Source organism: Malus domestica, chromosome 13, assembly GCF_042453785.1.
Source record: "Malus domestica chromosome 13, GDT2T_hap1".
Classification (NCBI taxonomy): Eukaryota; Viridiplantae; Streptophyta; class Magnoliopsida; order Rosales; family Rosaceae; genus Malus; species Malus domestica.
The window spans coordinates 21,673,134-21,792,300 of NC_091673.1; the positions used below are offsets into that span (position 1 = coordinate 21,673,134).

A 119,167-nucleotide genomic window follows, 5' to 3' on the forward strand; every position below is an offset into this window, starting at 1 on the left:
TTGATTAGGCCAATTTAAAGGATTGAAAGGGAAAGCATAACCCTTCATGAGTTGGTTTGTTACCGATGGATTTGAATATCCTTCACACCATTGTTGATGGACATAATATAAAAAGGTATAAGATATTTATACATGTTTGAAGTTTGCATTTGTATTTCTTATGTATTTTGAACTTTTACCAGAGATACTTCACATTGTTCATAACTTTATTTTTTTGCAGTGATTGTTACTTCGCTATTTGACTCACCAATAAAAACTAACTTAGGTTACCCAATAAATACTAAATTTAACATTGTTACTGGTAAACATAAAACAATTTTTAAGTACCCTTTACTCAAGAATGAGCAAGTGTAGCAAGACCATTATTGATTTTCTAAGTTTGCCAATTAATTCTCTTCTAATCAATGTGGTAAGAAATTACAACTCTTTTTTATTTTATAATTTTTCCAATATGGGTTTTGTAACTGAAACTTTGAAATTCTATTATACTTCTATATATCGCGTATTGAATTTTTGTTCGTAAAATATTAATCATTTAATTATTGACTAATAATTTAACGATGAAAATTTCAATACAAAATCCCTTAAAATTCGTGCCATCCTAAGAGCACTTCCACCGGGGGTGGGATAGGCCGGCACACAGCCAAAAAAATGGCCCAACACCTAGGGAAGACTCTCTAACCTAGCAGATTGCCTGGCACCCAGCCCAAGCTGGTCTCTAGGCCAACCCAAAATTGACAGACCTTGGGACCGGCCCCTCTGACGCCAGCGTGGCGTCGAAGGGCAATTCAATTTATTTTTTTTTGCGCCAGGCGCGTGCAATACAAGCGTGCATGGGCACGAGTGGCCGACAAGTTTTCAGATGGGGGCCAACATGCGCAACGCACTCAAACCTCAGTCAGTGAGGCCACGTGGCCCGGCCTGCCCTGACACACCCCGACCGAAGTCGAGATGTGTCGGTCGTCACGTGAGAGTGACGTAGCCATGTGCGCAAAGCGGAAGCAATAAAGAGTAAGGGAATACAAACAATTTAAAACCAAGCAACTAACAATCCCAATTAAGAAAGGATGCTAGTGATAGTTTAAGTGTATAAATACACTTTCAGAGCAATAAGAAAGTCCGGTTGCAGTCAAGTAGGATAATTACTAAAATACAACACCCGAAGGTGAATCCTACTTTTTTGGATTCTGTCAGAACACCGTTGGATTCCTCGTGGCCACCAAACTCTGCTACCTAAGACCTGGAGGGGCGAAAAACAAAGTTGAGTGGGTCAGTAAAACACATTTACACGAAAACCTTATTTTCCTTTGAATATACTAACCCCTCGCCGTAAAACAAGTATATAGATACTTTCCCAAAAAATAGAATACATAAATATGTATATATCTCAAATCATGCTCAAATAATCAAGATTCATATTTGTATATATATATGCCATGCGTATGTCATGCCCAATAACATAAAAATACCAAAAGTAAGCCAGGTGATGCAATTCACAATAACCCTCTGCTAGCCGAAGTCACCTAACGTGATCTATACGGCGGAATCTAGAGCTCATCTCAATCATATATCTCATCATATAAATCATCATGTATATACGTCACATATCTCATCATATCTCATCATATAAATCATCATGTATATACATATCTGCACACGAGTCGGAACCACCTCGCGTGGTCTGATTGACAAGACTGGGTGTAAAATAATAATACACTCTAGTGCTACAATCACGTGAAGACTATGCGAATAATCGCGGGTCACCTACGAGTCGGACCCACTCAAAGTGGTCTATACAACAGGACTGTGCACCTAACTTGGATCCAAGATGAGCGTGTGGTGCGGAAGGTGAACATCACGTGAAAGACTGTGCCCCTAACTCTGGGCGGGAGCACTAACACCGGGGTGCAGATTATAAGCTCTAATATACATCTCAACATCATCATCATCATATCTCATAACCATTATCAGCATAATGTACTCACATGTAGCTTACCTGGGCTTCCACAGCACCATGCAACAATATGCATAATTATGATAATGCATATACTAAAATATGAGGCATATATGACATGGCATTTAAATCACATTTCCTTTAAATACGTTTTCTGGGAAAAACGTCATGTGTATATATATATATATATATATATATATTGAAAATAATTGCCCACTCACAGATATGCAGCTGGGTCGTAACCCCCATGCCTAGCCTGGCTACGCTCGTCCTCCAGATAGGTCTCGCCTATAGGAGAAGTACTGAAATAACGTTATTTTAAAGCACATATACTAAACTATAGCTAATAACTTCTTATACATAGCTCAAATTGGGTATATGAATATACCATAGTGACCTACACAACCTCAGGATCATCCCCAAATTTTTAGAATATTTTTCCGACCACCCACGCGCCGCCACGAGCCGGCCAAGGCACAGCAATACGCGCCCCCACGTGCGGCCACCTGACAGGCATACTGACGGCGTCAGTTAACGCCGTCAGGAATATTCTGGGGAATATTTCATCAAATCCCAACGGTAACTGTTAAAAATAAATGACGGCGTCAGAATATTCTGTCAGACTTGACGAAATATTCCCTCGTCTTCAACCTCTGGACTCCGGCGAGTCACCGGTCACCGGAAAACCGGGAAAACTTCTAATCCTTATATCTTCGTCGTTTCTCAACTAAATTTAATGAAATTTGTACCCAAACGAAGCTTACAACATTTAGAATAAAATCATACCAATTTCAAGCTCCCAAAACCACTGGATCTCGCCTGAGAATCCCTGAACTTCCTGCCAAAACTTTAAACTTGCATATCTCGATATCCTGACGTCCAAAAACCTCCAACGAAGTACTTCGAGCCTTGTAAGGATCTCCTTAAGCTCCATGTGAACTTGAAATTTCCAAAAACACAAGATTTAACATTTGCATGAACAGTACCTCAAAACGGGCTTCGGATTTCACGAGTTTTCGAGGGTTTCCTTACCTGAAAATGGTACATTTGAACTCGTATGGTCCTCACGAACACAATGGTGTGCTTCACACCCTCGATCTGTCACGTTTCAATGGATTTTGGGTGTAGTCTGTACAAGAGAGAAGAAAAGAGAGAGAGTGAGTGAGTCTGAGAGAGAGAGAGAGCACGGGGAGGAAGAGAAAGGAAGAGGTTGTGTGTGTGTGAGTGGTCCACATGGTCACCAACCAAAACCACAAACCAAATTTCCAATTTAATTTTTGTTCCAAAAGTTAGGGAAATACAAGTTTGGAACAACACTTACATACATACCTAACACACCACAACGCTCATAACCAAGGGTAAAATAGTAAATTCACATCCTCGATAATAAAATCATACATATCTTCGGGACGGGCTGTCACATGCGCCGTTGGATTTCCAACGGTAAAAAAAATTTGAATTTTAGTTTTGATCTGGACCGTCCGATCACAGATCAACGGTCCACTTTTCCCCCCCCAACCATTAAAATAAATAAAAAAAAAGCCCAATGGTCAGAATTATGACCGTTGGCCACATGGCACCTTATAGGCTGTTGGATTTGAATATTTTTCAAATCCAACTGTCCAGATTAATTAACTAAATTAAAATTTATTAAAAATTATGAAAAAATACATAAAATTAAAAAAAAAAATTCTATAAATACCTAACCCTCATCTTCCACCTTACAACACATTTCAATATTTTCTACACTTTCTACATTTCAAAATTTTCTACACTTTGAGAGAAAAAAATGACTTCGTGGAAGCTCATTGAAGATGTTATGTTGTGTGAATGTTGGGTTCACACAACTCATGACCCGATTACGGGTAATGAGATGGATAAGCGAGAAATGTGGAGTAAAATTACGAAAGCGTTTTGCGATGTACATGGAAAAGATGCCAGAAGTAGTCAAGGTCTTCAAGGTCGTTGGAAAATACTCAATGCATCCTTTGCTTGTTGGAAAAACGTCATCTCTCATGCTTCCGGTAATCTGCATAGTGGGACAAGTTTAGCGGAAATCTATTCACGAAATAGCACTTTCGGATAATGACACGTGGTGTGACGAGATTGGTTAAAAATATTATCCGAAATTAAAACTATTTTATTTATTTATTCTTTTATAAAAAAATTTAAAAAATTTTAAATGGGCTGGGTGCCAACGCATTTTGTAGCAATGGAAAGCATTTGTGCCAGCGCTTTTTCTTAGGAGTGGAGATGCATTTGGCCTATTACTGTTCATTGAGGTCTATCACTGTTCACTAAGTGGATAAATGCACTGGGTGCTGGCGCATTTGTGTTAGGACGGCTGGTGAAACATAAATCCACCCAACTATTGACAAAATTTCAAGATAATCAAGCACCCATGTGGCCCTTTTCATACGGGTTCGAAGCTCTCCATCTCTTTTTTCCTCTTTTCCATCTCTTAATGCCTACAATTTGAAAAGTGTTTTTGAGTTTAAAAAGTTGAATTCAAGTAGAGTACCAAACATGCCCTAAGCTTCCCAATTTTCCCAATCCATCATTGTTTTTCAAATAGTTGTCTACAATGCTCCAGAGTATCCGATATTTCGGTTTTTTTTAACTGCTAGATCTCCGATCAAAAATGCATATGAAGGGACTGTATCCTAATCTTCTGCAAAATACCAAACTGTAAAGAGAGATTTGAATTGCCAAATTTGTTACTAGCACAAACATTTGCAAGAACACAAAAACAAATTTGATCGGCAACTTGGAAACTTTCTACATTGCCTGCTCTGCTCGACTTATTTTTGCAAACCTTTTGGCTATCCTTGTCAATTCTGCAGGCATTACCATATACTTGTTTAAATCTCCACTAAAATCCCATCCCCTAGACGACGTGTTCTTCTCGCGATTTCATTTGACTTCAGAGAGAACATGAATTGTAAGTTTTCTGTTAAAAATGTTACTATGTAAGACGAGGAAGGAAACAACCTAAGAATGAGATTGCTAAGACTGAAATTCATACCATCATATCTGAATCCAGAGAGAGGTAAAAATACTATATTAGTTTTCCAGTTTTCTCCTTATCATTGCACAATTAGTAACGTCTAAGTCGCTAAGGTAGCTGTACAGTTATGACTCATGAGTTAGCAGAGGCATATGGCACCACAAATAACAATAGCAAGCACTCAAATTCTACAGGACACTCAACCATAGGGCACCACAAATCCTTCCCCCAAAATATGTATGTGACAAAGGACTAATTTCTATAGGGAGATATCTCCATTGCTTTTTTCATAACGATTAATTTGGAGCCGTCTTTTCCACCACATTAATAGAACGAGCATAAAAGCTACCAAAATATGTATGTGACAAATGACTAATTTCTATAGGGAGATATCTCCATTGCTTTTTTCATAACGATTAATTTGGAGCCGTATTTTCCCCCGTCATCGTGCAAATTCTTTACGCATCAAAATTAGCTGACATTGTAATAAGAAAATGCCAAATCATACTTGCTTTGATCGGTTAATTAGCAAAAACATGAAACATGGAAATGAAATAAACCTTTTTAGCTTTTAGTGTTAGATCATTCAAACCCAAGACAACAAAATGGCCATATTTTCTCTCTGATCTTGTTTGTTCGAAAGAAATCAAAATACCAAATCTTACTATGATTGATTGGTTAAAAAACATGAGAAAATCGTATAAATTTCAGACCCAATACCTCAGCAGTAGCAGTAGCGTTGTCATGAAAATCTTGATCAGTGTCATCAACAATTTGCACTTGTTCTTCTTCCACCGCTTGTTCCTCACGATCTTCGTCTTCTTCCATCAAGTCCTCTTCACGCATCAGTTGCTGGCACCACAGGCTCATCTCTCTCTAGCGGTCCTTCATCCTCCTCAGCCTCTGCAATCATTTTCACTAAAAACCAATTTCAAAAACAATCGAAACAAGGGGAACGATTCAAACTTTACGTAAATTAACAATTTCCCCAAAACCCCATTTCATACAATCCAAAAACAGATAAATAATTCACCTTTCGCAGATTAAAGCATAAAATCAACAACCCCTTTCATCAGCAATCCAAAACGAGGGAAAGAAATGCGTTTTTCAAAAAATTAGAGCATAAATTAATTAAATTATTTGGTATTACCATGGAATCGGGGGTGTCCAAGTCGGTGGAGAAGTGGAAGTTTTGGGAGGATGTGGAGGAGCGGGACGAGGTCTTGGCCGGAGAGTGGTTGGGATCCGAGACGGAGCGGCAGAGAGTGTGCGGTAGAGGAAGGAGGCAGGACCGGTGCCGGGGAATGGGACGGAGTGTTGGGAAAGTGGTGGCGGTCAGAAGAGTAGGGAGGAGTCCTGTTGGACAACACTGATCGAGATTTGAGAGTCAATCAGATCAGTCACGTAAAGGCGTTACGTTTTGGCGCCAGATTAAGAACCCAGGGTACTGGCAACAAGACCATTTCATTTATAGAATAATTATGCAAATGGAAGAGTTTTAGCAACAAGCCCGTCTAGCTCAGTTGGTAGAGCGCAAGGCTCTTAACCTTGTGGTCGTGGGTTCGAGCCCCACGGTGGGCGATCTGTTGTTTTGTTTTTTTTTCCTCAATGTATTAAACGTTACTCTTTCTCTTTTTCTCTTTTTACTCACACCATTTGTTTTTGTTCAATGTTGAGATCAATTGTTTTGTTTTTTTTTCCTCAATGTATTAAACGTTACTTTTTCTCTTTTTACTCACCCATTTGTTTTTGTTCAATGTTGAGATCAATTACTCAGATTCGTTGATTGATGGCATGGGAAAGGGGCATTTGATCACGCATCATTTGTTTTTGTTCAATGTTGAGATCAATTACTCAGATTCGTTGATTGATGGCATGGGAAAGGGGCATTTGATCACGCATCAATGTTGGAAAATGAATTTGTCGAATACCCCTCTTTCTCTTTTTACTCACCTATTTATTTTTTGTACATTGATTTTCTTTACTTAATTGAATCTAACAATTAAAAATAAACATTGAATGTGCATGCAGAGAAAAAAGGTATGTTGAGATCAATTACTCAGATTCGTTGATGCCATGGAAATGGGCATTTGATCACGGACTCATCGATAGGTAGAAGGGTTGCCTGATTCACCAGTCTATCTTCTGGACTCATCGATGGGGTGATGCTAAACTATCTTCTAAAGGTTGATACTATTGCATAGGCTCTGGGCTTCTATACTTTCCCACGGGTATTTTTGCATTTGTTGGCCCCAAGCAGATAGGGGGATTCCCCATCCATTTATCTTTCTACCCCTTTCCCCCTTTCCAATATTGGGGCGTACTATACCATGATTCAAGGGGATTCTTCCTCTCATTATTCCAATTCTCCTCCAAGGCCCTCTCGTGATTACTTGATTAGGCCAATTTAAATGATTGAAAGAGAAATCATAACCTTCATGAGTTGGTTTGTTACCGATGGATTTGAATATCTTTCACACCTTGATGGACATAATATAAAAAGGGTATGAAATATTTATACATGTTTGAAGTTTGCGTTTTTTTTTTCTTCTGTATTTGGAGAATGTGAGTCGATTTTGGCATCACTTCTGAAAATTCGGTTGTTTTTTTTTTATTTCAATGTAGTAAACGTTAGCATCATTGTTGGAAAATGAATCTGTAGAATACCCCTCTTTCTCTTTTTACTCACCCGTTTGTTTTTATTCGTTGATTTTCTTTACTTAATTGAATCTACCGATTAGAAATAAACATTGAATCTGCATGTGTAGAAAAAATGTATGTTGAGATCAATTACTCAGATTCGTTGATTGATGGCATCACTTCTGAAAATTCTGTTGTTTTTTTTATATTTCAATGTAGTAAACGTTAGCATCATTGTTGGAAAATGAATCTGTAGAATACCCCTCTTTCTCTTTTTACTCACCCGTTTGTTTTTATTCGTTGATTTTCTTTACTTAATTGAATCTACCGATTAGAAATAAACATTGAATCTGCATGTGGAGAAAAAAGGTATGTTGAGATCAATTACTCAGATTCGTTGATTGATGGCATGGGAAATGGGGATTTGATCACGGACTCACCGATAGGTAGAGGGGTTGCCTGATTCACCAGTCTATCTTCTGGACTCATCGGTGGGGTGATGCTAAACTATCTTCTAAAGGTTGATACTATTGCATAGGCTCGGGGCTTCCATACTTTTCGACGGGTATTTTTGCATTTGTTGGCCCCAAGCAGATAGGGGGATTCCCCATCCATTTATCTTTCTACTCCTTTCCCCATTTCCAATCTTGGGGCGTACTGTACCATGATTCAGGGGATTCTTCCTCTCATTATTCCGATTCTCCCCCAAGGCCCTCTCGTGATTACTTGATTAGGCCAATTTAAAGGATTGAAAGGGAAAGCATAACCTTCATGAGTTGGTTTGTTACCGATGAATTTGATTATCCTTCACACCATTGTTGATGGACATAATATAAAAAGGGTATGAGATATTTATGCATGTTTGAAGTTTGCATTTGTTTTTCTTCTGTATTTGGAGAATGAGAGTCGATTTTGGCATTGCTTCTGAAAATTCTGTTGTTTTTTTTTTCTTTCAATGTATTAAACATTAGCATCAATGTTGGAAAATGAATCTATAGAAGAGAAAAAGAAACTTGATTATTGCGAAGTTTAATGAAAATACTATACTCGGGTGGCTAAGTTTGAGTTATATTTTCACGGATTTTAAATTTGAGAAAACTTTTCGAAAGAAAAAATGTCCCAAAAAATATTTACCATTCTTGTGAACAAACACAATCCCTACATAAAGAAAGAAGGTCTCGTTTCTTCGCGAGTGGATCGAACAATTAATTCCGACTACCCAAGTCCCAACTATTGCCTTGTCAAGATGGGTCTAGAGAAAATTTGGGCTTATGTACCTCGTAATCCTGTTGGGCCTTATTTACAAGAGCACTGGGCTGGTGTAGCCATACCCGTATTACTTCATTGTTATTTTTTGGGCCTTCAGCCCTATGTAACCTAGAAAAACTACAACAATAAGGACTAGTTGGTATGTATGACATATTGTCAAGACTTCAATCCTTCTTCTTCATTGAGGTAACTCCCAATTTTTATGGTTAGCTTGTTTGATGTCGATGTATTTTTATAATATAGTTTTTTTTGTTGTATTGTGAAAATAATCAGTTACGTGGTAAAACATTTGAGTAAACCATTAAATTGTGTTGGTAAAATTATTTCTATAAAATTGTTGTGAGTAATCAACTAGTTAAGTTAATAACATGACGTACCTAAGACTGTAAAATCATTTGGTGAACAAATTTGTGTCCCTTGCACTACTCCGCCACAAAACATAAAAGTCAACTAGTTTTTCTTTTCTTTTGGTGAGAGTCAACCAATTTTTTATGAGACCAAACTGTGTGCAGTGCACAGATTCCGTACAAAGGCAAAAACTCAAGCAACAAAATTAATTGTGTATGTGTTATTGACCTTTGATTATATATATTTGTTGTTGTCACAAATATTCATCAATACCTACAAATTGTATACCCGGCAAACAGATTTTATAGTGGTTTTCATTTTTCAATTAGTTTAATACGGTTTAGTTTATGAGCGATTGACATCTAATTTATATATATATACACATTAAGTACATAGATATCAAAATAAATAAAGAATCGAACTCAGAACTTTAAATACAAGGCGCCTCGCCATTATTATGAACTAGCCATGACCATCGAGCAGCCGCAAACGCGGTTAGCTGATTCTAAAGAGTAATTGGGGTTATGCTAAGTTGACAATCAAATCATTAATGTTAAATATAATTATATAATGGCCTGAGTTGCAGTTTTTTCTTTTTTCAAGTTGCATTTTTATTTTTGTTTATGGCAACAGTCGTTGCATGACCTTATCATAAAACTATAAAATAAAAAAATATATAAAATGGCCTGTTATTATTATTGTTTAAGCATCTGTTGTTGGACTGCCCATTCATTTTTCGATGCAAAATGATAGCACATGATATGGTTTAGAGGTTTTTCAAATAAAAAAGAAATATCACGATCGGTGCAAAATCATGTTGTATTGTATGATCTGTGAGCCAACTTATAATAAAAGTTTGAAATTCATTGTTTACCATAATCCAAATATTCTGAATCTCTGACATACATTTTTTATAAGCTTATATTCGTATTTTAAATTTAAATGCATATGATTGCATACATTTAGTAAGTTCTCGGAGCAATTTATGAATTACATTTGGGCTTGTTTTTGCTGGCAGTTGTAGGAGAAATTTTTACACACAAGTGGTATACCACATGATATTATATAAGTGGTAAAAATTTTTATTTTTTCTGTTATTAATTTTTTAATACAAGAATCTCACTACTTGTATAGAAACACGTAGTGTACCACTCCGTGTTCCGATCACATTGAAAAATCTGTCTAATGGTAGGACGTTGTTTAAGACGTATCATATGTGTTTTCTCTTTTTCCGAGAACCGATATAAATATTTTCATTATTAAGCGCATGATCATGTTAATATATCTATTTTAATGACCAATTTATTGATCAGGAAAGAAATCTGTACAATGAACAATAATGGTAAAATCTTTAAACGATCACGAGAAATTAAAGATGTTAGTACGAATTTGCTACATAGACTACAAATGTGACAACCTTGAAACCAAAGCCAATCGTTAAAACAAGGAGGCCACATCAACTCACTGAGACAAGACATGTCCACTAAGCGAGACATCACAAAAACTTAAACTACACTATTTAATTATTCTTCATCTTTAAATCAAATTCAAAAATGAACCATCAGGCCTTTTTAATTACTCAGTAACGAACATCTCTCTTTTTGAAATATACAAAAATAGTAACGTTGAAGTTTATACGAATCTCAAGTTGAGGTAATTAGTTTCTGAAACAATATGTTTCCACGTGGCCCTCTTGGAATGTGACAAATGTTGATTTATATCCATTGATCACTTGAAGATAAAATATGTAGCAACTGAAAATTACCACCACAAAGTTTCATGAGGTTGTCAAAGTCTTAGAAATTAAGATCCGTGGAAAATTAAGCTTAAAGGAAAAGTTGAAACCTTTTGCTTTGTGGTTAAGGGAAAAGTTGAAATATTTTTGCTTTGTGGTTAAAGGAAAAGTTTTACTGTAGCCTGAAAAGTATAAAGGGAAGTACAACAATAATGTTAAGAAGTTAAATGGTTAAGTGTTAGAGTGAAGAAAAACCAATGAGATCGACCCACACCATAATAAATAAATATGATTGATTGATGGTCATTGAATTCTTGAGTTAATAAAAACAAAGATTATCACTAGATTTTGTTAGTTTTTTCTTTCAAACGATAAAAATAATTACACCAATTTATTTAAATTACGGTGAGTATGCTAAATTTCATGTAATAAAAAGAATATTTTAGTTCGACATTACAACTTCCTACTTATTTGTTACTTTGCATTTCTTTCATGATTCATCTCTTGTTTTTGAACATGCCATAACAATATATTTGCGAAATAAAATGTCTTATGATAAAGGGTACAGATTTGCCCAGAAATATTCTGAATTGTTGGACTTTTCCAATGTTCCACAGGGCAACGTTCAAAGTCGTCATTGACCGAACCACCACCCGTAGTTGCTTTGCGTTTTTTGGTTTAATACTTTTCACACTTGCATTTTTGACTGGCCACCTTTCTTCTGTTATGGTGCCAAACGTTCTTTTACATTGCATCCTTCACTGTTACAACTCTAATTGATTTCCAATCCAAACTTCACTTTTGTTGGGCTGATGGTGTTTTTTTTTTTTAACAAACGATATTATCTACATTAAGGAAAGTCAGTGAGTAAAGCCTTACTTTTCACTTACAAGTGAAGAAGAATATTACTAGATTGTAGTACTAAGTGATTACAGTTAGTTAAGTTAAAGACAATATCAGTGTTAAACTATTGATCAATTTTTCTCAAATTTTGACATGAATGGTCTTTTATTTGTTTTTTTGTTCACGTGAAAACCAAAAAAATATGTTGAATTATATAGCTAGAAATTTCTGTTTATATGTCAAAATTAGCCGCCCCTTTCTCCTAATTGTCCTTTTGTTTTCCAAACGTCTGCGTATAATCTTATTTTAGTTCTTTGAATTATTCTTTGTGTCAAAAACAAAAAAAAGGCAATCATCCAAAGTCAATTTTCTACGGAAGATTAAGATTTGAACTTGGAAAAAGCCATACAATGATATATCCCACCACCATACACCACATTAAGGAAATAAGTTGGTGAATTGGTGGTATTCATATAAATCATATCCCACCACTCTTCCCACCTGCATTATCTCATGCCAACACCATCATTCATCACTCATTCCACGGAACATCTCTTAAATCCATCACGCGTGAATTTCACATCGAGAAATGCATAGAGAAATTTTTTTAGTGACTTTTTATTTGTATTATGATACATGATATACCAGCTTGTGTCCAAGGTATATTACAATACATGTATATCTGACCGTTTGATGACAAATGTATTATCGTTCAAAAAAATAAAAAGAACCAATCCGACAATTGTAAGTTGAAAAGGCATATGGGTTCTAAGAGCAATTCTACCTTTTTGAAGGAGGGCAAGGCAAGACAATTGGCACTACGAAAAATAATTAATTTTGTCTGTTTGGGTATGGACAAAATTGGTCCAACATTACCGCATCCATACTCAATCACACTCGCAACAAATGTAAGATTCATTCATTCCTTGATTTCATTTCATCTTATCGCTACGTTTTCGTCTCTTCCCGGTTCCCATTTCCCATTTCCCATTTCCCATTTACAAACAATATCAAAACAAAGGCAGCCACAGCCACACATTTCTTATGGATCTCTTTAATTTAACACAAAAAATACTCAGTCTTGTTCCTCCACAACTTCCTTGTCGCCAACATGCATATACAGAAATTATACATCAACCACTAACACACTACACACAATTTTTTTTAATGACAAGATTATTTCACACCAAATCTTACAGATAATAACACTTAGACAACCATCCTAATCAAATTCAAAGCACACATTTTTTAACCTTTCAAATTTAATTTTAATACGGAAATTTATTAGATTCTACACAGAAGTCGGCGGCGTGGAAGCTTTCGGTTCTACTTTTCTAAGCTGAATCACGCTCGGCTTCTGCGCGTCTTCGTGGTCATGGTACACGTAAGCAAACCCCCCGTGCCGGGTCAGATCCATACCCGCCATTTCGTCCTCCGCTGATATCCTCAGCAGCTTCAGCTTGTGCAGCACAAAGAACAACGGCCCCATCGTCGCGCTCACCCACCCTATAATTACCACTATCTGTATCAAGTGGGCCCCCAGCAGCTTCCCTCCGCCGCCCATAAACAGCCCGTATGGCCGCCCCTCTTTTCCCGGGTACACCTCGTTCACGTACTTCTCCCTCGCAAACAGCGCCGTGAAAATTATCCCCCACGCGCCGCACCCTCCGTGAAGCTGCGCCGCCTCCAGCGGGTCGTCGAATTTCAACTTCTCGGCCAGTTTATTGCACGAGATCAAAACGATAGCGGCCACGAACCCGCATACGATCGCCGCCCACGGTTCGACGACAGAACATCCTGCAGTTATCGCCGCGAATCCGCCGAGAAGGCCGTTACAGACGTCCGTTACGTTCCAGTGACCCGACAGAATTCTTTTTCCGAAGAGAGTGGTGAGAGCGGCGGTGCATCCGGCGAGAGTTGTGGTGACAGCGGTCCGACCCACAGCTGACCACATCCCGTAATAGGATCCGGATGACCCGTACGGACTCAGGATCTTGGTAAACGAACCGGGGTTAAACCCGTACCACCCGAACCAGAGTAAAAATGTGCCCAGAACGACGAGAGAAGCGCTGTGTCCGCGGAGAGCGACGGCCCGGCCGGAGTGGTCGAACCGCCCGATTCGGGGGCCTTCGATGAAAGCTCCCCAGAGACCGGCGATGCCTCCGACCATATGGACCACACCCGACCCGGCGAAATCGATGACACCGGTTCCAAATAAGAGGTTTCCGGTATTTAAGGCGCTAGCCCAGCCATCGACTGACCAGAACCAGTGGGCGACGACCGGGTAGACGAATCCGGTGAGGAAGGAGGAGTAAATGAGGTAGGCGACGAACTGAGTCCTCTCGGCAATGGATCCGCTGGTGATTCCGGCGGCGGCGATGGCGAAGGCCCACTGGTAGAGGAAGTGGCTGTAGTCGAAACCGGTGTTGGACGGGACCTCTTTGAGGCCGAAGAAGTGTTTGCCGATGAATCCGTTGGAGGGGCCACCAAAGGCGAAGGCGAAGCCGAAGAGGTAGTAGAAGAGGCCGCCGGCGGCGGCGTCGAGGACGTTGGTGAGCATGATGTTCATGGTGTTCTTGGCGCGGACGGAGCCGGCGCAGAGCATGGCGAAGCCGAGCTGCATTGAGAAGACGAGGTAGGCGGAGAAGAGGAGGAAGGTGGTGTCGACGGCGTAGGCGGTGTCGGAGAGCTTGGAGGAGACGCCGGCGATTTGGTTGCAGATGAAGTTGGCTGCGCCGGTGGAGTTGGGCCCCCCAAGGAGGTCGGCCAACTGGGTAGCCGAGCAGTCTAGTGTTGCCCAGGTCGCCATTGGAGCAATTAGAGAGAGAAAGAAGAGAGGTGAAGTTGTAGTCGTCTGCTCTCTCTAGCAGTCTAGTTGGCTACGCATGGGGTACCTGTACGGTACATATAGGGGGAGTGGGAGAGTTTTTGACTTGGTGGCTTGACTTTTTTTGAGCGGTGTGGGGTCCACCTCATGGGGTGTTCATACGTGATTTGATGACTTTTTGGAGTCTGATCATCTGCAGCTGATTTGGTTTTGGAAAAGGTGGGAATATACGGTCAGGATTCAGATCCATCATCCATGAATATCTCTCTCCGTTTTTACCTTAAACATGGGTTTGCGTAATTAACCTGTTACTTAAATGAATTAGTAGAAAAGAGTGGTTGCAAATTAGATCTAAACATGTTAAAAAGGAAGAATAATTTGTAAACAAAATTTATAAACTAAATGATATGTTATTAATAAAAATAAGTACGTTTATCAACGTTTAAGTAATTGACTAATCATCAACTCTTTTTTAGTTTTCAAAATTTTATTACCCTTTTAAAAATAGGAGTGTGCTATCTCTACATTTCTTTTTACTTATCTTACATCTCTTGTTAATTTATACTTTTTAATATTTTTTTAATTCATTCGATTCAACTGGCGAAAATTGAAAAAGAGTGTGAAAAGTAAAAAAAAAGTGTGGATAACACACTCCTAAAAATAAACAAATTCTTAATTGTGGCACATGCTGCTATTTTTTTTAATAAACCATATTATCTCTACTAATTAATGAAACCCTCTTTGTCAACCAAAAGAGGGTGAAAAAACAAATTAGTCTTCTATCACACAAAAAAATGATGGACAATAATGTAATTTTTCATGTCCAAATTTTACTTTTTTTATTGAAACCTCACCTACAAGTAGGGGTGGTTCGGTATGGGATCCCATACCGAAACCCTTGTCCCGATTCCCATACCGAAATTTTCGGGAATCCCAATTTCAATACCGATCCCAAACCAAATTTTCGGGAATCCCAATTTTCGGGAATCCCGAAATAGTTTCGGGATTTCGGGACAAATCGGGAATCCCAAAAATAATTTTGGGCTTTTGGGCTTTTGGACAAAAAAAAGCTAATATTGGTCCAATTGGACAAAAACCTAATATTGGGCCTGTCCACTGAATGTAACAGCCCCCACAGAAAACTACAAAACTCAGCATGTATCATACAGTGAGCTACAAGTGCAGACATACAAAAATTTCAATGAGCATTCGACTGCTCAATATATACACTGAGCCACAACAAATGAAATAACTATAGATTAAATCTAAAACGAGTGCAGACAAAATCTTCAATCTCTTTGTTACTTCCTGGTTCCTGACTACCAAACTGGTTGCACGGAAATGCCAGACTTTCAAAGCCTGCATCAACCTCCCAATATATCATACAAAGGGGAAAATAATGGAAAAGGTAGGATTTCTGCAAAACTTTTGAGGGAATTCATGTTTTTCTAATACACATTAGATCATTGCATATGCAAGACAGTGTATTAATTCAAAAGCAGCAGATTAGCATGTACCAGAACTCAACTTGTAAGAGAAGTAACTACATTGATAGATGTCAGCTCAAGAACATGTAAGAATACAATACAAGTTCTATATGCAAACCTTGATCTTTATAGTTTTGATACAGTTGATTCAGCTCATCGTAATTTGAGTTGGTCAGTCCGCTGCCGGGAAAATCAGTAAAAAAAGCAATGAATGAAAGCATAAAACGATAGGGACAAAAACGAGGGTGTATAATGTATATTACCATTTGGAAGCAACATTGATGACCAGCAGAACTTTTCCCTTGTAAATGCTAAGATCGACATCATTTCCCTTAATATCCTGCACTTAAAAATTTAAAACCCCATCACAAGAAGTACAAGACCAACACACACGAATCACATTTCTCAGCTGAATCTCCAACATGGGTTCAACACAAATTAACATTTCTTCTGTTCCCAAGCTTTTAACCTTTCAGATATGCTTTTTTTTCTTGGCATCCAAACAGGACAAGGAAAATTCTCAAAACATGCCAAAAATGAAAACCCAAAATTCCCATATGCTCGCTATTTTAATTTTGAACACATTCAACAAAATCACGGTACTCAAGAAACTACTCATCTTCTGCAAGTGGTGGATTGAATACCCCAAGCTCATGCATTTGCGCATACCTTCGGGATCCATTCCTCCGCCATCATCTGCACAGAAAGCATCACAACCATTTCCAATTTTTCTTTTCTTTTCATGAAACGTATATAAACATATGAAACCAGTAAGGGAAGATTCAAGATTGAAATTAGATTCCAAACCCTAAATTAAATTTCAAAAGGAAGACAGAAATTAGATTTCAAAACACTAAATTAATTACCCGAGAGAGAGATCGCGGTGGTGGAGAGTCAGAGACGAGGGCTCGGTGTGGTGGTACGCGGTGGCTGGCCGGAATTCAACACAGACAGTCGGATGAGAGATAAGGGCTCGGTGAGGGAGGGCTGCGCTTCGAGTTCGATTGGATGGAACAAATGAACGGAAGTGAAATCTGAAATGGGATCTGACCTAGAAACAAATGAACAGCACAGATTAAATCTAAAACAATGAACGGTTGGAAATAATTCTCTTATAATTAAAAAATAATATATATATATATATATAATTTTTTTTTCGGTTCGGTATGGGAATACCGAAAAATAGAAATGCAAAACCGAATCCCATACCGAAAATTTCGGTTTGGTTCGGGATTACATACCGAAATTTTCGGGAATTTTGGTTTGGGATTTTTTTGGTTTGGGATCGGGATTTTTTTGGTTTGGTTTGGGATTTTTGGGATTTTTTTCCAACCCTACCTACAAGTGATGTTAAAATATCTCTAATATTAAAAAACAAAAAAAACAAAAACCTCCCACTCCCCCACACTCTCGCTTTCTCATTTTCTAAAAAAATTATTCATACACACAAAGTGTGTAAATAAATGCTAATTTACATTAAAAAAAAGTTAGTTTAGCATCACAATTAATTATCAAGATACATGGGACATGGGAGGAGAGTGGAGGAGAGTGGAGGAGAGTGGAGGGGAGCGGAATGGAGTGGAATAATTGAGACTGTTTTGATTCTATCGCTTTTCCACATGCTATAATCGTACTTTCTCAGTAGAAAATGTAAAGCCACATGAGCTTCAGCTTAAGTGAAATAATTAAGGGGTTTTTAGATTTAGGTTAAAAAATATAGATAGTTTTTAGGAGTATGTCCAGTTATCTAATTACATGTTTTTATTTCTTTTATACTTATTTTATATTTTTTATAAATATTAAAAATCAATTAAAATCTTCTAATATTAAGCATTTTTTCAACTCCAAAAAAATCTAATTAATATCGTATAACAAAAAAAAATTAATATACTAACATAAATTATCTACAAAACATTCTACCTTAACTTAAGCAACAAATATATGAATGCATATTATACCTGTAAGCGAGATATGAAACCTAACTAAAAAGTAGAAAAAAAACATAATATATCTACAAGCAAGACATATTAATATGTGACAGGTTGATTATAAAACAGAATTTGTCACATCCCCGCCCGGACCCCCACCACATCCCGGGCTTGACTCCGTCATAGCATGATATTGTCTGCTTTGAGTCTCGATCACGCCCTCACAGTTTTGTTTCTGGGAACTCATACAAGAACTTCCTAGTGGGTCACCCATCATGGGATTGCTTTCGCTTAATTTCAGAGTTCCGATGGAACCCGAAGCTAGTGAGCTTCCAAAATGCCTCGTGCTAAGTAGAGATGATAATATACATATAAGACTTACATGATCCACTTCCCTGGGCAATATGGGATGTTATAATCCACCCCATTTAGGGCCCCGACGTCCTCGTCGGCACATTTCCGGTTAGGAATTGGCTTTGATACCAAATTGTCACATCTTGGCCCGGACCCCCACCACATCCCGGGCTCGACTCCGCCGTAGCACGATATTGTCCCCTTTGGGCCCCGATTACGTCCTCACGGTTTTGTTTCTGAGAACTCACACGAGAACTTCCCAGTTGGTCACCCATCATGGGATTGCTCTCGCGCGAACTCGCTTAACTTTAGAGTTTCGATGAAACCCGAAGTCAGTGAGCTCCCAAAAAGGCCTCGAGCTAGGTAGAGATGAGAATATACATATAAGGCTTACATGATCCACTCCCCTGGGCAATGTGGGATGTTACAGAATCTGTCATATAGATACATAAAAATAATTAATTAGTGATAAAGGTTGATTATAAAAATTAAAAATAAAATCTATAAATGAGGTTTAAAGCGGGAGAAAGAACAAAAAAAAATTAAATAAAAAGAAATAATCAAAGAGATAATTAGGAAGAAATTTGATTTTTATAATTAATCTTATTATTGAATAGATAATTATTGATTATTAAATAATTAAATTTAAAGAATTGGACTATTCCTATTATTGGCTAAAAAAATTGAACTTATATCAAGTTTCCCCTATTTAAAGTATCAATCAAATAAAAACGTCTAAAATCAAATACAAATTTGTAAATCGCGTCTAGTGCAAGTGATTGGTAAAAGGTCTTTTGTTTGCGCATAAGCGCGTGCATAGATACTAGAACGTCATATAAACGTACTCACAAAATTTACGTTCTTATAATCAAGTAACAAATAAAATTACGAACTTGTAGAAATCCAAGAAAAAGTGGAAATTTAGATGTAGAGATATTTGTAGACATTGAAATTTCGGTGGCATAAATGTTAGCCATTGCATTAAGATTACATTTGTAAACATTGAAATTTTGGTGAAATAAATGTTGACCATTGTATTAAAATTACAACCTTCATTCACTTCACCTACATCATACACTAAGTTCACCTACAACATCCACCAAGTTTCACCTACAACATCCACCAAAATTCACCTACAACATCCACCAAAACAAATGGATGGTGGTGATTCGTTCCCAAAGCCTATAAATAGGCTCCTCCATCAAATAATCAAGAAAGGAATTCACAAATACATTTCTCTACTCCCAAATTGGAAGAGAATCCCCCAAATCTTTGAAGCTTTGAAACTCTAAAGCTCTCAAGGTTCCCGAAGAATCAAGAAAGCTCTCTTCGTTCTTCGTTATTCGTTCATCGTTCTTCCAAGATCAAGCCCCGACGGCCCTTGGATCAACCATCCACCAATTCAAGATCAAGCCTTGACGGCCCTTGAAGAAAGCACCATCGTTCATCATCCGTTCATCCAAGATCAAGCCCCGACGACCCTTGGATCAACAAACATCAACAAATCCACACATCCAACCGTTCTTCAAGATCAAGCCCAAAAGCCCTTGAAGATCCGTTCATCACCGTTATTCAAGATCAAACCTTAACGGCCCTTGAAGAAACACTAATCCTCAAGATCAAGCCCCAACGGCTCCTTGAAGATCCGCTCAAATCCACCTTCAAAGATCAAGCCCACGGCCCTTTGAAGAGACTTCCAACAGTTCATCCAAGATCAAGCCTCGACGGCCCTTGGATCAACGAAACATCCACAAATCAACACCTTACGGAGATCGAATCAGAGGATCAAATTAGAGAGAGATTGTAACCCAAAATCATCAAACACAAATATTATTTTGTGCACGTTGTTCTTGTCTCTTTCGTTTCAGGAATTTTCCGTGTTCACAATATTCTCAAACACAACCATGTCCAAAAAAAAATAAAATATGTGAAGCTTTTACTACCTCATGGCTTTCTTGTTCTTCATTTACATTTCTGCCTTCCATTTGCATTCTTGAGTTTTCATTTCTCAAAATCATATGATCATCTTTCTTCAGTTTGCCTAATTTGTTGTGGCACTTCAATAACTCCATCTGAGATGCCACCTAGTACTATGATCTATTCTTCTTCACTTGTAAGTGAAAGGTCTTAGATTCAATTATCGCCAAAGACGAATTTGAACTACATTACTGCTAGTCCATTGTGAGGCTAAGCCCACCCCTCTCCCTTAGTGTAGATATTATCGTTTGTTAAAAAAATAATAATAACTCCACCTCATATCTTATTTATTCTCTTCGACAATATTTCTCTCAAAGAACAGAAAATCATTATAAATCTTGTCTAACCCTAGGTAGTATAGACAATACTACAATATAACGGTATTTCTCTTCATTTGTAAATAATAGACCTTAAGTCCAACACACATGAATGACGATAACGTGATATAATTGTCTGGGTTTCGATTCCTAATTAGTAGTTGGTCCATTGTGTGAGCTAACATAATCTCTCCTTTCTTTATATTAAAACTGCTTATTTTTACTCTTTTTTTTTTTTTTGGGAATCCTATTTTTACTTTTTCTTTGGCGGTTACAACTTACAAGGAAGATAATCTTATTTCAATAATGTGCATGAAAGCATAAAAAAGTTTCATTTTCACCTTTTTAAGATGCTCCCTTTATATATATGGATGCACTTAAAAAAAGAAAATAACTTTAAAAGTTAAATTGGAAGATTACAACCCTTTTTCTTCTACTTCTTCCTTTATTTTAGAATGAACCTACTTTGTGAAGATACTCTAATGGTCTCGATTCATACATTGTGTAATCAGAAATTATTTTAATTATTTTATTTAAAATTAAATACAAATAATACGTCACGAACATTGATCACAGAATTTACAATAAACAAATACAATTACAGGATATTCTAAATCCACACACAGAGCTTTCGAACTCCCAAATATGCTCCCTCTCAAGCCTCTTGAAAATTCCGTGGTGGTAATTTCAAGTTGTCAAATCTTATCTGCTAGTACTGATGAATATTCCATACCACAATTCCTAACAGGCTTGCCTTGAAAGACTTAAGGTACCGTTTGGTACGTAGACGGGACGGAACGGGATGGAACGGGACGGGACGGAACGGAACAAAGATTTCGTGTCATGTTTGGTACTAGCAAGATGGAACAAAACGGAACGGGATTAAATGACTAACTTACCCTTTTTATTTGACTCTCCCTCTCTCTCCCGTTTCTCTGCTTTCTCTTCTTCCATACGTTTCGTGTTCTTCGCATGCCCAGATTGATCCCAGTAAAAATCAATCTCAGTAAATCAATCTCAGTAAATCAAACCCATAAAAATCAATCTACAGAAGATCTGAATCTCAAAAGTTCGTATTCAAACAATCATTTTTACTGTAAAACTTACAAAATTAAACTAAAAAAAGTGAAATTGAACAAAATGCCCAACGACATAAAAGAGCAAATGGGGGCAATCCTGCTCTGCAATCTGCACAAGAAGAAGTTAGGGTTATGAAATCGTAGAAATTGGGAATTAGGGGTAGAGTTGCACGAGTTTCTTGAGGTTTTGGGCGATGTCTTGGTGGACAATTGCCTGGTCTAGGGTTTTGGGTCGGTACTTGTCTACCCACAACACCATCTTCTTCAGTCTTCACTGCCGTCACCGGATCGTGATTGGTACCGCCTCGGCGAGGAGGTCGGAGCGTCGAAGAAGAAGGTGGAGCGCGGAGGTGACGGCGCCGGAGAAGAAGGTTGAGCGCGGAGGTGACGGCGCCGGAGAAGAAGGTAGAGCGCGAAGGGACTGAACCGGAAGCCATGGTTTGGGTTCAGATGGGTTTGCTAAGATCGAATTCGAAGAGAGGGAGGCTACGGGAGAGAGGAACGAATTCGAAGAGAGAGAGGCTACGGGAGAGAGAGGAAGGGTAGACAGTGGAATTAATGAAAAAGATGAGGGGTATTGTTGTCCAAAAAATTATAAATTTGTGTTCCACGGGATGGAACAACCCGTTCCAGGGGGGTATGTGGAACCAAAATTTAACCCATTTTCGTTCCGTGGGACAGGCGTTCCACACAATTTAAGCGCACCAAACGTGGGACGGAACACATCCGTCCCACTCTGTTCCGTCCCGTCCCACGTACCAAACGCAACTGCCCTCTAATTTTGTCATGTTTTTATGCACCGATATTTTTTTTTTATCGGTCAATGCATGCATGGAATATTTTTTTTGGTCAATGCATGCATGGATACTTACAACCACATGAGCAACAAATGCGGTATAGTTTTTGTAGATTTATGACTCTTCAAATTAAACTCAAATAGAAGTTTTGTTGAAAGGTTTTTTTTATTTTTATTAAGGGGTCTTTTGATCAACAAAAAATGAAAAAGGGGGTCGTTTGATAAGTATATTGTTTTTAGATTTTAGTTTGTATGTGGTTAAATATCTTAATGAATAGGGTGTTGGGTATCTACTTATTGTAATAATTTTGAATCCTTACCTCATCTTAATAATAATTAAAAAAAATGTATTTTAGTTTTGTTTTTACTTTTTCAGAAAACAGAAAACTTGTTTGATGAGTGTTATCATTTTCATTTTTTTTTAAACTAAAAGGTTTTTTTTTTTTAAATTTAAATTGGTTTAAAAAAAAAACTGAAAGAAGTTATCAAAACAGTTTATTTTTTAAAATATGAAATCTAAAAACAAAAATCTAAAATTGAAATATTAATTAGTACCTGGGCGTTGCCATGTAATTCATGGGTTCTAAATGCGTAATAAATTTGAGCCGTTCACACGAAAGCCCAGCCCAATACTACCTTTCCCTTCTTTTTTTAATTTTTTTTTTATAATCTTTTTTGGTCCTTTCCGTTGACTAGCTTTCCTAAATCTGCCGCTAGCTTTCTTTATTTTATTTTTTTCGCGCGTAAAGAAGTTAAAACCCTAAATCTTCTCTCTCTCCGCGCGCCACCATCTGCCGCGAAATTTGAAATTGATTTGTGCGGATTTTGCGCAGTGGCCTGCGCAATCAGGTAGCTGCAATTATCACTTCACCGGAGCTTCGTAGTGGTTCAATCTTTGACTCAGACATGGCAGATTTTGCAGATTCGGAAGCTGGGTTGGAGCGAGTGGAAGGTAAGTGCATTGTTAATTTTTGCCATGTTATCTAGGTTTTAACATCTAATTATTTATATTTAGAAGTTTTTATCTCTAATTTTGAAGATTTCAGTCTCTTAATCTTCCCTCTGATGTAATTTTGCACTTCAATTTTAAATATTTTACAATTAGAAAAAAAATCAGTAATTAAGTAGGGCTTGTTCGACGTTTAGGATATTTGGTTGATGTTTAGCTAAAATTGTGTAGAAAACATGATCTTGCTACAATGGGCCAAATTAATTTGCAAATCTGAAGATTTTTTTTTTGGTTCAAAGAATTATGGTTTTGTTCGTTGAAATTGCTTTGGATAATTAGTTGTTCCAGAAAGTTTAGGGGTTGATTGGTATTTAATTGGAAACTAATATATAGTTTTAAAAAACGATGAATGTAACTAAAAATTATTTCTTAACAATAATGATGAATGCTGCGATTTTTGCTCAGAAATCTGCATGAGGAAGAGAAAGCTCGAAACCCGGCTGCGTGAAGAAGGTATGTTTCGTTACAAACAGTTTTAGTATGTCAAGCTTCTTCTCAGTTTTGGACCATCTTGTTTGGGAGGATTATGGAATCAGCTTTGTTTTCATTCAGACGGTAGTTTCTGATCTTTGAAACTTTAGTACTTTAGTTAAGGGAAAATTCAATGTAGCTTGCCATCATAATTGGTTCTGTTGTTGGACGATGAATTTGCGTCGTTGATCAAGTTGATTTTGTTTCTCGGCCCTTTGTACTTGATTTACTTTTTGTTGTCATCTTTTGACGTGCTTCGTATATTGCCGTTGTGAACCATGCAGAAGAGGAGAGACTAAGGAGAGAAGCAGCTGAATGGAGGGCAAAATTAGGCGAGATTACTGAAAGGCAGAGGCAAAGAGAGAGGGAACTGGAAGAATTAGAAAGGCTGCGTGCAGAGGCTCTTTCGAGGATGAGAAGATCAACTGAGACTGCAGCTGTTGCTGCTTCACCATCCTTTACTAGAGAGGTGTATGTGCCTAGGTTTCAGCAATGGGCCGGGAACTGAAGACTCGTCTTAGAACTGAATGCTGGACTAAGCGGGGACTGTTCCGAAGAAGCTGATTTAGTAGCTAACCTCGACGAGTTGTTGTAAGCCGTCATCTCTACTTTTAATTTTCTTTCTTTCCCTGAAGTGTTGTCTCACGGAATATTCTGATTGTAATGTTGGAAATTCAGAATTTGAGATATCTAGTCTGTTTGTTTAGTGTGGGAGAATTGGAGCAGGTGGTTTTTTAAGGACGAATCTGTAGGTTCATGTCTTGAAGGATTTGCCTTAAAATTTGGTTTTGTATAATACAGATGCCTTTCCCTTGCTTGGGATGAAGCCATACATTGCCATAACCGGTTCAGGTTACCGGAAAATTCTTTCGGTCTAGGATTTAGGGTTGGGTTGAAAGCAAAAATAACCAGCAAGATGAGCACAACACCAAAAGTCGAAGGGGGACGGGTTTCAAAATAGGTAATTTCAAACTCAATGTCGAGTCTAAGAGTAGCTACGACATCTGTCCTTTGGTGTCGATATTGAGGCGATTCCTCGCAAGTGGCCTTTGATCACAGTAGTAGAAAGGAGTTGAGTATTTGCATAACGGCGTGGGTTTGGCTAATCTCATATCCAATTTAACAAAATTTATTGTTTGACCAAAAAAAAAAAGGTGGTTCTTCCGTGGAAACGGTTTCAGGGATGTGAGTTTCATCTCAGCTCTCGCTCCATTATATATACTGATTTAAATAACATCTGGTATGTTCATCCCAATCAATTAATCTCTCACTCTCTCCTACGAAACCTACAACGATTCCATGCCACTAATGGAATATCATCTATCCTCCTTAGGCTCAATTCATCCTCTTAGATACGCTTAAGATTAAATATGTTATGATTTATTAATAATGAATCATCAAGTATGCATCTCTAAAAACTCGCGTTGGAAAGACAAAATGACCATAACGATGATAGTTGTGTGCTTGACTTACATCACGATGATGATGGTGCCCTTTGACTATATTATCTACACTAATGGAGATGGAGGTGGAATAACCTTTACAATGGACCAACAATAATGTAGTTCAAATTTCGCTTTTGACAAGAATCGAATTTAAAATCTCTTACTTATAAGTGAAGAGAAATATCACTAAATTGTAATACTAAGTGACAATTCCACATGGTGCTTGATGCACAACTTTAATTTGAGGGTAAAATGGGAAGTTTGTGGGATAATTTTTTAAGTTGGCTGTGGAATGATTTCGTTTGGTTCGAACGAAACTTCCCATTAGATAACGTTCTCAACGCAAAAGGAAGAGCGGACTCTCCATTCATGGAGGTCCTCGCTAGCTCTGCAACTGCATCTTCATCCCCTCATTTCCTACTCTCCAGCTTCTACAAGAACCACCGTAGCACCGTCTCCATGGCCGCCACTCCTCCGCCTAAGGTACCCCTTCCCCTCTCTCTCATCGATTTCTATCTAATTCATGCCTCATTTAAGCTCTCTTTCTCTGGGCATAATCCGCAATTATGGAATTAGAGAACAATATAGTTGCGGAATTACGTTTTAATCATAAGATTCTAAAGCTTTTCGGGTTTCATCTTTTGCGAAATTACGTTCTAATCAATGTATTGATTGCCGTTAGATGAGTTGAAATTACTTGGTAGGTGCTCCAAGAAGATGTCTTGCTTTTCTATTCCAACTTGTTTTGTGTAAACACCTAATTATAGTTGTCCTAAGTCTTTAAATCATTTTACGAAGGAAAATATACAAGTAGCTGATCGTTTCTAATTATTTTTCTAGAGTTTTAATGTTGGAAATTGATACTAAAGAGGCCTTGTGGCTCCTGAAAGATACCGCTCTATACTGTATGCCGGGCGTTATCTAGTTGTAATGGGGACTCCCATAATTACACTTTTTAACTGGACTCTTTGCAGGTGCTGCAATGGAAGTATCTTCCAGTAAGGATTGTAGAAGCTCGAGCAAAGTCTCCTTTAATGTGTATAATGACTACGTCGCTTGAGAGGCCGATAAATTATGGTAATACTGATGGGGACCTTAAGCACAGTTTCTTGATTCCACTGGTGTTGAGGCTCAGTCGGAGTTTTGTTTGTCAGGGTGGTTTGTTTTCAGCAAATTATAGTAAGGTCAGGAAAAAACTTCGACTGAAGAAATATGCTGGCAGTCTCCATGAAGTGCTAAAATGTTCAGAAAAAATTAGACGGCATGTTTTTGTTTTCATTGCTGGACTGATGGTTGTCATGTCAGCTTCTCTTTCTGTTAGCATTACTCCATCCTGTAAGTTTACGTTATACGGTAATGGAGTAATGACAACTCAAAGTCGTGCAATGTTAAGAGATTTACTTTAATCTGTTGTTTTATTGACTTGCCCAGGGGCTCTTACAGAAGAGAATCGTATCTTCTTAGAGGCATGGAAGATGATTGACCGTGCATATGTTGACAAAAGTTTTAATGGACAAAGTTGGTTTCGGTACAGAGAAAATGCATTGCGCAATGAACCAATGAACACAAGAGAAGAGACATGTATGATATCCTTCCTACAGCCAGTCATATTATATTGTTGGGAAAATTTACTATAGTAAAAGCAGCTTGAAATACCAAGACTGTCCTTTTGAAGTACACCTCGACAGTGGTTCATTGGACATAATGAATAGTTTTATACAATACACTTTTGTATATGATACCTTATTTGACTTGATAATTGGTTTTCCTACCCGTAGTTGCAGAAACTGTTTGAGACTTTGAATCACCTAAAGTCCGCTCTTACTTGTGTTTACTACTTATCGTTTCATTTTCCAGCTTGAAATTTTTCAAGATTTACTGATCCTACCATGCCAATGGCTCCATTCACTTGACAAACCATTATTTTACTAAGCTGTAGTTGGGTTTTGTATAAAAATGAGCAAAGCTTCGTGCCAGCTGGATCACTTCATTTAACTGAAAATACTATACTTATCTTTCCAGTTTCTACCTCTTTAAACCCTAATGTTCTATTTGCAATCAGATATGGCAATTAAGAAGATGCTTGCCACATTGGAGGATCCTTTCACTCGGTTTCTGGAGCCTGAAAAGTTCAATAGTCTACGGGTACAATGATATTTCTTTTTATACATTAGTGTATTAGTGTAGTTCATTTTAGCCTGAATAAGAATATGATGCACCATTAGAAACTACATCAAACTCACTCTACAATGACTCATTATCTTAAGATACATTTCTTCATTTGGATTTGAATATAGTTGTTGTTCCTGAAATCTGTTAATATCTTCTTCGAAGGCAGTCTGGAACTCAAGGTGCTCTTACAGGCGTAGGGCTGTCAATTGGCTACCCTACAAAACTTGATGGATCAGCTGCTGGTCTTGTTGTTATTTCAGCTTCCCCAGGAGGTCCAGCAAACAGAGCCGGCATCTTGTCTGGGGATGTTATTCTGGCTATTGATGATACAAGTACAGAAACAATGGGCATATATGATGCTGCAGAGCGACTACAGTGAGTTTCTTACACTTCCTGCCACTTAACCTGTCATTATAGTAACTATCCATCTAGTACTAGGATTTAATGGGGATAACTCACAAAATTTGTAGATGGAAGTCATATCGTTTAAAAATCTGGAGAAGCTCTTTACCTTGGGTCCTTTGAATTTGTGTGTGGGTCTGGTTACTTGTAATTGAAACAAGTGCTTTAAGAATCATGACTTGTTTTTCCCCACTAAATTTTTATTTATTTTCATTTATATCTTGTTTTTCCTAATTGTTACAGGGGACCGGACGGAAGTACAGTTAAACTAACAGTTCGTAGTGGACCTGAAATAAAGCACCTGGATTTAATGTAGGTTCAATTCTTCATTAATCCGTCTGAAATATTGTAATATCATGGTCTAAGGAATTATTCGTTCATTTTTTTTTTGTTGGGGATAATAATGTTGTATGCCCAAAAGCGGAGATTATTGATTTGATAATATGTTGGTTTTAACTTCATCATGGAATGCATTTGATAATTAGTGAAACTTAAAAATATAAGAATGCTTTTGGTTTAAGTTCTCATTTATTTGATGGCTGGCAATTGAGCTCAAATTTTAACCAGAAATCATCCCATTTGCTTGGACCCTTGAGCTACTGTTAAAGTGGGGGATTAGCACTTAGGAGTGGGGTAAATTGTGATTGTATTTTTACTCAATCTAGAGCCTTTTTTTTCCATTTTTAAATTTATTTAAATGCCTTCTTTCTGTATTCTAGGCGGGAGAAAGTTTCACTGAATCCTGTAAAGTCAAGACTATGTGCGGTCCCTGCGTCCGGAAAGGATTCCCCTAGAATTGGCTATATCAAACTATCAACGTTCAATCAAAATGCATCTGGTAAGGAGATCTAGTAGTTACCGAACTGATATAAGTTTATGTAGGATGGTATGGTGTTTTGATCTTCTGAAGTCCACTCTCACCGAGAAACAAAATCAGTTCACTTGCGCTTGATTTTGAAGAAAACCTTGCTCATTCTGTTTAAAACTTTATTTACTCAATGCTTCATAATCTTGTTCAGTACTTCATTTGTTTGACCTTGTCTTGAGCGAGCTCGTCAATCTCTGCAATTTGGTCTAAAGAACTTTGCATCCCATGCAGGTGCTGTCAAGGAAGCAATTAATACCTTAAGGAGTAATAATGTTAATGCCTTTGTGTTGGATCTTCGAGACAATAGGTAATCATTATATATCAACGTGGGTCTAGTTTAACATTATCTTTCAACAAGGCTCTTGTAAAATTTGCCCTTTCTTAAGGCTTTCTGAAAGCTTAATATTTGCTTAAATTTGGTGCAGTGGTGGTCTTTTCCCAGAAGGAATTGAGATTGCTAAGATTTGGTAAGTTGCCCTGGAGAGCTGTGGAAAACTTAAATTTTTATAATTGTTGTTTTTTACTTAATGAGTCAATTTGGTATTATTTTTGAGACGGTGGAATAAACAAAGTTTTTGGTGCATATTTAACTTAGCCTAGGTGGCCACTTAGTATTGCGGTCTAGTGGTATTCTTCTTCACTTGTAAGTTAGAGGTCGCCAAAGGCGAATTTGAACCACATTATTGCTAGCCCATTGTAAGGCTAAGCCCAAACCCCTCCCCTTATTGTAGATAATATTGTTTGTTAAAAAAAAAGCCCAGGTGGACTTACTTGTTCGGGTTTTCTGAACAACTTTTTATAGAACTGAGATAACTAATGTTTGCACTTAGTCATAGCCATGCAATAAATATTTTGATACTTTGTGAACTTATTCCTATGAAAAAGAAAGATGCTTCTTTCCAGTTTCTCCTTCAACCCAACAAGGTTTAGAAAGACAATCCACTGAAAGCTACTGGATTACTAGATTGCAATCATGCTGCTTGAAGCCTTGAATGGTCTTTCACGATTCATGTTTGAAACCATTATGTTTGATCCAATTTATGCAGCACAAATTCTTACAATTCAACTTTGTAACAAATTTAGAAATCATTGTTTGTCTTGCAAATATTAATTTGCACTTCCTTATATCAGATCCAAATTATGATTAGATGCTTTTCTTCCAGGTTGGACAAAGGTGTGATTGTATATATTTGTGATGGTCGTGGTGTTCGAGATATATATGACACCGATGGAAGCCAAGCGGTGGCAACTTCAGAACCCCTGGTTGTGCTGGTACATGTTCATTTATAATATGATTAAATAGATTTGGTCAATGATATTCCTCGATGCTTATGCAAACATTTGCATATGCTATTATTAATAGTGCAGGGTTGTTGCCTGTGTCTCTAATCTCTATGCTGTTTGATAGTGGAATCAGTTTTTCATTTCTGATAATTCATCTTATTTAAAAAGGAACCTTTCTATGGTTTGAATCAGTATTTTATTGCTTTAGAATGTGACGTTCTTGCAAATTGGTTGATTTAAACATTAGGATACGCTGTTGTACCCTTTCTGATTTTTGTATTTAGCGTTTGTTCATGTGCATACTATGAAACATTACCTTTGAAGAATCGCTTGGTAAGATTTGGTATGTGTATCGTCTGAGGTTTCTTCAGGTGAACAAGGGAACTGCTAGCGCAAGTGAAATCTTAGCTGGGGCATTGAAAGACAATAAACGTGCTGTGTTGTTTGGAGAACCCACATTTGGGAAGGGGTAATCTCTTTTGCTTCTGCTCAATAACCTTGAATAAAATTTTATATTCCTGACATAAGCCATCCATCCCTCTATGCAGCAAGATTCAGTCAGTTTTTGAGCTGTCTGATGGCTCTGGCTTGGTTGTTACAGTCGCTCGTTATGAGACACCTGCTCACACAGACATTGATAAGGTCTGATGCGTTCTCTCTTTCTCCCCATTTACTTTATTCACGTTGCTGTCGATTAACGTGATTCCGGTTTCTTATAGGTAGGTGTGATTCCAGACCATCCCCTGCCAACTTCATTCCCCAAAGATGAGGAGGCCTTTTGTAACTGCCTCCAGGACCCTGCATCTGCTTGCAACAAGGTCGAGCTATTTGCAACATGACGGTAGTTATTGTGTACGTTAGCATTGTTTACAATACAGGAAAGCGACGATTTTTTACAGGCGGGGTTTCACATTCTTTCAAGGTTTCATTTGATTTTGTAAACAAATAGCAACGTTTGATTAATGGTATTTGATGTTACAGAAGTTTACCATGTGAATGAGAATTATTTGTGCCATTGTCTACCATAAGAATATCTGTATTCAACCAAATTCCACTGTATGCAATGAAATGTCAAATGTACTGTGAAACTATATTTGTAATATCTGCTATGTACAATGGCGTATGAAATAAAACTTGAAGGAACACCGGCATCCAAGTCTGGCGTATACAAAATTGGCTCTGGCTGAAATTTGATCCTTGATCTTACCCTCAACCGATGTTATTCTGGATCCGAAGGCCGCGCAAGAGCCGGTGCAAAGAATGTGGTAGTGCCTGATCTAAGTTGCAGGAAAACTAATCAAGGTCTTGCTCCAGGTTTGAGACTTTTGGTTTCCATTCTCTATTCACCAAAACATCTTTGTCCATGTACCCAAAAATGGGAAAACAGCAATCAACAATCTTAACAGCAGTGGCGTGTCGCTATTTCTTTCTCTCCGACTCAACTTACCCTTCCCCATTGGCTTTCTTCGAGATTGCCTCCGTGCAGATTCCATTCTTTCAAGATCATCCCATCCACCTAAACTCGATGCCTCCCAACCACTATCATCAGCTGAAGCATCATTTCCGACTACCCAAGATTGATAACCCATGCTTCTGTCACTAGTTTCCTGGTCCTCAACATATCTTTCTTTGTCATCTGTTTTAGCATTACCAAAACTGCTGGCAAAAGGTTTCCTTCTCCTCCTTGTCCTGGACTTGTGTTTCGGCCTACTCCGTGTCCGTCCCCACAACTTCTCAAATAACAGTGAAAATGCCGACTGACCAAGGGGGAGTGCTAACGCCATGAGGAAAGCTTTTGGACCCGTAGACAGCAGCAAAGATGCAATAATAGCTGGAAATGCCCATCCATAGGATTTAAACACCTGCATCAACAAAAGAAAATACACCTATGACAAATTCTGCAATAGAAACCAACCAGCACAACCATAATACGAAAAATTAGATCCAACTTTTGTATCTTGATGCTTGGCATTACGATGTTCAAATTTAAACCTTGTTTTTTTTTTTCGGTAATCACTTTATCAAAATGCTTATGTATTCAGGTATCTGATGATATCAGATATCTGATTCAACAAATACATCATGTGATAAACAGATGTGAAGTAAGGAATGAGGCAGAACACGTATATTTATAAACCTAAGCTTGGGATGTCCCTCAATCAGACGACAGAAAATATTCGTCTTCAGAGCACGAATTGCACGAATTCTAACAATAATACGTCTTAAAAATATGCACCAGGCACTAGTTATTCAAGTAGTTTGCTCAATCTTGATTCGCAATCAGGTTACCAGGGGAGTATCTTCAACCACATTGTGTTTAGCATCAGCTCTCTTCCAGTTTTATTTATTAAACTCATGAAACACACCAACCTTAAAACTGCAAAGGAGGCTTACATATTTACAGAAATATACCACATGAGCTTAATCAGTAAGCTAACAGAATAAACGGGGAGAGATTTTTGATAACAGAAAAAAGAAAGAAAGAACGAAGGGAAGGAATACTCTATGAAGTTGTTTCAAATAGAAGTTCCGACCTATGTTTAAATTTGGTCAGTAATTTTGTTACTGCATAATGCTATGTAAGTTGTCAAAAAGTCAGTTGCGGAACTTTGCAAATAATAAAAGGCAGCGAAAACAGGATAGCTTAACTAACATAACAGTAAACTCTTGACGGTGAAAGCGCACAAGTGATGATAACGGACTTCATCACTATAAGTTTTGTAAGACTTTCCAATTCTTGATTCATTACCTCTATAAGATTAAGACGATAACTTGATCTCAAAGCAAATTACGTTATTAAATGGCATCGGTTAACTTGTAAACTCTTGATACAACACAATCAAAGACGCCAATTGTACCGAAAGATAGCAAAACAACAGACACTCAATATCTATTTCATTGTCTTCACACTGGTTTCGAATGCAAGCGAAGCCATCTATCAAAATAAAACCTAGCTAAAATATCGATGCATTCTAATACTTAGGTACGGGTAAGAACAACTAAAGTAAGCTCTCCGAAAAAAAAAAAAACAGAGCTGTGCATCGATAAGTTGGCTAGATGCTCCCCCTTATGAATTCAAGTTCAAATCCCTTATCCACAGTTTAGATTAGACTAATTAGAATATCGCTCGAATAAAATGTAAGCCCTCCAAAATTGAAGCATTCCCAAATCCAAACTTGATAAAAATAACCAAAAATGAAGTGAAAGTTTGTACCTTCAATATCCAGAAACTATCAATGGCATCCTCCAAGATTCCACCGGAGCTTTCCTCCTCCATCTCCGACGACTCGTCCGACCACCACCTTCTTTTATTCGTCCCTTTACTTCTACTGTACTCGTAATCTTCTTCTTCTTCGTCATCGCCGGCATCTTCTTCTCTTTTGCCTTTGTCTCTGAAATTAAAACCGAATCTTTGGGAACGAATGGTTTCGGCATTGGAGTCCCAGCGACGGTAGCTAGGAGCGTAGGAGCGACTCAAGTGGGTCGAAGGAAGTGGGTTTTGAAAGATGAAGTGAAAGGAATATCTGGGCCGCCATGGATGAGGCTGTGCAGCGAGAGGGAGGACACCGCCCTCCATGTGCAGTGCGAGCTTCCATCTGCCACGTTCTCGTTATCTATTCTCCGACTTTATGACACTTTACAGAAGTTTTTGGGCCCAAGTTGATATTTAGGCCCAGTTCGATGATGACCCAAAAAGAGGCTACGAAAGCAGAAATAAAAAACGACATTTCGTCGATAAAACCAAAAGGCGAGCACTCCTGCAGAGAGCCAAAACGTGAGGCGCTCAATAGCTTCCGCGAGACGGAGACAATTCCGAGTGATGAGGCCGACGGCGATGGACTTCTTCAGCGACATGGACGATCAGGGCTCCACCATGGCCATGGACGTCGACGACGTCGACACACTCGAGGCCTTCGGCGAGGGCGTCATGAGCGAGAGCAAGCTGGCCGACTCCGATTTCTTCAACTCCTTCCAGGACGATTTCGATGACACCGACATCAACTGAACCAGCAAGCCAGATCGTAGGCATGGAATGGTTTGATCTGATTTGCTCTGTTTTCTATTTGAGGATTTAGGGTTTGGAATTTTAGTATGTGTTTTTGCAGTCTGTGATTGTTCTGTGGAATGATTGATGGGTTAATCTCTGTGTGATTTGCTGATAAATCAGTCCATACCCGAAAGTAATCGGTTGATTATGTCTGTTGATATGAATTATCTGTTTAGAGTTTGTTAGTTTTCTTTCCGTTATTGGGGGCTTTTGCGTATGGTGCCATGTTTTTGGTTGTTTGGAATTGTGAGGAATAGGAAAAGAGTAGTAGTTGTGTAGGTTTCCGTTGATTTGATGGGAACGATTCAGTGATACGTAGCACTTGGAATGTTATGTTTCCATGTTAATTCTTGCTTTGTATGAACAAGTCATGTGGAATTATGGTTTTACTTTGCAGCCGTGTTAAATGTACGTTTTGTCTTTGGTGACTGGGTGCCATCCGTTCAATCTCTTGCATATATGCATTTGATCCGGGTGGGTCTGTTTCGCTATATTCATGGGGTTCTGCCGTTGTCTAATTGCCACTCCTCGTGCTCTTTTTCTAGGTTATTGCTCCATGTCAAATTCTAGGTGCTTATGATTTGAGGTTGAAACCAGTTAGCATCTTGGTTATCATTTTTGCATTTTTGAAGCGTATCTAGATGGAACCTTGAGATGAGGAGTTAGACTGCAGGTGCTTGAGTTACGGTGTGGTCTGGGGTAGAGACCGTACAATGTAGGTGCTTGCGTTATGGTGTGTTCTGGGGTCAAAGACCGTAGAGTGGTGGTGCTTGAGTTACGGTGTGGTCTGGGTAAAGACCGTAGAGTGGAGGGGCTTGAATTACGGTGGTTTGGAATATGGTGTAGGTGCTTGAGTTAGGGTGGTGGTTTGGAGTATAGTGTAGGTGCTTGAGTTAGGGTGGTCTCTGTTATAACCGGCAAGAATCGAACCCAAGACGTGCCATGTGGAATACTAGCCTAGTGTAGCCTTACCTCCCGCTACGAATGAACCACGTGATTTCGAAACTAACTATAGTTAATCCATGCATATAATTTTTGCTAGAGTCCCTAATGTAATACTTTCTGATTTTTATTTGTATTTATCCATCATGTGTTGATTGAAGTCTAATCTTGTATGTGAGTTTTGAATGAAAAAAAAATAAAATTCCATGCATTATGTTTTATGAAAACAATTTATAATTGAATGCCACTTGTTTTACACAGTTTTTTTTGGTCGAAAGTTTATGTGTATAATTATGATTTATGGAAAAGATTTATGTTTTGCCTTACGTGGATGAAGAGTTTGCTATCAAATTATTATGGCTAACTAAACAGCACACGCTTTAGTGTAAATATGTTGTCAGACTAAAAAAAATTATAATTAAGGTGGGTGTAGTCAAATTAGGATTTGATAGGATTTTAATAGACTTTAAAATATGTGTGTAGTCGATCAGAGTTTTAAAGGAGGATTTTAAAAGATTATGAAGTCATGATGTAATCAAATTAGGATTTAAGAGGATTTTGAAGAATACACTCAAATCCAGGGGTAGTCGATTAAGAGTTTAAAGAATACATTCAAATCTAGGTATGGTGAGAATGTCAAAGATTTATTAGGATTTTAGGGGTGTAGTCAATTTGAATTTCATTGGATTTTAATAGACTTTTTGTAAGTGACAGATTTTAAAAGATTATCAATTCTATATGGGTTTCGACAGATTTATATGGATTTCTTAGGAATTATTAGTTGAATCTTATAACATATAATGAAATAATGCACAAGAAACATAAATGTTTTGAATCAAAGGAGATCCATTGACAATAAATTTGAAGTGTTAGCAAGCACAATCATGAACTCAAATACATAGAATAATAATGTAATCATAGTAGCTAAGCAATCAGATGAAATTCCAAATTCCAAGTTTAAAACACAGCCACAAAACCTTATATTAATAGAAATTCATCATTACAAAGTAATATTTTCTTTCTCGAACGTAGCCACAAAACCTAACATTACAAGAATATCATTAGAAATTCATCATTACCACACTAGAATTATTTGTGACTCATTATCCTCCATTCACATTGTTGTCATTATGGGTATCTCGCCACATGTCCAAAGCTATATTATATCTTCATTCATTGGCAATATTCCGTTATTGTTTTTGTGTTTGAAAATCTAGGTCAAGATCCCTTTCAGAAACTGACAATGGTGGAGTTAAGAAAATTCATCATTTGGTTTAATAGAAAACTCATTCGATATACACTCCTTGTGAAGAAAATTGTGCACTGCTGCACAAGCTAATACTACCTCTACTTGTGTTGCATATAAAAATGGAGGTGCAATCCTTAAAATCGGGAATTGTGATTTTAAAATATCAAATATCCTCTTGACGACATTTCTTAAAGAAGCATGACAAAGATTGAACAACTCTTTTTCGTTTCTAGGCTTACGACCTGAACCACTATACTCTTGGAGATGATATCGGATTCCTTGATAAGGAGCTAAGAATTGACGTTTATTTGGAAATCTACAATCTACTATGAAAAATTTACCTGATAATATATATTTTGATATGCAACTCAATGAATTAATGAGAAATTAAATAATAATAAAAATGATAAATCTATACACACACCACAATTAATCTACAAACACACACCATAATTAAACCATGACCAACAAATGATTAACCTATATACACACAATACCAATTATCAAATCATAATTTCATAGCTAACTAATAAGTGACAATAAAAAATATATCACAGAAACTCAAGCACATCCAATTGGTTTATTTGTTATTGTTGAAATTTATTATCCAGAAAAAGAAGATCAAAAGACAACGTGAAACTGCACTTAAACAATTCAGAGATAGTAATCTTAGATACTTCTAACTTGGTAAAACATAAAAATAGAGCATGTTCAGCTAGCTCCACGAAAGTGCTAATAATGAGTTTAAAAATGTTATGAAACAAACTAGGAGTGTAAGTGTCTTTCAAATCATGAGCACACAGTGAAATCAGACATGGTCAAGCTATGCACAAGGGGCCATTAGAAGTTAAAACATTTCAGTGACACAACTAGCCATTAGAAGCCTGACATTCTTATTCCTATGCTGAAGCAAGCTATGCACAATAGCTTATCTCAGGGGCTTCAACTTCTTCAATGCTTCAGCCAAAGAAGCCAATTCTAACAACGACAAAACACTCGTAGTTTTTTGTGGATTTTGTTATTTGTATGCTTCCATCCGCAGAAAACTATGAGTGCTTTGTCGTAGTTAGAATTGGCTTCTTTGGCTGAAGCATCTAAGAAGTTGGAGCCCTTGAGATAAGCTATTGTGCATAGCTTGCTTCAGCATAAGAATAAGAATGTTAGGCTTCTAATGGCTAGTTGTGTCATTGAATGTCAAGCTTCTATTTTTATGTTTTACCAAGTTATAAGTATTTGAGATTACTATCTCTGAATTGTTTATGTGCAATTTGACGTCCTCTTTTGATTTTCTTTTTCTGGATAATAAATTTCAACAATAACAAGTAAACCAATTGGAATTTAGCGTGCTTGAGTTTCTATGATATATTTTTTATTGTCACTGATTAGTTAGCTATGAAATTATTAATTGATAAATGGTGTTGTGTGTATATAGGTTAATCATTTGCTGGTCATGGTTTAATTATGGTGTGTTTGTGTATAGATTAATTGTGGTGTGTGTATAGATTTATCATTTTTATTATTATTTAATTTCTCATTAACCCATTGAGTTGCATATTAAAATATATATTATCAAGTAAATTTTTCATAGTAGATTGGGGATTTCCAAATAGATGTCAGTTCTTAGCTCCTTATCGAGGAATCCGATATCATCTCCAAGAGTATAGTGGTTCGGGTCATGAGCCTAGAAACGAAAAAGAGTTGTTCAATCTTTGTCATGCTTCTTTAAGAAATGTCATTGAGAGGATATTTGGTATTTTAAAATCACGATTCTCGATTTTAAGGATTGCACCTCCATTTTCATATGCAACACAAGCGGAGGTAGTATTAGCTTGTGCAGCAGTGCACAATTTTCTTCGCAAGGAATGTAGATCAGATGAGTTTTCTGTTAAACTAGATGATGAATTTTCTTCATCTCCACCATTGTCAGTTTCTAAAGGGGATCTTGATCAATATTTTCAAACACAAGAACAACGGAATATTGCTAATGAATGGAGATATAATATGGCTTTGGACATGAGAGATGCCCATAATGATAACAATGTGAATGGAGGATAATGAGTCACAAATAATTCTAGTGTGGTAATGATGAATTTCTGATGATGTTCTTGTAATGTTAGGTTTTGTGGTTGCGTTCGAGAAAGCAAAAAAGAAAGAAGAAAACATTACTTGTAATGATGAATTTCTGATTAATATAAAGTTTTGTGGATGTGTTTGAAACTTGGAATTTGGAATTTCATCTGATTGCTTAGCTACTACGATTACATTATTATTCTGTGTATTTGAGTTCATGATTGTGCTTGCTAACACTTCAAATTTATTGTTAATGGATCTCCTTTGATTCAAAACATTTATGTTATAAGATTCAACTAAGAAATCCACGAAAAAAAATCCATACAAATTTATAATAGAAATCTATATAAATCTGTCGAAATCCATATAGAATTGAGAACATTTTAAAATCCTTTAAAATCTATTACTTAAAAAAAATCTATTAAAATCCCGTGAAATCCAAATTGACCACACCCCTAAATCAACCAAGGTTAGAGTTTTAATTACGCTATACAAGTTTAAAGGGAATATTTACACGATTAAAAGTTACGATGTAACCTTTGCAACATCATTCGAATCTTTTGTTATTAAATTTGGCATCATTTAACAAGTATTTGCCGGCTTCCAAAGTAGAAAATATATAAAATGCGCACGCGGAACAGCTGGAAAATTTAATTACTGAAGAAAAAATTGGACAACCATAAAATATTCAAATTGAACTATTAAATTCTTCCAGATGATCATAAGTTAACCATAGGGGCCTTTTTATTTATAAAAATAAACCATAATTCGAGATTATCATAGCATAACCGCTAGCATCAAGATATTAGCCTATAAAACAATGAATTTGTGCAAGTGCAAAGACAAAGCATGCACTGATTCACACAATCTGAGTTAGTAAAATGACTTCCAGGAACAACGTCCCTCATGCTGTTTGCATTCCTTTTCCAGTTCAAAGCCACATAAAGGGAATGCGTCAATTAGCACAACTCCTCCACCATAGAGGTGTTCACGTAACCTTTGTCAACACGGAGTTCAATCACAAACGTTTTCTCAAATCTTTAGGACCCAACTCCCTCGACGGCGTGCCTGGTTTCCGATTCGAAACCATACCGGATGGGCTCCAAAACTCAGATGAAGACACCCAACAAGACATCATGTTGCTTGCTGAGGCCATCCGAAAGAATTTCTTGGCTCCTTTTCGCGACCTCCTCGCTAAACTTAACCACACGGCTGGCGATGCTCCTGTGACTCACATCGTTGCAGACGGTTGGATGTCGGCGTTCCCCATGGAGGCAGCAGAAGAAATTGGTATCCCCGTAGTACTCTTTTTTACTATTTCTGCATGCAGCTTAATGGGCTATATACAGTTTCCAGCTTTGGTTGAAAAAGGACTTGTCCCACTCAAAGGTGAATATTACACTTAACACTCCTACGAATGTCAATGATTTCTAATTGATGTATTTATGGCCTATTTGGAGTGCTTTCGAAATGGATAAAGGTTCTTTTTGACAATCAAAAGTATTTAAGAGGTTATAATTATGTTTGACAAAAATACTTAAAAGCGTTTTGTAGAGAAGCACAGAAAGTACTTGGACTTAAAAAAAAAAAAAAATTATGCATGTAATAAGAACCTCTCCAAAAACACATGTGTATAAGTGTTCTCTAAGCTATCCCAACAATTTACTTGAATCACTGAAATTCAGTTTAGTTGAAAATAAATAGAGACGGAAAAAAAATGATTGTGAACATTATTTTATTAACGGAAAACAAATAAACTAGATTGTCGAAAGTGCTACAAATTTAGGGCTACATCTTGATTGACTTATTTTCAATTAAATAACAAAACATCATATTTATAATAAACTGACTCGAATTTCTCCCAACAAGTTTAACGTTTCTTAAAAACTTGGGTTGTTCAATATCCTTCTTGGATTCAAATTTTGTTTTCAAAATTGATGAATGTATCTAAAGTACTTAATACTCTTTAGTTTCAAAAGCAAAAAATTAGAGCAAATAAAGATACCAAACGCATAAGAAGTATATATGATTTTTTTTTTCTTTCAATACTTGGATTAATTCCGTACTGTTTCAAAACAGATGACGTTTTTTAAACTTTGATATTTGTAGATGCGAGTTGCTTAACAAATGGCTTTCTGGACAAGGTGATTGATTGGATTCCAGGAATGAAAGGTATTCGCTTAAGGGATCTCCCAAAAGACATGAGAGTCACAAATCCCAATGATAAATGTTGGAAATACTGTTTGGAAGCAATTCAAAGATTTGTCAAAGGTTCAGCAGTCGTTGTTCATAGTTTTGGTGCATTAGAGAAAGATGTGTTGGATGCTCTTTTGTCCTTGCTTCCAGTTGTTTATGCGATTGGTCCTCTCCAATTGCTTCTCAACCAGATGCCGGAGCATCCTCTGAATACTACCGGATACAGTCTATGGAAAGAAGAAACTGAGTGCTTCAAATGGCTAAATTCCAAGTCCCCAAATTCGGTTGTTTATGTGAATTTTGGCAGTTTAGCGTTTGTAACACCGGAACAGCTTGTCGAGTTTGGTTGGGGACTAGCAAACAGCAAGCTTCCCTTCATTTGGGTAATCAGACCTGATCTTGTTGTTGGTGAGTCTGTGATTTTGCCACCGGAGTTGGTCGCAGAGACTAAGGAAAGAGGTCTAATAGCAAGTTGGTGCCCTCAAGAACAAGTTCTTGAGCACCCATCAGTTGGAGGTTTTTTAACACACAGCGGTTGGAATTCGACCGTTGAGAGTCTATGCGCAGGTGTGCCTATGCTGTGTTGGCCATGCTCTAGTGACCAGCCAACAAACTGTTGCTATGCGTGCAAGGAATGGGGGGTTGGCATGGAGATTAGTAATGATGTGAAGAGAGATGAAGTAGAGAGGCTTGTTAAAGAGTTAATGGAAGGAGAGAAAGGTAAGAAGATGAAAAATAAGGTCATGGAGTGGAAGAAACTCGCAGAAGCCGCCGCTAGTCCACATGGTTCTTCATCTGCAAACTTAGACAATTTTGTGAATCAAGTGCTATCAAGAAAAACTTAGACAATTTCGAGGGAATTGAATCAAAATTTTACATAAACTCTCTACAAATCAATTAAATTCCACAAAATTTGTTAGATTTATAAATCTATTAAAATCTCTTAAATTCTCAATTAAATACATCCTCTTAAAACTTTGACAACCTCATGAAACTTTGTGGTGGTAATTTTCAGTTGCTACATATCTTATCTTCACGTGATCGATGGATATATAAATCAACATTTGTCACATTCCAAGAGGGCCACGTGGAAACATTTTGTTTCAAAAACTGATTACCTCTTGTTTGAGATTCATATAAACTTCAACGTTACTATTTTTGTTTAGCTATTTCAAAAATAAATGTTCTCTTAGTTATCGAGTAATTAAAGATGTCTAGTCATGGAGGCAATCTATCTCTTACGAAGATTGATGGAAAGATATAGAGATGGGAAAAAGGATTTACACATGGTCTTTATAGATTTGGAAAAAGCATATGATAGGGTCCCAAGAGACATTATTTGGAGGATTTTAGAGAAGAAAGGAGTACGAGTAGCATATATCCAAGCTATAAAGGATATGTATGAAGGAGCAAAGACTGCCGTAAGAACTCATGAAGGACAAACCGAAAGCTTCCCCATAACTGTAGGATTACATCAAGGCTCATCCTTAAGTCCTTACCTTTTTGCGTTGGTAATGGATGAGTTAACAGGACATATTCAAGATGATATTCCTTGGTGTATGCTTTTCGCAGATGATATAGTGTTGATAGATGAAACTCAGAAAGGGGTAAATGCGAAGCTTAACCTTTGGAGAGAAGTGTTGGAATCTAAAGGTCTTTGCCTAAGCCGATCAAAGACAGAATATATGGAGTGCAAGTTCAGTGCAAATGGAGGCCAAAATGAGTTAGGGGTGAGGATCGGAGATCATGAAATACCAAAGAGCGACCGTTTTCGCTACCTAGGATCTATCTTGCAAAAGAACGGAGAATTAGATGGAGATCTCAACCATAGAATACAAGCTGGATGGATGAAGTGGAAGAGTGCATCCAGAGTGTTGTGTGATCGTCGTATGCCACTGAAGTTTAAGGGAAAATTCTATAGGACGACAATAAGGCTGGCGATGCTGTATGGCACAGAATGTTGGGCGGTGAAGCATCAACATGTACACAAAATGGGTGTAGCGGAGATGAGGATGCTTCGTTGGATGTGTGGGCACACGAGAAAGGATAAGATTAGGAATGAGGATATCCGAGGTAAAGTAGGAGTAGCCGAAATTGAAGGAAAGCTGAGAGAAAATCGGTTACGGTGGTTTGGACATGTGCAAAGAAGGCCTACTGACGCTCCGGTTAGAAGATGCGACTACGAGACAGAGGTTCAGGGCCGAAGGGGTAGAGGAAGACCTAGGAAAACTTTGGAAGAGACTCTAAGAAAAAACTTAGAGTACTTGGATCTAACGGAGGACATGACACAGGATCGAGCACAATGGCGTTCTAAGATTCATATAGCCGACCCTACTCAGTGACTTGGATTTTTTCAAGTCTCCAATCGAGAAGTTTTCCCCACTCTGGAAATTAAGGGAACACTACCTCAACCTACATGCTCCACTCACAAAACTTCAACATACAAGCTTCAACAAAAGAAAAATTCAAAGAACTTAGCGAAGAAGGCTTTGGTGTATTTAACACAATACGTTGAAATGAAACAAAGGTTATTTATTGATATCTCCAATAAGTTACAAATATGTACATATACATGAGTCAAAATAAACAAACAAAAGGGAGCCTTCACAAAGGTTGCTTAGAAGAAGCCTCAGCAGTCGGTAGAGCCCCAGAAAGAGAAGGCACCGGAGGGGGATCATTTGGAGCTTCATTACGCGGTACAGCCCCAGAAGACGAAGGCAATAAATGCCTTTGGAACAAACCCACAAACCTCTGATGATCATGTAAAATCTGACCATCAGATTCCTTCATCTGGTCAAGCTTCCTCTTCATGTTTGTAGCATAATCATGTGCGAGCCGGTGCAACTGTTTATTCTCATGCTTGAGCCCTCTAATCTCCTGTTTGAGACTCATCACTTCAGCCGCCAATGATTCAACTTGGCGGGTTCGAGCAAATAGGCGTTGGGCCATATTAGACACAGAACCTGCACACTGAACACTGAGAGCCAGAGAATCCTTAACAGCCAACTCATCAGACCGTTTGGAAAGTAGTCTGTTATCTTTGGGAGTGAGAAGGTTCCTGGCCACCACCGCAGCGGTCATATCATTCTTCATCACGGAATCCCCAACGGTAAGATGACTAGTAGGGGATAAGAAGGATGGGCGCCATATGTTGTCTGGAGAAGGCGTGGCTGCCTCTTCAACAAGATTCAAGTTAAAACGACGGTCGAAGGGGCCAGACATTTTCAAAGGTGTTGAAGAGAGAAGAGGTCGGATAAATCAAGATCTTAGAAATGCAAGAAGAGAGCTTCTACTGGTGGAGATTCAAGTGTGCTTTGGAACTTAATACCAGCCTCTATAAAAATCTGCACTCGATGGAGCTTCAGAAATCGAAGAGGCGCCTGCTCAGAAATCGAAAAGGCGTTTGCTTTCTCAAAAGCTGGGCTGCTCAGAGACCACAAGGGCCGATCTCAGGAAAAGAAGAGGCGTTTGCTTTCTCAAAAGTTGGGCTGCTCAAAGACCACGAAGGTCGATCGCAGAAATTTTAGAGGCGCTTGCTTTCTCAAAAGCTGGGCTGCTCAGAGACCACGATGACCGATCTCAGAAATCGAAGAGGCACCTCATTTTTCAGCCTTGTCAGCACCTGTCACAGGCACTCAACTTTGCGGAAATTACGGGCATTCTGTCGAAGATTTCTGGTGAAGTAGAAAGCACGTGAATGTTATTGTTCAATCATCCACTTTCCACACGCAACATCAGCTCACGGGTACCACATATAACTTTGCCAAAATCTCTGACAAAGTTTAGACACGTGAAGCTTGCAGCTCCCATTACATCGTTATGACCAAGAAAGGTAAAAGAATAGCAAAGAAACAGCACTAACAAAGTTTAGACACATAAATTTTGAAGGTCTACCTACCATATTATTACCCACAAGGGTAAATGAACAGGACCACTGCTGGATAATTGGAAAGTCCCTGTGTGTCAACCTCTGTGCTCCGTGGCAAGGTAGACTAGCAAACAGGCCTAACCTTTACTCACATTCGAGAAAACACTCCCAACAAGATTGCTTGCTTCAAGATCGAAGAGGCATCGCCCTCCGAATCTCGAGAGCTAGACTCCCAACATGATTACTTTCTCAAAAAGCGACGAGACACCGCTCTCCTAATCTCGAGAGCCAGACTCCTAGCAGGATTGCTTTCTCAAACATCGAAGATGCACCGTTTTCTGAATCTCGAGAGACAGATCCCCGACAAGATTGCTTGTTCGAAAACCGAAGAGGCACCGCTTTCTCAACTTCGAGAGCCCCTTAGATAAAGCTTGTTTGTAATCCTCACACCGCTTTCTCAACTTCGAGAGCCAAATCTTCTTGGATAAAGCTTGTCTGTAATCTTCACACGTAACATCAGCTTTCCAGATACCACATACCACTTTTTCAAAGTGCTCTGACAGAGTTAAAACACGTGAAGCTGGCAGCTCCCACTACCGTGCTATGACCAAGCAGGGTAAAGGAATAACATTACTCCTTGTTGTTAGGGAGACTCCTATATATGTCGACCTCTATCCTCAACGGACAGGCAGACCTGCAAAAATGCTCAACCCTTCCTCATATCTGACAGGGCACTCCCAACGAAGCCTCTCGAAATACTCAGCTTTCTTTCCCCCCGAGAATACCTCTGCAAACAAGCTACACCAGAGCAAGAATATCTCATATCATCAGGGTTAAAAGCAAGAGTATCTCATATCATGCTTTTTCCCTGTCTTTTCCTTTGGCCTTGTTCTTACCTGCAAGACAAGGAGAAAGAGAGCAATCAGTCAGCACTTGGAATCGAGCTTCTAGTCCGGAACTGACTGCCTGGAACCCCTTACCTGATTACTTACCTGACATTGCTCTCAAGTACTCATCTTCAACATCTTATGCTTCCCGAGAAGATACCACATCTGCCTGAGGAACAAATAGGGCAAGTGAGAAGGATACAAGGAAGCATGTGGAGACAAGCGCAGCAGAACACGTGCCGATACATCCACTACTTTGTCAACAGCAAAAGTATCCCATATCAGCAGGGTCGAACGTACTCTAGATTTGATGAACTTGTTTTGACCCTCAAATTCTTCAGTCGGCCTTATACTCTGACGGAAACCAGAAAACCCTCCAGCCCAGTTCAAGAATAAGCCTGTGGAAAGTTACTTCTTCAAAAGCAAAAGTATCTCATATCACCTTTTCTCCTTTTCTTCTCTTTATCCTTCATGCTGCCTGCAAGATAAGGAGAATGATAACAATCAGCCAGAACTCAAAATCAAACTTCTGATCTGGGACTGATTGCTTGGAGCTCTGATTGCTTACCTTGTCTATCACCTCTTTCAGCAGATCCCCTAGCTCGGCGACTTGGGAGACTCCTACTACATGGTTTGTATCGCGCTTGACCAAGCTTGAAACTACAAGTAAGCGTCAAGTGAAATTGATACATTACCTTGTGCATCTCCACCAGTTAAAGATACCACCCCTTGAGGGAGGAAGAGTACTTCCAAAGAAGATGTCACATCTACCTATGAGACAAATAAGGCAAGTGAAGACGATACCACACTTCGGTACTTAAAAATTTCGTGATTACGAGATCATTCTCCCATAATATTTCCTAATGTCATTTGTACTAAATCATTTACTTGTACTCACTAAAGGAGAGCTTGAACCTATGTACTGTGTAAACCCTTCACAATTAATGAGAACTTCTTTACTGCGTGGACGTAACCAATCTGGGTGAACCACGTACATTTTGTGTTTGCTTCTTGTCTCTATCCATTTACATACTTATCCACACTAATGACCGGAGCAATCTAGCGAAGATCACAAACTTAATATTTAAGATGATATTCTTTGGTGTATGTTTTTCGCAAACGATATAGTGTTGATAGATGAAACGCAGGAAGGGGTAAACGCGAAGCTTAACCTTTGGAGAGCAATGTTGGAATCTAAAGGTCTTCGCCTAAGCCGATCAAAGACATAATATATGGAGTGTAAGTTCAGTGCAAACGGAGGCCAAAATGAGTTAGGGGTGAGGATCGGATATTAGGAAATACCAAAGAGCGACCGTTTTCGCTACCTAGGATCTATCTTGCAAAAGAATGGAGAATTTGATGGAGATCTCACCCATAGAATACAAGCTGGATGGATGAAGTGGAAGAGTGCATCCGGCGTGTTGTGTGACCGTCGTAGGCCACTGAAGCTCAAGGAAAAATTTTATAGGACGACAATAAGGCCGGCGATGCTGTATGGCACAGAATGTTTGGCGGTGAAGCATCAACACGTAGGTGTAGTGGAGATGAGGATGCTTCGTTGGATGTGTGGGCACACAAGAAAGGATAAGATTAGGAATGAGGATATCCGAGGTAAAGTATGAGTAGTCGAAATTGAAGGAAAGAGGAGAGAAAATCGGTTACGGTGGTTTGGACATGTGCAAAGAAGGCCTACTGACGCTCCGGTTCGAAGATGTGACTACGGAACAGAGGTTCAGGGCCGAAGGGGTAGAGGAAGACCTAGGAAAACTTTGGAAGAGACCTTAAGAAAAGACTTAGAGTACTTGGATCTAACGGAGGACATGACACAAAACTGAGCGCAATGGCGTTCTAAGATTCATATAGCCGACCCCACTTAGTGGGAAAAGGCTTTGTTGTTGTTGTTGTTTAAAGATTTTACCATTATTGTTCATTGTGCAAATTTCTTTCCCGATTAATAAATTGGACATTAAAAATAGATATATTAATGCGATCATGCACTTAATAATGAAAATCTTTGTATCGGTTATTGTAAAAAGAGAGGGAAAAAAAATACACATGTGATAGTCTTAAACAACGCCCTACTACTGGACATATTTTTCAATTGATTAGAATACGGGATGGTACACCACGTGTCTCTATACAAGTGGTGGGATTCTTGTATTAAAAAATTAATAACAGAAAAAATAAAAATTTCCACCATTTATATAATAATACGTGGTATACCACTTGTGTGTAAAAATTTCTCCTACCACTGCCAGCAAAAACAAACCCAAATTTAATTCATAAATTGCTTCGAGAACTTACTAAGGCATCGTTTGGCAAGTTGTATAAGGGATCATATATGATTAATAATACATACCCGACCGTTTAATGTCCTCTCATATTAAATAGTAGCCGGATTAATTTAATCAGTCTGCTTGTTTAGTCGGGGATACACCTTAATAAACCCTTCCAAAATGAGTGGATTATTAGGCCTCGATTGGCAGTTCGGACTGTACTGACTATTTCTGTCGGATATGATAAATAGCCACCGAATAGTACTGACTAAATTAATCGGGCGTTTGGTGCAGTATCGGACTAATGATCGTATTATTCATACTGTATCGAATATAAATTTAATGTAATTATCTAAAAACCCAAATACTTTTCAAATCCTAAACTTCAAAATAAAAATCAAATTAAAAGCCCCAAATTAAGCAAAATCTAATTTTAAAAAATAAAAATAAAAAATTGCCCAAATGAAATATTGTTCAACAGTCAGGCTACAGACAACCAAATGAACAAAAATATACAAATTAAATGTTGAACAAAAATACATAAAAATACCAAAAAATTGCCCAGATGAAATATTGTTCAACAGGCATGATGGTAACCCGCTTGGCATGGATGGCGCATAGGTTGGTGTCCTTAAACAGACCCACAAGGTAGGCCTCAGCAGCCTCTTGCAGTGCCAATACCGCGTGGCTCTGGAAACGTAGATCAGTCTTGAAATCCTGGGCAATTTCACAAACAAGCCTTTGGAATCCTGATCAAGAGCTCAATACTCTTATGCTACTTACGGATTTCACAAAGAGCGACAGTACCAGGAGAGCAGCAGTGCGACAGTACGAGGAGAGCAGCGATGAGGAGAGTAGCGAGCGGGAGAACGACGACGACGAGAGGGATAACGGCGAGAGGAGGTGTCATGGAGAACCAAGTGCGAGAGAGAGGAAAGGTTTATACCCGCCTAATAATCCAATCCTTTTGGAAAGGTTTAATAAGAAGGTGTATACCCGACTATCATATCCGGCTGCTTAAATTAATCCAATGACTATTTAATACGAGAGGACACCAAACAGCTGGGTTTATATTATTAGTCCTATTCGATTCCTTATACGACATGCCCAAGGAAGAAAATATCGGTAATATCGAAAATATCGGTAGTCCGAAAACATGGAAATATCGATGGAAATATCGGGATAATATCGATATCGATAAAAATTACATGGAAACCACGGAAATTGTAAGAAAAACTTGGAAATTTTTATTGAAGCTTTGCAGGATGTTTATTTAGTCAATTATCTATTAGTTTATCATAAAAAATTGGAAAGAAATACATTGCATGATGGATTTAACATTATCAAGTTGATTATATAGCGAGCTGACAAACATTGTGAGTGTAGAAAATATGTAGTAATTAATGAAAGAAGTCGAAACACACCATATTCATTTATATATAATGAATTAGTACAATATTTTACACTTGATACATTGCATGGTAAGATACATGAGTGACTCAGTACCACATAGAGTTCCTATGAGGTTCAAAATTTTGACTATCTTCATCATCTCTATGTGTAGAGTGAGTGTATTGTGAAGAGTAGTTATCAAATGATAAATCCCCAAAATAATTTTGCATGTAATTGTTAACATGCCACCCATATGGATCTGAGATTGGTTGACCTTGTCCATAAGCAAAATCATTTGAAGATTGAGTCTCGGATTGTTTCCATGAGTCGCTCGATTCCATCCCAAAAGGAATGGGATATGAAGGGTAGGGAAATGGTTGGTTATGAGTGTTACCATAGTTACTACTTCCCACTCCAACAGAGTCCGAAGTTCTAGATAACGAGTCATTTTCTTGACTTGACAAAATCCCCTTGCCTCTTTCTCTGCGAGTATAGTCCTTCCCTATGACACCAATTCCTAGTCCTGCCCGCCTACTACCATGGTCATCATCCTGTGTTGCATGCGTGAAGTTTGCCTCACCAGTGAAGGGGCTCATAAATCCGGGAAATGGTCCATAATAGTTTCCATATCCACCACCACTACCTCCAGCTCCACTACCTCCAGCTCCACTATGTCCTTCATCATTCCCACCTCCGGTGGTAGGTGAGTCTCTTGATCTTGTACTAGAGTTATCATTAGTATCAGCACGATGTTGTGGTTGTGTAGGATTGGAATAAGGTGGAATTCCAGTGTTTCTTGGTCTTGGGTGCAAAAGTTCTTCCAAAGAGTCAGCGCTGCTAGATCCCACCTCCTCCTCTAATACTCTTTCTACATTTATCCCTTCATTACGTGCTTCTTCAGCAACTCTGGGAGCTGGGTTGCCTTCATCATCATCTAAATGAAGAGGTCTAATCCATTGAAAAAGTTGGTTACCCTCTGTGTCATCATCTTCACCAACAATATCAAACACATCTAGTGGGTCACCACGGTCGATATGATATATTTCTGCTTCCTTATCTCGAATTTGAAGCTTCATGTTGTAGTAGCAATAAACTAATTTTTCCAAGCTACTATGAGCCAACTTATTTCTTTGCTTTGTGTGTATGAGTGCAAATGTGCTCCAATTTCTTTCACAAGCAGATGAGGAAGTTGTTTGTGATAATACTTTGATTGCTAACTTTCTCACAGTTGGTGCATCGGTCCCATACATGATCCACCATTCAGCTACAATAAAAAATAATGTTGATAAGCCTAATAATTCCAACAAATTCTATTATAAACTTATAGTGAAATATGTTTATACTCACTAGGAGACATATTTGTTCAAGCAGCAACTGATGTTGGTTCTCCAAAAGTTCTTCTTGCATCTTTAAACCATGTTAGCTGAATTCAATAAATTGTGTTAATTTAATCCAACAAAGTAATTATTATAATTTAAGTAATTGTGTACCTCATTTCCAAATTGGCCAACTGTTGGTGATGCAGGGTCTAATTTAGAGTATACATTATGTACAGCACGTATAAGGTTACCATCATCTCCAACACCAGGTCTGTATTGGTATCGGGGATTCAAATAATATGTTGTTCAAAGAAACACATACTCTAATAAGAGAAATAATACTTATGCAACTAAAGAAATGAATTGCAAATTATGACATAATTTATACTTGCTGCATGCAAATCGTGGTATAATGTTTTATACCATCGGTCTTCAATTATCTTTATGACCCACCTTGCACCATGTTTTCTTTCCAATTCATCCTTCAATACACGCATCAACTCATATACTGCCCCCATAGTAGGATACACTTCTGTGTCAACGATCCGTAAAACTTTGTAAAGAGGTTCAAACAGTTGACACACATGTTCTGATTGAGTCCAAAAAGCATGATCAAGCACTATACTTTCCACCATACGACCTGTATTTGAGCGGCTCAAATTGTGGTTGGCCCAATCGTCACTAGTGAATAGTTGCTTCAACCCTGCTTTCTTCTTGAGTAGGCTGTCTAATGCAATATAGTTGGTGGCGAATCGAGTGGTAGCTGGACGAATAATTTCTCCTTTGCAAAATTCAAGCATCTTTGCCAACAACCAACCGTGATTGTAAATATAATTTGTGATCGTTCTAGCTCTTTTGACCACAGTAGCAACATTCTCTCTCTTCCCCATTGCCTCAAACATGAGATCAATACAATGTGCTACACATGATGTCCAAAACACATTATGATACTTCATTAACTTTTTTCCAGCTTTGACAAATGCAGAACCGTTGTCGGTCACGACTTGGACAACATTATGCTCTCCCACCTCCATGATTACATCCCTCAATAATTTGTAAATATACTTGTAATTCTTTATATGGTCTGAAGCATCACCAGACTTCAAAAAAATTGTCTTTCCCTTGGAGTATACCATGAAGTTTATGATAGACAATCTGGTCGGGCCGGTCCATCCGTCACACATGATTGTGCAACCATTAGTTTCCCACTTTGACCTCAACTTGTTAACATACTCGCCAATGTCTTTATACTCCATATCCAAATATTTGTTTCTTATCTCATAGGGAGTGGGAGGTTGTACTCCAACACCGGCCTGTTGACATCCCACTACCATATTTTTGAAATGATGTGATGATGCCTTCGCAGCAGGGACATTTTCATAGATAAAGAACTTGCTAATTAGACGCCCCATTCCCTCCTTCACATTACCTCCAGTGAAATAACTCCAAACACACTTTTGACGTGCTTTGGATGACTTATATAAACTGGGGGCTATTGGTGGTGTTGGTTGTGATTCTCTAAGATTGCCTCCCCGTCTCATTTGTGCACCACCACTTGTCCCGGAACCTTGTGCTCTATTAGGAATTTTATGAAGGTGTTCTCTTTCCCATGCTGACTGTTTGGAGGCACGTAATGCTTGTTTCAAACTGCGTCGTTCTTCAGGTCCCATGTCATCATCACATTCGTCCTCATCGTCATCATCATCACTGTCAATCGCTTGGCCATAGACTTCTCCCCGTAGCCCAGCTCGAATATTTTCCATTCCCTGTGTTATCTTTTCCTTTTGCTGTTTTTTATTTTTTAATAATGTGCTGATGAATGCCTTCACTTCTGGGGGGACATTATCGCATCGTTGGACATTTTTTGCTGGATCTAATCCACTAAGATGGTACTTAAGTCGTGTCACTCCGCCACTCTTCATTACCTGACCACAATATTTGCAAATTGTGCCATGTTTGTTTCCGTCTATTGGGTATCCATGTTCCCAAGCTGGATCACGTTTAGTAGCTCCACTGGACATCGTAAATGTACCTACATTTATTTTTCATGAAAATTAGACAAATATTTTTTGGCCAAAAAATATAGTAGTGATGACGGTTATATAAGAGAACCTAAATAATAAAGTTATTCTACAGAAGAATTAAATATGAAGTAAAGAAAATGATTGTAAAAATTTAAGTAATTAAAAAAATAATATGGAATAATAAAACCTAATATTAATGAATAATAATCCAATTTGATAAAAAAATAATCCTAATATAAATGATGAATAATATTCCTTTTTGATAATAATCCTAATATAAATAATCCTAATATAAATGATGATAATTATTTTTCATGAAAATAATCCTAATATAAAACATAGTGACGAATAATATTCCTTTTTGATAATAATCCAATTTAATAATAATCCACTTTAATAATAATCCAATTTAATGAATAATCCAATTTGATAATAAAAAAAAACTTAATATTAATGAATAATAATCCTATTTGATAAAAAAATAATCCTAATATAAAACATAGTGATGAATAATAATCCAATTTGATAATAATCCAATTTAATAATAATCCAATTTAATGAATAATCCAATTTGATAATAAGCCAATTTAATGAATAATAATCCAATTATCTTAAAAATAATCCTAATATAAAACATAGTGATGAATAATAATCCAATTTGATAATAATCCAATTTAATAATAATCCAATTTAATGAATAGTCCAATTTGATAATAAGCCAATTTAATGAATAATAATCCAATTTGATAATAATCTAATTTAATGAATAATAATCCAATTTGATAATAAAAAAACCTAATATTAATGAATAATAATCCTATTTGATAATAAAACCTAATATTAATAAAATAATAAATAACATTAAACATATTAAAATTATCCTAGGGAATAATTATACAGCATTACTTAATTACTAAAAAAAAATAAACATGTAATTGTTAACATTACTTAACTACTTACAAAAATTAACATGCAAGTATTAATTACTTAAAAAAATTAACATACGAGTCCACACAAATTTATTTGTTGTTGTATAAATTACAATAATATAAATATAAGTTTGTAAACTTACCTTAAATATGGAACCCTTTGTGTTCAAGCTTTGGAATGGATCTGGAATGGCTTTGAAAATGGTAAGGGAAATAAAATAATAAATAACATTAAACATATTAAAATTATCCTAGGGAATAATTATACAACATTATTTAATTACTTAAAAAAATTAACATGTAATTGTTAACATTACTTAATTACTTACAAAAATTAACATGCAAGTATTAATTACTTAAAAAAATTAACATACGAGTCCACACAAATTTATTTGATGTTGTATAAATTACAATAATATAAATATAAGTTTGTAAACTTACCTTAAATATGGAACCCTTTGTGTTCAAGCTTTGGAATTGATCTGGAATGGCTTTGAAAATGGTAAGGGAAATAAAATAATAAATAACATTAAACATATTAAAAGTATCCTAGGGAATAATTATACAACATTACTTAATTACTTAAAAAAAAATTAACATGTAATTGTTAACATTACTTAATTACTTACAAATACTAACATGGAAGTATTAATTACTTAAAAAAATTAACATGTAATTGTTAACATTACTTAATTACTTACAAAAACTAACATGCAAATATTAATTACTTAAAAAAATTAACATACGAGTCCACACAAATTTTTTTGTTGTTGTATAAATTATAAGAATATAAATATAAGTTTGTAAACTTACTTTAAATATGGAACCCTTTGTGTTTAAGCTCTGGAATGGATATGGAATGACTTTGAAAGGGGTAAGGGAAATAAAATAATCGAAAAGGCTCTGAATGGCTCTGATACTCCACCTCTTGAAAGAATATCACAATGGCAACTTTGAAAGAATATCACAATGGCTCTGATACTCCACATTTTAAAACAATATCGGCACACGGTTTTGAATGAAACCACCATCCATGGTCTGAAAAGAATACAAATTATAATTGTAAAAGTGGTATGAAATTGTCAAAATAATTGTAAAACTTGTTGGGAATACTCAGTGAGTCATGTGTCCTCCTGACAGGAGGAACCCACACACACACACACACAACGCACGCAACCACACACGCACACAATGCACGCACACAAACATCACACACGCAGACACGACCTCAGTCTCTCTCTCTCTCGATCCTTCTCGATCTCTCTTCTCCCTTCTCCCCCCCCCCACACACACACACAGAGATCTCCGATCTCTCTTCTCCCTTCTCCGATCTCTCTTCTCCCTTCTCCCACACACACAGAGATCTCTCGATCTCTCTTCTCCCTTCTCCGATCTCTCTTCTCCCTTCTCCCACGCGCACACACACACACACAGATCTCTCGATCTCTCTTCTCCCTTCCCCTACACACACACCACGACCTTCTGCTCCTCAGTCCGACAATCTCAAATCCCTCTTCCTTTTCAGAAACCAGCTTTCTGGGTGTCGCCGCCTTTGATCGTGGCTCTGACGAAGTCGAAGTTGGCTCAGTCGTCTGTGGCGGTGCGCCGCTGAGCAAGGAGTTGGCTCAGTCATCTGGTTCGTCTTCGACTCGAAGAAAACAAGTTTTCAGGTGAGATTCCATTGAAACCCTAAACCCTAAACCGACATCACATATGTTGAATCGTTTATTACCTCTTGCATGCGTGAAATTTGCAGTTTATATGTGAAATTGAAGTTAAAAATCGTGTTTTTGCAAGGTTTTTGGGATGAAATCGGCTCGGGAATAGGCACACCAGCTCCGGCGTTCTTCTCCGACGTTTGGCTCGGAGTTCGATTGCACCGTTTAAAAAAATATCGCAATATTTTGACGAAAACCATTCGGATACCTATTTAAATATCCATTGCGCGAAAAACCGATAATATCGGCGATATTTCGCCGATATTATCGGCATTTTCTTCCATGGACATGCCAAACAAGGCCTTAGTCTGGTTCCCATTCCTCGCTTTCTCACTTCGTTCTCCACGATACCTCCTCACGTCGTCGTCCTTCTCGCCGTCATCCCTCTCGCCGTCGTCATTCTCCCCGTTGTCTCTTATAGCCATCGTCGTTCTTCCTGTCCCTCCTCTCGCCGACATTGATCTGCCCGTCGCCTTATCTCGCCGTCGCTGCTTTCGTTGTTGCGCCAAGCACCATACAAAGAGAGTTTCATTCTCATTCACAAAAGTCGAATTCAAATTGGGTTTTTCTGATCTGGTCTGGGTTTATTTTGGAATCTTGGCTGAGAATTTGAATTGGGTTCTCCCCATCGAATTTGAATTGGATAATTTTGCTGGACCTTCTTTCTGACGAATTGATCTCTGCTGGTCATGATGTTAGTGATGGTGGGCTACTGGTCTATGCCCTTGAAATGGCATTTTCTGGGAATTGTGGCATTACTTTGGACTTGACTTCACATGGGAAGAGCCTATTCCAAACGCTTTTTGTTGAAGAACTTGGTCTGGTTATTGAGGTAAGCCGGAATAACTTAGATTTGGTGTTGGAAAAACTGCGCGGCAACAGTATTTTAGCTGAGATTATTGGTCAAGTTAGTGCCACACCCTTAGTAGAGTTAAAGGTGATCTAGGATTATTCTGGAATCTTGGTTGAGAATGATGATAGAACTTGGACATTTGGAAAAATTTTATCTGGGCAATTTTTTATTTTTAAATTAGATTTTGCTTAATTTGGGGCTTTTTAATTTGCTTTTTATTTTGAAGTTTAGGATTTGAAAAGTATTTGGGTTTTTAGATAGTTACATTGAATTCTTATTCGATACCGTATGAATAATACGGTTATTAGTTTGATACTGCACCAAACTAATTTAATCAGTACTATCCATTGGTTATTTATTTTATCCGACAAAAATAGGCATTACAGTCCGAGCTGCCAAACGACACAATGCAACCATATGCATTTAAATTTAAAATACGAATTTAAGCTTATAAATAATGTATGTCAGAATATTTGGATTATGGTAAACAATGAACTTCAAACTTTTATTATAAGTTGGCTCACAGATCATACAATGCAACATGGTTTTGCACCGATCGTGTTATTTCTTTTTATTTGAACCTCTAGATCACATTTTGTGACGTTCTTATCAAAAATTTATTATTTGATTATTAATAAATCGCTATCATTTTGCATCAAAAAATAGATGGGTAGTCCAACAGATGAGAGACCTTGCTTAGATTTCTTGCATCACATATAGTTAGGCATAAATCCAAGGCCAGCCGGTTGGCCCGATTCCTCTTTTTTGGCACGGTGGAGTCCATGAGTCTTTAGTCTATTTCTTGAAGACGGTTTTCGTGTCATTCTGGATTATTTTTTACACTCTGATCGAATCGGTTGGAAATGGCCTTACATGGCACTAAATCATTGGTTGCATTGGACACAAGTGTGGTACATCAGCAAACAAATGGAAAACTTAATGGAATTAAATGGCAGAGACCAAATTGATTTACAGTAGATAATTTCAAGAACGACATTGATTGATTTTCAAATTACGGGATCTAAATGATGAGATAGGTCAATTTTAAGGACCATTTGTAATAAAAACCCTTTAATATATAGATTGTCTTTTTCTTTTTCGTATCTTGTTTTTGGAGGTTCCTAGTTTCCAAAAACTATACATCGCCGGCGCCATATTTTTGCTTTACTAAATTTACCCAACTTTTGAGTGCATATCGTGACACTTTATTCTTTAGCTAGGAAGAAACACACAGATGATGATGAAGATTATTGTTATTGCAAAAGTATAATCGTTGTTTATATTGTTTTACTGTTGGTTTTAAAATGAATGAAAGTGCTTTTGGTGAAAGTGTTTTTGGGTTCCAAAAGCACTTGAAGTTCTTTTTGGAAGAAACACTAGTTATGTGATTCTTGTAGGAAACACTTAAAGTGTTTTTACAGGATTCACTTGTATTTTTATTAGGGATTAATTTTAAAAACATTTTCATCAAAAACGTTTCTAGTCATTGTAATAGACTCACACATAAATGCTGTCTAACTCTATAAACAATGAATTTCAAACTTTTATTATAAGTTGGCTCACAGTTCATACAATGCAACATGGTTTTGCACCGATCGTGTTATTTCTTTTTATTTGAACCTCTAGATCACATTTTGTGACGTTCTTATCAAAAATTTATTATTTGATTATTAATAAATCGCTATCGTTTTGCATCAAAAAATAGATGGGTAGTCCAACGGATGAGAGACCTTGCTTAGATTTCTTGCATCACATATAGTTAGGCATAAATCCAAGGCTAGCCGGTTGGTCTGATTTTTTTTTTTTTTTTTGGCACGGTGGAGTCCATGAGTCTTTAGTCTATTTCTTGAAGACGGTTTTCGTGTCATTCTTGATTATTTTTGACCCTCTGATCGGATCGGTTGGAAATGGCCTTACATGACACTAAATCTTTGGTTGCATTGGCCACAAGTGTGGTACATCAGCAAACAAACGGAAAACTTAATGGAATTAAATGGCAGAGACCAAATTGATTTACAGTAGATAATTTCAGGAACGACATTAATTGATTTTCTAATTAAAGGACCTAAATGATGAGATAGGTCAATTTTAAGGACAATTTATAATAAAAACCCTTTAATATATAGATTGTCTTTTTCTTTTTCGTATCTTGTTTTTGGAGGTTCCTAGTTTCCAAAAACTATACATCGCCGGCGCCATAATTTTTTCTTTACTAAATTTACCCAACTTTTGAGTAGCATATCGTGACACTTTATTCTTTAGCTAGGAAGAAACACACAGATGATGATGAAGATTATTGTTATTGCAAAAGTATAATCGTTGTTTATATTGTTTTACTGTTGGTTTTAAAATGAATGAAAGTGTTTTTGGGTTCCAAAAGCACTTGAAGTTCTTTTTGGAAGAAACACTAGTTATGTGATTCTTGTAGGAAGCACTTCAAGTGTTTTTACAGGATTTACTTGTATTTTTATTAGGGATTAATTTTAAAAACATTTTCATCAAAAGCGTTTCTAGTCATTATGATAGACTCACGCAGAAATGCTGTCCAACTCTATAAAACACTGCACTTGTGAGGATGCAATTACACATAACACAAAAACAAATCTAAAATGGGTTCCAAAGAAGTAGGCAATAAAAAGCCTCATCTTCTTTGCATCCCTTTTCCAGCTCAAAGCCACATAAAGGCAATGCTCAAATTTGCAAAACTCCTCCACCATGGAGGTTTTCACATCACCTTTGTCAACACTGAGTTCAATCACAAACTCTATCTAAAATCTCTAGGTCCCGACTCCCTCGACGGCTTGCCTGATTTCCGGTTTGAAACCATGCCAGATGGCCTTCAAAGTTCAGATGAAGATACCACTCAAGATTTGATTTCGCTTGTTGAGTCAGTCGGGAAAAACTTCACAGCTCCATTTCGTGACATCCTCGTGAAACTCGATCGTTCAGCAACTTGCAACGATATTCCTCCAGTGAGTCACATTGTTTCGGATGGTTGGATGGCTTTCACTGTCACAGCAGCTGAAGAAGTTGGAATCCCTGTCGTACTCTTCTTCACTATTTCCGCAAGCAGCTTCATGGGCTTCAATCAATATCCAACTTTGGAGGAAAAAGGACTTGCCCCACTCAAAGGTGAAAGAGATACCGTTGAAGCACTTAATTAACGGTTTCAGTTTCATATTGTTTCCCTTGTTTTAAACCAAGAGAACAACTCAACAAATTGTAGTTTTCAAAAAAATGAAAACTAAAAAGGACGTAGTTATCAAAGGGGGCATTAATTAAGACACATAAAAGCTCATTTTTTGAACCAGTAGTGAATAAAACTTATTTTTCTTCACTTGGGTTTTTGCAGAGGAGAGTTGGTTAACAAATGGCTTTCTGGACAAGGTTTTAGATTGGGTTCCAGGAATGAAAGATATCAGGTTAAGGGACCTTCCAAACAACTTTATTACTACAGATCCCAATGACGTAGGCTGGGTCTTCTGCTTGGAATCAATTCAAAAATTCAAGAGGGGTTCAGCAATTGTCATTCACACTTTTGATGCATTGGAGCACCAAGTTTTGGATTCTCTCTCGTCCATGTTTCCGCGTGTTTACGCCATTGGCCCTCACCAGTTACTCCTCAACAGGATACCAGAGCCCCCCTTGAAGGCTATGGGATACAGTCTATGGAAAGAGGAAACTGAGTGCCTCCAATGGCTAAATTCTAAGGCACCAAACTCAGTTGTTTATGTGAATTTTGGCAGCTTAGCATTCGTGACACCGGAACATCTTGTTGAGTTTGGGTGGGGACTGGCAAATAGCAAGGTGCCCTTCTTTTGGGTGATTAGACCTGATCTTGTCGTCCGTGAATGGGCCATTTTTCAACCTGAGTTTGTCGCGGAGACGAAGGAAAGAGGTCTAATAGCGAGTTGGTGTCCACAAGAGCAAGTCCTGGAGCACTCATCAGTCGGAGGATTTTTAACCCATAGCGGATGGAATTCAACGATCGAGAGCCTATGCGCAGGCGTGCCTATGCTATGTTTGGCATGCTTCTCTGACCAGCAAACGAACTGTTATTGTGTTTGTAAAAAATGGGGTATCGGCATGGAGATTAGTTACGATGTGAAGAGAGATGAAGTAGAGAAGCTCGTTATAGAGTTAATGGAGGGAGAGAAAGGTAAGCAAATGAAAAATAAGGCCATGGAGTGGAAGCAACTGGCAGAAGAAGCCACTGCTCCACATGGTTCATCGTCCACAAACTTGGACAATTTTGTGAAGCAAGTGCTACTAAGAAAAAGCTGAAGATCATGCGTCCCAGGGGTTCAGGTGTCCGTAACCTTTTATACATTCGATCAAATTTAGGGTTTTTCAGCTGTTTTTCAGCGTTTGAAATGATTTGTAAGTTGATTTAATGGATGAATTGTCTCGCCTCCTGTAAAACCGCAGACCAAACTCCAAGCGGACGAAACTTGATCAGCAACGATAATCGCTTCTTGCGTCAAGATTGCACTGTTGAGGTACGGGACTAAACGAACAACTGTTCCAACCTAACCTGATGCATCATCGTTCGTGCGTGACATGTATGACATCCACAGAGCTTACATGATCAAAACAAGGGAAGATCAATTCCTTGTTTCAAGGATTTCCGTGTTTATAAGCTCGAATAAGAGTATTCGACGGAAGATGGTACATGGATAAAAAGCGAAATTGATTCGAAATCTTGCTTTCTTTTTACAGTGAAGGCCAACATACAAGGGCCCCTAAACACACACAATGCCTTTGTTCAAGACAGACAAAAGAAAATCAATTACATTCCTAACATATACAATAACATCGGTTCCCTTGTTAAATTACATTCCCTAGTCATTTAAACAACATATACTCTAAACATACATTAAAGAAATATTACAAAGCTGTATTTTTTTTTTTTTTAATTCTTAATGGAGCGTTTCACAGGCACTTCGACTGGAGAAGCAACAGTCAGGTACAGGGTTAACTGTTATCCGTATACAAATTCTGTGTAATTCAGGCACAATCTTCAGGTTCACGGATACACCGTGATTTCATCCTGAAAGCAAAACATAGGGCCATCGTCAGTTTCTTCCCCCAAGAAACTGGAGCCAGCCGAAAGTAAACTAATATTAGACCTTATTTCTTAAGGACGTAGCTTATAAACCTACCAAGCGTATTCAATCCATGCCACTCCTATAATTTCTATGTCCAAAGAAAAAGGAGGAATCCATACTCAAGAAAAACCTCAACACATCACCACAACCTCTAGACAATAAGTGTAATATTAAAGGCATAATACTCCAAACGTTATCCATCCTACACGTTGATGCTGGAAGTAAAATTAATTTAACAAAATCTTAATGCAATAGATCTTCAAAAAGAGAAACAGACCGGCTAAGCTGAGTGGTTCGTCTCACAAGTGGAAAATGATGGCTAGTTCCTAGCATTCCAAGGCATATGTCGGAACCTAGAAAAATAGATTGGTAACATCAGGAGAATGAACAGCTAAGAAAAGTAAGTAAACATTTAAAGATGGAGGATTTGATTTTGCAGCAACTTAAAAACCAAAACATGAAGGCATAACTGCATACAAAAATAAAGAACAATAAACAAATAAACTGTCCACTGGGGTCATGTTGCACCTCAAGCATGTTTTCATCAAGAAAAGCGGATGTTGTCTGATTCGTCCCATGAAAACTATCATATTGGAGGATCCTTAACTTCCCTTCCTGCATTTCACAACATGAAAACATTGTGAGTTGTGGAAATTGGCGGAGGGGCCAAACAATTAAAACAAGCTTACAAAAACTGAATTGCTTACCTTGGTTCCATAGACGAGGCCACCTCCAACTGAAGGATGAAAGCAAGCTACATTGACCTCATCCTCTGCACTAGGAAGAACTCTCACAAGTTCCATATCAGAAATTCTGTAGACCTGAATAACAACTAAGAATGTTACATGAACACTCATAATAGAGGACAACCAAAAACAACTGTAACACATAAAAGCTTATATCACACAGACTCACAGTAGAACCACAAGGCACAACTACCGTCAAATTTATAAGAAAGTTGACATAAAATCTATTGCATACACGGGTTCAGCTGTAAATGACTTTTAGTTTGCACCAAATTCATTTTTTCCACTCTTTTTTTTTTTTTTTTTTTGTCAAACGATAGATTTTGTTAGATTAGATGTTAGATTAGCCACCAGAGGGGTTTGAACCCACACACCGTCATGCAAGGGCTCAACACCTTTCCACCACTGTAGTATAAGGCCACTAGCACACTTTTTCCACTCTAAGACTAGTGCAATCTAACTTAGGTTGCATACATTAGTCTCAACCACAATTCATAAGAATTTCATATCCTTGCCATTTATTTATTAGAAGCAGATTAAATTTGACATAAGTTTCTGTATGTTACTTTAAAATTTGATTGAAACGCCCATTCTGAAATGAGACACACTTGAAGGAAAAAAAAAAAAGAGTTAACTTTAATATTTAAAAGTTAAAACTAAAATGAAGAGGGAGGGGCGGAAGACAACTAAAAAACCTTACCTCCAGAATGGTGTAAATAGGCACTGTAGTCTCTCCATCAATGACAACACTCTTAAGAAGTGAACTGTGACGACGACCATAGGCAAGTAATATATGCTCTGACGTAGGAGAGAACTGCCACAAAAATCAAGGAATAACAAAATGGAATAAGTGTACAATGAAAATACAAATTCTTTGCTTGATCAAAAAGAAATATAAAGGAAAAAAAAAACTTCAAATGATTAGGTCATGAATCTTTTGCATATAAAAAAAATTATCAATTTATTGCTTATTTGTTCTAATCATAATGGCAGTGCATTGGAAATCTAAGTCATATACCATCAGCTGTTGGATTGAATATTGAAACAACATGATCACACATCAACAATACAAGGCAAACTATAACAGATTCCCCATACATATAACATACCTATGTATGTATGTGTTTATATACCGCTACATAACAACACCATGCTTCAACTTTAGATTTTCTGGTGGCATATGCCTTTTAAAGAGGTCGCACTTGGTGCGATGGCAAGTGCCTTCGCCCATGAGCGGTAGGTCTCGGGTTCAAGACTTGGGAGCAGCCTCTCCATAAATGGGGGTAAGGCTAGCCGACATTCACCTCTCCCAGACCCTGCGTAAAGCGGGAGCCTTGTGCACTGGGTACGACCTTTTATATGCCTTTTCAAAAATATATGCAAATGCAACTTACTACATTCTATCCGCAAATGCAATTTATTACATTCTAAGCACATAACAGATATCTTATCATAACTCCTGAGTCTCTAACTCAACTAAAGCTAAGCTGAGCATTGGCATGAATTATTGAGCTCTTATGCTGAGATTTCAAGGGATGCACTCCATATGGGGCTACTAACCTTAGTTTTCAGTTAAAATGAAACATTTAAGTTTCCACTATAGATTTTCTTTAGTCTTAGGGAAAACAGTTAAACAAGTAAAGAATGGTTGGAAAATCAATGAGAAACTAATGATTAAGATGAACCAATAAGTCAAACATCTTCAAAATGTAGCTGACCTGAATAGATGTTAGGCAGTGGGCAGCTCTTATTGCCCGGGATGCAAGAACCGTTCCAAATCTAGATAAATAAAAGAAAATCAGGCTGTAGAAAGAAGGAAAATGCATATGGAAAGCTAAAAGAGAGGTAAGAAAAGATAACACATATTATAGGGAGTTAAAGGTTTACGTTGCTTCCTCAAGGGAATATATCCGGAGCTCATACACGACATGGTGAGCTGATATTGGATGTCGAGTTGGGGAAGTTGATGCCCCTGTCACGTCATGGTTGACCTGGCTCTGCAATCCAAGATCAGCTTCCATATGGGGTAACATACATGCAACACATGCAGCTAAAAACCTTCCGCAAGGGGAAAAATGGGCACCCATCTCACTGAAACAAATTATCAAAGTAAAAATCCAAAAAGATATGGCCAGTAATACTATTAAAGTCCAAACAACCATGCAATGCTGAAGGAGAGAAAGAAAAGAAAAAATAGCCAAACATTTCATGATCATCTACTAATCAAATATTTGTTTGAAAAAGGTGTAGATCCAGTGAAAACAAACTGCCTTTGACAAAAAAAAAAGTATACACAAACTACCAACTGATGTTGCATCCTTTATGAATGTACTGGTTTTGCAAGACTTACGAATAAGCTAAAAGCAATGTAAAAGTAAATAAAGCAATAAAGTACCATGAAAGTTTAGAACAGAAAGAAAACTACCTACAAAGTACAGCATGTGGAATGGTTAAGCGACATCTTTCTGCATCAAGGGGAGAACAAGGATTTTTCAAATCATGTGGCCAAATTCTGAGCTTCACAGTGCAAGGCAACTCTGCAGCTGCTGCTGCAGCGAGTGAGTTGGCAAGTTCAGATTGGATTCTGCTCACAACAGGTTGAGGCTCACTTTCAGCATGCGGAATACTATTGAATCCAGCACCTTCATTAGATCCAATTGTCGACACCATATGAGTTCTTGAAGTACGATGCCGGGTACTAGATCTTCCAGTAACCCTGGATTGGTTCACACCGGTTGGTATTACTGAAGAAGTTATGGCTGGATTATCCATCTCACCATGTGCAGATGGATTATCTTGGGTAGCATCACTTACCGGCCGCATATTCCGTTGGCTAGCTTGGGTCTGACCAATTAACCACCCTTGCAAGAAAGGAAGTTCCCAATATGTTGAGTCACCAAATGGGAAAATATGATTGCTCCTCCCTTCAGGCTGCACTTCCATAGCCTCTAAACTGTCCACTGCAGGTTGAGAAACTTCAGTTTCCATTTCATTCAAGAAAGTATTAGTTTCTGTCTCTTCTGGTGCTGGAGAAGAGCTACTAGGTTCAATTGGGGACAGCAGAAGTTCATACTGCCCTGAAGGAGTTGAATATGTTAGCAAGCGCACTGAAGCAGAAGGATCAACTCGCTGTAGCGCACTACTTGAACCAATGTCCACGTTACTACGCTGCATAGATATTCTCCCATTATCTCTATCAAATGAAGGCCATATCAGAAATGGTAAAGACATAAGAGGTAGTCCATCTACCAAACCAGAACGATCACTAGATTGACCATCTGCCAAATATACAGTAGGTGGAGGATAGCGCAAATAACCCAGAGAAGTTGCAAGTGTCATCGAGGAATCTGAGGAGTCAAGGTCATTCACCTACAAATAAGAAAAAGACATGATTAAAATATATTTAATCAAAGAAACGATTAATATTTGTAACAAACAAAGAAACAGAAAAATGACTACCCAAAAACTTACCTCAGCAGTTAAAAGGAAAGGAGCTCCATGAGGGTGAAAATGCACAGCCCGGAGCGAACGCCGTGTCTTCAGTACTATGGTTGGGGAGGATGTTTCCCCTCTCCTATTGTAGTGCCATATGTACAACTAATGCAAGATTTAATGGTTAAGGCCATTAATAAGAATTGTGCATCGGTAGTTAAAATTTCCAAATAAAAAAACTTACCTTGTGACCTGACGCAACTGCAAGCAGCTCACCTTGGGCATGGAAAGCTATGGAAGCAATAGGACGCACTGTGTGGAGAAAAAAGCACTAAAAATCATATCCATGACACAAACTTAATAAAAAAAGAATAAAGTGTTTGTTTTAATGATTGATAATCCACATTAAAACTTACAGAAATCACGAGATCCTAAACACTCTGCCGTTTTTGCATCCCACAAGCGAACTTCGTGATCCAAACTTCCACTAGCCAATATGTCTGGATACAAGGGATGAAACCTAACCTGCAAAAGCACAACCAGCTGGTGAGAAAAGCACAGCAAGCTAATGAAATGTATCCAGTAGCTATGCTTAAGTGTCAGATCTGGTAACCAGCAAGTTTGTTTATGAATAAAACAACTAGATTAAAGCGGCAACATCAACAAAAAGTTTAGGATAACACAACCCAAAGACTTTTGATGAAAGCATAAAACTTCTTGCAGAGAGAATTTTAGCATCCTAAGCATAGATTGTATTCTAAGAATATGGATGAAAAATAAGCTTCATTGTTTCACTAAATCTCTTGAGGTTCTGTTTACAAAATTGTTCACGGCATCTTGCAGCAAGCTGAAGCAAGAAGCTAACAATCAAAGTCAAGTATTCTAACAAAACAAAAAATTTCAGAGTCAAAATATCGAGTGTTGTAGACTTACCACCCACGGTGTCCTACGGTGACCACTCAAGACCTTTAAGCAAATCCCAGTTTGGCAATCAATAATCTTAACCGTATGGTCTCCGCTGCAGTTACAGTTGCAATTGAAATTTAATAAATGATACAATCTTAGAATAAATATAACTCAACACTAAGCTTTAGCCAAACCCTACACCAGGCCAAGATATATATACATAGCAGGACTTACTGAGTTGAGGCCAGTGTCCTTCCATCAGGGCTGAAGGCTGCTGCAATAGTTGACCGTGGAGGAGGCACAAGCGGACAATATTTGGCAGACAAATGCTGGAGTGACTCTGCCTCCACCCTGAAGGCAATTCAATATCAAGACAAACCATGAATAGGAAGATCTAACCGAATGCAAAATAATTCAAACAACTAGGAAAAAAAACAGTTTGCTTCTGTTTTGTTGCAAGAAAATAAAGAGAGAACGACTAAATGAATTGGCAGGTTACCATGAGATAAGGCTGTGTCTAGCATCTCTAGCTGCTTCAAACTTTGGGCCAACGGAATCAGAATTAGACTTAGAAGGTTCCCCCCATAGCTTCTTTGACCAATGTTTCGTCTGCGGAGAAACCTCTCTCTGTGCTAACAGTCTCAGAACATTGCTACCACTGCCAGTTAACATCAGATGCGTGCAAATCAGTTTCAAATCCAAAATCAGTCCCAATAAATATTCCAATCCGAATTTACAAAATCAACACCGAAACCATTTCCCAAAGCACGAAGAGTACTTAAAATAACATCAACCAAAAACAATACCTCGGTACCTCCTCAATCTAAAAAAAAATTCTTCCTAAATTCGAACCAATTTCGAGAATAGCAAATCAATTGAAAACCCAATTCGGATTGGAACTAATTCAATTATGATCACCATGCAAAAACCACAACGTCAAAGCATGAACACATATAATTTGCAAAAGCATTAAACCACAAGGCACCAATTTGGTAACTGAATTACACAAAAACTCATCGAACTCCCACCAATATTCAACAACAAAGTCCAAGATTCACCTGTGCTTGCACGGATTGGGCTGAGGTACGCGCGGGACAGAGGTGAACGGAGAATTGGGCTCGTCGGCCCACAAAGAACCTGCCCTCATAATTTTCCCGGGAAAATGTCATAATCTCAGCTTTTCCGGCATTCTACGGGTAAATTCAAATTGATAGCTTAAAAATCCAGTCAAATTTTCACATGCAGATCATGACGCCGTGGAAAGTGTAAATTGAATAGCAGGGGCGTTAGAATCGAACTGAATTGAACTGAGCTGGGGGGGTGGATTCGGTTTCGGCGAGCGCGACGTAGGGCGGTGGGGGAGCGAGGCGGCGAGATCTCCGGTCGGCGGGGAGGGGAAATTGGGAGGGGAGAGTGTCCGAGCCTCTGTGCGTGTGGCCGTGGAATTTGGATTTGGAAAATTCCGTCTTGGGTTTCTCTGATGGGCATTGGACAGAGGAGGGAGAGGAGGGGGGTTGCTAGGCGGCTAGGAACCTAGGGGAAGTTGTTTGTTGGACGACAATGCCCTTGGCCTTGTGACCTCAGCTGTGGTGTCGTGGAGTGTCAACGGCACGCGTTTTGAATTTTGTCAAACGAGGTTGTAAGGTACCGTTTGGTATGCAGACGAGACGGAATCAAACCGGACGGGATGAGATGGGACGGGACAAAATAGATGTTCCGTGTTATGTTTGGTATGCGCAGGACGGAACGGAATTGTTGTTCCATTCTGCGTTTGGTAAGCGCATGAACGGAACAGAATCAAAAGGTAAATGACTAAATTATCCATGTTCTATCTGTTGTTTGGTACAACATTTATGTATGGTACGGGACGGGACAATTATTTTTTATTTTTTTATTTTTTTAACTTTTTCATATTTGAACACATATATACTTATTCATTATTTGTTTTTCTCCCATGAACTAACCTTATATTGAGATAAGCATTTCTACCGTTCTAGTAGAAGCAAGCATGCACATAATTGCTTCCTAGAAAGGCAGTCCCAAGAGAGGTGAACAACCAAGTTAAACCAAATTATAGCATAAATCACGGATACAGCAATGGAAAACATAGATAATTCGATTGGATTCATTTTGTTTGGCAAAATATGCTGCTTCAAAAGCGACACTAGATAGTAAAAGTGAAAACAGGTAATAAAAACTGAAAATTTACTCGAGGAACTGCAGTAAAATGGCAAAATCAAACAAATTGGTAGAACTTCATGTCGTCTAAGATGACTAGATTAGTAAAATTCTGAATAAAATTCAACAGTACCAAATCGAAAACAAAAGTAGCATCCTGAATAAAATTTCTCCCAAAATTCTGACACATAGCCAATGTTGGATATCAATGCACATCCCTTGAACTTTCGCCTGACACGTGAATCAATACCATTGGGCCTTCTCCAGCTTTCCTGCCATAAGCAAACATGCATTAAAACAGAACAACTTAATGTTAAGGCTCCAGGAAGCGGAGATGCACAAAGAAATATGCATCCCCGAGTTACTTAATCAGGTCACAAATGAAAGAAAAACAATATATCTCAGAAATAAGACATTGAACCACATGATCACCCTACATGCATTGACTATACAGGATACACGGAGACAAGGGTAGAATCATGGATGCTTAACAGGCAACACTATCTACCCTAAACAGAGAACATTAATAAATTCATTGTTGATCAGGAAAAGATGCACAATGAATTCATCGCCTCTCTACAAGTCATTTTCGATCTTTCTCACATTCTAATTCAATTTTCAGCCATTGAGATATACAAATCTCAAACTGCAAACAAAACTATGAATCATTCCAACTTCAAGCAACTGCAATGAACACATCCCATGATTCAAGGTTGTGAAGAGCACTTGACCACTGCTATGCCCAACATCATTAAAACGATACAGAACCGACACTATAAAAACAGTTTGACACGTCCTATTCAAGATTTAAGTTTAAATGTCAGCTTTATTGGACCCAAATCACTACAAACAAATACAACTGTAGTAACTAGTACTTCACACCATTAACTAGCAGATCTCATAATTAAGTGAATTAACCCCAATTTACCCATAACTTAATAGGTTATGAATTTATTAATCCCACTCAAATAGCCCATTGAAAATTCATATCCAAAACAGAAAATTTCTAATACATTAGAGCTGAAATCCCCACATAAATGTAATGATTCAAATAAATAAATAAATATGAACAGAAATGAAATGAGCCAGAGATTCATACCTTGATATAGTTCATATCTTGATATAGTTCATATCATACTAAACCCCCTAATGCTCAGATGCCATCCATAAACATTTTTATTTTTCCTTCTATTTCCTCCTTAAGCATTTATATCTATACACACTTATTCAGCTACTCATGATCGATCCAACAGAATCCAATCTAACAGAACCCAAAGACATAAGATTTGTAGATTTCAGCACATAAAAATCGAAACTTGAACACTGAAAAAAATCCAACAGAACCCAATCCAACAGAGGAAAATCCAAAACATAATCCAATCCAACAAAACCCAAAGACATCAGATTTGTAGATTTCAGCACATAAAAATTGAAACTTGAACACTGAAAAAAATGAATCCAGATAGAGAGATACCTCTGAATGCAGATCGAACTTGGAACGGAGATGCAGAGAAGTTCACGGAGAGGCACACAGAAGAGGATGAGGAGGAAGGTTGCGAAGGGGAGATGTAGGGATGAAGAACTTCAACGGCAGAGAAGAGGAAGATGATAGAACTTACGGCAAAGAAGAGGAAGAGGAAGAATAGGGTTTGTTGTATGATTTAGGTGTAAATATTGAAAAGGCTAAGGGGTATTTTTGTCTTAAATTTTATGATTTTTGTGTTCCACGGGATGGAAAAACCCGTTCAGGTGGGGAGGGAAAACCAAAATTTAACCTATTTTCGTTCTGTGGGACACGCGCTCCACATAATTTTAGTGCACCAAATATGGGACGGAACGCGTCCGTCTCATTCTGTTCCGTCCCATCCCACGTACCAAACGCACCCTAAAGGCTCTGTAAATCATTTGTACCAATTTAGATGTACGATTTCTTAGAGCAACTTCAGTAGGGGAGGTTGCTCGGGGGCCAGGCATTCAAACATGACCAAATTGTTGGGGGGATAGGGTCTAGCATTGGGTAGCTCGAGTGACAGGCGAGGCCCGAGGAACAGGCCCAGCGTCTATTGCCAGCCCGAGGGCTGCGTCAGGCGCGTGCGTATCACGCGCGCATAGGCGCGCGTGTTTCGACAAAAAAACAAGGATAGGGCCCGCGACGCCTGTTTTGAAATGTTACCGTTGGGGAAGCCACGTGGCTTTCCCATGTCTGTTCGATTGAAATGGCCTTATTTTATGGACCATTGGATTTCCAACGGTAAAAAACATTTAAAAATCTCATTTAATTTCATCTGTTTGATCTAAGATTAGCAGTCCACGTTATTAGGCTTTGTAAATTAAAAAGAAAAAAGAAAAAACAGTTAAAATTTCTGAAATGTTACCGTTGTGCCACGTGGCACAATCTGGAATGTTGGAATTCAATTTTTTTTTTAAATCCAACGGCAGAGATTAATTAGGTGAATAAAAAAATTTAAAAGAATGTAAAAAATTCTTTAAAATCCGAAAAATTATAAATTAAAAAATTGATTTTCCTTTTCTATAAATACATTCTCATTATCTTCTACCTTACACCACAATTTCATATTTTCTCAACTACTTTCAACCACATTCCTATCTTTCTCTCAATGTTTGAATCCAATTTTTTTCCAACAAAATGACTACTCAAGCAGGTACGAATTGGACGCTTCTTGAAGATGTTGTGTTGTGTACTAGCTGGGTTCAAGTTACTCATGATTCGCTTATGGGTAATGAGATGCAGTTGCGAGAAATGTGGAGTCTTATTCATACTAATTATCTTGAGAAAATGGGTGGGCAAAGAACTAAAGAATCGATGTCCAGTTGTTAGAAATTACTTAGCCAAGCGTTTAGTACGTGGAGAGACGCCTTGGCACAAGCTAGTCGTAATCTTCGAAGTGGGGAAAATTTAGCGGATCAGGTAACAATATATTATTTAATTGTTAGCTACTTTCATTATAATTATTTGTTAGCTACTTTCATTATAATTATTTGTTTGTATTATTTATTTGTTAGCTACTTTCATTATAATTATTTGTTTGTATTATTTATTTGTTACCTACTTTCATTATAATTATTTGTTTGTATTATTTCTTTGTTACCTACTTTCATTATAATTATTTATTTGTATTATTTATTTGTTACCTATTTTCATTATAATTATTTGTTTGTATTATTTATTTGTTACCTACTTTCATTATAATTATTTGTTTGTATTATTTATTTGTTACCTATTTTCATTATACTTATTTGTTTGTATTATTTATTTGTTACCTACTTTCATTATAATAATTTGTTACCTATTCTCATTATAATTATTTATTCTCCCGCATTGTGTAGGAACTTCAAGCACAAGCTTAGTATGGTGCCAAAAGCAAAAACAAAACATTCACCCGGTTTGAATGTTGGAATATTATTAAAGATTGTCCTAAATTCAGAGTTGTGCCTGTCAGTTCAGAAGTTTTCATGAACAGCACTCATCTACACTCTAGACCCAATCATGCCTCGCATGATCATGGTGAAGATGATGCAGAAGAAGTGTCTGAAACGCCCCCCGTTGAACAAACGTCGGGGTTGACCCGTTTTCCAATTAGGCCTCAAGGTAAGCAGGCTTCAAAGAGAAAATGTAATGCTGCCAAGAATGCTTATGCAAAGTATATGGAAGACCTTGCCCACCAAGGTGAATTGACTGTGGCCCGAGAAATGGCTAAATGTGAGGCTGATAAGGCCAGAGAGGATGCAAAAGTTGCAGCTTTTGAGAAAAAATTTGAAGCTAATGAGAGAGAAAGAGAACTACTTCGGCAGGAAAGGGAACATAGAAGAGAAAAAAAGAATGGCTGAACAAGATCGTAACATTATGAAGGAGCCTTTAGAAGGGAAGTCTCTAAACCCTAAATATTTTTGGAAGTCAGAGAAAGCGGACGTGAGGCGAAGGAGGCGTGCAAGAGAAGCGAGAGTAAGAGGAGATGGTCCTAGCACGACAACAGAAGATCATCCTAGCACAACAAGATAAGATCATCCTAGCACGACAAATTGGTTAGGTGATGATTATCCGTTCACGAACTCATAATTTTCCAATCAATTCGGGTTGTAATTTCTTATTCATTGAATAGAGTACTTTATGTTGTTTCCAATTTATTGAATTTAGTACTTTATTTAAACTAAGAGTATATTTATTTAATTTGGTTATTTATTGAATTTAGTACTTTATGTTGTTTCCAATTTATTTAATTTAGTACTTTATTCAAAACACATTTAAACACACCAAATAAAATAACATCAACACACCCAAAAAACACACCAAATAAAATTACATCAACATACCAAAATTACATTTCAACTCACTAAATGAACTAAAAAAACACACCACATAAAATAAAATAAACACAACAAATAAAAACAAACACTAATGAACTTAAGTATCTTCAGCACCCCTTAATTCCCACTGGTGCTCTATCAAGTCATTTGGTGGGCATTGTGCATATATGACCTTTGAAGTGCAGTATATCGTTGAATGACCCTATCATTGTAACGTCCATCCCTTTGTAATGGCTCGTGTTGCACGGGTTCTTCGGTGGCATCATGAGCACAATATATTTGTGTTCTGGAATTGTTCATCGTTTCTGGCTCATATTCATCAACGACATCATAATCGTACTCATCTTCCACAATCATGTTGTGAAGATTGATGCACGTCATTATGATGGATCAAAGCAACTCTACATCAAACATTCTGGCAGCACCTCTAACAATAGCCTAGCGAGCTTGGAGTAAACCAAAACAACGCTTCACATCTTTCCTGCATCCTTCCTGACAGCTTGCAAAGTATTTTTCCTTTGCACTTCGTGGACATGGCATTGTTTTGACAAACGATTCCCACCTTGGGTAAATGCCGTATACTAGGTAGTATGGCCCATCGTACTTATGTCCGTTGACCTAGTATGTGACTTTTGGTGCATTTCCTTGCAGGACTTCGTTGAACATTGGGGATTGGGCAAGGACATTGAGATCATTTTGAGCTCCTGGAACCCCGAAAAAGGCGTGCCAAATCCATGTATCAAAAGATGCCATCGCCTCCAAAATGATACTTTTTAATCCTTTTTTTGTCCCCATAAGCGTCTTGCCATGCACTTGGACAGTTTTTCCAAGTCCAGTGCATACAATCAATGCTTCCAATCATCCCTGGAAAACTTCGCATCTCGCCCTTCTTTAAAAGCGTTTCCAAGTCCATATGAGTAGGTCTCCGGAGGTACTCTGCGGTGTAGACAGATTCGATTGCCGAGCAAAACCTCATTAAGGACTCAAGAATGGTTGATTTTCCCATCATCGTTATCTCGTCCACTTGGTCTGTAGCTGCTCCATATGCAAGCATCCTCAAGGCAGCAGTAATATTTTGCTCAAGCAGGAGACCCATAGCACCAAAAGCATTCGACTTTTGCATAAAGTAAGAATCATGGTTGCAAATAGCGCCCATGATTTTGTTGAACAAATGTCATTCCATTCCAAAACGACGTCGAAAGTACATATCAGGGAATGCACTGTTACGGACAAAATAATCGTCCAATAGCTCTTCACCTCGTCGTTGCCTGTTTCTATCAATGTTTACAACACGGTTAGGCCTGCAGATCTGAGTCACAACTTGGATGACTCGACGGGAGTTTGAGACTCCTGCCATTCTTGATTCGTCATCTCTCCGTCTACGCTCGTTATCCTCTTTCATCTCATTTTGGGCCCAATCACCAGCATTGAACATTCCTTCTGATTGGTTAAACAATTCTTCCTCTTCTTGATCGATTTCCCACATCATCTTTGAAGAAGAAGAAAAAGACATTGTAAGAAGGAAGCAAAAACTATGAATAATGATAGAGAGTTTGGTGAATAATGAAGCAGAAACTATGAATAATGATAGGGATTTTGGTGAAAAAGGAAGCATAAACTATGAATAATGATAGAGATCTTGAGAAAATTGGTGTGAGATTTCTGAGGATGGATGGTGGATTATATGGAGGATTCAGAAAGGATTAGGTTGTAGATAATGCCACGTGGCATGCTATCATTCGTTAAAACTTTGGTGGAAATCTAGCCTAAAAGATTGTACTCGGATTATGACACGTTGCACGATGTGTTGGTTAAAAATCTTATTGGAAATCCATCACCAATAATTGTCTTTTCAGATAATGACACGTAGCGCAATGACAACGATTAAAAATCTTATCGGAAATCCATCACCAATAATTTTCTTTGCGGATAATGACACGTGGCGTAACGACAACGATTAAAAATCTTATCCGAAATTACAAATAAAATTATTTTGAATTATTTTATAAATAAAAAAATACAAATATTTTATTGTTATTGGCTTTTCGGATAATGACACGTGGCGCAATGAGAACGATTAAAAATCTTATCCGAAATTACAAGTAAAATTATTATGTATTAGTTTATAAATAAATAATAATATTTTATTACCAATTGCCAGGACTATTCAGTGCAGAGGTGCAGATGCAAAAGGCAATTGCCACGACAATTACTGTTCATTAAGGGCAGTTACTGTTCACTGGGTGGATTAAATAGTGAATAGCCTGGGATGAGGGCTCCTACACTGGAGTTGCTCTTATCTGGCCTCAATTGCACTTGTTTTGAGTTGGAGAAACTTTATATACCATGTGAAGTTTATTGTTCGGCTGAGACCTAAAAGTATTGACGTTGTTCATATGTCAGACGTTACGCTAAAACTAATAACCGATGACTATGATTTGTTTAATCAAAATACTCGATACATTAAAATGATTGATACGTGACTTTAGTTCACACTTTGTCTCCCACACGAGAAACCAAAAACTTTGGATAATAATTAACATGTACCAATTGCTTATGTGACCTAATAAGATTATTACATGTGTCAAGTAAAATTCACTTGCCATTTTCAAAACTAGACATCCATTTTCTTCTTCTCTTTATTGTCTACGTGCATTTCTCATCCCAATCACTATCTCTTACCACCATTCCTCTTTTATCCAACGACCTCACCCCCAATTCCTTAATTATCTGAAAACAAGTTCAATGTCAACTTTCACATGCTAAAAACACAAGATGGAGATAATTGAGTTTGATGAGATCAACAAATGAACATTGTTTGTACCATACTTGATCAATCCCGAAACTACTAAGTACCGATCAGTATTATACCGTCAATGACCCACAAGAATTTCCCTCCTACCAGAAGGTGATAGGAGCATATTTATACGACATAATTAGCTTGTTCTTGTGCATTTATGTTGTTATTTCTTAGTTAATTATGTATTTTAAGCTATTTTCGTGTGTTTGTAGGTCCATAGGCCTTATAAAGCAATAAGGTGCATTTTGGAGTAGTTTTGGGCTTGGAATGAATACCACATGGATGAAGCAAGAGGGATGGACGAAATTGAAGACCAAAGCATGCTAGGAATCAACTAAAGAGAGGAAGAAAAATTAATTCAAGTCAAGGAAGGAAAAGGAATCCAAGAAGAAAAAGGATTGACCAAGTCAAAGTTTCCTAATCCTAATCTACAAAGGTTTCAGCCATAATTATGGTTCCTAGTCAATTTGGGACACTTTAATCTTAGTCCAAGGGGGAGCCGCACCTTTCCTTTCCCTTTCTTTCTTCCTTGCCGTGCAAGGGAGCCAATCCCTTTCCTATTTTCTGCACCATTTCACCTCATTTTCCTTTCTCTACCATGTGCACAATATTCTTGTCCACTCCATGCACTCATTGTTGCACCATCCCCCACATTTCCCTTCCATGTCGTGCCATCATCATTGTCCCCTCCATTGATCCAGATTTCATGCACCATTGCACTCACTTTCCCTTCCATGCCATGCACTCATTCTTGTCCACTCCATTGAATCATTACTGCATCATCCCTCACCTTTCCTTTCCCAAGCCGTGCACACCCATCCATGTTCCCTCATTGCATTCATTTCTGCACCATTCCACTCACTTTCCTTCCATAGCTGTGCATAATATTCCTTGTCCCCTTCTTTGTATCATTACCGCACCATCCCTCACCTTTCACATTCCATACCTTGCACTCATTCATGTCCCCTTCATTGAATCATTGATGCACCATACCATTCCTTTTTCTTTCCCTAGTTGTGCACTCCTTCTATAAAAGGAAGTGTGTGTAACAGCCATAAGGGCAGATTTTGATCCATCCTCCACCACCATTCAATACATCCAAAAACACATCCAAACACTCATTGTCGTAGCCAACCTTCATCCTTACACATCCATTCATCTTCTCACCCATTCTTCCATACAAATCACCACCCAAACCATACACCAAACCTTGTGCCGTGAGTAAAGAAAGAAGGGAGCACTCTTGGATGTTCAAGCTTGATTGTTGAAGCATTCTAGGTGTAATTCGTTCTATATTTACAATGTTTAAATTCTTTTTCTTTCGTTTTGCTGTGAACATGAGTGGCTAAACCCCTCTTGGCTAGGGATGATTTCAAAGCCATGATTATGTGTGTAATATGAGTTGATAAATTCCAGTTATGAATTCTTGAATCGTGAATGCAATTGGCTTAACAGTTTGATTGATAACTTATTTGTATTTGTTGATTAAGGGTCGACACTTAATTGGCATGCATAAATCTGATGCTAGAGTATAAGGAAGTTTCACATAATCGTTACAAACTCATATTCATATGTAGTGAAGGTCGTTGGTCACGATCGCATTAAGTTTAATTCCTTGCATAAGTGATATGATGTCATAGTTACAAGTGCTTTGTCAATGCTTATGATTTTCATTGAACGTAATGATCTTTGATTGTATCTCTATTATGATGTCATGTAGGGAACTTTTGAAGAATACTTTGGGTTGTCGAATGATGTCATCCAATCCAATAAAACAAGAAAAATCTTAGGGTTAACTAGTGATGTCACGGTTAATTTGGGGCATTGTCGTTCATAATTCAATGAAGTAGTAACTGGAAATCGAGTTGTTTGCATACATCTCATGTGTGGAGGAAAAGCCTCTAGCTAGCCCATCTAATTTCCTAAAATTGTCTTCAAACCTGTTTATAAGTTACAATTTGTTTTGTTATTTTAAATTCGTCCAAAACAAAACCCCGCTTTACTTTCTTGTTTCAAATTGTTTTTTGTGTGTTTTAAGTGTTTTGAGTCAAGCCCAAACCTTATTTTCGTCCAAAATTGTGTTTAGTGTCAGAAACTGCCTAGTTGGTGTTTTTAGGCAATTTTGAGTGTTTTTAGCTTATTTTGAGTCTTGTGAACTAGTTTTGTGTCTTTTGATCTATCCTATTGTTTTTAAGTTTGTTTTGTGTCTTTGAGTCAGTTTAGAATCAATTAGTAATCCCTCATAATCCCCGGCCTAGAACGATCCCTACTTATACATATACTACAATTGTCAAAAGAGGGTTTAATTTGTGTGTTAAGTTAATTTTCGCATTAGGAGGCCAATCACAACGTGACACATGTCAACATCAGAGGCCAATCACAGGACGACACGTGTCAATGTCAGAATAAAGCTAGAAACTCTCTTTTATAAAAGGAGATCATTCTCCTACAATAATCCCTAATGTCATTTGTACTAAACTATTCACTAGAACTCCTCTAAATGAGAGCTTGAACCTATGTATTTGTGTTTGCTTCCTTGTCTCTATCTCTTTACATACTTATCCTCACTAGTGACCAGAGTAATCGAGCGAAAGTCATAAACTTGACACTTTCTGTTGTACCAAAGTCCTTGCTGATTTTGTGCATCAACATTTGGCGCCGTTGGTGGGAAACATACTTATTCCTACTCTCTTCATCTTTGTCAAGCTAGTTTCCACCATTCGTACGCTATCTTTTGGCCATGCATCCTTCTCCAACATGGGGAGCGAATGAAGCCACAATACACAGAACAACACCCATCATCGCGCCTAGTGCGAGGCAGTGAAAGAATGAACAAAAGAAGTTTTCTCTTCAAGCTAAAGTCGAAGAGCTAGAGGCTCAGAACAATAAGATAGCAATGAAGAACGAAGTCCTTCAGAAGCAGTATGAGAAGCTCTTTGAGATGCTCCACGAGGCTAGGCATACTCAAACACACGAGCTCATCGCCCCTGTGGAAGTGAACTATCATCTGGGTGCTCCCCAACACGGAGGGTCACCGGTCTTCAACATGGATATTCCTGATGAGGAACGAGCTACTTATCAATGTGGTGATCAACATAAGACCTCTCTCAACCTAGCTGCTTCGACCCGAAGCAAGAGAAGTGGAGGAAGGCACCTCCTTGCAGAGGGAGTGGAAGGATCAAAAGCTGTTTATCGCGACTGTCGGGACTTCTTGGGCCAACGTCGAGAGAACCCCATCCACATAAGCTCAAAGATTAATGACCCAAAGGTTTCTAAAAGACTCAGTCCCCTACCACGGCCTAGGCCAGCTACCAATCTAGGGAATGAATGATAGGTCCCAGATGAACATGAGGGGAAGAGGACTCAAAGGTGTTCCGACAAGCACGCCCTGGAAGCCAGTACGGTAAGTCCAAGGAAAAACCACATGCCTTCGATCAAACTTTGCGGTACATGACTTCATTCAGGACCCCATTGTCCTATAACTCCTCGAGGAAGTAAACAAGTTGAAAGCCGAACGTCAAGCTGAGATACCTGACTAAAACCAGCCCAAGCCTGGCCTTCTTACAAGGAGGATCCTTGACACCCCCTCCAAGCAAAGACCAAGCAGAAGCTTGGCTTACAACTATATATCGGGAAGGAGGATCTGATTGAACACCTTAACCTCTTTGAGTTTACCATGACATACCAGATGCATATCGACGAAGAAAATACTACAAATTTAAAAAAAATGTTGCAAATTAAAAGTGGGTACAAACTAAAAATATAAATATATGATACAAAGTTTAGGCATAAAACATAAATATACCATATGTAATTTTTCTATTATTGATTAAATATACAATGTCACGTGACGGTATACATGTAACACCCCACATTGCCCAAGTGAGTGGATCATGTAAGCCTTATATGTATATTCTCATCTCTACCTAACATGAGGCCTTTTGGGAGCTCACTGGCTTCGGGTTCCGTCGGAACTCCGAAGTTAAGCTAGTTCGCGCGAGAGTAATCCCATGATGGGTGACTCACTGGGAAGTTCTCGTGTGAGTTCCCAGAAACAAAACCGTGAGAGCATGGTCGGGGCCCAAAGAGGACAATATCGTGTTACGGTGGAGTCGAGCCCGGGATGTGACAATTTGGTATCAGAGTCAATCTTTGGCCAGAAGTGTGCCGACGAGGATGTCGGGCCCCTAAGGGGGGTGGATTGTAACATCCCACATCACCTAGGGGAGTAGATCCTATAAATCTTATATGTATATTCTCATCTCTACCTAGCATGAGGCCTTTTGGGAGCTCACTGGCTTTGGGTTCCGTCGGAACTCCAGAGTTAAGCGAGTTCGCGCGAGAGCAATCCTATGATGGGTGACCCACTGGAAAGTTCTCGTGTGAGTTCCCAGAAACAAAACTGTGATGGCATGGTTGGGGCCCAAAACGGACAATATCGTGTTACGGTGGAGTCGAGCCCGGGATGTGATGGGGGCCCGGGCTGGGATGTGACAATACACATGGGTACAAAACACAAATAAAACTTTTAAAAAATATGGGCACAAAAAGAAACTAATATATGGGTACAAATTAAAAATGAAAAAAAAAAATTGGTACAAACTAAAAATAAAAATATATGATAAAAATTTAGTTATAAATATAAATATACTAATTGTAACATTTTTAACACTAACGGAATATATTTAAAAATAAAAATATTTTATTATTCAAATAATTAATAATGTTATTAATACCCAAGGACCTTGATAAAAAAAATTGAAAATAAATAGGATTTTAATCAATGGAATAGGAAAAAGAAGGATGTGAACCTAATTTCTCCTAAAAAAAATACATTGACCTTTTTTGCTTGTTTGAAGGTAAGCGGTGTAGAAAAAAGTTTCCTTTAAGCAAAGTCACATGATGTCCCTCTCCTTACACACTAAAAATAAATAAATACAATTTTGTTATATCTTAGTTACCTTTTAGCGACATGCCACAATTACTATCCTCCAAACAAGCTTTAAGCATTCTAAACGGGTGGTTCTTCTTGCTTGTGTCAAACTCATCCTCAATTTTTTTTAACGTTCACAATTTGATATTAATCGGCATTATCAACTTGTTTACCTCTCCATTCATCATAAAACACGTTAAATAATTCATCGTGTGCATCTTTTGCACCAGATCCATCATCAAAAACACCATTTACCAACTTTCAAGAACCGTGTCTTATGTGACCTATTAGACAATCACAATTGAAATCTTCTTTACATTCTTCTTCATGCTTGTATTCAAAGATTGACACGTCCCGACCCCGATATTCCCTGAATGCCCGGATAGGCACGTGCTGACCGACACCCAAGGTGACAAAAGCCATTTATTGAATACAAGAGTAATGATTAGGAGGAAATCTACGTGAATAATCATTAAGATCTAAAAGTAATAGACAAAGTTTAAGGAAATGTCTAGAGTGCACAAAATACGTTCTAATTCAAGATCACAAAAGGAAAGATCATTACAAGATATCACACAAGTGAGTGATAGACTGCTATTGGTAGGGGAGTGCCTCATACGTAGTGTCATAGTCCTTGTTTCTAAGACCTGAATGGGGGCGCAAAACAAAGGTGAGTGGACCAAGTTCATATATACAATAATAATAAAACAGTTATCAAGATACTAACCCCCACAGTTTATATAAAGAAAACTACTAGCATAATAAGTGATAGGTTTATTGAAAATCCTAGTATGCCAAAAACATCTCAAAAGACATATCGCGGAAATCAAAATATCAATCGTCTCACATATCGTCTCGCAAGCACGGTACGCTGCTAGTAAAATCACTGAATAAATATAACTCCCGGCCCTATGCCAGCACCATGGTCTATGCGCCCGTAGCCAGAGATTACCAGCTCCCGACCCAATGCCTGCTCCGTGTCCATCAACCTGTAGTTAGGGATTATTTCTCTCGACCTAACTGCCAACACTAAATCCTCGCCCCAGACGGCATAGTGTCCACTAGGTACGCACAAATAGTTACGCCTCTCATAAATAACCACTTCATAGTATAAAGTCATCCATCGTCTATACTATAAAGTCATCCATCGTCTATACTATAAAGAGGGGTTTCTAAAACATGTTCTAGCATCCTATCGTCATCCATCAGATAGTCTACCAGTTCATGGTTTTTATAGAAAATACGATATATCAAACTATAGCTCAATATAGGCTAATAATTAATTCCTCACAAAAAACGAGACGATAAACAACATATTCCATAAACATGCTTAACATAAAATCAGTTCATAAACTCGTAAGGGATGCTATTCATTTATGCAATTAAACTATGAAATCATGTAATTTTAGAAGGGGTCCACTTACAGATACTCCGTAGCAGCAGAGTTGTGCGGAAAAAGGATTAAGGAAATTCCCACTAGCAACTTCACCTAAACACAAAAATGTACAATTTATCAAACTACCCAACTATAGAATTTCAAGAAATGGAAACGGGTCTTGGGTTTGGATCCAAATTAGGGTTTAGGTTTTAGGTTAAATAGGGTTAGTACCTATTGGGTTTTGGGTTTGGATAGTTTAGTAACAAAGGGGTGGTTTGGGCTTGAGCCCAAACCCACACAACACACATACAAACATGCCAGCACACACATATGCATGCACATCATATGTAAGAGGGTTTTATTAATTAGTAAAGATATAGAAAACATATTCACTTACACTTGACTTTCCATGTAGCATATGTAAGTTGTAAACGGAAACTTACCATCATATCAGTTTACAAATAAAGTTGGACACACAACAAGTGTTTCAATTGATGCACTCTTTACTGCCTCTAACTTTAAATGCTCAACAAATTGTTCCTTGCTACACATTCAACACACAATAAACCATCAATCGATGGGTTCTTATGAAATTTTAAGTTTAAGATCATCAAAGACTGAGTCGGTTGAGACGGCGGTTTTTAAAATGAGTAAATTGAGGGTGTTTGGATCTGACTGATTGAGAGAGGATTAACGAGGAAGAAAATGTGGTGCGAGGAAAACAAAAGAACTTGAAGAATATGAAGGAACAAAAGAGAAAAAAGGCTTGAAGAAGAAGACATAATTAGGAGTTAAAGTTTATATGAACATGTGAAATGATAAATGAAAGGGCAGAACATATGATGTTGACGTCTGATAAATAATTGAAAATAATTAATGTGTTTAACCACATCTATTCTAGGTTATTCTTTCAAATCCTACTGCTAAAATCCTATTACCAAAACCAAAACCTACAACACCAAATCCTACTTTCATTTATTACTAAATTTGATTATTATCAAGTCATACAACAATGTGACTTTTTCTCACAAAGAATTCAAGAAGTGTCCCATAAGCCTTCCATGTGAAATTTGCTAACTCAAATCCAACATTAATCATGTTTCTCACGTTTTTCTTCATCTCTCTTATATCAAGTTTATAACTTCTCAAATGAGACTCGTCAATTAGGGCTGGGCACGGGCCGGGCCGGGCCCATTTTTGAAAGGACCGGACCGGACCCGGAATTAAAGGAGACGGGGCGGGCCGGGGCGGGCATTACAATTCTGAAAATAGGAACCGGACCTTACCCGGCCCGGTTGAAACGGGCCGGTTCGGTCCGGGTACACGGGTCCATTTTTTTTTTCCTGTTTAAAAATGTTTGCTGCACTTCAAACTGCACAGATTGCAGTTTGAAAAAACTGCACAGATTGCAATTTTTCACAAACTGCACAAACTGCACAGATTGCAGTTTCTCACAAACTGCACAGATTGCAGTTTGAAAAATCTGCACAGATTGCAGTTTGGATTTTGCAGTGCACAGATTGCACAGATTGAAAAAAACTGCACAAATTCCACAAATTTCACATATTGAAAAATTACAAGAAATTCATAGCCACAACTTGAACATGGAAATATATATAAGGCATTTCTATAGAGATACTAATATATACACACACATATATACATGCAATTGCCGATCTGTAAAATTCATATAACCTACAGGTTTATAAATATAACCAACTCACCAAATAAAAAATACATTGATCGTAGGTGAGCACAAAACAAATTCACCAAGTGCTTACATATAATAATGAAAGAAGAAATGACAAGCTACAATGATAAAGGACTTGAGTCCTCATATGTGCATCAAAGAACACCAAACTGACCTGGAGGGGAATGGTGATCAAACCGCCACAACAAACTCCAGCAAAGAAACACTTAAAAAATGCCCTGCACTCAGGTAAAAACGTGTCATTCCCAAGTCAATCCAAGCAAATACCTACAAAAAGTACAATGAAATTATGAACTAACCAAGCTTAATGGATTTGCTATAATCTTGTTATACAACACTACCTCAATATTTATGGGACTACGTCAACTCATTACTAAAAATTTGAATCATTCATAACTTTGCACATTTTAAACATAATAAAAAGGATCTAAATCAATGAAACGAATTTAGGCTACATAATCACGATACATAAATTGGTGTGTGTAAATCATTCCCCTCTCTTTATCATGAGTAATACAATTTTTAGGCAAATTGCAATCAACTTGTCTTATGTTTTTTCTTTGTTTAAATAGGTGTGTAAATCATACCACCGATGGTTACCTCTTCTTTTATGTTGGAGCTCTCAAATACAAGTGATACATAAAAGTTTTCACACAATAGGCAGAGTCAAGTTAATAAGTTGCAGCCTGGAATAAATTTGAATAGAGATAGCACAAACTAATATACTACTTGAAACGATGAATGATGAATACATGCCGTATGATACATGAAACATCGATGCTATCTGTTAAATACATTACAGAATAATATACATACCTAGATACGAAAACATATATTGAAATTCAATAGTGTCCCCCAAATTGTTAGCAACAGGTATGTACAACATATCTCATTAAGCAAACTAATCCAAACTATCCACAAAAGCTAACTGTCACCACGCCACCACACCACCACCTACGCCTGTCTGTCCACTCCCAAGTCCTACTCATATGAGAAACATGAGGCCGAGTGCAAACACACATACTACTGTGAACTACATACAGCTACATGGTTCCCAGTATTCTCGACACCAACTCTATTCAATCTGCTATGTAGAAACGCAGCAACTTCAATGGTTTCACACCTTTTCCTAGCACAAATAAATCAAAAGACTAAAACTTGAATTTTCTATTGACTCTAGTTAATCTCAATTTTAAAAGGAAATCAGGTGCAGTAACCTACAAAAACCTCAATTCCTTCTTCAGATTGGGAAGGGAAATGAAATCCCGTCGAGCAATTCTCCAACATTTTTAGGGGTTTCTAAACGAGTTTGTACAAGAGAAGAAACTAGCTCTTTCACTCCGTACTGTACAAGAGAGCCGAGAGATTTTTTTTTATTGCACTGAAATTGAATTGCAAAGCCAATTATTACGGATTCCTTTAACCTCATTTCATCAATCACAGGAGAAAATTCACAAAACATTGAGCAGCACAGGGAAGAGTTCAAACTTCAAATATCTATAATATCGTAAGCATTACCTAATTCAAAATTACCTAAATTTTAGAGGGATGATGGTTGGTACTTGCCTTGGTACTGGTAGTAGCAGTGTCCTCGACGGTGGTGATAGGGTGATGATGGTGGTTGCGACGGCGGAGGTGGTGATGGGGGGTGATGATGTTGGTCGGAGTCAAGGTGAGCACTGTGAGTCGGAGTCGCGACAGCGCTGTGAGAGTGGTGAGCACTGTGAGTCGGAGTTGAGGGAAGGGATAGGGAGTGGATTCGAGGAAGAGGGATAGGGAGGGACTCAGGGAGAGGGAGTCAAGGGAGAGTTTGAAAATCCGAGAGACTCTGAGGTTGCTGAGGGAGGCTGAGGAGGATGCTTCTGGATGGAACTCGGGACTCGGGGAAGGCTGGCTAGGGTTGAAAGTTGAAAACTTGAACTGACGGTTGAGATTGGATGGAGAGATGATATTAAATCTCGTCCGTCCAATCTAATACAAACGGGCCGGTCTGGGTACCCGCGGATCCTATAATTTTGGAATCGGCCCGCCCCTAAAACTTCAATTAGCCGGCCCGCCCCGCCCCTTTCTATTTTTACAAAACTAAGAACTGGACCGTACCCGCCCCGTACCCTTATTACCCGCCCCTACCCGCGGGTCCAGGACCCGTTTGCCCAGCCCTATCGTCAATACTAAAATGTGGATGTTCATAAACCAATCACTACCTTCCAAATAAGTTTTAAGCATTGCAAAATGGATGATCGTTCTTGCTTTTTTCAAACTTATCTTCATTTTTTCTTAATGTTCACAATTTGGCAGTCATCAACATTATCAACTTGTTTCACTCTTTCTCCATCATAAAACAGGTTAAGCAATCCATCATGTGCATCATTTGCACCAGATCCATCATTAAAACATCATTGGGTACCAACTTTCCAGATCCATCATTGTGCTTATTATGTTTTCCACGTGTCGATGCTCTGTGGTTATGTGCCAAATGGTTCACATGTTTTGGAACCAACACCACTGGAATTATATAGAAAGATTTGAGTTACGAAGAAGAACCAGTTGTTATTCTTTATTGGAGAGATAAAACTCTTTGAAACAAGGTAATTCTGGTAAAAGTTATGTGGAGAAACCACAAGATAGAAGAAGCTACTTGGGAGAGGGAAGAAAACATGAGAGCTCAATATCCACATCTTTTTTTACTAGTTGAGTTGTAGAAATTCCAGGACGAAATTTTCTTACGGGGTTAGATTGTTATGACTCGTACCTTAAATAAATTTATTTTATTCCCCAAAAAGTGTGAAATGACGAAAATGCCCCTGGCGAGGTTTATATTGAATAATTTGGATCACTGAGTTTGGTGTGCAATTCTTGTGTTTTCTCATTATGTTGAATTAGTATTCATTATCACAATTGCATGAGCGAAGATGGATTCGAAAATGAACTTATGGCAAATAAGTTAGGATTTTTAGTATGTGAGGACCAAAATTGTAATTTTATCATGGGAAAATTTGAGTGGTTGAAGACCCAACTCGGTCTGCCATCTCTCTTCTTCTCCCTCGTTCTCTCCCCAGCTCTCTCTGCAACTCTCTCTAACCTCTCCCTCACCGAAGGCAACCACCTACACCATTATCAATCTCACCCAAATTCCAACTTCAAAACCGGCAATTTAAGAATCAGAGTGTCCTAAGGACCACATTGGAGGTCTTACATGTGCGATCTGGTGATGGGAGAGCGGAGAACAAGAGACTTCGAAACCACTAACGTTTTTCGACGAACTTCGTGGTGAAAATCGACGAACTAGCTGTCGATTGAGCTCAAGTTAGTTCTAAATTGATTCAAGGTATCATTTTCAATATGTGCATGTTGAAATTGAGCTGACAATCAAGGTTTTAAAGTCTATTCATCGCCTGTGTATTTTTCTAGAATCCGGCGGGGAACTATGGCTAGTTTCTATCAACCCAAACTGTCCTAAATTGTGTTTGGGTAAGTAGTTTAGGTGTTTTTGTGAAGTTTGGATGAGAAATTCGAGCTAAAACAAAAGCTCTATTCTTAATTTAGAAAATCCGGCTCCTAATAGGACTATGCCTTCTTGGCACCCACCTGGATATTTTTTGAATTATCTCTTCAATCCTCTCTTTAATCGAAACTCAATTTCTATTTGGTCTCAACTTCTGTGCCTTGAACTCGGACTATGAACCTAGTGTTTTTTTCATACACTTCATTCATTCTTGTCTGATCAACCACCACTTTTGGTTCATGTAAGTTGAATCTTATCAAGCCTGTCCTCATCCTTAATAATTTCAATTCAACTAGGACTCGAGACTCGACTGGGCCGTGTCCAATTTGATCCCTTAGCAATCACGGCATGAAATAAACACGGGACTAAGCCAAGATGTAATCTAGCCTAGTATGTGAGGGTTTATTCAATTGGGAATTTGAGAGATTTTAATGGATTTATAAATTCATGGATTTTTATGGAGTTTTATTGATTTGTAGAGATTCCATGTAAAATTTTAATTCAATTCCCTCGAAATCTCATAAATCTCATAGGGAGAGGTGAGATTTGTGGATACTTAAAATACACTACAAAATCTCTCTAATTCCCTCTAATTCCTCAATTTTTCCAAATTCTTTAAATTCTAATTCTAATTGAATACACCTGAAATGTTATAAATTTCTTTAAAATTCTAATTGAATACACTCGGATTTCTAAGGATTTTAATAAATTATCTTAAAATCCTAATTGAATTTCAGAGAATCATTTAAAATCCTGATTGAATACGTCTAGATTCATTAAAAGAATTAAAATCCCTCAAAATCTCAATTGAATACACCTTCTTAGTAAAGTCAAACAAACAGCCCTTGAAAGTATAAACTAGAGCAATAAGGTTTCTTTTTGTTTTGTTTTGTTTTTTTTGTTTTTTTGATAAAAACTATAGCTGTAAGTGAATTGTAGCAAACATCAACTTATATGTGGACACCAAATGTTAGGTTCTTAATACAGTGGTGGCCCCACCCACCCAATCAACCTGCTAATCTCACCCTCACCAAAACCTCGACGCGTCACTCACTCTCACCGCCACTCATCCTTGGCCACGTCTCGACTGGGCCACGTCTACCGTGGACGTCAAACCAGCCTCAGAACACAAAACGACAACCGAAAGGGGCAAGCCAGCTCCGTCCCCCAACTACATGTCGTAAGCCTAAAGCACAGGAGCCTCCCCAGCTCGCTCCCCGCCACGTGTCAGCGAGTTCCCGGGAACCCTGGAACCTTCCACGCTAACACGTGCGTCCATCGAGCGATCGTAGCCGTAGCATGCTCGGCCGCTGCCACTTGGAGATGGGGACACGTGTCGTGGAAGTATCGGCCCCAAAAAGATTATTTAATCTTATCCAGAGGGAGTTACGAAGCAAGCTCTTTCGTTCTATAAATGCAGGAGCTTCACGGGCCTCCTTTTTCCCACACAAAATTTTCAAATCCCAAAAACAACGATCCGAATATTCAAAATTCAGAAAAGCTCACCGACTGGAAAGAGAAACTGAATCTCCAAAAGGAAAAGGCAGAGGCGAAAAATTCATAAACTTTTTGTAAAAAATTTGAACTTTTGAATTCAATTTTATTTTTTTCTCACCTTTGGGCTTAATTTCTGTTTGGCTACAAAGAAAATGGCGTTGAGCATGACGCACCAGATCAGCGCGCTCTCCGGGACTCCGATTAGGACGACCGACGCCAGCTCATCATCCGTGGAATCGGTCAGCGCGTCGCCAATGTGGAAGTCTCCGGCGGCGGGTCTGACTTGCAAAATTCAGAAGCCGGAAAGGGTTGACGGGCTGTCGCCGCCGTTGAGTCCGTGCAGATCGCCGGTTCTCGGGTCGAGCCGGCCGGATCTGTCCATGGCGTGCAGGGCGTTCGCGACGGAGGCGGAATCGCCGGTTCTGGAGCACCAGGTGAGGGGTGCGCACGATAAGGGGACGGGAGTGCCGGTTTACGTGATGATGCCGTTGGACAGCGTGACGATGCACAACTCGGTGAATCGGAAGAAGGCGATGAACGCGAGTCTGCAGGCGCTTAAGAGCGCTGGGGTGGAGGGTGTGATGATGGACGTATGGTGGGGGTTGGTGGAGAGGGACGCGCCCGGCGCGTACAATTGGGGCGGGTACGCTGAGCTTCTCGAGATGGCGAGGAAGCACGGTCTCAAAGTACAGGCTGTGATGTCGTTTCATCAATGTGGCGGGAACGTCGGTGACTCCGTCACGTGAGTCTCCTTGTCTCTCTTACTTCATTTCCATCTTTGATTTTTTCACGTTTTTGTCGCTTGGTTTTTTATTTTCACTTTCACGTGCGATAGTGGAGCGTTGGTGCACGCCCCTTGTGTGAACAGAAAGTAAATTTCGGTGCAGTGTCATAATTTAATTAGTTGTAAAATTTATTTTTCCAAGTTTTTAATCAATTTAATTTATACTTGATGTGCTGGCTGAGCTCGCGGCACAGAAAAATCTCTCGTGTTTTGTGGTTTTAATGACTTATTTGTACGCTGGTTGGATTGGATGCGTTACAAGAATTGTTTTATACTCTTCCTGAAATTTGACTAGCTCGAAAACTATGTCCTGTTTTCCATTTTTATTGACATTGAACGTGAAATGACATTGTTACATGGAATTCTGAAAATTCATGGCTGAATAGTCTGTTTTTCTTGTATACAGCATTCCTTTACCCAAATGGGTTGTGGAGGAGGTCGATAAAGATCCAGACCTTGCATACACTGATCAGTGGGGAAAGAGGAATTGCGAGTATTTATCGCTGGGCGCTGATACCCTCCCGGTCCTCAAGGGCCGCACGCCGGTCCAGTGCTACGCGGACTTCATGCGTGCCTTCAGAGACAACTTCAAACACCTTCTTGGTGACACCATTGTGGTAACACTTGAGGCTCTTTTACTCTTAATAGTTGAATTTTGTTTTCTGAGTTGGCTGCGATTGTGACCGCTACTTGCTTATGAAGAGTTTAGGACATTAACGGACTAAAATGAACCCCATGTGTGAGATTTGATGCGTCTCTGAGCGTCTCTATTATTTTTGCCGCAATTTGAATCTTGAAGTTGACTCTCATGTGTACGAGGATGATACGTATAGTCGCTATAAATCCAACTAAAAAGGAATGCCAAAAAAGGAAATTAAGTGAAACCAAATAGATAATGAATGTGTTCTCTTTTTCTTTTCTATTTTTTTTTATGACAAATACATGGGTCTGCAATAGTGTTGAATCCTTAGTTAGAACCTGCTGATACATGCCTTGCTTGTTAAGCTAAATTGTTTCAAAATTCTCCTCAGGAAATCCAAGTCGGAATGGGTCCAGCAGGTGAGCTGCGTTACCCTTCGTATCCAGAATCGAATGGGACATGGCAATTTCCAGGAATTGGCGCCTTCCAATGTTTTGACAAGGTATCTACTTTATCTCTTTCTGCTCTCTGCCAGTAGCTTTTAGTTTTGTAAAGCGCAACTAATATTTGATGTAACATGATGCAGTATATGCTCAGCAGCTTGAAAGCTGCTGCTGAAGCTGCGGGTAAGCCAGAATGGGGTAGCACAGGCCCCACTGATGCAGGTCACTATAACAACTGGCCGGAAGATACCCCATTTTTCAGAAAAGAAGGTGGAGGCTGGAACACTACTTATGGTGAATTCTTCCTCGGCTGGTACTCTCAGATGCTCTTGGACCATGGTGAGAGGATACTTACCTCAGCTAAGTCCATCTTCGAGGAGGCCGGTGTGAAGATCTCAGTAAAGGTTGCAGGTATCCACTGGCACTACGGGACCCGGTCCCATGCCCCCGAGCTCACAGCAGGGTACTACAACACACGATTCAGAGATGGTTACATTCCTATTGCGCAAATGCTAGCACGCCATGGTGCCATCTTCAATTTCACTTGCGTTGAGATGCGCGACCACGAGCAGCCACAGGAAGCTCAATGTTTACCAGAGAAGCTTGTTAGGCAAGTGGCTATGGCCACACAGAAAGTAAACGTACCACTTGCCGGTGAAAATGCTCTGCCAAGGTACGACGATTACGCACACGGGCAGATCTTGGAAGCATCATCTTTGAACGTTGAGGGCAACACCCAAGGCAACCAGATGTGCGCGTTCACATACTTGAGGATGAACCCGCACCTGTTCCAGCCCGACAACTGGAGGCGTTTTGTGGCGTTTGTGAAGAAAATGAAGGAAAAGGGTAGCCACAAGTGCAGGGAAGAGGTGGAGAGGGAAGCGGAGCATTTCGTGCACATTTCAACACCTTTGGTGCAGGAGGCTGCTGTTGCTCTGATGCACTAAGAAATTCAGGATAAGGCTATTAGCTAGGTTGTTGCTTCTACCGCAGTCAAAACTAGCGATAAGTCCTAAAACGCACGGTGGTTTACAAGGTACAAACATAACGGCAAGAACAGTTGCTGCTCCATTCCCTGGTTAATTTCTCCGTAGCTGATCAATTCAAGTTGTGGCTATGGAAAATGAGTAGGGGTGTGGCGTGTGTGTACCATAAGATTTTGGGGGGTAAATGTAGGGATTGTTGTATCAATACCCCCAAAGAAGTATATCTATCCTCTTGATTCAACATGATCTTACACGAATCATGTATGGTTTCCTCTTTCCTGTACAAGTGTTGAAACGTACAATGCCATTGGTCAAATAAGATGTTACACTCTTCCATCTATGGCTATGGAACTGTGCTTTTCGTATGCCTCTTGTTTACCAGATTACTTGCATCCTCATCAAATATTATAACTGTTCAAACTTGATTATCTTTAATTTACTGTAGTTGCTCACGCGATTAAGTTTTTCTTTTAACTTGTCTGTGAAGAACCCCTCGTTGGTATCCTGATTGGATGGGAATGGATAACTACTAAATTTCAAGGTATTTGGAAAGTGGAAGTGGATGATTTTCAGTTGGAGATGATTAGAAATAGATTAGGCATGATATATATTCATCATTTCTAATCCTACCATTTTAAGGATTGAAATGGATAAATTTTGTTCACGAGTAATCTTTAATCATTTAATCAAACATAAATTATCATTTCTCACCCACCTTAAAATTAGAAAGTTTTGAATTCGAGTCCAATCCGATCCAATTTATCATAGTTTTGAAGTCATATTATTGAGAGCACTAATTGGGACTCATGTGGAAAGTATCTTACATCGAATGATGAAAATTTTGACACAAGTGTGAATTCTCATAGCTCAGCAAACTGTTCATGTCGACTTTAGAAACATGTTTTTATTTATGATTCAAATTCTGGAATCCTCCTCACCTTACTAAATATATCATTTTGTCTACTAATAATATGAGGTGTATGGTCCAAATTACAAGGTTTTATTTCATAATAATTTTGTCCATTTTACAATCACGGATGTTCAAAGTATTTCACACAACTCAAGTCACCTTCAAATGATTCAAATTTTTGCTTATTCTTAAACTCGGGACCCTTTGCATATTATCAATTAATTTTAGGATTAAATTTGAAAACTGTTATTAGTACTTCAAAAATCTCATTCTACACCCCTCATAAGTGTATTTTCTTTCTAATTATAGAAAGTTTGGAGTGCAAAATGAGATTTTTGAAGTGTCAAAACAATTTCCTAAAATTTAATCTTCTTCAATAAACACTGTTCAGTTAAGCATAACCATGTGTTATAAGTTATATGTATGCTTCAAATTCTGTAGCACATGTTACATTTTAATTATGAGTAATGCTAGTTAGACCAAATTTATAAACTAAATTTACAAACCAAATGATGTGTCACCAATAAGAAATAAGCTCGTCAATCAACATTTAAGTAATAATCCAGTTATCAGCTTCTATGTTATTTTATTTACACATGTGGTCTACAAATTTGGTGTTCCTAGTATTACTCTTTAATTATACATACCCGTCACAATATGAAAGTCATCACTCAAGTTTTTCTCGTTCCCAAGCCAAGTGCGTGGTGGTGCATAATCCTCTCCCTTCAAAGGACCATGTCAAAATTTGCCAGTGGCATACAAATTGTCACCCAATGCCCATTTCAAGAGCAGAAAAACACGCTGCAGAAAGACTCGCTCCCAAATCCATGTGTGACTCACTCCTATTTGGAGCCATAATTTAGTATATATTACCTTTACAATCCCAGTTTTAACATCAATCAATAAACGTTTACATTAAGAAAACCCAAGTTACACACACAAGTATTCTCAATAGTCCTATAATTTTCTTGAGAGGAGATGTCTAGCATGCAGCAACCATTCAACGCAGGCCAATCCCAAGGCCAGGGCCAGGTATGAAATTGATGTTTCCGATTCAAGCACGGTTGACGGCACTGCTATTTCCGCCCACTTGTCATATTTTCCCGCTCATCTACTTGTGAAAATGTTCAGAGACAAATGAATATAAGGTGAGTGGGAAAATAAAACAAGTGTGCGGGTGCAGTAACACTCTTTGAGCATCAGAATATAATTTATTAGATGATGGCCAGACCATGCGCCATTTTACCCTGCAATTTGTGAAACAATGCCATACATTACTGTTGTTGGTGGTGCAGGCTAAGGCAGAAGAGTGGATGCAGTCCACACAGGAAACAGCGCATCAAGCTAGGAACGCGACATCTGATGCAGCTCAATCAGCCAAGGAGTCTGCCCAGCATGGAAAGGACCAAAGTGCTGGATTTCTTCAGCAGGTTTAACTATATATTTCTTTTTACTAATCGTTAACTCCTTCACTCTTTTGACGTGCATGAGAAATTTAAGCGATGCTTTAGGGACTAAACTAACTGAGTTTAGGGGATCACATATCATGTAACGAGTAAAGTCCCACTTGTTGCATCGATTAATTACTGTACCTAATCATCAATAAACGCGTAAATTGCCTAGTAATCAGCTAATGTGGTCAAAATATGTTATCCCTCTAATATTTTCGAGTAATTTTCAAATGTACGCTGACTATAATACAAACAAGTGGGATCTCCTTTCGGTATATTTTGGTATGCAATAATGAATGATCATCATGAATGCTTGGATTTAGTCAATATATAAATCTTGTAAACTTTCTGATAGAGCTATTCTCAAATGTTACAGACTGGAGAGCAAGTGATGAACATGGCACACGGTGCTATGGACAGCGTGAAGAACACACTCGGAATGAATGAAAAGAAATGAAGAAGATATATAGCAGCAGCAGCCACATCTTCCTGTTATGATGTGTGAAGATGTTTTATTAACTACTTAGCATCTACGATGGAGTTAGGGTTTTGTTAATTAGGAGCATTCCTTGCTCTTAATTCTTTATCATTCCGGACACTCAAGTTAATTTGTCTGTTAGAGTGAGACTGAGAAGTCTTTGAAAGAAGGCTCATGCCATCAGTTGTAATAAACTCTACAGATAAATTCTTTAGTTTATTTTCCATTTTTCTTTCACATTACAGCAGTCAATGTAATAAAAGCTCAATACTACTGCAATAGTGCAATATTGCCATGCAATGCAAACAAAGTTGGTTTCTTTAATTACCTTTGTTAATTAATCTCCATCATATATCTGTTAGGTATTACATCCAATAACCGTTGATCACTTTGTGTAATAGGTAATACACACACACACACACACACACACACATGTATATGTATATAAGATAGTTTAATCCTAGCAACAGCGGTATTCAGTACTGCTCAATGCTAATACCTAATTCGTCCATACTTCTTCTCCAAGTAAACTACCAGTAGATCCCTTTTAAATCCTCTAAACTGATTGTTCAATTAGCTGTAACAAATTTTCCAGTGTCTCATGACCTTATTATCTTGAACAACGTCATCATTGTCCACCAAGGTCTCATGTTCAACAAGGTTCCAACCATCTTCAACAACGGCAAAGCTCTTCACCTGGCTTAGCCATACGACAGACCATGACCAACCTCAACTTCGTCATGATACCGAGATATATTTCCCACGCTAGAGAAAGTTTTAAGCCGGATGTCTGGCCATCATCAACAACAGTAGCAGCAGCAAGAAAACTGACCGGGCGCTTCGGTGTAACAATATCTGGTTCTGAAACAAAGAAACTCCAAAAGTCTAAGCAAACCTCAAAAACTTGGGTGTCATCCACATATGAGAACTTTATAAGATATTCAAGACCAATCACATGGGATGGTCCAAGCACCCAACGTGATGTCTTGTAAAACAAGTGAGAAACAGTGCCAAATTGTTAACGATTTCCGCGATGTCTTGATTTGTATGATCCAAGTACACGGGACCGGTACTCCGTAACCACCCGATGACCGCATTATACATCTTAACACGCACCCCATCCGGTGGTGATGCAATATTAGAAGTAAGTGCTACGATGACAACCTGTGTGAAACATTGAAGGGTGAAATTCTGGTATGCATGAGTGGGCAAAAGATGCACAAGGATATCAACCAAACGGTTAATTTGGTCGAGGTGAAACCATGAGAGGAAAGCATGCAACGTGGAAAACGTTGCAGGTATAACCTCGGGTTCTTGATGATTCTATTGTTGTGAATGTTCGCATAAATAAAAAGGATGTGATATACACACACCCTTTTTTACTTCTTTCACATATTTTTAGTTTTCAGTCGGCGGATCGGATGAATTAAAGAAGATCAACGGACATAAATTAACAAGGGGTATGTGAGAAGTAAAAAGAGATGTGTGGATAGCACACCCCAAATAAAAAATGAGATTACTATAACTTCTCAATGTCACTACAGCCTCTTTGCACTTCGTATTTGAGTAATATTTTTGCCTTGAAAGGTTCAAAATGTCCATACAATTAACACGCAAATGGGATTCAGAATAATGTCTTTCTCTCACCATGCAAACGACTCATGTTTCAAATTCTAAAACAATATAGTGTTGTGTACAATTAGAGGCCTCTTGATCATGAGGTAGATTAAAAAAGAAGTTAGTCATATAAAGTTCGAGGCCTCTTCATGGGCTAACGTGATATGAAAATTTGATATTGATAGTGTGGCTTTGGCTTCTCCTAAGTTGATGTTTTTGTGTATTTAAAACGATACAACGACAATCAATCGCACAATTTGATTCAAACTAAAACTGTGTTTAAGTATGATTATGCAGCGACTTAGAAACAAGTCTTACATATAACGCCAGCATGTCATCAATTTAACAAAATATTAGACATTCAAATTGAAAAAATGCCTTCACTTGCTAGATTTTTTTAAGATTTTCAATAAATAAAAAATAAATTTGATTTTTTGAGTAAAAAATTAAACAAATTTGATTGAGACATCCATAACTGTCAAAGGGTAACGACAGTAACGGTAAAGCTTAGCTCCTTCTCAGAGCTTCCTTTCCCCTCCACTAACTACACGAAGAGCCGAGCACATATTCATCTGCAAAAATCTCCAAACGTCTACAAAAACCTCCTCCATTTCTCCACAAAATTACATATCTGCCGCCACCACCCTCTCTCTTCCACTCTGCAACTCAGCCATGGCGTCTCTGCAAACCCACCATTACCATCTTCAACTCCACAGCCGCTGCGTCTCCTCTCTCACTGCCCCCAAACTCTGCAACCTTCGATTCCCCAACCTTTCTCTGCGCTTCCCGGCTTCATTGCCCGGGAAAGTTAGGGTTTTTACTCTCAGAGGAAATGGGAGGGGCAAGGATGGAATTTACTCGTTTTGCTGCGTTTGCAGAGCTGGTGCTGAGATTGAAAAGGTTGATGGTGAGGAAGGAAGTGAAAGGCCTCCTTTTGATATTAATTTGGCAGTGGTTCTTGCCGGTTTTGCTTTCGAGGCCTACTCGAGCCCTCCTGTAAGTGTTTCTCAATTACAGTTTCCACTTTTTGTTCCTTGGGTCATGATAAATGGTTTATTTTCTGAGAAAATTGAAGAAAATTGAGGAAAAGGATAGGAATTTAGCTGTTAAGTGTGAGGAAATTAAAAATTGGAAAAAAGTAAGTTAACAGCATCACATTTTTTTTTATTTGTCTTGCATTAATTGGTTGAAGTTTCGTATCATCGGCCTAGTTGGGATTCTGATGGTGGATTACCTTGAGCGGTTTAGTTTCAAATTCATTCGGTTTGTTGGATTGTTTTGTTCAGGATAATGTTGGAAGGCATGAAGTTGATGCTGCAGATTGTAAGACAGTGTATCTTTCAGAGTATGCATTCACTTCACTTTTAAAGACATAGAAATATAATTTTTCGATCTGTTGTAGATATAGACGTATCCAACTCCGATAAAATGATGTTAATTATATTTACATGTCAACGATTCATATCTAAGTCGTACTGATTCATGTTTCTAGGTGCAAGTAACACATTAGCTGATAAACCGGTTACTTTTATGACAAAATATGCTTTTAATGAACGCAGGTCATTTATACGTGAGATCTATGATGGCGAATTATCTGTTAAACTGAAAAAAGGTCTCGAGTTACCAGCCATGGATCCATGGGTTTGTTATGTTTCAACCCTTTTTGCATTCAATATTACAGTGATCAATTTATACGACAGTGTTCTATAATCTTGTATACTTCATGTTTCCTATTTTTTCCTGTTTTCCTTTTCCTTTGCTGATCTATTTTGACCTTTTCCTATGCTTCTAGGGAACAAGTGATCCATATGTAATTATGACATTAGATGGTCAAGTCGTAAAAAGCAAGGTTAAATGGGGGTAAGTTTGATACTATAATATTTAATTTTAAAATGACAGAGTTTGCTTAACATATACATATCATCAGGATCCATAAAATTTCATGAGCATTTGCTTTAATTCAACTCATAAGTTTGATTTTGTTATATTGTTTTTACGAATAATGTGGGGGCAGGACAAAAGAGCCAACATGGAACGAGGACTTCAGTTTTAATATCAAGCTGCCTCCTACCAAAAATCTTCAGGTCAACATGTATTCTCACTAAAATATATACTTGTTTACTTAGTGCAGAAAGCTCTTGCTTATTATTTCATTTCTTTTCATCTCTCTGTGTTTGAAGAGAAATTTTAACTGTTTGTGCTGAATGGATATTTCCATTTTCCGGCCGGTTATCTACAATATTAATGATACACAGTTGTTGATACAAAGTTGTTTAACTATTTACTCTTGAAGCTGAAGATCTTTTCTTAAGGACTTAACATTCTTGGCATGTTAGCTCTTGATCATATTCTTTTCTCTAATTTCCTCATATCTGGCATCAATTTTTAGGTTGCAGCTTGGGATGCAAACCTTGTAAGTCCACATAAACGAATGGGGAATGCGAGCATCAGTCTAGAAGACCTTTGTGATGGTAATTTCAAGTCCATCACTTACATGGTGTTTGTGTTTTAAAACGATGGATCATTATCTTGCCAGATTATTGGGTTGGTTTTATTAATCCGTTCAGTAATCAAGGTATTATGTTTGTAGTACTATTAGTATAGGCCCTAGAGGATGATTCGGTGGCTACTAAAAATAGGGAAATGCCATTGTACCTTAGTTTGTCATGATTCCATTAGGACTGTTAACGTTTATAGATGAGGCTATATATTTTTTTCTTGTCAAAATGATCAAATATCATATATGTATTTTTCTAGGAAATTTGCATGAAGTAGTGGTGGAATTGGAAGGAATGGGAGGCGGTGGAAAACTACTTTTAGAGGTAAGTATCCCTGGTGAAATAAAATTGTGATATAGGTAGATGGTTCCAGAGAGAAAGAGGCATTGCCTTGTTTCCTGTTGTGAGAATGCCCCTTACATTGGTCTAGGATATCATGTATAACAAAAAAGACCACATGTTCTGACTTCTGTGTAAGGCTGTTATAGCTTGCCTTTTATGGATACACACACACACACACACACACACACACACACACACACACACACACACTCTCCCACACCCACACCCACACACCCACACCCACGCCCACGCCCACACCATACAATACAAGTCTAAGCCATGAAAAAGTTCCATTCACCGAAAATCTTGTTCAAAAAGAATTTCGGACGTGCCTCAGGATTTCTGGATGGAATGAGATTGTTCTACTTCTGGAATGCCTTACTTTGGTCTCCTTTTCCATACCCGTTTTCTAATCTCTCATATTCTCGGGAAATACAACCGGAGTAGCCATTTCCTTTAAGAGAAAAAACATGAAATTTTGAAGAAAAAAAGAAGAAAGAGAATCACCACAGCTATTGTGTGGTACATACTCCTTGTAGTTGTCAGTTCTTTCAGTGACTTAAGTTGACGCTTAATACTCTGTTTTAAGTACTATGCGGTCATTATTGAAATCCTAATATTTCTCTGCTTGTAATGAAAGTTTTTGTAAATTGTTTGTGTTTGGTTCTTGCAAAATTCTTTCATATAATGCTGTTGTTCTAATTTGTATTTGCTGTGATGGTCTTAGTGGACCTGCTTTACAGTTTTACATTGAAATTCTTTTTTGGTGTACTGTTCTATTTGAGTTGTAACTGCTATTGTTGAACTTTCAGGTCAACTATAAAACTTTTGATGAAATTGATGAGGCAAAAAAGTGGTGGAGTAGGGTCCCCTTTGTTTCCGACTTTCTCCGTAAAAATGGTTTTGAGCCTGCTATGAAAAAAATGTTTGCTGGCTCAGACACTGTGCAAGCACGTCAATTTGTGGAATATGCTTTTGGGCAGCTAAAGTCATTCAATAATGCAAACCTTATGAAGAATTTAATTGCAAGCGGTGATGTGAATGACACAAAAGGCACTGGGAAATCTATTTCTGCTGGTGTGTCAGATGTGACTTCCCAGATGGATACTATAGCAGAAGGTTTTTTAGATAATGCAGGTTTCAATGCAAGCAGCAATGTAGACGAGGCCAGCATAGATAATGGTGGTGTGGAGCATGGTGAAGAAACACAATCAGATAAGAATTTCTGGAAGAAATTTGCCAATGAAATCAATCAAAATGTTGCTGAGAAATTTGGTCTGCCAGTTCCAGAGAAATTAAAGTGGGATGGGTTTGATATATTAAACAGATTTGGTTCGCAGTCACGAGAGATAGCAGAAGCATCTTATATTGAATCAGGGCTTGCAACTCCAGAAGGCTTAGATGTTGATAAGGATAAAACAACTAGCCCACTTTCCATTAGCATGATTCAGTCTTCACTTCCAGATATTAAGAAAGCAACAAGGGATCTATTAAAGCAAACTGATTCTGTTTTAGGAACATTTGTGGTTCTAACTGCTGCAGTATCTGAATCAAACACGGAATCAAATGCAGTAGGAACGAGTGAAATTAAATTAGAGGATAGTAGCAATGTAGAAGATGATGCCTTGACTGATCCCACAACCGAGGAGATTGCTAGCACACGGGCTGCAGAGGAGATGAAAGAACTCTTTTCTAGTGCAGAAAGTGCCATGGAGGCTTGGGCAATGCTTGCTACCTCTTTGGGACACCCAAGTTTCATAAAGTCCGAATTTGAGAAACTATGTTTCTTAGATAATGCAACAACAGACACACAGGTAAAGACTTTTCCCTCTGAAAGGATTATAGTTGATCTCTCTAAATCTGAAGAATCATGACACCTACATGTGGCACTGGCAAGATGCTGTCAATAAACTGTGAGATATATATTGTGGATAATTACATTATAGGAAACTGCAGGTGGCAATTTGGCGTGATTCTGCTCGGAAAAGACTAGTTATTGCTTTCAGGGGAACAGAACAGGCAGGTTATGTATTTTTTGTTCTATAATGGAGTTTGGTTTGTATCTTCTGGTTCTAAATGCCTGTACTCTAATTGTTGCAGTCAAGATGGAAGGACTTGCGAACAGATCTGATGGTAGCTCCTACTGGGTAATATCTATTTACTTATCAAGTTATAATCGGTTTGTTTATTTAATTGACATTAGTGATTTGTGATCATCCTTCCTAATTTTCTTTGGAGTCATAATGCATGTAACTATGTAAGTAGATTTTTAAAACCAGGCAAGGTCAACCAATTTTTTGAATGGTCTGGGTTCATGTTCGGATTAACAGAAAAAACCATCCCGTCCGGATTAGTACAGGTCCTACAGGAAATCTTGTTATGCTTAACCACCCACTTGGAAGCTGGACCAATCTTGAATTTTTTTGGTGGACAAACCTTTGAGCTAGTTATTGATAAGAACAACCTTTGAACTAGTTGTGCTTGAGGAAAACCAGCTAGTTATTCTTTGAAAGAAAAGTATGTATTGAAAGTTAAATTTTGGATTCAAACCACAGGTCTGTATGTTAGATGGCAAAACTTGCTTGATGCTACTGATCACTTATATTTTATTAACCATTATATTGTTATGGTCCAACCACGGTCAGAGTGGTGACCCATGACCCAGTCACTTTAGCTGGGTTGCTAGTCCAGGTTTAAACAATCTCTTATGCACTAAGTTTCTGAGTACTTGTTTATTATATTGTCTCACTTAATGTTCCACAGTTTTAGATATGCCCCATTAAGTATTATGTTTCTTACAAATGTTGGATTTTATACCTTTATAGGCTAAATCCAGAAAGAATAGGCGGAGACTTCAAACAAGAAGTTCAAGTAAGGAAAATCTATTCTTTCGTGGGTGAAATGAACAGATTATTGACAAAACAGTCTCTATGCATATTGATGGTGACTAGATAATTTCAGGTTCATAGTGGTTTCTTAAGGGCATATGATTCTGTCAGGATAAGGATCGTCTCTCTCATGAAATTGGCAATTGGTTATTTGTAAGTTCTAACGTTTTTTAGATTTATTTTTCTTATTTAATTTAGTTTGTTTCCTAATTGCATACAAGTCAGGTAGTATAGGACAGTCAATATCTAAAAGAATCACACAGAAGTAGTTTGCTTCAGTTAGATTAATCTAAGTAAGATGTTAATTGTTTATTAATAAGCACTGAAGTCATTTCGAAGATAAAATCCTTGGAACCTTTAGACTAAGTTAGATGTTAGTTTAGGGTAGTTTGTTACAACAACAACAACAACAAAGCCTTTTCCCACTAAGTGGGGTCGGCTATATGAATCCTAGAACGCCATTGCGCTCGGTTTTGTGTCATGTCCTCCGTTAGATCCAAGTACTCAAGTCTTTTCTTAGGGTCTCTTCCAAAGTTTTCCTAGGTCTTCCTCTACCCCTTCGGCCCTGAACCTCTGTCCCGTAGTCACATTTTCGAACCAGAGCGTCAGTAGGCCTTCTTTGCACATATCCAAACCACCGGAACCGATTTTCTCTCATATTTCCTTCAATTTTGGCTACTCCTACTTTACCTCGGATAACCTCATTCCCAATCTTATCCTTTCTCGTGTGCCCATACATCCCACGAAGCATCCTCATCTCCGCTACACCCATTTTGTGTACGTTGATGCTTCACTGCCCAACATTCTGTGCCATACAACATCGCTGGCCTTATTGCCGTCCTATAAAATTTTTCCTTGAACTTCAGTGGCCTACGACGGTCACACAACACGCCGGATGCACTCTTACACTTCATCCATCCAGCTTGTATTCTATGGTTGAGATCTCCATCTAATTCTCCGTTCTCTTGCAAGATAGATCCTAGGTAGCGAAAACGGTCACTTTTTGTGATCTTCGCTAGATTGCTCCGGTCATTAGTGTGGATAAGTATATAAATGGATAGAGATAGGAAAGCAAACACAAGATGTACGTGGTTCACCCAGATTGGCTACGTCCACGGAATAGAGGAGTTCTCATTAATTGTGAAGGGTTTACACAAAAGCAAACACAAGATGTACGTGGTTCACCCAGATTGGCTACGTCCACCGAATAGAGGAGTTCTCATTAATTGTGAAGGGAGTTTAGGGTAGTTTGTTCATTAAAAAAAAAAAAAAAAGGGTTAGATGTTAGTTATTTATCAATTTTTATTCTACTTTCTCCTTGAGATTTCCAAAGCACGAGTTTTCTTTATTTGTGGATTGGCAAGTATGAGGGTTCACTTCGTTTTGACAGTGATGATATTGCTGAGCCGCTGGACAAATGGCATGTTTATATAACGGGTCATAGTCTAGGTGGTGCATTGTCGACCCTCCTGGCTCTTGAACTTTCCTCAAGTCAGCTAGCAAAGTGAGTTCTTATTTTCTATGCTGTGAATTCATTATACATTTTGTTGGATTTTTTAAGTGGAAGTATCTATTCGTGTATGCAAAAGAGCATGTCTGTACGTGATCACTTTTAACCATAGATTATGTTGGACTCTGATCATAACTTGTACTTACCCGGTTTTCTCTTATGACTGTAGGTTGTGTTTGTTTTATTCATCTTGTTATACTTTTGAAGATTTCTGAGTTTAAAATGTGCAATCCATCAATTTCCAGCACATGCTTGGGACTTTTTTGATGAAAATAAACAAAATAGAAATACAGATATGTGATGAGAGTTGTAAGAGACTGATGTTGTCGTACTTTCACACAAGCAAACTGCCATAGTGCATCTCTATGTTATATTGGAAGATGCATTACACCACTATCTAACATTAATTCAATTAATTTAATTCTATGGTAATAGACCTTTGTTTTTTTATCTTTTTCTGTGTATTAGGCGTGGACTGATTTCTGTGACCATGTATAACTTCGGATCTCCTAGAGTTGGTAACAAAGTATTTGCCGAAATTTATAACAAGGTAAGCATTGGAATTGGGATTTCCTATTTGTTTCCAGCATGTGCTTTTAATTCTTCATTGAAGTACTTGGGTAAATGCCCTCAGCTTTCTTTTTCCACGGATCCATTTTCATTTCTGCTGCAGTCATCTCTGGTTGCAACTTGGAACAACTCATCTTCTATTCCTAGTATAAAATGTAGCTGCTAGTCTTGGTAGAGGCAAGCAGAAAATAATTTTAAAATATAGGATTGTTATAAAGGAATTTATTCATTAGCAGAAAATTTCCCAACTCACTCTCTGTCGTTCTAAATGTTGGATGATATAATTACCACATATATTCGTGCGTGTGCGCTCATGTGTGTGCATGTATTATTATTAGAGTTTTATGATAGTTCGATTTGACTACTTTGGACTTGTATTTAGAGGAATCATGAAGTCAGATCCACGTTGTAATAATTTCCCTCATGAAATTAAAATAATAATCAAGCGTATTTTTCTGGTGAATATTTATTCAGCATACAAAACTTACCTTTGCAGAAAGTCAAAGATAGCTGGAGAGTTGTAAACCACAGAGACATTATCCCTACAATCCCCCGCCTGATGGGATACTGCCATGTAGCTCAACCTGTTTATCTAACAACAGGAGACCTAAAAAATGCCTTGGTGGGTAATTCATTTTGTTATCTAGGAAAGTTTTCCATTAACTCTCCAACTGCACTTATAGTTAATTCATAGATGTATTATTTGTGCATAGAGTAAATGGTGCCCTCGCAATATCTAGGAGACTATGATGTCAGCAGTAACAAGCTAAATATTTCCAAGCTAAATGATATGTTCCTCTAGAAACTTGTTGTGATATTAGATTTATAAATCTCGTGCTTTAGGATGCAGAATTGTTTCTCTCTGATTAGGTTCTAAGACTCGTCGTCATTTAAAGTTTACTTCGAAAGCTGTTTGAAATGTTTTTGGGGTGCTTGCTTGTGTGAATATAGTACATTTTTACTTAAATCTGAGCTAATAATTCCATCCAGGGAAATATGGAGCTCTCTGAAGATGGTTACCAAGCTGATGTGATTGGGGAGTACACACCAGATGTACTTGTCGGTGAATTCGTATGTTCCTCGTCATTCTATCTTTTTCATTTGCTAGTTCGCTTGCTTATGGATTTCTAATATCAGATTCGTATGCCCATTCATAAATCCAATCTTCAGATATGCTGCATATTCATAATTTTATATCATTGTTTTTAATTATATTTTAAGAAATTAACAAAAGAACCATTCATAAGATAAAATTCCTCAAGAAATTAAAATGAATCGGGCTTGGCGTGTTCATGATGTTAGCAACAACTGAGCTGTTCATAATGACTTTCGTGTTGCAGATAAAACCAATGAAAATAACCAGAAAAACTGTTGTCTTGATAGTTCACTAGATCTCACCAGGAGTATATCGATGTCCTTACTTTTCTTAAAGTAAGGACTCTACCTTGGAATGCATCCCTCAATATGCTCTCATGATCTAACAATCTATTTTTATGTCTCCTTTCAATGACCATCCTTGCAAAAGATTAGCTTGGATTGAAGGAGATATAAAAAATGAATCCGTTGGATTATGAAACCACATTCCCCAAGAATTAATGTTTTCCTTAATTTTCTTCAAAAGAGGGTATCTTCTGTCAAGTTGAGTTATTGGTAATGTTTTTAATTGATGAGAAATATGGATGATGCACGAGTTTTGTATCTGATGCAAACGTGCTTAGTACATGAAATGTGTGTCACCGCTGCTGCGGCTGCATCAAGGTCAAGTGGGACTGAATTGTTATTAAGATTTCGTTATAAAGCGTGCTCCAGTCTGTTTATCATCTTTAAGCTTTCCATTGTTCAAAGTTCATTTTCAATGACGGTATATTTATCTTCAGACGAGGCTTGGCTTTCTGAATTTTATCAGAAGTTTGACCAAGTTTTTGTTTTTCCTACAGATGAAGGGTGAGAAGGAGCTTATCGAGAAAATATTACAGACCGAAATAAACATATTCCGTTCAGTCAGAGATGGGACTGCACTTATGCAGCACATGGAGGATTTTTACTACATCACACTACTAGAGGTACATTCATCTGATTGAGTTCATATATATAATATTTCTTCAGTAGTCATATTTCGGGGGTATTTTTTGGTGTTTGCAGGCTATTTTTAATTGCGACACATATTGCCATGAGTTGTCACTATCTATTTGTTGTAATATCTCCCTCTCAATGTCAGTTGTTAACCTCGTCTTTCTTTCCAGAATGTGAGATCGAATTACCAAGTCGCAGCAAGGACGCTGTCCGAAGAACAAGCGAATGTGAAAGTTAGCTGAAGACGAGACTAGACCATGCCAAAGTAAAGAGGCATCCGGGAAGCTTAAGCATGCCTTCCGTTGAATGTATTAATTTGTAATTACCAATACTTTGAGGTATTGTACCTACAACATACCAACATTAGTCAGGTACCACAAATTTATCCGAAGCTTTACATTCTATACATGTTTATAAAGATCAGCAGCCATTTGTAACTCAAAGTTTTAGTTTACTTGTAATATCAAGAGTCTCCTTTTTGTTTTGGGTCAAACAATACCAACAAATAGGTCAAGTATCAAAAGTTTTCCAATTCTGAAATGTTAACCGTTAGAAACACATTCAAAAGCTTAAGTTGTCATAAACTGGGTCAATAATGTACATCAAACTTACACCAATTTCTTTCTCGCGTCAATTTTGCACATTGAGAGGCATACTATTCCTACACTTGTCAAGCTTAACAACATTCTCTTCCTCACTTGCATGCTATTCCTACACGTGGAGAGTCATACCAATAAGGGAAGACAAAATTTTAGGATTTTAGAGAAGTCTATCTGATACTATGTCAAAGTCAGGTAAGGATCTTGTTCACAATTGGAACGGTCGGGTCGGGGAGAAGCTATTTTTATACCACGTCAAGATTTCAGAGTCAATTATGCAGCCCACTACTAATCACACCGATATTGTCTCAACATAATAACCTACACAATCCGACATGCATTGAATTTTATCATAAAAGGTCTCAATATCATTAATAGCAGAACCATCCATTTATAAGTAACAAATAATAATACATTTTATCAATTTTTCGATGTGAGATTGTATTCAACACTAAACCCTTGAAGCTTAACCTATCAAAGAAGGAGCCAACAATGTGTACTAAGCAGAATTGACAGCAATGATAGGGACAGAAGAGACTTTCACTTGCATTGCAATTGCAAATTTGCAAATGCTAAAATTTGGAGCCTTAGTAGGAAGCCCCCTTTGTCCTGATTCCTAATTCATAATTCCTAAACAAAAATACTATAGGCTATATAGGCTATAGGCTGTAGTTTTAGACCAAGGAAGATAACCACCACCGTCCAAAAAAAAGGAAGATAAGACACCACTGAGGTTGTGGTCCTCTATTGAAAAATTATTGACAGGAATAACCCCTGAGCCTCAGGTGGGGCCCACATTTGGGACCCATCATTTATGCATCTGACTTCTTGAGAGACCAATATTTCTCCTCTGTTATGCTTTTGTTGGATTGCTCTTGTGACTTGTTCTGTGAAGCAATTTGTATCCTTAATTTGCTTGAGCATAAGTTAGGATCCATATTTCGTACTCTTGAAGAATGTAAAATCCCACGTTGGAAATTTGATAGAATAATATATTGCATAAAACGTCGGATTGTGCAAGTGATTAAGTTGCGGACAGTGTTAATATTGACTAGTTGTTGGCCGATAATCCTTTTATACAACCATAACACATACATCACATGTATTAGAAGTCTGTTATCTAATAATTCAAATTAGCTCAAAGAAAGAGGGGAGGCTTTAACTTTCACCTCTGCGTATAATTTACATTCTCAATCATAAGAGCTACAAACACAACTATGTAATCGTGCCAAATTATTCATAATTTATAATTTCGTTCCGTTACACATAAGTGAACATGAAACTTTGAGTTTACATCTAAATGTAATGATTACAATTTTCTGGCCTGTTTCAGTTTCACGAGCTGTGAATCTCTAGAAACATTCTTAGGGGTGTGCAGTGTCTTCTTGCAGCTCATGATTCGTAAGCTCTGCCTTAATATGTCAATCTCTCTTTCCTTCTTGAAATGTTCATGCTCCATTGAAGCTATTTTGGATTTTAGAGATGTAATCATTTCTTCCTTGGCTTTGAGCTCTCTCTTTAGCTCTTCTACTATGCCTTCTTCCTCTGCCTTCCAATACAGCCCATTTCCTGCAGTAAATACCAAATCTCCATCACATCGATACATGAATAAATATTATACATATAAATGTACATGTATACACATTAGTAAAGAATTCATAAGTTCAGGTTCGATTCCCTCAAGTGTAACCGGAAAAACAATTAAATACGCTTGTAGGTAATGTTGAGAGTTGTCCCACATCGGTGAGGGACAAGGTTTGCTATGTGCTTATATGATCTTGGGCTACTCTCCATATTGCTAATTAGTTTTATGGTAGAACCTCAATTTAATCAGGTAATTGTAATGATGAAAAATTCTGGTTTTTTATGATTTTTTTTTTTGGAAAAAGTAAGACCCACCAACTGCTTAAACTATGATGTGGGTTATCATTAACAATAATATAACTATGAAAATTGCAATCATGTTTTCTGAGATTGAACAATTGTCATATTCCAACAAAATTAAGACTGAGTGCTTCTAGACCAAATCGCAATCAGAAAGTTCGCCTCATATTCTGATACATGTTTATGAGAATTATGCAGATTAGAGATTGCTTGGGAGTGACTGAGTATCTGTGTTTTCTGTGTTTGTGTGTGACTGTGTCTGTAGAGAGAGAGAGAGAGAGAGAGAGAGAAGAGAGAGAGAGTTACCACAATGTGTCCTCTGAATGAGATCATCAAGCTCCACCTTAATAGCCAGATAAAGCTGCTTCCACTTCTCCACGGTCTCATCCCTCCTCGCTCTCTCCTCCCTCATTTGCTCAGCCAGAAAAACACTCCCCAACAACACTTCCCACTCTTTACTATTATTCTCCCCACCACCACCATCACCACTCTTATTATCATTCCCACCTCCCACCACCACAACCCCACCACAATCCTCCATTCCCCTAATCCTTTCCTCCTTCTCTTCCACCACCTTCCTCAGCATCTTCACCTCCTCCCTCATCTTCTTCTTCTCCTGCTTCCACTCAGCCTCCTTGAATGCAAACACCATCATGTCCCTCTCATATGCTGCACTCTCCTTCTTCCTTTCACACGCCATCTCACTCATCACCTCTTGAATACTCCTCACCTTATCTCTCAACCCACCAACATTTCTCTCACTTAAATTACCCCTCTTCTTGCTCGCAAACCCGCCCATCTGCCAGTGATTTTCGCACTCCCGCTCTCTTTTCTCAGAGGAGCCCTTGTGACATAAATTTTATCCAAGGGGGAGGTTTTGTCAGAGGCTCCTCTTGCTCTTTCACTTAATGGAGAGTTGTGGTCTATTTTTATAAGAGGGCTAAGGTAGTTAGGTTCTCACTCACTCTCACACAATGTTAATAATAATTGATGGAAGGCGAATGAATGAGGATCGTGAAGAGACTTGCTAGTGTCTTGTATGCTAACATTATGTGATGATTTTAACACATATTGGGACACACATGATCTGTGTGCAATATAATTGGATTATTCCCAAAGTCACATGCAATTAATTTTCTTATTTAGAAGCGTGCATGGGTCTACATTATCTACAGTTTGCACTAATATGATATGATATATATTTAACATTCTATTAGTACTGTCATAGACGCACTAGTACCATTTGGTTAAAAAAACTTTAAGTAATTATTGTGTGTACTAACTACTGACATACAACCACGTGATATAGTATTTTAGTATGAAGCATGGATACGGATACAGATACAAATACGGATATGACAATACGATACGACACGACACAATGGTATGAAAAATCTCTAAAAATTAAGATACGATACGCGATGGATACTGCAAATATAAATATATATATATATAGCAATAAAATAAACATTTTAAAACATAATTCATCATTCAAATTCAAGTACATTTAAATTGTTGGAGAATAAAAGTTGGAAATCTAATCCTCTTTATACACAGTAAAAGGGGTGTGAGAGCTGTATTCATGGTTTTAATTAGAGTGAAGCTCTTTGTATACATCAACTTTCAATTAGTGATGTCTCCTGTTAATTTACTCCTCCTCATTATCTTTTTTGAAGGTGCAAATGTATCCTAAAAGCCGGATACGCGTATCCATTGAGTCAAAGCCGTGTCCATTAACCATGATACGGGTCCGACGAGCATCCGAGAGTATTGACCAAGTATTGTATCCAATCAAGTATCGAATACAGAATACGTGACCAAACAGAAGTATTTGTGTATCATATGGCAAGTTTTAACACGTGTTCTATTTACTAATATTATATCTTATATCTACACACTTCATTCACACAATGACCTATTTTAAGCAATGCAGAGAAAGATTAGGCGACGATTAGCACCTTAGCAATGGTTGCATGTAAGGCGCCAACCCTGTCTTGAAGGGCAAGGACCATTACACCCGGCAAAACCCTGAACCCTTCTACCTCCACCTTATTTTTTTAATTTTGCAGTATACCAAGCCATATTTTTCATATATTCTTCTAATAACTGTGTAGTATTAGCCAATATTCCATTTCCAAATAGATTGTAAAAATACTTTTGCAATGCCATTGCACTAGCTGTCCGAGGAGTTTGTACTTCAGATGGAACTCAATATTCCTTCAATTATTTTGCATATTCTAAATAACGACCCAGAATTAAACATTTATTTACATTCTTCAACAGTAACCTTTTCTGTACGGATTACACAAATTATAAAATGTGCACTCCTAAATTATTATTTTTAATTAATCCAAAATAACACACTTAATTAATCATAATTCTGCTTAATTACCATGGTAATTCTATCGAAAGAGCTACTTATAGAAGAAGCTTGGGGGACCACCAAAAGATGTAAAATTCCGTGGTGTGTGTCCAAAAGTCCCTTGATAGATAGATAGGTAGATGGATAGTAAAGTTTATAAATTTATAACCAAACAAAACGTTTATGGGGATATTTTTTTTATATATGTTTACACCCTATATGTGGAACTACAGTATTTATTGTTATCTCTTTGGATTCCCACTCTGAAAGGGACTGGGAGATGTTTGGTGGTTTGCAATTTATGAGAGTGCACTACGGTAGTAAGTCCAACTTCACTATGTTTGTCCTACCCTTCTAACTATTCTAACTCCAATTCGAGTGCAATAAATCGTTCTCACTCGTAAAATTTTTACCACGTGTAAAAGTAAGGATAAAAATATTTAAAAATACTTGCAAAAGAACAAGGTAACTGTATTATAAATGGGCCATGATGTTAGATAAGAGAGCCGACGTGGGTTTGAACCCACATCGTGATGCAAAGGCAACACCTCTCCATCACTAAGGTAGAGGGCCACTTGCTACCAATTACTTATGAATTACACATACATGCTTTGAAGGTTATGTTTTCTTAATGCATATTCTCCTCGTGATGTTCAAGCGAAAACATATATCTAACATATAGTCCGTATGTGATGTTCAGGTCGAATAGAAACATGCCTAACTCATTAAGTTTTGTGAAATTACAAGGAGCAATCACAAGAAGCCCTCCTCAATTTCAAGATGATGTTCTAACATAAATTGCATCAAATTACATGTCTAAATATCCTAATGGTGGCTAATCATCAAGACATATGAATAATTTTAACGCAGTGATTAATAATTCAAGGTATGCATGCATAATAACATAAATAAATCAATAAAGACTACATATCCATGCTAAGGCTCGTGGTCTTGCCTGCCCAAGCAAAAGAAAATTAGTTACTCATAATCATATAATTAAAATCAAAGAAAATATCATTGAGAAGAAAAGGATGGAAAGCACCAGGTTGTCTCTCAATGTCGCGTTGTAAACCCCAATGGCTAGTTGGGTGGTTATAAACAGCCCTTTATTCAAAATCCTACCTAAATAAGTTCTTCTAAAAATGGAAATTAAATAACAAAGTGATAACTTAAAATCAAAATCCTAATCTAACTAACCAACCTACCCAGTCAAATAATCTCCACATTCTGGACCAAATAAGCTCCAAGATTAGTTCTAAAGGTCTTGTTTTAGGACGTCTTCTGCAACTTTGTAGAAGGGCCGAACTCCAAAAAACGCCATTTTCATGCTAAAAATTTACAATTAAGCCCAACAGGCAATCTATCAACATTGTGCGTTGGTCCTTTAATCCTTTTCGATTAAATGCTTTGGAATTAAATGTTGAAACTCATGATCAAATGCTTTGAAATTAAATGCTGAAACTCTTTTACCAACAAAAAATGCTGAAACTCTAATATAGTCTTTTTGACAGACTTGCGAACCCACTCCAATTGAAATTATTAAAAACTGACTGTTGAATCACATTATGCCCAAAATGGATTCACATGTCATACATGTAAGTACAAATCATAGTATCAAAATCTCACCAAAATATACCAAAAAAAAGATAAAATATATAATAATTAATATGAAATCGAATCATCACTTTGTCGAAATTTAGAACTCCTTTAACAAGTAGAGTCCCTATAACGCTATTGCAACTAATCATCTGCATAGTGTTTTCTATTCAAAATTCATATCAAATAGTGTGGGGGTAGTGACTAGTGGGCCATTAAGTGGCTGCAAGTTGAAGAGTGTGAATAGAGAGTCATTATCTTTTACGTGGCGCTAATTTCATCACTTATTTTGTTTGTAAGTGATAGAATAAGCATCACAAAATAAAAAAATCAGTGACCAATGTTTTTCATCTCATATCAAACTTATAAGTGATGAATCGTCACCCAATATAATCCCAGAATGATATGATTAACACTAAATGACATTGAAATCGTCACATATTCTTTTGACATGTGACACAACTTATGTCGCATATGTTAAATCAAATACCTATTTAGGAATAATATATGATGAATTAATTACTTGTTCCTGTTTCGTAATCTAGAATTGCAATTCATAACTATAAGGTAGTATACTTAATTCACATTTTTCATTAATCAACAATTAAAGCACATAAGTCGAATACATTCATCAAGTGTACATCCCACAAAATAACATAAACATCCCAATATCAATCTAACTCAGGGTGACCTATCTCAGTGGAAGTAATTCGTCATGGAAGGCACCAACACTTATACATAGACAACTTGAGGTCCTAACAAAAGGAAAGTCTAATCAACATTGAGGTGCTAACACTAATGTATTTGTCTAGAGCAACATCATTGATCCATTGGCCATTCTTGTCTTTGTGGAGGAGGTGGTGGCGGAGGAGGTGCAAGTGCATCAATTGGAGGAGGAGGTAAGAGATCCCTCACCTATTTCACCCTCTCTCCTCACTACGTAGAAGCTGCCATCTAAAATATGAAAAGGAAAAGTAACTAACACATACTAAAATGTTAATATATACAAACCATTATACACATAATGACTATTTGTAAAATTATAGGCCAATAGATTACTATTGTAGGATATGAATTAATTTATAATGCACATATCTCACCACAGTCATCAATCATAATCACTTTATCATCATCGTCGTAAGCTCACCAAACTACAAATCCATTGTCTATCCATGAATCGAAGTCAGATCACTTTTAGTCCTATTATTGAGCTACACATTCTGACACATTTCAATAGGTTGGCATAATAAAATATATGTAAAATTGTTTAGACAGACATATAATATGACATGAAAAACTAGCATGCTTTCAGCATATACATGCACAATACTTCATATTCATCATTACTATTCAGATGCAATAATACTTTTGACTAGAGGTAGCATGAAACTATGTCATGTTAAATTGCAAGTATTAAATACAACATACGAACTTGAAACTTTGGTCTTGTACTTAACTAATCTCAAGCTTAAACACCTTTAATCCTGAAAATCAAGAAAGTACAAGAATTTCATATATGTATATACAAAAGTAAATCTACATCAGAGCATAATATAGAAATTTTAAAAGTTGACTAACCAATTGTAGATGTTCAATCAATTTACTAATTCTAGTTTCCTATCCTGCCAACAAATGATTTTGGCTTTCTATATCCCATCAATTACAAATTAATTCAAATCTTTTGTTCTCTTCCTCCATTGTAAAGCACTTGAAGGTACTTTGGGTAGAATATCTGAATCTCTTAGCATGCCAATGTCAAACTACATTTTGCTCCAACAAGCGACTAGGATGTAAAATCCAATTTGATCCCAAACTTGGCAGGTTAAAAAGATGGGGAACATGAAATCCAAATTTAAGCTTGCATAATGCATGTCCAACGTCCTAAAAATGAAATGCGTTCAAGAAAGTGGCAAAGCCAAATTTAGCCCTCATTGTTCTAGTTTCTTGAGATTTTCAAAAACACCACATGTAGCCTGCAATACAATGCACCAAATCACAATAAACCAATTATAGAAGGGCAACGTCACAGCGCCGTTGGCACTCTCATGTTTAACTTTTGGCGCTACATATATTGCGTGTATAAAAACTATAAAATACTTAGTTTGAAGTGCTAAAAGCATTGCACTTAATAGATAGGTAAATAAATGTGTGTGGGAAAGAGGAAGAGTACCATACAAAAGGTGCTTCAGTGAGAAATAGAATAGGAAACACTCTAAAGAACTCGAAGGGTCCTCTGGATTTTAGAATCGTACACAATACTAAAATTGTACTTGTACATGAACTAACAAACACCAAAATTTAATCAATTCAATCAAACTCAAATTAATTAACAAAATATTATTTTGTTTGGGAATTTTATTAGACGATATGAGGTGATTGATGTTGCATACTGGGTGACTAATGTTGCATATAACTGATGTTGCATACTGGGTGATTGATGCTGCCAGATTTTATGTTTCTTTTTTCTATGGGATTCTCTATTAAGTCTAATCCCTTAATTTGAGAAAGATTGACATCTAGATGACTTGTTGATAGTTGTGTGCTTGCTACTTGCTGCACTCCCTTAATTTAAGGAGTGACAACTTTAGGGTTTACCGGGTTAGTAGAATTTTCCAAGGTAGGGTTGCGTGTAACCTTTTACCTCAGTATATATCTCTCCTTGTACATTCAATCAATCTATGAAAAATACATTCAAACAAACTTAAAATTTCCACAAATTTACTCTGTGGTAGTTTACGTGTTGAAAACATAGTTACACGAAAAAGGGAGTAGTTCCATTTTTTTTTTCCGAATATTGCGACTAATATAATCTTTTTCATCTACCAAAAACTATTCCTCCTCTTTTTTTCCTTTTGTTCAGTTCTTCTGTTTTCCCCTTTTGTTCTTATTTGTTATGGTGTAGCAGGACATGATAGTTTTTTTTTTCAGAAGTGGATTTGTGCTATAGCCGAGATGTTGTAGTTTTTATCCTACCTCAGAGAATTAACTATGCAATTAATCAAGAGCTTAAATAGTTGCAATAATTGTGTTCTAACTAAATTAGAAATAAGAAAATTACAATTTAACAAATGATAATGTTCACATATGGTCATCAACGACATTCCAAAGAGAAAATAGAAAAATAACAACCATTATTCATTGATTTTCAAAAGAGAAAGGAAATTGATAACTGGGTGTCTAAGCTTGGCAAACAAAGACTGATTGAAGAAGAAAATCCAAACACAATTAAAGAAATAAGTACCTTGTTGTCAATTGAGAGGCCGAGGGAGGGAGACGAAGGAGAGGTGGTACGTGGTCGCCGTTGATGACAACCACTAGGTTGCTGGTCGGCGAGGCGGGGTGAGAGAGTAGAACCAAGGAGAGCTGAAAGAGATAGGGTGAGAGAACAGAACGAAATAGGTTTTTTGTTTTAAGGGAAAATGAAATAGGTTATTAGGTTTTACAATTTGGGAGACATTATTATTTCAATATTTTTAATTTTTACTTTTAATATTATAAGTGATGAATTGACTATTACTTGGCCTACTCTTTATATAAGTGATGAATGTAAAATTTTTGTCACATATTAACATTTCGTTCGGCGGTAAAATTTTCCGCCCAATAGTTTGTGACGAATTCAAAATGTTTATGTGACGCAAAATATTTTGGTGTTTGTGAAAATCTTTATGTGACGATTTCTAAAAAAGCCTCACTCATTTTAGCCAAATGTGCTAAATTTTTAGGCGCCACAAAAAATACCGTCACCTAATCCATGTTTTCTTGTAGTGTTCCACATCCTTCTTGCACCCCTCTTAACAACTTGCAAAGTGTTTTTCCTTTGCACTTCATGGACGTGGCACTATTTTGACAAACGTTGACCACCTTGGGTAAATGACATCTGCTAGGTAGTATGGCTCGTCGTACTTACGTCTGTTGACCTACTACATGACTTGTGGTGCCTTTCCTTGCAGAACATCATTGAACACTGGGGATTGGGCAAGGATATTGAGGTCATTTTGAGCTTCCGGAACCCTGAAAAATGCGTGCCAAATCCATGTATCAAAAGATGTCACCGTCTCCAAAATAATACTTTTTGATCATTTTCTATCCCCATAAGCGTCTTGCCATGCACTTGGACAGTTTTTTCCAGGTTCAGTGCATACAGTCGATGCTTCCAATCATCCCAGAAAAAACCTCGCTTCTCACCCTTCTTCAGAAGCTTTTGCAAGTCCATCTCAGTAGGTTTCCGGAGACCTATAGCACCAAAAGTATCTTTCTTTTGCATAAAGTAAGAATCATGGTTGCAAACATCGCCCATGATTTTGTTAAACAAATGTCCTATCATTCTAAAACGACGTCTAAAGTACGTATCAGGGAATGCACTATTACGAATTAAATAATCGTCCAAGAGATTCGTACCTCGTCGTTGCCTGCTTCTATCAAGGTTTGCAGAACTGCTGGGCTTGCTGATTTGAGCCACAACTTGGATGACTCGACGAGAATATGAGGTTCTAGCCATTCTTGCTTCGTCATCTCTCCTTCTACGCTCCTCATCATCTTCCATCTCATTTTGGGCCACCTAGAGATTGAACATTCCTTCTGATTGGTTAAACAATTCTTTCTCTTGTTGATCGATTTCCCACATCATCCTTGAAGAAGAAGACATAATAAGAAGGAAGCAGAAAATAATGATAGAGATTTTGGTGAAGAAGGAAGTAGAAACTATGAATAATGATAGAGATCTTGAGAAAATTCGTGTGAGATTTATGAGGATGGATGGTGGATTATATGGAGGATTCAGAAATGATTAGGTTGTAGATAATGCCACGTGGCATGCCATCATTCATTAAAAATCTGATGGAAATCTATCCTCAAAGATTGTAAACAAATTATGACACGTGGCGCGACGTGATTAGTTAATAATCTTATCGGAAATCCATCACGAATAATTGTATTTTCGGATAATGACACGTGGCGCAACGAGAATGATTAAAAATCTGATTGGAAATCCATCATCAATAATTGTCTTTTTAGATAATTACATGTAGCGCAACGAGAACAATTATAAATCTTATCGGAAATTCATCACCAATAATTGTCTTTTCGGATAATGACACGTGACGTATCGATAACGATTATAAATCTTATCCAAAATTACAAATAAAATTATTTTGTATTATTTTATAAATAAATAAAAATACTAATATTTTATTGCCAATTGCCAAGGCTATTCAGTGTAGGGGTGAAGATGTAAAAGACAATTACTGTTTATTAAGGGTAGTTACTGTTCACTTGGTAGATAACATCCTGGATAGCCCTAGGGGGCCTCCACCACACTGGAACTGATCTATGGCGTGTTTACGCATCCGGAGTGAAGGTAGAAGAAAGGGAATCGAATTCTTCCGTGGGTGATTCCGGCGTTTACCAAATTTTGGGAATGCAAAATATTAGTGGGCTCCACCCAAAATCAGGAATCAAACTCCTGATATTCCCGAAATTGAATTACCGACTTCGATGAGGTATTTGAATTTCGGAAGAAAGCCAACATCCGGAATCAGAATTTTCAACCGAAACTACCCTTTCGGATTCAACCCCTTCCATCTGCCTTCTGCGATTCAAGCACCCAAAGTGCACCCATCCCCATTCCTCCCTCTGCCTTCTGCGATTCAACCACCCAAAGCGCACCCATCCCCACTCCTGAACCAACGCACACCACCGCAGCACCTCCCAGATTGCCAATACCCATCACCAACCCACCTCAAAATTCTACCCAACAGATCCCCGATAGTCCTAGATCCAAATCCGAAAGAGGAGAGAGAGAGAGAGAGAGAGAGAGAGAGAGAGAGAGAGAGAGAGAGAGAGAGAGAGATGCAAAGGGAGGTTGATGCGTCGGGAGTGGCAAGAGTTGGCGTTTGGGGATGATCGGAGAAACAAATTGAGGAGGATGTAGAGGGAGAGAATAATGGGTTTTGTGGAACTGTGGAGGTTCCAGAAGCTTAACCTTTTTTTTTCTTTTTTCTGTTCAACTTTTACTCTTTATTAAACAAAAAGGTTCTATTGAAAATAAACATATGGAAGTTAGAATTTTAAGTAAATTAAAACATATATACTAGTGTGAAATTGGTTTAAAATGTTTAAAAATTTTCTTACTATTATATACTATATCAAATGTTATTAAAAAAGTATATAAAATATTTGATTTGAGACAAGGGTATTTTAGTAATCAAACTAGTTTATATTCCGATTCTGCTGAATTAATAAACAGTTTTATAAAATTGTATTCTGATTCCGGACAGTTTTAGTAAACAACTTCAACAGGAATCTAATTCTGATTCCACCTCATTTCAATTTCTCCTCAATTCAATTCCTCTTAATTTGATTACGGATTAGTAAACGCGCTCCTAATGTTTGTGCTTCGCTTTCATGTTTGAGTCCTCATCACATTACCATTGCCGCGTAGGTGGTGGTCAAACCGTTATTTTCCAACTAATCCAACGGCCATCACCCTATCTCCACAGAGAAATGACAGCTGACGAGACGACACGTGTCCTCATGGTTACAGAAGCGATAAAACGACGTTCAAAAGTGACTGAACATTCATTCACTAGAAGAGAAAAGGTCCTGGATCGGAAAAGGAAGTGATCTGGGCCGTCTACCCCGCCCCGGGGCCCGCAGAATCAACTAAACCAGCGGGAAGTAGTTGTGTTGTGCCCCGTTTGGTGGGAAGGAGAAGGCGGGTTTAGTTTGCGAATTTGCCCTTGGGACTAGGAGAGAATAACAACAGTGGCATTAGTTTGTTGATGAAAATGAATTTTCACTGGAAAGGAAAAGATGCGAAATGGAAACCAATTTTGACATGATTACCTGAATGAGTTACATTTACTTAATTGGGTGGTTATACCAAATATGAACTTTTCAACTTTTTACTTTACGTAATTCCAAATTTTTGTTTTCTTTAGTTGTTGGAAATTAATATTTATATATTATTTTATATTTTTGTGTTGAACAAACAATATGAGCTAGTATAATGTCGTTCAAATTCGTTTTTGGGGAT

The 119,167-nt window shown here is 37.8% G+C and overlaps 14 protein-coding genes, 1 long non-coding RNA gene and 1 other non-coding gene across 20 annotated transcripts; 10 read left to right on the forward strand and 6 right to left on the reverse strand.

The window, feature by feature from the left end:
• The first annotated feature begins 6,469 nt into the window (after positions 1–6,469).
• Positions 6,470–6,542, forward strand: TRNAK-CUU (transfer RNA lysine (anticodon CUU)). The gene has a single exon. It is a non-coding gene; the product is annotated as a tRNA-Lys (tRNA).
• A 6,264-nt stretch (positions 6,543–12,806) lies between these two features.
• Positions 12,807–15,060, reverse strand: LOC103453520 (ammonium transporter 1 member 1). The gene has a single exon (XM_008393058.4). The coding sequence runs from the start codon at positions 14,603–14,605 to the stop codon at positions 13,088–13,090; it is 1,518 nt and encodes a 505-aa protein (XP_008391280.3). The 5' UTR covers positions 14,606–15,060; the 3' UTR covers positions 12,807–13,087.
• A 706-nt stretch (positions 15,061–15,766) lies between these two features.
• LOC139190749 (glutathione peroxidase 1-like) lies at positions 15,767–17,153 on the reverse strand. Its single transcript, XM_070811223.1, has 5 exons — positions 16,977–17,153; positions 16,780–16,806; positions 16,374–16,450; positions 16,229–16,290; positions 15,767–15,982 (listed from the first exon to the last, which is right to left on the reverse strand). Exons 2-5 carry the CDS (start codon positions 16,804–16,806, stop codon positions 15,876–15,878), a joined length of 273 nt encoding a protein of 90 aa, XP_070667324.1. The 5' UTR covers positions 16,977–17,153; the 3' UTR covers positions 15,767–15,875.
• A 6,093-nt stretch (positions 17,154–23,246) lies between these two features.
• LOC103453507 (eukaryotic translation initiation factor 3 subunit A-like) lies at positions 23,247–24,867 on the forward strand. The gene is made up of 3 exons (XM_008393048.4): positions 23,247–23,513; positions 23,976–24,023; positions 24,326–24,867. The coding sequence occupies exons 1-3, from the start codon at positions 23,468–23,470 to the stop codon at positions 24,547–24,549; spliced, it is 318 nt and encodes a 105-aa protein (XP_008391270.1). The 5' UTR covers positions 23,247–23,467; the 3' UTR covers positions 24,550–24,867.
• Positions 24,868–25,723: 856 nt separating this feature from the next.
• Positions 25,724–31,227, forward strand: LOC103453505 (carboxyl-terminal-processing peptidase 2, chloroplastic-like). 4 transcript variants are annotated; one of them, XM_070811221.1, is made up of 14 exons: positions 25,823–25,969; positions 26,461–26,563; positions 26,641–26,821; positions 26,918–27,067; positions 27,549–27,631; positions 27,825–28,033; positions 28,304–28,372; positions 28,780–28,898; positions 29,160–29,235; positions 29,354–29,395; positions 30,092–30,200; positions 30,584–30,681; positions 30,761–30,854; positions 30,932–31,227. In XM_070811221.1, exons 2-14 carry the CDS (start codon positions 26,561–26,563, stop codon positions 31,049–31,051), a joined length of 1,353 nt encoding a protein of 450 aa, XP_070667322.1. In that variant the 5' UTR covers positions 25,823–25,969; positions 26,461–26,560; the 3' UTR covers positions 31,052–31,227. The 4 variants fall into 4 exon arrangements, 3 of the variants coding, with proteins under 3 accessions (XP_008391268.2, XP_028947413.1, XP_070667322.1); XR_011575116.1 differs by having other exon boundaries at positions 25,724–25,969; positions 26,461–26,821; positions 30,092–30,393; positions 30,497–30,681; XM_008393046.4 differs by having other exon boundaries at positions 25,724–25,969; positions 26,461–26,821.
• Positions 31,228–31,232: 5 nt separating this feature from the next.
• Positions 31,233–33,828, reverse strand: LOC103453504 (uncharacterized). Its single transcript, XM_008393045.4, has 2 exons — positions 33,427–33,828; positions 31,233–32,074 (listed from the first exon to the last, which is right to left on the reverse strand). Exons 1-2 carry the CDS (start codon positions 33,787–33,789, stop codon positions 31,556–31,558), a joined length of 882 nt encoding a protein of 293 aa, XP_008391267.3. The 5' UTR covers positions 33,790–33,828; the 3' UTR covers positions 31,233–31,555.
• Positions 33,829–33,942: 114 nt separating this feature from the next.
• On the forward strand, positions 33,943–34,408 carry LOC103453503 (small acidic protein 1). Its single transcript, XM_008393044.4, has one exon. The coding sequence runs from the start codon at positions 34,033–34,035 to the stop codon at positions 34,216–34,218; it is 186 nt and encodes a 61-aa protein (XP_008391266.1). The 5' UTR covers positions 33,943–34,032; the 3' UTR covers positions 34,219–34,408.
• Positions 34,409–39,238: 4,830 nt separating this feature from the next.
• Positions 39,239–41,691, forward strand: LOC103453515 (7-deoxyloganetin glucosyltransferase-like). Its single transcript, XM_008393053.4, has 2 exons — positions 39,239–39,910; positions 40,631–41,691. Exons 1-2 carry the CDS (start codon positions 39,403–39,405, stop codon positions 41,560–41,562), a joined length of 1,440 nt encoding a protein of 479 aa, XP_008391275.1. The 5' UTR covers positions 39,239–39,402; the 3' UTR covers positions 41,563–41,691.
• A 16,761-nt stretch (positions 41,692–58,452) lies between these two features.
• LOC103453502 (7-deoxyloganetin glucosyltransferase-like) lies at positions 58,453–60,467 on the forward strand. The gene is made up of 2 exons (XM_008393043.4): positions 58,453–59,115; positions 59,336–60,467. Exons 1-2 carry the CDS (start codon positions 58,593–58,595, stop codon positions 60,265–60,267), a joined length of 1,455 nt encoding a protein of 484 aa, XP_008391265.3. The 5' UTR covers positions 58,453–58,592; the 3' UTR covers positions 60,268–60,467.
• A 189-nt stretch (positions 60,468–60,656) lies between these two features.
• LOC103453501 (uncharacterized) lies at positions 60,657–67,724 on the reverse strand. Of its 2 annotated transcripts, XM_029090921.2 has the most exons (16): positions 67,234–67,679; positions 66,675–66,833; positions 66,410–66,526; positions 66,203–66,287; positions 65,686–65,794; positions 65,514–65,581; positions 65,309–65,434; positions 65,087–65,206; positions 64,263–65,005; positions 63,725–63,928; positions 63,556–63,616; positions 62,538–62,651; positions 61,799–61,912; positions 61,620–61,706; positions 61,369–61,444; positions 60,657–61,033 (listed from the first exon to the last, which is right to left on the reverse strand). In XM_029090921.2, the coding sequence occupies exons 1-15, from the start codon at positions 67,320–67,322 to the stop codon at positions 61,418–61,420; spliced, it is 2,223 nt and encodes a 740-aa protein (XP_028946754.1). In that variant the 5' UTR covers positions 67,323–67,679; the 3' UTR covers positions 60,657–61,033; positions 61,369–61,417. The 2 variants fall into 2 exon arrangements, with proteins under 2 accessions (XP_028946754.1, XP_008391264.1); XM_008393042.4 differs by having other exon boundaries at positions 64,263–65,206; positions 67,234–67,724.
• Positions 67,725–73,418: 5,694 nt separating this feature from the next.
• LOC139190863 (uncharacterized) lies at positions 73,419–73,835 on the reverse strand. Its single transcript, XM_070811351.1, has one exon. It carries the CDS (start codon positions 73,833–73,835, stop codon positions 73,419–73,421), a length of 417 nt encoding a protein of 138 aa, XP_070667452.1.
• Positions 73,836–88,380: 14,545 nt separating this feature from the next.
• LOC103453523 (beta-amylase 1, chloroplastic-like) lies at positions 88,381–91,721 on the forward strand. The gene is made up of 4 exons (XM_008393061.4): positions 88,381–89,245; positions 89,694–89,904; positions 90,319–90,429; positions 90,514–91,721. Exons 1-4 carry the CDS (start codon positions 88,656–88,658, stop codon positions 91,315–91,317), a joined length of 1,716 nt encoding a protein of 571 aa, XP_008391283.3. The 5' UTR covers positions 88,381–88,655; the 3' UTR covers positions 91,318–91,721.
• Positions 91,722–93,139: 1,418 nt separating this feature from the next.
• Positions 93,140–94,519, forward strand: LOC103453524 (late embryogenesis abundant protein 1). The gene is made up of 3 exons (XM_008393062.3): positions 93,140–93,298; positions 93,562–93,696; positions 94,094–94,519. The coding sequence occupies exons 1-3, from the start codon at positions 93,245–93,247 to the stop codon at positions 94,172–94,174; spliced, it is 270 nt and encodes an 89-aa protein (XP_008391284.1). The 5' UTR covers positions 93,140–93,244; the 3' UTR covers positions 94,175–94,519.
• A 1,764-nt stretch (positions 94,520–96,283) lies between these two features.
• LOC103453525 (uncharacterized) lies at positions 96,284–106,136 on the forward strand. The gene is made up of 18 exons (XM_008393063.4): positions 96,284–96,808; positions 97,099–97,157; positions 97,372–97,453; positions 97,605–97,672; positions 97,827–97,896; positions 98,202–98,283; positions 98,570–98,634; positions 99,465–100,466; positions 100,609–100,671; positions 100,753–100,799; positions 101,478–101,523; positions 101,614–101,693; positions 102,931–103,044; positions 103,519–103,600; positions 104,117–104,242; positions 104,611–104,691; positions 105,558–105,683; positions 105,864–106,136. The coding sequence occupies exons 1-18, from the start codon at positions 96,485–96,487 to the stop codon at positions 105,933–105,935; spliced, it is 2,589 nt and encodes an 862-aa protein (XP_008391285.3). The 5' UTR covers positions 96,284–96,484; the 3' UTR covers positions 105,936–106,136.
• On the forward strand, positions 101,700–102,869 carry LOC139190750 (uncharacterized). Its single transcript, XR_011575117.1, has 2 exons — positions 101,700–101,924; positions 102,784–102,869. It is a non-coding gene; the product is annotated as an uncharacterized lncRNA (long non-coding RNA).
• Positions 106,137–107,512: 1,376 nt separating the features above from the next.
• On the reverse strand, positions 107,513–109,205 carry LOC103453526 (uncharacterized). Its single transcript, XM_008393064.4, has 2 exons — positions 108,483–109,205; positions 107,513–107,861 (listed from the first exon to the last, which is right to left on the reverse strand). Exons 1-2 carry the CDS (start codon positions 108,973–108,975, stop codon positions 107,602–107,604), a joined length of 753 nt encoding a protein of 250 aa, XP_008391286.3. The 5' UTR covers positions 108,976–109,205; the 3' UTR covers positions 107,513–107,601.
• Between the last annotated feature and the right edge of the window lie 9,962 nt (positions 109,206–119,167).

What these genes read in the sequence shown, in the direction of transcription:
- LOC103453525 (XM_008393063.4), top strand. Translation starts at nt 96,485, where the DNA reads ATGGCGTCTCTGCAAACCCACCATTACCATCTTCAACTCCACAGCCGC. An exon ending in AAAAGCAAGGTTAAATGGGG is followed by an intron (nt 97,673 to 97,826) that starts GTAAGTTTGATA and finishes ATGTGGGGGCAG; the next exon opens with GACAAAAGAGCCAACATGGA. An exon ending in TTGCCGAAATTTATAACAAG is followed by an intron (nt 103,601 to 104,116) that starts GTAAGCATTGGA and finishes TTACCTTTGCAG; the next exon opens with AAAGTCAAAGATAGCTGGAG.
- LOC103453526 (XM_008393064.4), bottom strand. Translation starts at nt 108,975, where the DNA reads ATGGGCGGGTTTGCGAGCAAGAAGAGGGGTAATTTAAGTGAGAGAAAT. An exon ending in CATTCAGAGGACACATTGTG is followed by an intron (nt 107,862 to 108,482) that starts GTAACTCTCTCT and finishes TATTTACTGCAG; the next exon opens with GAAATGGGCTGTATTGGAAG.
- LOC103453503 (XM_008393044.4), top strand. Translation starts at nt 34,033, where the DNA reads ATGAGGCCGACGGCGATGGACTTCTTCAGCGACATGGACGATCAGGGC.
- LOC103453505 (XM_008393046.4), top strand. Translation starts at nt 25,739, where the DNA reads ATGGGAAGTTTGTGGGATAATTTTTTAAGTTGGCTGTGGAATGATTTC. An exon ending in AAAAGTTCAATAGTCTACGG is followed by an intron (nt 27,632 to 27,824) that starts GTACAATGATAT and finishes CTTCGAAGGCAG; the next exon opens with TCTGGAACTCAAGGTGCTCT. An exon ending in GTTCAATCAAAATGCATCTG is followed by an intron (nt 28,899 to 29,159) that starts GTAAGGAGATCT and finishes CATCCCATGCAG; the next exon opens with GTGCTGTCAAGGAAGCAATT.
- LOC103453502 (XM_008393043.4), top strand. Translation starts at nt 58,593, where the DNA reads ATGGGTTCCAAAGAAGTAGGCAATAAAAAGCCTCATCTTCTTTGCATC. An exon ending in AGGACTTGCCCCACTCAAAG is followed by an intron (nt 59,116 to 59,335) that starts GTGAAAGAGATA and finishes GGGTTTTTGCAG; the next exon opens with AGGAGAGTTGGTTAACAAAT.
- LOC103453520 (XM_008393058.4), bottom strand. Translation starts at nt 14,605, where the DNA reads ATGGCGACCTGGGCAACACTAGACTGCTCGGCTACCCAGTTGGCCGAC.
- LOC103453504 (XM_008393045.4), bottom strand. Translation starts at nt 33,789, where the DNA reads ATGGAGGGCGGTGTCCTCCCTCTCGCTGCACAGCCTCATCCATGGCGG. An exon ending in ATAGTTTCTGGATATTGAAG is followed by an intron (nt 32,075 to 33,426) that starts GTACAAACTTTC and finishes TTGTTGATGCAG; the next exon opens with GTGTTTAAATCCTATGGATG.
- LOC103453507 (XM_008393048.4), top strand. Translation starts at nt 23,468, where the DNA reads ATGGCAGATTTTGCAGATTCGGAAGCTGGGTTGGAGCGAGTGGAAG. An exon ending in TGGGTTGGAGCGAGTGGAAG is followed by an intron (nt 23,514 to 23,975) that starts GTAAGTGCATTG and finishes ATTTTTGCTCAG; the next exon opens with AAATCTGCATGAGGAAGAGA. An exon ending in AACCCGGCTGCGTGAAGAAG is followed by an intron (nt 24,024 to 24,325) that starts GTATGTTTCGTT and finishes TGAACCATGCAG; the next exon opens with AAGAGGAGAGACTAAGGAGA.
- LOC103453515 (XM_008393053.4), top strand. Translation starts at nt 39,403, where the DNA reads ATGACTTCCAGGAACAACGTCCCTCATGCTGTTTGCATTCCTTTTCCA. An exon ending in AGGACTTGTCCCACTCAAAG is followed by an intron (nt 39,911 to 40,630) that starts GTGAATATTACA and finishes TGATATTTGTAG; the next exon opens with ATGCGAGTTGCTTAACAAAT.
- LOC139190863 (XM_070811351.1), bottom strand. Translation starts at nt 73,835, where the DNA reads ATGGGCGCTATTTGCAACCATGATTCTTACTTTATGCAAAAGTCGAAT.
- LOC139190749 (XM_070811223.1), bottom strand. Translation starts at nt 16,806, where the DNA reads ATGATGGCGGAGGAATGGATCCCGAAG. An exon ending in ATCAATGTTGCTTCCAAATG is followed by an intron (nt 16,291 to 16,373) that starts GTAATATACATT and finishes TTTTCCCGGCAG; the next exon opens with CGGACTGACCAACTCAAATT. An exon ending in TCAAAACTATAAAGATCAAG is followed by an intron (nt 15,983 to 16,228) that starts GTTTGCATATAG and finishes AGGTTGATGCAG; the next exon opens with GCTTTGAAAGTCTGGCATTT.
- LOC103453501 (XM_008393042.4), bottom strand. Translation starts at nt 67,322, where the DNA reads ATGAGGGCAGGTTCTTTGTGGGCCGACGAGCCCAATTCTCCGTTCACC. An exon ending in TATTCCCTTGAGGAAGCAAC is followed by an intron (nt 63,617 to 63,724) that starts GTAAACCTTTAA and finishes TTATTTATCTAG; the next exon opens with ATTTGGAACGGTTCTTGCAT. An exon ending in ACTGCCTAACATCTATTCAG is followed by an intron (nt 62,652 to 63,555) that starts GTCAGCTACATT and finishes TTTTTGTGGCAG; the next exon opens with TTCTCTCCTACGTCAGAGCA.
- LOC103453524 (XM_008393062.3), top strand. Translation starts at nt 93,245, where the DNA reads ATGTCTAGCATGCAGCAACCATTCAACGCAGGCCAATCCCAAGGCCAG. An exon ending in AATCCCAAGGCCAGGGCCAG is followed by an intron (nt 93,299 to 93,561) that starts GTATGAAATTGA and finishes TTGGTGGTGCAG; the next exon opens with GCTAAGGCAGAAGAGTGGAT. An exon ending in GTGCTGGATTTCTTCAGCAG is followed by an intron (nt 93,697 to 94,093) that starts GTTTAACTATAT and finishes CAAATGTTACAG; the next exon opens with ACTGGAGAGCAAGTGATGAA.
- LOC103453523 (XM_008393061.4), top strand. Translation starts at nt 88,656, where the DNA reads ATGGCGTTGAGCATGACGCACCAGATCAGCGCGCTCTCCGGGACTCCG. An exon ending in AACGTCGGTGACTCCGTCAC is followed by an intron (nt 89,246 to 89,693) that starts GTGAGTCTCCTT and finishes TCTTGTATACAG; the next exon opens with CATTCCTTTACCCAAATGGG. An exon ending in CCTTCCAATGTTTTGACAAG is followed by an intron (nt 90,430 to 90,513) that starts GTATCTACTTTA and finishes AACATGATGCAG; the next exon opens with TATATGCTCAGCAGCTTGAA.